Source organism: Bombus huntii, chromosome 10 (assembly GCF_024542735.1).
Source record: "Bombus huntii isolate Logan2020A chromosome 10, iyBomHunt1.1, whole genome shotgun sequence".
Classification (NCBI taxonomy): domain Eukaryota; kingdom Metazoa; phylum Arthropoda; class Insecta; order Hymenoptera; family Apidae; genus Bombus; species Bombus huntii.
In genome coordinates, this window is record NC_066247.1 from 13,859,745 (window position 1) to 13,998,117 (window position 138,373).

The window sequence follows — 138,373 nt, forward strand, 5'->3', positions numbered from 1 at the left end:
AAAGGCGTAAATTCTCGCTACGATTCGGTTAATCGACGCCGCGAAATAGTCGTTCCCTTGTTTCGATTAAGATAACAGAGGTGGTTAAATGAATGTAACACTGTATAATAAGTTATATCACTGTTTATTCTAACAACTTGTAAAGAAGACAGTTACGCTAGTGCGTATGTACGAGATGAGTGAGTGACTGATCTATGGGTGTGTATACCCGGTCAAAGGATGTTGACTGTTCGAAGGATGTAAAATCAGTACTGTTCGGAGACGATGCTGTGGCGGAGGAAAGCTAAGGATGGGTGTGTCTAGCGCACGGGACCATCGGATTTGTTGGTAACGATTTTGGCTAAGAGAGTGAGGGAAATAGGCTTCGTTGTTAATTGGTTAAACGAAGGTTGGTGGACTAGGAAGGGTCTTAGCCGCCCTCGAGAGAAAGTGGTTAGTGGGAGGAAAGTTGCATCATACATGAGAAAAACTAACTTTCCCTTGTCAAGCCGTAGTAGACAAAGGTCTTTAGAAATGCTTCGGAAACAGACGTTTGTTCGGTTCGAAAGACCTCGACTAGGAAATTCCTGAGATTTATGGGAGGTACTTGAGACTATTGAGGGTACGCAGTGAGTATCCGAAGACATTTGGTTGCCATCCTGTCAGCGGTGTGTGGCCTGGTCTAGGTAGAATGTCGCACGACGTAACATATACCCTAGGTGCATGATTAATATTCCATTCTAAAGAAATAAATAATAGAAATAAATAAAGTTTATTCGTCGGAAAAAAGGACATACATAATAATAGTAAATTCTCAGGTAAGTTTAAAAAGTAGCAGATACTCGTAACATCGTCTCTCTTCTGTGCTTTTTCATTTATAAAATTGTTCGATGTGGCTTCCGAACGACTCAAATATAGTATATTATATCTCTCGTACATATTTTCGACGATGTTTTACAACGTTTAATATTTTCACGAACGAACAAGTTTTCAAACACGCAAGTTCCACATTTGCAATGTCAACGTTCTTTTCTTAGCAATACCTTACTTTTTCTAACTTATACCTTACATTTTTCGGAAAACTATTTCCACAAACACAAAAATCAAGCGACAAACAGCATATGTTCGCGTATATTGCTCCGTTATATTCAAAAAGAAGAAGGATAGAAAATAACTCGGAAGATCGAGATGACGTTTCTTGTCGCATCTTCGCTAATTAACCTAGCAATTTGCGAATTTCTACATCAACATCGTTTTCCATCCGTCCCCAGCAATATTCCTCATCCACGCCAGACTGTTCGTCCCATCGCATATGCGTCCGTGCAATCTCATCCCCACTAGAAGCTCTATTCTGTACACTTTCTTCTTTTTTCCTCCTTTTTTCTCTTTTTTTTCTCTTTTTCTTTCTTTCTTTTCATCCGTTTCTTTTCTGCGAGAAAGCGGTCATCGGTGACGAGGTCCGGTTCTAACGAAGCCACACGGAGAACAGAACGAAGGGGTGATTTCCAGTTGGTTTGCGTGGGCGAGCTTACAAGCTCACATCATTAGAGTCTTTGTGCTGCGACACGAGAGGACGCTTTCAGTTCGTTTCACAGCCTCTGAAACTCCACCGCGCCGGCATAATTCTTACGCTCTGCCCGTGCCGCCATTGATACTACCCTGTGGGCCGCTAGGGAAAATCATTACGGTACGCAACACTGCCATTTATCCGAAAACACTCTTTTTTCTCCTCTCTTTCTTCTTTTTTATCTGGAAAAGAAATCCCCTTTTAGCAAAATTATCTCGTTGTAGACTGAACGGGCACGATCGATTTGCAGAGTGCGATTATCTCTTCCGATCAAAATGTATTCACTTTGAGGATTTTATGCGTTATGGAATTTTCAACATTGCGGTGCTTCGAATGGAATAAGCTGCATCGTTTAGAATGGTATTCGTTAACTCTTATATTACCTATATTGATATATGATACTATATGATTACCTATATCTTGAAGTCTTCTCGAAGTGAATTTTAAGTTCCATGTGCTCATTTCAGACTGATCTTCTGCAACTGACAGTGCCGTTGTCGTATACACTATAATTAGCAATTATTGCCATTCATTCCTTCGGGAAAAGGAAAAAGGAATTAATCAAATCGAATTTTTATTTTCATAACTGAATCGATACATACATATATATTGGGGACAATGGTTATTCCTCCAAGTTCTACGAATTGTCAAACTCGTTATTGTATTCTTTTCAATGGAATAAAGCGAATCTCTCGCGAGATTACTTGTTAATTGACTTTTCTAAACGAGATATTTCACATTGAAATTGCTGAATCTGTCGAGATTTTTATTCGCTTATTACATATATCGTAGTAGATCTATCTGGCTTTCTCTTAATGGCTTCGATTCACTAAAAATTATATTTTACAATTTATTACAAAGAACTGTGGCTATTATTCCTTTGAAAAAGGGAGGTAAATTTTTAACTAAATTATAATTAACTGATTTTTAACTAAAAGAAGAAAAAGGGGAGAAGGAAAAAGAAAAATATGATTGTTAAAGTCGAAACATTTAAAATTCCAATTATATGTATTTAACAAATATTACATCAGCTAATGGTGACTACAATTTAGTTGGAGATATCTTGTGGCAACGTAATGTGGAACGATGTTTGAAAATTGGGCAGTCGGAGAAATCGACGGTAGAATAGGATCGTGTATAGGTCACATTGGGTCGAGCATCTTGTACGCAGTAGAATGGATTCATGCTTGGTCAGTCGGACCATAGTAGAATACGTAGCTCTTGCTCGAGTATTCAGCGTTGGAGGTCTATTCAGCTGGCAGCTAGTGGTCTAGAGTAGTATTATGCGTGGTCAAACATAGAACGGATAGAATGGACAAGTGCGAGACCGAAATTATTCAAAGGTACAAGTGCCTGATCGGACGTTGGGCGAGAAAGTTGCGACTGTACCTAGTCAGACACCTGTGAAATATGTCTATCTGCTACATTAGGTATTTCATAGGATATCGTGAAATATACTCACGATTTGAAATACAGTAATATAAATTATATACTACATCTTTGGAAATAATTATTCTAGTTTTTTAAGAATATCTTTCGTATATTTCGAATATTTCGCTATATTTTAAAATCAGCTATCACGTATTTCTTGTATATTTTAATAATCGATTTTCGCCACTACAAGACAAATTTTTGCAACTTTTACGATCGACAAAGCGCCACTTATAGCTAAAGTTTCGTTCTATTCCATCGTACATACATATAACTACTAACCGAACAACTTTTACCATTTCTATGACCAGTTCCAGAAATCCAAATTCCACGTTTCTACTTATATTCAAGTTTACAGAAGGCGGAACGATTTCTCGGGACCCGTAATTTGTAAAGTAAGTTGTAATTTGTAATCTATCTTTTCACACGTTTCTTTTCTCTTTTGTTATACGCGAAAATCTTGGCCAATGTAGCACTTTCCTCCAACTCCGTTCTCGAGACGTTCGATAGCGATCTATCCAGTTGCCGGAACAGAAATCTGCAATTCAAAGGTATGACTGACCGGTTGTTTGGTCAGGACGGAAATTAAACGACCGAGCTGGCCCTTAATCCTCCACCTTGGCATCCACGATGCTTGACAATTTGGATTTCCTTTCGCCAATAGTATCACAGTCCCTAAATCGTCAAGTCGAATCCTCTCTTCGATGCCAGAGAAAAAGTTTCTTGGATAGCGATTCTGTTTTTCCGGAAAGCCTTCTAACTCGAACCTTTCCCTCTTCTTTTTATCATCTTTTTAATTCTATTCGATACGATATTGCGTCACCTATTACAAGGCTGTATTTGACGACGCGAGGATTTAGAGAATATCTTCGCGTTTGACTGCTTTTCCAGATTTTATTCGTTATACCGTTGAGATTTTCTTGACAACTTTTATTTATTCGGAGATTGAATTTTTCGTATCTTGGAGGCTTACGATGAATTTTTAACTAGTTTGGTGATCGCGTGCTTGGAAATGTGTTATATTGGAATTGTTTATTTTACTCGAAAATTCGATTTTTCGATGATTTGGAATGTTTGATAGCGCAAGTTCGGTAAAAGTTGATGATTCGGATAGAGCAATAGATGGGTCTTTAATATCAGAGTTGGAAAATTAAAAATTTTATTAAGAAAACGAACAGCTCTTCCTTTTTCTAAAACTCGAAGAAATAAGTCGCAACTTTTAATTATTTGAAATATTATAACAATTTTGAAGACGACTGTGTTTGGTTGCCTCTGAAGATGTTTAGCGAGATATTGTTACATATGCATTCTCTGTTTTATTCTTTGAAATCTACCAAAACTCAAGAAAAGTTGCTTCGCGTTTCACTAGATTTGTAGAAGTCCAGACGTGATACTTTTGATATTTTTACTTTTGGTCGTATGTATTCGAGATATCCAATATTTTTGAAGATTCATGATTTCTTTCTTTTTTTTTTTTCTTAAAAATTTTCTTTAAAATAGTTTTCAACCTTTTACGCGTAGTTCCCTATAGAAATGTTTTTCCATCCAATAGATAACTAATAAAAATCTTGCAAATTTCAATATCGTAGACAAGATCTCGCTTCATTTAACGTAAACACCAAGAATTCGATTCCCATCGAGATCATAAAATAGTTTACAGTAGGAAACGAGCAGTAAGCGAGTCGAAGGGGGACTGATTAAAATCAGCTTCAACTCTGGTCTCGAAAACAATGGAAACTTCTCTCTCTGCTTGGAGCGAGAAAGAGGAAAAAGAAAAAAAGACAGTGCCACCTGATTCGAAGGTTCTCAACCGTAAAACGAGCGTTAATTTAACGGAGTACGCTCGACAAAGTTGGCGCATCGCGAATCTCTCTGACGATTACTTCGCGCGAACTCGAAAGCGTAAAAGAGAGGATGAAATGGGAAAAAATTGCTGACGCTTCCGTGACGCCGCGGCACGCCGTATTCCTCAAATGAGAAAATCCTACAAAGAAGTTTGTGAGCCTCGCCCGCATTTTGTTTTACTTTGCAAATTGAGTTGATAAACATTTTTTCTTTTCTTTTTTTTTTTAACAAAAAGGAATGAAATAAAAATAGAAAATCCGTAAGATAGCAACATTGCATAGAACTAATACGATTTCTTTATCGTGAGTTTTTAAGTGTAACAATCTTTACGGAAGAAGAGTTCTTGTTGTTTTATAGAAAGCTTTGCAGGTCTAAATTGTAAGGAATTTTTATTAGTAGTTGGCAGTACCAACGTAGTAACACCTCTTACGATTAGTGCGCTTTTTCCCGTACAAGTATCTGTTTTCGTTATTACAACAAAGAAATTAAATTACGAAAATTACAGACAGATTAATAGAAAAATCAATATCATGTTGTACATATAAAATACTCTTAAGCATAAAAATACAACTAAAATCCACTTAGTGCTATCGTTGTAACCTTCCTTCACCCTTGACCGGACACGTTATCGCTCACTGTACACGATTCTCTGTTCTGCATCGGTAGATCTTCTCCCAATTCTTACCATTATGAATGCCTACCCATAAGAGAATCTAGCAGTAAGCATTCGCTTCTTTCAAGAATATATCAGAACGCGCGAGCGAGCCTTGATATCTCGAGAAAGGAGTCGGCTATCGTGTATTCCATTTCTTAGAACGTGACAATGGCCGCAGGCAGCTAGAGTTCCATCGGCTTCCACACGGCTTCTTTCGTCGAGTCTTACGCGCTTTTGTCGTCGCGTCCACTTCTCTCCTCCCCTCTCCTCTCTCTTCTCTCCTCTTCCTTTCCTTCTCTCCATCGTTTCTCGCAACGGTCGTTAATTAACCCGACCCGCTCCTCCATTGATCTCGGTATTGTAGCGAACGTTCCCCTCCACGTGGCTGATGGTCGCTGTGAAAACATAATCAGCCGCGGGCTGCATCCGGCTGTGTTTGCTCTCTCGTCTTCGTTGTAAGACGTCTTGGTGTAATGTATAGGTTTGGAAAGGCGGAAAGGATACGACGAAGTTGAAGATGGTTGATCGATCAATGGTGCGACTCGAAATATTTTTACAATTTTTCCTTCTTTTTTCCTTTATCTTAAAGGAACTTCACACAATGTATAATTATACAATATACAAAGTATAATTAAGATTAACATTTTATATATATATATATAATTTGCAAATATATATATATATATATATATATATATATATATATATATGTCGGGTTATCATTAGGATTTAAGTTGCGTAATGTTCCTTCATTTGAATTAGCCATTGTTTTACAAAACAGAGAATATATTTACACGAATAAACAAGATTTTACAAAATATTATGAATAATGAGTTTAATAAATGATATGATTAACAAATGATAAATTTAATTAATAATTAGATTAAAGAATAATAAGTTTTATCGAACAATAAGAGGAACGAATAATATATCTTGCGAATAATGAATTTAACGAATAATGAAATTAACGATTGATAGATTTTACGAATAATGAATTTAATTTACGCTATTAACAATGTTCCGGGGTTCAAACGAATCCACGGTCAACGGGAAAACTTTAAACAATTTTATAACACAAAAATACGTTCGCTGAATCACTCGGTAAATTACTCGATGTATCACTTTCCAAGGCGATCACATGAATGCATAACTGATTAAAATCTTTTTCGTTATACGACTGCATTTGTTTGTTATATTCTCGCTGGAGACATCGAGAAGGTTCCAATCGTTGTTGCTAGGCAATATCTGTCAAAAGTTTGTTGTATACTCTTTGGAAACATCGAGAAACATCCAAACGCCGATACTAGGCAATTTCTGTCTGGAGATTGATTCCAAATACAACGTGTCCCATAATATCAGCATCTCTAAAGTACAATTCTATGTGATTTCTAGGGAGAACAATACAGCCGATCCACACCTTCATCAGGCAAAACGTTTATCCCGTGACCGTGGCTACGTTCGGCGACCAGTTGTCACCTCGAACCCACTTTCGCTTTTCACAAATGTCAAACAATTACAAATGACAATTGCTTAATTACAGTTATGATAAAATCTAGGCTAAAGCATTAGAAGGCTTCCTCAAAATTGCATAGGAAAGGGTCCGGTTTTCCTTTCATCTCCGACATATGTATATATATATATATATATATATATATATATATTTGCAAATTTATACCGTAACATAATCGTTGAATAGAGTATACATGACTTGAAATTTACAATATACATATATCGACGTACTTATATTATCAAAATATTATTCTATTTATTTCCCATTGTACCGGTGCACTAGTGTACCGTCTTACTCTGACACTAACAATACGTTCCCTTCTATTGCACTGAGATAGAAAATTTATCTACATAAACTATTAGTTACTGTCTATGAAATTACAATTAGAAGTTGCACGGAACAGGATTTTCTTACCCACGAGTAAAACACCGTTGATTAATATCGCGAATCTGTTATTGGTTACTGAGAATCTTGATGTGAAAAGCTCGTGAAAGACTCGACATCTGATACCGCGAATGAAATTTCGTTTCTTCATGGACCACACACCACACATATCGTCGTCAAACATAACCTAAAATCCACCGTACCTATGTACGAGACAGACGCCCAGTTACGATGAACAAACCACGTTTTTAATTGCAATTTGAAAACGACTCGAGGAACAGACGAGGTCGAGGAACAGCCAGGGAACGTGACGCCCAGGAAAGCAATTAATTACTGTGATTACACTGCAATGACTACGGTAGGGAAACGAAAAGGAATTAAAACGATAAAAAATCTCGTTTCTCCTCTTCAAACAATTCCACGTTCGAGGCCAACGTGTCCCTCTCGTTGATGAGAAATAAAATTCCTTTCTATTCTCTCATCCCCTCAAAGATCCATCAGGAAATACTGTAAAACATTGAAACAAACGAACGTAGATGAAACGACACGCGAAATATAACTACTTTTCGCTCATGGAAGCTAAATGATTAAATCTCGAGCCAACGAATTCAAAGATTTCTTGTCATCCGTACGGATTCTCGCCTCCACGGTATCTATAAATAAAACCAACAATTCTTAGTAGCTACGAATCGAATTAAGAAAACTACATACTCGTAAGAAAAGCAACTTCTCCTCAAATATCGTTTTTCACAAAAATAAAATACAATGCCTATCTTGAAAATCTATAGGATATCAGCACCGATCGCGACGATGACGTATAAGCAATTCCATAAGACATTTCCAGCTCGAAGAAATCTCTTCCATTGAAATAGAGAATTACTGGAGGTCGTGGAAATGGCATACAAAACGGTCGCTGGAAAATAGTCTATCGGCTGTAAAACCGCCGAGAAAATCCTGGTTCGACGGGAATTCGTGAAATTTTGATAGGCAAGTACGGTCGCGAATCATCTGCCACCGGATAAACTTTATCTCCGCCGCGTCGTTCAGACCGGACGGCGTAACTTGGTTAATTTTCCGCGAACAAAAGGGCCAACTTCCAATAGAGGAATGGAATTACCGGCAGCAAAGCCTCGAGTTTGGAATTTGGTTGTGCTGGTTGGAGCAGTGATTAACTCGATCTGTGAATGTTTGTTACAGGAAGTTTGAATTAACTGAGAGGTGAAATTAGTAATGAATGAATAAAGAAAAACTGACGATTACATAGGATATCTTGCATAGGACAGATTAACAACAATTTTACAGCTATATATCAATTAATCGACGTTAATTCTAAATTGTACGGGCGATTCAATTTGTTGAAAATAATTAACAATAGAATAATTAAACAACTAACTTCGTAGAGGCCAAGGGTGACGAAAACAAAGAATATTTCAACATTATGATAAACGAGATTTTTAGAATGTTGAAATTCAAAGCTGCTTCTCTGTAAAAATAAAAGAAAAAGAAAAAGTTGATATTTCTAATGTTAAGAAAGCAATAACAGTAAAGTTTTTACTTTTGATGATGCATAATTTTCTAGTCAATTTCTACTAGCATCGGGATGGTACTCGATGATCGAGAGGACGTATATCTTAAAGTGAAAAGCGAAAGATCGGGGCGGAGACTGGAATGTTAAGCGTCAGTAACCCTCTTTTGCTTCCTCTTTCCTTGTGAGAGAACGCTAGCATTCCTCTTCTTTCTTTTAGCCACTACAAAAAATGTAGGGAAATCCTCAAGTTTCAGGACTCGCAATTGTTCAAATTTTCCAAGAATGTTTAAACATTCGCGGTCTACATTGATAGTTACATGTGTCACTGTTCCGTCTTTACCGAAGAAAGGGGTTAACAGGAGTGTTATCTTGCTAAAATTACCAAAGGTGAAACCATTCTTCCATGTTCTGGAACATGAAAAGAGCCGGTATCAGGCATCTCACGCCCTTCGCCGCAACGACTCAGCTGCTCGTAATTATCGGGACAGAACGCTCAGGGTCGCGACTCGCGCGCTTTTGTTTCGCACGCCGCCGGAAATAGTCAGTAGTTGAAATACCCCCGGCGACGCGACGGAGGCTGGCGGGTAAGCGGAACGCCGTGCCACGCCAGCGAATTAGCTGACCGAAAAGGAAAAGGGATACCAACGGGGGTGAGCGGAGAGTCGAAGAGCTGAAAACTCGGTGGAATCGAGCTTTTGAAGAGTCTTGCGAGTCAGCTAGTTTTGCTCTTGTCACTCGCTGAAATATTAGAGCGCAAGTATGTCCGATTCAGATTAACGCTAGCCCGTCTGGCTTGTACTTTCCATGAATTTTCGCGGACATTCTCCCGAGAACATGTCCCTTTTCCCTTTTTATCTTTGCTATGAATTCTTTCTAACAAACGATTTCTTCTTTTTTTCATTTTTTTCTATTTTTTTTTTTTTTTTTTTTTTGTTCTCTTTCAGCTCTTTTCTGGTTTTTAAAGGAACGACTAGACTCTCGTATCTGTTCGAAGAAACGGGACTCGGGTCAGTAAAAAATTCTTTTCGGAAACTGAGAATTTTTACTGCTTATATGTAATTTACGCGTCCAAATTTCGCATCTTAGGTTATAGTGTGATTTTGCTTTGTTGCTTTGACGGACCGAGTATCGAGTTGATCAAAATTGAATGAAAGATCGGAAGGCGCGTCAGTTTGGTTTCGACGAATTTTTGTTAAAATTTTTCCTAATTTCATAGGAACAAAAGTGAGGTATTTGAGTTTCACGAAATTCGTTAGGTAAGGATTGTCCTTTGATCGTAGTAAATCAGGGGAACGATAAAAAAGTTTTCAACGAAATGACAATTGCCTCTATCCCGATCGACAAAAAATTAGCAGCTGACGTCAAAACTCTGTCGAATTTCATCGGCAGCCTCGTTATCCGTTTTTTATCGAGTTCATCGATCGACGTTCACGCTCCAGAAAATTGTTCGGTCACGAGTCAAGAGACAAACGCGACCAGAAGGATTTTCCTCCAAGATTGGTCAACCTATATCTCATAATGGAAAACCGATTGCAGGATTTGACCATTTATCCTGAAAGTGTTAAATCTTTTGTATATTATAACAAGTACAAGCACAAAAGTAAAAAATTAATATATTTTTAACAATTTACTAGAATACCTAAGATAAGGTGAAAATATCGTATTAAAAACGAAACGATCGTTTTGAATCTTTTTCTGAAAAATTGAGAACCCACGACTAATAGCGCATATTTTGCGTAAGAATTTCTTAATAAACAAATTGCCATCAATACCTAAAAAGTTAATCGGTAAACAAAAAAGGCACATGCTATCGTATTAAAATTTAAGAATCTAATATCGTATTTCAATTTGAGAATATTTAACGATTTTGCTCGATTCTAAAATAAACTACTATCAATATCGTTGTAATAATAGTTATGTACGTCCAATACTCGTTTAATAGCCGAGCACAAGTACAAATAGACCGTCGCGTCGCAATAATGTTGGTCACTTGAGTTGAAATTGAGTTCTCGTTGAAGTTTCACAAGGCCCGTAGAATCTTGACAATCTCTGGATGGTATCCGTGGCTGGAATCAAGCACGTCAATCGTAATACGTCGATTCGAGTTAAGGGATCGTACGACCGGACAGAGTTTCATTAACATTTTGGTATCTGCAGTTGTTGATTTATGACGACTTTGACAGTTCCTCATGCGGTTCGCCGAGTTGCTAATCGTGAAAATGTGTCCAATGATTCGACGAGTGTCATGTTACTGTCGTTTAAAGTGCAAAGGGCTTCTGGAATAGATTTAGAGGAGTATTCTCTATTCATTTTTTATCGAAAGGATTGTTGTTCGATGATTTTGCTCTATCGTAATGTTTCGTGAGATTTCTAGGTTTTCCTTACGATTAATCCATCTTACAAAGTATCGCTATTTAAATATACGTATCTCCTTTCTTTTATTAAGAAATTCAGATTCATTGATAAATTATTTTTCCATTTTAGCATGATATCTTTCATCTCCACTCGAGACTCGAAAAAGCCGAAGCTCTAAAATAAAAAGCACCACATGAAAATCACACATCTATAGAAGAAAGTATCTAAAGAAAGCATAGAAGGCATCGGCGGGAGTATTGTGTATAGAAGAACTGAGACTCTCGAGAGACGTTTAAACAACCTAGACATCTCGCGACAATATTGCCCCGCACGTGTGACAATGGAAGAAGCCATTGACATTCTTGGCCCCATTGTTTCGTGGTGAACAAGTGGCCGTGTATCTAGCTGTCACGGTAGAAGTTACTTAGCAGGGAGAATAGATCAGCGGAGTGAGAGCGAGAGCCGCGCGCGCGCCTGTGTGTGTGAGTAGGCGCCTCATGTGTTTTCATTGTCACAAGCTAGAAAACAATACTGAATGCCTGTCACCGACTGTCGACTGTGGCCGTCGCGTGTATATCCGTAGTTAACGATGCTAAAACGCCGTATCAGAGGGAAATGAACGCCACTGTGCTTGGGGAAGTAACTTGCAAATGAGCGATTATATTCTTATCGCGATGACCGATCCAGTACGGTATGAAGTTAGCCCCCCATCTTTTCAATCTCTTATTTTTTGTTGTTATTCCATGTTGTTCTACATTTTGTTCACATCGTTCCATAAAAATAATGAATTATTTCGATAGGTTTCCGAAACCACCTCAAGAAAGTGAATTTTCTGGTCGAAAGAACAGTCGCTCCTATATATATAATGATAATTCAGAATAAAGATTATGTTTATCCGATTAAGTAACAAGATCGATATTGTATTCAACTCTTGGAGGAAAGGAAATCGAATGGTTTCGGAAAGGCCAATAAGGTCCAAGAAGACCTTGCTTTCCATTAAAGGCTCCGTGAACGATGACTCGCAAGTAGACTAATTATAAAGATATTTCAAGGATTGCCACTTGCGCGTTGTTCGTCTCGATCCATCAGTCACGGCCGTATTCTCGGTAACGTTTCCCTTGCTCGAGACACGACCGACTTTTCTTGAGATTTCGCTGTTTCGTAAGAAACTGGAGAATGATAGTTTCAGCTCGAGGAGCGTGCACCAGTGATAAATAATCTTCTCTCGTCTGTCCAATTAATTTCACTGTTAGCAATATTGCTCGCCACTCGTACGATTCCTGTAAATCTTCATTCTGAACGCAGGTTATTGATTGCGTTTTTTTTTTTTTTTTTTTTTCTTTAAATTGATGGCCATTTGTCGTGTCGAGCTTCAGCTTCGATCGGTGCAGTTTCATCGCCCAGGAATTTTTCGTGGCTTTTATTGGGCGACGCGAGATCGATGGTGATGGATATGTCACTTTTACGAGTGTATTGTATATCGTGTTTAGCCTTATGGCAAAACCTTTTGACATTTTTTCTATTGTTAACTGATTCTTACCCTTAACTATCCTCGCTTTTTTCTCGAATATTTATCTTGCATTTAATTGCTAAGAAATTTATTTTGGCTTGAATTCAATTAAATTCTATCTGCTTTCGTTACTTTATAATATATCGATTCAAAATTAACAAAATTATGTACCAACCAATTACGTTACGAACTCATTCGTTAATCTCTCTTTCATCGCGTATTCTATGAAATTTGCTTACTATTTCCACTATCTAGCCTTCGCTACCAGCCTTCCATTATCTTTGCAATTGTTTTTTCGTTCAGTGGTATCGTACGAATTCTACAATCGTTCTCATCCTAAAGATACAGATACATCTTAAACGGTAACTGTTCGTAACGTATCAAACGCTTTAACGTCTACTTGTAGCTTATTTTTTATCAATAAAAATTCTCCGGTTAAGAAAAGCACAACCTAAGAAACAAGAAGAATTATAAAGAAAGAATTATTTTTATCATTTTTCAACATCAGCCCGTCAGTGGTCATAAGTAAACGCAGGTTATTTCTTGAAACGCAATTATCATCGTTCGAGCTTGAGTTTTACAAGGAACCCAGGAACCCAAGAAACCAAGAATATTCAATCTCGGAAGGTCATCTTTCTCCGCGCGTATCGCGACTCATTTATCACAGTGTCTAAATCGATCATTTAATCGAGCTGAAAAGGAATTCCTATGAACGCGGCTCATTTATCATTAGCTGCCATCATCTCTGATTAACTTTTGATCTCGTTACGTCGAAGCACCTCGTTATCTGGATTACGTCTGCAATCGTAACCAATAACTAAGTGGGCTTGCTGTCGAACAACGTCCAATTTCGATCCTAATCTTAGTTTCTTATGGTAGCTGGGAAAAGAATAGGGAAGGAAAACTAGGAGACGAGATGTATGATTTACGAGGATAATTGGGAAGAAGTTGTGAAAGAGAGGTTAAAGGTTCCGATTTTTTAATAATTATTAAAAATTTTAAGGTGAAATTAAAGAGCGAAAATTAGAGCATCGACAAGCTAATTAATTGAAAAGTAAACCTTTACTTGCCAAAGAAAGTTTCTGATAACGAGTAACTCTTTAACGCTAATAAAACTTAGCCTTACCCTAGACCGAAGAATTTTCAGATATATGTCACGATAATATATGGCTTATAGAAATCAAAGATTTACCCCATGTTAAAGATGGTTAATAACGTTAGAAATCGAAAAGGGAATCGGAAATGGAAAATCCAAAACTGTCAGACGTAAATTTCTTGCGTTTCTTACAATGAATTTTTCGTGAAAAACTTCGTAAAACAAAAACTAAGAAGAATCCTCTTGGTTTTAAATATATCACGTCAAACGTAAATTTTTCACACTCGACTAGTAATTCATACTCGATAATCCCTGAAAACTTTTCACCTAAAGATAAATAAATCGAAAGATCAATCCCCCTATCTTTAAACATACGTCGCCACTTGACGAAAGAATTTTCTCAACTCCAGACTTACCAAATGCAAATTTCTCGGACTTGTCAAAAGTTGCAAAAAAATTGATACGGTAGCGACCGATCAAAAAGCAACCTTTTCATCATAAAACACGCGTGGCTCTTTGCAAACATATTTCTTACTTTCATTATCAATATACTCTGGAACGACCAGCTCTCTCAAAGAGGCTTGAAAAATGGGAAAAGCAGTGGGACAGGAAAAATTGACATCTCCTTGACGGCATTGATCGTATGTCACCGATCAACGACATAGCTTGCGAAAGACTAATCGCGTCGGGGTGACGGGCTTTCGTGCGCAACTTAACGAGAGTCAAACTTTAAAGCGAAGCTCTTGCACGTCGATTCGGCAGCGGCAGCGGCAGCAGCAGCCAACGAAGGTGGAGAAGAAGATGGTGACGCGCGGCGAGGGGCCGCAGAGGCCTGCGGCGAGCAGAGATTAAATCCTACCATGGTAAAGAGCTAATCTGTCCGTCTCTCTGCTCTTTTCTCTTCCGGCTTCCTCCTACGGCGCATTCCTCGTCCTGCCTCATTCTCCATCACCCTCTTTTCATCCCTTGTCCCAACCTTTCTGCCTTATCCATCCGGGCTTTCCATCATTTTTCCTTCTTCGTCCTTCGTCCTTTCTTTTCTACCTGGAAATGGAAACGTTCGAACCGTCACGGTGGCCAACCCCTCTCGTACTTTTTTCCACGCGCAGAGCACAGACCTTCTAACAGAAGACTCCGTTGAATTCCTCGTTTGGCTGTCGATCAAACGTTCAACTTTACGTTTTTTCCACTCTTTCTTCCTATCTCTTGCCGAGCCAACCCTGCTTTTTGACACAGTGATTCTCTTTCGTGGTCGTTTCATAGGTTATCCAATGAATGGACAAACGGATTTCAATCGTTTCGTTTTCTTCGTTTCGTGCGATTGCAACGGTGGCGGATTGGTGAACGTTTATCTCGACTGACCGAGTAACTAATTCACGTTGGAAATTTTTTTGGTAAATGTGTCGAACGAACAATCTCCTACGAATCTACATCTTAAAATAATTAGTACGAAATCACTATTTGCCCAGCTACTTTATTTTAAATTATTATCTATTGTCGTTAAATCGAAATAGAAGATATAATAGTACCTAATTATTGTACGACTTATATGAAGATCTAACCTGATAAGGAAATATATTTTCACAAAATAATCAACGAAACATCGTCGAAATTTTCTTCTTCCGCATGATGGACACTAATTTTCAGTTTCTACATTCTAATTAACATTTTGAAGAATCCTTTCGGTCAATTGAACAAATTATAACGATATTTTCAACCTTTTCATTAAATTTATTACACTGATCGAACTACTTTTCAATTCTTCAGCATGCACTTTATTATTAGTCAACTCGTACAGAATAGAAAATAGTGTTTTGAACATCTTTTTGCCAGCAGATAACAATTTTCGTAATGTATTGAGAAATCTGTTCCTTATTGTATCTAAACAAGCTTTCTTTCTCCCGTGAAGAATCGATCTGTAAAAATTAAAGTATATTATCTATCTACGGCAATTAGAAACTTGCAACGACTTCATAGTTGAAAATTATCAGCTCTACAAGTCTCTCCACCTTTACAATCTTTAACGATTATTTCTCCCAGAGATAATAATTTTTATGTCTGTTACTTCCAATCGTCAATTTTGCGAAGAATTGAATGGCAAAGATTAAACGAACGGGCATAACAATTTTTACAGCCTCTATCCTTTCGTTCCACGGAGATTTTTTTCAAGTCCTTCCTTCCCTCTCGAATAAATCTCGCTAGTAGAAAAAGCTACACTTTAACCGACGAGGATTTCCATAACCTGGACGAAAGGTCGTCCAACAATGTTTCAGATAACTCTTTCAGCTTCCACTTCTCCTTAATTAATTAACTTTCTTATGTACCTGGTACCCATCGACGGTTTCTAACGAACAATTCCACGCGTGTGTCTCGATTATATTTACATATCTTTCTTAATTCCCTTCGTTCGCGTTACCAGTTATTCCTTTGGTCGCGGCTACTGAAATGTCGGCAATGCGTTTCGAGAACTGAGAAGCAAACGAAAGCCGCAAATAAGAATTTCAGTCCCTCGTCTCCGAGAACAAATGTCAAGAATTTCATTATTCCTATTTTTCTACAATTCCTCGACTGTAAGATCGCGACAGAGTTTGTTTTCCCCTCAGTGGAATTATTCGATAATTCGACCGTTTTTTTTATTATATGTATATACAGTGACGGGCAAAAGTGTAAACACACTCCGCTGATTTTATGTAAAAGGCGATGCTACGACTAATTTTTCAAGTGATCGGTAAAAATTAAGTAACAGTAACTACAAGCTGCGTCTGATTAACGAAATGTAATATTTTACAATAATTGTGTTTTGAAACAATGTTTACAGTTTTACACGTTTCATCAGAAACGTTTATGATAGCATGTAAATGTCAGGGAAACGAAACTGTCAATAAGCACTGATTGTCCACTGTTTCACAGTCAACTGTTCCACACCATTGTTACATTACTTTTCAGTTTGATATGCTTAATCCAAGGTGAAGCCACTTAGTGAATATAAAAAGAACAGTATTATTTGTTTGTGTGATAAAGGTTTGTCGTTGCGGCAAATTGCAGAGAAACGTGGTGTCAATCATACGATAGTTGCAAGAATAAGAAAAAAGTATGTTAGTACTTAGTTAGTAGTAGCACCAATTTCTTCACAAAACGGTAGACCTCGACTTATTTCGGATAGAGCAGCGCGTGAAATTGCATACTGTATTCGGTCGGATAGTTACAAAACACCAAAAATTGCTGCTCAGGAAATCGAAATAAGTGCTAGCGAATGGACCATTCGTCGCTCTTTAAAGAGAATTGGTTTACGAGCGAAGGAAAAAGAAAGTAAACCAGCTCTTTCAAACAAAAACATTAAATTACGAAAACAATTTGTTGACACCTACAAAGAATGGACGACCGAAGATTGGAAAAGAGTTATATGGAGTGACGAAACAAAAATTAACAGATTCGAATCCGACGGAAGGTTCTGGTATTGGACTTCATCCGAAAATAATGATCAACCAGGTAGTACAAAACAAACTATGAAGTTTGGCGGTGGCTCGATTATGTGTTGGGGTTGCTTTACTCACAGAGGTGTTGGTTCCTTAGTTCGAATCAAAGGTATAATGCGAAAAGAGCATTATTTGATCATTCTACAAAGTAATTTACCTTCCGTAGTTAATTCTATTGGATATAATGAACGTGAAGTAATATTTCAACAAGACGGGGATCCTAAGCATACTGCAAAAATAGTTAAAACCTGGCTAGAAAATCAAATTTTTCTGTGATGACGTGGCCAGCACAAAGTCCGGTTATGAATCCGATCGGAAATTTGTGGTCCATTTTGAAAAGAAGGCTAGCGAAATATAATAATCCACCTTCAGGTGTTCATGAATTATGGGAAAGAACACAACAGGAATGGTACAATATTGAACCACAAATAATTAAAAATTTAATTCACAGTATGCCTCGTAGATTAAAAGCATTAAAAAAAAGTAAAGGAAAGTGGACGAAGTACTAGGTTGAAACCTTAATTCGACGAGTATAATTAAAGTACAAAACTGTAAACATGGTTTGAGATGTCCATTTTTGTAAAATGTCCTGTACATTATTAATGTTAATGAAAATGAACTATTACATTTCGTTAATCAGACGCAGCTTGTAGTTACTGTTACCTAATCTTTACTGATCACTTGAAAAATTGGTCGTATTATCGCCTTTTACATAAAATCAACGGAGTGTGTTTACACTTCTGCTCGTCACTGTATATATAGGTCGGAGATGAAAGGACATCGGAGCCTTCCCCTTGGAACTTCGGGAAAATCCTTTAACACCGTAATTTAGATTCTACCATAGGCGTAATTAAACAATTGTCGTCATTCGATCCGATTGTATTTGTTCGAGATTTGTGATAGTGGGCTTGGGCTCGAGGCGACAACCAGTCGCCGAACGTAGCCACGGTCACGGGATGGACGTTTTGCCTGACGGAGGTGTGAAGTGGTTGTATGGTTCTCCCTAGAAATGTAGTTGTGGCGGCATACGGCCTCGAGAACGAGCCTAGCCAAATGGGATTGTACCTCGGAGGTGTCAATATAATGGAACACACGTTGTATTAATAATCAAACTCCAGGCAGAAACTGCCTAGCAACGGCGTTTGGAACTTTCTCGATGCTTCCAACGAGTATATAACAAACAAATGCAATCGCACAGCGAGGAAAATTTCCATCAGTTTATTATTCGTGCGATTGCCTTGGAGAGTGACACATCGAGCAGTTTATACCGAGCGTCTCAGCAATCGTATTTTGTGCCTAAAATTATTCTACGCATAGTAAAGAATCATCCCATTGACCGTGGATTCGTTTGAACCCAAGAACATTGTTAATAGCGTTCATTAAACTCATTATTCGTCAAACTTATTATTCGTTAAACTCAATATTCATTATACTTTGTAAAAATCTTGTATATACGTGTAAATATAATCTCTGCTTCGTAAAACGATGACTAATCCAAACGAAGAATTGTTACGCGCCCTAAATTCTAATGTTAACCCGACATATATATATAATAAATATTAAATACTTTTTATAATACTGGATAATTATTTGTGCAGATTGTACGGGAAAGCGATACATTGTAAATGGATTATCGTGTTTACTTACTATTATATATTACTATACTATGCTATACTATACTATACTATACTATACTATACTATACTATACTATACTATACTATACTATACTATATTATTATGTATATATACAGGAGAATGAAATCATTTAGTATCTCGTGAAATAGTACTCTCTTTAGTCTTTCATTTTCATAATTTGGAAATGTTTCAGCTTATATGTCGATTCGATATTCGCTGAATAATTTCAAAGCTGAATGAAACGTCGTTCAATATTCAGCCATAGCTTCGTAATTCTTCTTAGCACGCGCATTCCAACAGTATTCATTTGACAACTTGTAGTTTTCCAACGCACAAATTCTCTCAACTCTTTTGTATTATTTGCAGTTTAATCATCTTTCTACATATATATTCACTCGATATTGCACAATGTCAAACCAATAACATCGTCGTATTGACTAAAATTTATATACTAAAATTCCAAACGATGAAAAAGATGAAAGTTGAGAAGGTTTATTTTAAGAAGTTTCAAGGACTTTCAATCTCAAAGAGGATCTTTTCCCCTCGGCACTTACACAGAAAATTCTACTTTTCATCCTCGTACCATCTTTATCGAAAGGAATCGAAACCAACCGCTTTTTTTCACATGGCAGATTTTCTTTATAAAAATGCTAACACCAAGTACTTATCGGAAATTCATAGATCTACAGGCTATCTATCATTATCGTCGCAAATAAATAACAAAGAAAATGAAATATACCTTTGTAAACTAAAGTCTACGATAAACTGGTGGATGCTATTACGAGATTCCTAATTAAAAAAAAAAAAGAGAAATAATAATAATAAATAGTATCCAAAAGCCTGAGCCTCTCCGAACCAGATAGTCGAATGTTCATTGTCGATCTACGAACTTATCTGCTACGAAACAAAATTTTTCAACCGAAAAAAAATTACTTATCACTGTATATTCTACCATTCTTAGTCTACCATAGGATTCCCCATACTCTGAAACTCTACTCTCAAATCTCTCTCAAACCTTCGTGTCGGACAAAAGACTTCGGCATCGTAAAGATCCCACCTTCGGGATCAGCCAGTCCCTTTACCATCCACGTAATCCATACACGATTAGGCCGATGAAAATTCCGGCGGAAGCTTGTATTCGTACGAAGGCCACCAACTCTTGCTAACGGACAAAAACGTCGTTGGGTCACCGCGGGGGCGGCGACTCGAAACCGAGGGGTGGAGGCTTTGGCCGTGCCGAACTACGAGGATTTCGAAACGAAGCCCTCGTCTGGGTTGGGCAAACTGACCCAGATAGGTGAATAGTAAATGCACCCTCTACACTCCAGCCAGCAACCTCCGTTTTGCGGAAAATATCTCTTCCCCCGTTCCTACTCTCTCGGACACTGTACCAGCCTTTCGTCGCATTGCTCCGCTTCCAACCCTCGCCAGTGAGTGGACAATACAATTTCGAAATATGAATCAACGCGAGGGGATGGCCAGCCCTGTTTACAACCGCTCCGAGACAACGTCAAAAGATGAAAATGTATCAGTCAGTCGGTCAGATGGACGGCAGAAAGGGAAAAGTTGCCGTGGTACTTTTTATTTATTCCATTCCTATTTTTTTCTCTTGTTAATCCTTGTAATAGAGTTTATTGCTTTTTTCCTTTCCTCTAATTTTGCTTGCGGACGTTCATACATAGTTTTTTCACGTCGATACGATTACTAGGAACATTTGCAGATGAACCATGGACGAATTTTTTGGTGTCATCTTTTTTTTAATCATCGTGGAGTGGTTATTGTTCTTTCTTTCTTTATTTATTTATTCATTTATTAATTTACTTATTAATTTAATTGTAGAAAAGTTTGCGTCCTTTTTGAGTTAGTTAGTAGGAAATTAGTTAATTTTGAGTTGGTTAGTAGGAAAACGATAGGGGGAATTGGTTCGTTAGTTTTATCGGAAAATTGTGGCTTCTTTCAAAAACAGTGGCAGTTGTTTGCGAATGAAGAAAGCAAAGAAAGTAGACCGGTGCGATAAACATACCAGTGGATATTTCATAAAATGTAATCAGGATATAAGCAGCGTAAGTAAACAAGTGATGCAAAGTAAAGGAACAATGTGAATAAACAAGGTAGGATGTCAACAACAAGCAAATCAACGATGTAAACAAATAATTTGAACCTTGAACTATATAAACTAATACAACTAGAACTATAAATAAACTGGTAGGCAAATAAGTAAAGTAATAGGTGGCGTAGGGTATAGTAATTGCAATTTCGCAGAAATTTTCTGTCATTTAGAAGCAAAGGTATGTAGACGCGCAAATCAATCCCAAGAACCATAGAAAAATTTCAATCGAACTACGTGCCCGCTACTGGGGGAAGATTCACCCAAGGAGTGCTATTATCTATCGTATAAGTAAGATTATAATATTTAAGAAACTTGAATAATCGTTGTATTTAATTTCAAGTTTGTGCTGAAAATGTTATGCCAAAGTATTTTTCCAAGTATAGCGCGATTTTCTGAAACTCATCCTTCGGTGGAACGCTCCAATGCGAAAGTATTTTATCGTTTTTATACAGAACTCGGAGGTTTATCTAAGAGAACCGAAAAATCAGTTAGGGAGTCAGAGACGGGCGAAAAAAGCCGGGACAACGGGCTCGGTTCTCGTTTATTCAAATTACTTGTGCCGGAACACACCGTGATCGCTTATCCCATCGAAACGAATTGTTATTTTGTTAAGCTTAGCCAAAGGTAGAGAAGCTCGATTATTTCGACTCGATGAATTTCAATGTTTGCCTCGTGCTGAACCAACGAGATTATTAACATCCAGCTCTCCGTAGAGAACGTGCTAATTCTCATGGAAATTTTCGTGAAACGAAGAGAATTACTTTAACAAATGCCAAATGGAATCTTTGTTTGCACGATGTCTTATTTTGCTCATCTTTTTCCGACGAATAACGCTATTTTAAATCGTCGATTTAATCGTGTCCTCGTTCTCACTCTACTCATCACTACTATCTTACCTTTATCCTTGCACTCCCTCTATCTCGCTACTTTCGTTTCATTCCCCCATCTTTTTGCGACGAAGAGTCGTCGACGATCCGCAAGTCCGCAAATCCGCAAATTTCATCGACCGCAATGTATCAAGTCTCCTCGTTCGCGGAATTCAGAATAGCAATTAAGGATTCCATTCTTAGATTCCGCCGTAGTCTGTCGTTCTCTGTTGTTGTCTGTCATTGTCTGCCGTTGTCTGCCGTTGTCTGTCGTTGTCTGCCGTTCTCTGTCGTGCATGCAGCATCGCATAGCATCGCGCCACCGCAATGACCACTATGCAGGACTGCTATGTGACCCCACGAGGATCAGCATGTGATCGCGCGCGCGTGCAATGCACCATCGCGGCAGGCATCCTGTTCTACCACTGTTTACGTGGAATTCGTGTTGGTTCTCTAAAAAATTGAGGCCAACAACAATTGCAAGGTATTTGCACGTTCATAGCTAAATTGCGAAATTGCCAGTTTCTAGAATTTCTTAATAACATCGTGTATCGTTTATTATCATTACATCGTCACAATTGGATTAACATTTATTTTTGAAATCTCTTATAGTTGTCTTACGATTTCATGAAATAGCGCTCGTTTTTCGCCAACATCTATCAACACGTTTGCAGTTAAATTCAGAAATTGTTTATTTCTGCAATTAAGAGAGCGCGGACAGTTTAATTTCAAATGCTCCGTACTCGTGCTTCGTAGTTTTGGTAAGAATTACTATCCATGACATAAAAACGGCACAACAACTGACATCCAATATAAACGTTTCATCCTTTTTGACGATGTCTTGTTGTCAGGATAATTTACCATTGCATTAATTATACCGCGTACCAAGCGTTCAGCCGATTATTCCCGATCGAAACAATTTTCTTCTTTACTTATTTTTTCGCTGATTTTTCCAACAATCCTCACATAAAATTATCACTGTAATTTGAATAGAAAATAATTTAACCAAATCACTTGCTACAAATAATCTGCCGTGCCGTTATAACTCGATTCTTTCACTCGACTACTTCCTTCGTCCGAACAACGTTTCCAAAGACCTTGAAGATTGCCGAAATTGCCACAGGGGAATAGAAGGTCCATGGTCGGACATCGTTGACAATCAGATGACAAAATGCCCGAGCAAAGTCAAGCTTTTCTCACGTACGATTAAACGGTGTCAAGAGTAGTTCAGGTCGACGTTTCCCTTCCATTCGTTCTGCACTTGGTTCGATGACTTTCATTCGACGAAAGATATTTCAACGGGATGCACGACGATTGGTACCTGGTACCGCACTCTGCACGCCGGGAACACGTAGTAAACCAAACCCAGATAGTCCAGATAGCCCAGATAGGTAATTAGCTGGCTAAGCACTAGAGTACTCGGTACACGAGGATCCTTGAAACAGAATGTAGCTTGGAGGTGAAGAAGCGTACGATGGCCCGCGAGCAAGCGGAAGCAGGGACAATTAGAACGGTAGTCTGCCTGCGGCATGGCAGTGCCGTGACTAATCTGGATCTGTGGCTGAACAAGTACCACTTGACTAGCCTTCGTCCGGGAGTTGCCATCACTCAACGACCACTTTGCGCCCCTACGACCTCCTTAACATAATATACATATAAATTATATATATAGATAGATAAAAGGTGCCTAGAAATAGGCGTCGAATAACTTCGCGAGCTAGTGTAAGTAACCTTTTTTCTACTATTTCTACTATTCTGTATTAAAATGTGATATCGAAATACGGATGTATTTACTGCACTTTTACGTGATTCGAAGAAGCTGTTTTGCAATCGAACGAAGCGGAAATAGAAATGTCAAGGTGCGATGCCGAAACCCGACTCGAAACATGCCTTAAGATATTATACAGAGTATAGTATATGTATACACCTCGCTCACCCTTCCCCTTTGTCTCTTACGATAGTTTCTACGATGAAACGAGATTCCAAGCGAACGCTACTTGCATTCTGCGGATCGAAATTCTTTAGAACCTGTGGATTATCGTGCATGTTACACCTGTTTCCCCCTTGGAAATTTCCACATCTTGTCTTTCACTTCCAGATGTGAGATCCGATCGAGATAGTAAAATTTCAGTCGAGAATTGTCTGAATTTGGTTAATCTTTCGATTGTGGATCAGACAGATGACGGGCCAGTTCATTTCCGTTTGGAGATATTTTTATTTTTGTTCGAGTGTTTGTTCAATCTAAGAAGCTGCTTTGCAAATGCAAAGATACATACTTCAACATTCTTTGATTAAAAGATAACAAATTTGAGAAAAATGATTGAAACATAATAGATTATTCGCTTAGATGGAGTTTACAAGTACTTTTAAAGAAATGCGAACGAATTTGTCATTCAACTTAATAGACGTTTCAAACCAAATTATTATATTAAAATTATGTTCTATGCACTTTGCTTTGTCGTTAATCAAACGGGGCTATTTCGTGCTTAAAGAAAGGAGAAAAGTCGAAGAAAAACTCGTTGGAAAGGGGTGAGACTCGAGGAGAACACGTGACGATTTCGCGTGACGCAAGAGAACTCACTCGGGTCTCGTTTCCTCTTTACGACGGATTTTGCCGTCACGTTTACTTTCTCTCGAGTGTCTCGGAAACGTACATATGCCCCTTGTCGTCTAACTTGGCAACCTTAAATTACTCGCAAATTGTTCCTGCCACCAACAAACTTTTCCAGCAAAGATATTGCATAGTTTTCCACAACCGTATTCCTACGGTATTAAAATTTATTTTTTACAATCTTAACGAATTATCAACATGTTAGCTACATTATTTTATCTGAAATAACGCAGACCAATTTATTATTTGCGAGTGATCTCATTTTATTTGTATCTCGTTTCTCCAAGTTAAATTTATTACGTTTATTTTTCGATACTGCTGTAATCTACTTTCAATTTCGATACTTTTTCGATACTTTCAAATTCAATACTACTACATCTACATCTACATCTACATCTACCATAATCGCTAAAATCATATATCATTCCCTTTTTGTTATTTTTTCTATCCCTTTCTATCTTATTTCTTGTAAAATTGTTTCCTAATTAAAATTATGTACTGTTAAAATTGGCAAAATTTTAGGCCGTGTTCTTTCCTGCTTTTTTTCTCTCTTTTTTCTCTTCTTTTCCTCTTTCTTTTTCTCTCTTTTCTTTGCTTTTTTTTAATCCAGTTAGTTCTTTGTTCGAATCGGGCAATAAACAACGGAACAGTGTCCAACGGACGAAACTGTGCTTGCTTCTATCAGATGTATCGGTTGGAAACTAGTTTCGTTTCCACCATTTCGAGACCCTGGATTTACGACGTTGAATCTGTTTGCCGTTTAGCGTAAACAAAGATTTAGATCGATGAAATTTCATCTAGATACTCAAACAGTTCTGTAAAAGTTAACTAAAGGCATCTTCCTATTTAAAATGTAACAACGCCTGATATTCATTTAAGCCGAGCGATCTCCATTTTCGAAAAATATACTCGCACGAAAGCGTTGTAGATTATCTCGTTGCATGCAAAAAGTTGGGGGAATTTTTGAGAAATTATCACGGACTTTGAAAGTACTTTTAGATATTTAAAAAGAATTATCCCCGATACTCTTTTACCATGATGTGAAAATTCAACAAGACATTGACAATTTTTTAAAACAATTCTCAATGTTCGAAGAGAATTATCTATCGAAACAGCAAAGTAGATGAATTACTTTTTCACGGTAATATAACAATTGTACATGGCTTGGACTGGCTTTGGTTACATCCAAAATTCTTTAAAATCACATATCCATTTGTATGAAAAACTTATTGTGAAAAAGGGAACATCGTTAAATCTCATTTTCACTATAACAAAACATTGCAGGGCCTAATCGTAATATAATTATCAAACTATCTTACGGATGACGCGTGAATAAACACTATGGATGCCTAATAATACACGTTATAAGAATATCGATTTCCGCCACCGAGGACCTCCTTCCATTTTCTGTGTCGCATTGAACGCCTTAAACTAACTGTCTAGATTACCAGAATATTTATCGATCGTCTGAAAAATAATTCGAAACTTTCGAGAATAATTTATTTGAGCAATAGGAATAGACAATTTCAAATTCATCGTAACGCGAAAGATTAAAAATCGTTATAATAATAATTAGTAAACGATCGTTTGATTTGTTCGTGATTCTCTAAATTAATCCTAAACACAAAACCTTCAAATTCACTATAATAATCGGTAGATACGCCATTTAGCGAGTAGCGTGTAATATTATTGTTTTTCGTAGAATCAGATGCTTGTTGTAGGAGTCGTAGGAAAAAGCGGAACGAGTTTGGTTCGCGATACAAGTCACAGCAGAAGTTCCCTCCGCCCTCTCGCCAGTCCGAAAAATATTGCTTGTAAATTTCCAGCGGACAGACCAGTATATCTTGTCCTCTCTTGGCCACTTGATTTACCTCCTCCCATGCTCTTTTTTTTCCTCCTTTTTTCTCCCTACCACGCAACGGTTTGTTTTCACGCGCATTTTTAACGATCACTTGGACGAAGCGACGCTCGCGTTCATTTCCCGTCGCCGTAAATTCTTGCTTTCGTGATAGCATCCACCTTTACCCATCCTTATTTGCCTATTCTTTACCCAGATTATTTGTTTTCTCCAGGCAAATGCCATTACGCCAGCCTTACGACGCGAATTTTTCCAAGTATCATCTAAAATAACATTGACAAAATTGACCCAGTCGATTTGAATGTTGAATTTTATGATACTTTGTCACGTATATCGCGTTCAAAACCAGGGGGATAGAAATCTTGAAAACGTATCTGCAAGTTTAGTTATCTTGCCAGGAAACGTTATCTTGCCAAGTTTAGTTGATTATTTAGAAAGCGATACTTTTCGTTTAGTGGAAGATTTGTAGATCGATCAAATTTAATTGCCCCACGCGTATACCTATTCTGTAGAAACAGCTACATACAGATACAACCGATCCAAGTGACTAGTTAGCAATGTATATACAGGGTGGTTGGTAACTGGTGGTACAAGCGGAAGGGTGGTGATTCTACGCGAAAGAAGAAGTCGAAAATGTAGAATAAAAATTTTTTTTTGTTTTTTAAATTTTTTTAAAAATCTACAGCGAGATCCGTTATAACGAGACATGATAAAGTGCACGCGTATCGTGCGAAAATTCAAAGTCGATTTTCTCGAAAACAAAGCCTCAAACGAAAAATTTTTATTCTATATTTTCGACTTTTTTTTCGCGTAGAATCACCCCCTTTCCGCTTGTACCACCAGTTACCAACCATCCTTTAGATGCGAACCTTACGCGTTTCAATCAGTTTGTAATAACTGATTTATGATAACCATAAATGTCATCTGTATCGCTGAGATTCCCATAATTGCTCTCGGATCTTATCGTTCAACATACGAGAACGCGCGTTCAAATTAACAATTGTCATTTTGTTATTATTATGATATATTAGTTACGAAAGAACTGCAAATTTATCAGTGTAAATATCTCTTGTGACAACAGAGAAGAAAGAAAGAGGATGATTTCTAGCGTTCTCAGAGTGCCATATATAGAAAAATTGGCACAGTAGAGGATATTTGTTCCGTTACTGAACGTTATCGTGCGCCAGTGTTTTCCAATTTCCAATCAAATATTTTTGTCGGTTCAGTGGTATATCTATATTAGTGATGTATAGGTATGCAAATTTGGAGAAAGCAGGCTGAAATGTAAGATCGAAATTGTAAAATATTATGTTTCAAGGCAGAAATTATTTAAAATTATTTAAGATAATAGATAATTTAAACGAAGTAAAGTTTGTAAAAATTCAACGTTGCAGTTGATCTTGTAACAAATGCGATTTTTGAAATATTCAAGGTAGAAGCAGAATCTTACGATTAAGGTATATTCAACCCAGAAAATGAAGAAGAAAAAAAAATAAAAGAACAGATATCTAATTAAGTCATAAAGGAGCAAATAAAACATAATAAAATAAATAAAGACAATTGATAAAGACAATTTTGGTAATATTCGATCTTAGAATTAAATGCTTCGCTAAAAAATGAGATGCGCTATTTGTCACATTTCTTTCGTTGTCTTCGATTAAAATGTTATATAGTAGAATAATAGCTTAGACGAAAACTCTTGGTGGCAACTGTAGATATTTGGGCCTGTTTTAGATCAGAATCTAGAAACTATCCCCGCCGGATACGTTAGCGGAAGTTTCGCGAATCTTCGAACATCGACGGGGCGGGCCGTAGGACGATAGAAACTTTCGAAACCCACTTGCACGGTCTGTATTGTTTCGTGGTTGTGTATCGTGTTCCTCTGAACGGGATAAGAACGCGTTTCCACAGCTCCAACAACTTTCTACACGTCGAACGCGCGTCGACGTCTCGGAACGCGAACGATTCTTTTCATTCTTACTCGAAACTTTTTCGCTTCAGAATGGCTACTTTGAAGTTTTAAGTTGTCCCAAGTTCGTTGCACGGGAATGGAAAATATTTCCTCTCTGTTATTTTCACGTTATTTTATATCTTTATCTTTGTTTCCATAGATTAAACTATCAACTCGTTTAGGTTCTTCAAGTGTCCAAATGTACGAACATTTTGAATTTGCGATGAAATTTTTATCAAATTGAAAGAATTTCGAACGAGTTTACCAGTATCTTCTCCGATTTTGCCAGCTTGCTTGATGCAGCGTGGAGAATTCTACCGAGAGTGTCGCTGTCTCTCGGCGTTCCAAAGTTCAAAGCTCGTCATGGAGGCAGGTTGAAAAGTTTCGCGGCCCCTTCGACTTCAAAGCGGAAACGGGTCTGTAATTTCTACATTCGCAAGCAATCTTCCGTAGAACGGGTTACCCTAGACGACGCGACGCGACGTGGAAAGATGCGATACACTCGATTTACCGAGTTCGTGATTTAGTTCTATCGCATGGAGCTGCTTTGATCCTCTGTCGCGCTTGTACTAATTAAAAAATTCTACTTGACCCGTACCAAACGCGCAGAAATTCGTAAATTCTTTGTCAAATGAGAAAAATGTAAAATTATGGCAATTGTAGGTACGTACGTACCTACCTGTATACTACCGGTATTTAGTATCTATTCGATAATATTTTCTTTAATGTATTTTCTGCTTTTTTAACGTCTTTTCCAAATTTAGTTGTTGTTTGTTACACTACTTTTCCCCATATTTTCCAAAGCCACTCTTATTATTTTATTACTTTTATTGTTCATAATAGCATTCTTATCACAACTTGTGTTAAGGTTCAAGGTTTCAAGGTTCGGTTCAACAACTTTGAAAATAGAATTATTTTTAGCCGATTCTGCTGTTACTACGTTACCTTTTCTTTCAAATTTCTCATTAACAGACCCTTCACCATTTTTTAACTATGACAATCTCCCTATATTTATTTGTAATTTTGTCATAGTAACAATATCGTATTCGCTAACGATAGGATAATAGTAAATTTTCTTGTATAAATAATTTTAACCAGAGGTTTCGCACCACCGTTCATTTTATCAGTATTACCATTGAACAAAGGATCGTTTGAAATTTATTTCACCAAAGAATTCGCATTGTTTCAGGGCTGACACACAGTCTCAAATGTTATAAATGCGGACAGTACAACGAGGGAGTCGGTAGCATCACACCGTGTATCAATTATACCGCTCACATGCATCTAAAGGAGTGTTTACCCACGGCCGAATGGTGCATTGTAAGTAAACATTTGTCTTATCTTCTATTCCAAACGGCATTTAATTCAATTTGTTATTCATTGTCTAATAGAGGAAAGGAACCTTTTTCTTCTTTTCCTTTTTTTTTTCTTTTTTTGGTAACGGGGAAAATTTGGAGGATTTGATCAGGTTGAATGATGTCAATCAACGAAGAACACGAGTTTTCGTGGCCTACGCTAAAAACCGAAATTTAAGATCAACTTTCAACATACATATTTTGCTGGATGTTGTCATTTAGCGAGCAAATTGCGAGCGACAAATTTTAGCAACAGTTCGTAGATAGCGAACGACATTTGACTGTAATGGAAAGCGTATATGTTACATTTGTCAATCTCGTATGTTCCGGCTAGCTCGGATTCCGACTCAAGTGGACAATTCTGTGTATCGATTTATAAATTAAATATTACAACTACAAGTTTGAGGTTTACAGAAAAGAAGAAAAAGAAACGAAAAAAGGAAAGAAAAAAGAGTTGGATGCAAGTAGCAGAAAGAGTTTCAAGAGACTTTCAATGAACTGGGAAAGCGAAGATCGAAGCGGGAAGTAGAACAGCGTACCGAGTTTCAAATGGCGATCGTTAATTGCGGATAATCGTGGTTGTTTCCAAGTCGTGGCTCTATTTCGTGTTTTTGTCGAGGAACAAAGTGCCTCCAGACGCTGTACAAGTACAACGCTGTACAAAAAGTGCAGAGACGTTCACTTTTTGTCGTTGCGAGGCTGAAAAACACTTCAATTTGTTTCTTAAGAAGCGGAGCTTGTGGAATTATTTCGAGATAATGGAAAATGTTTGATACAGAGAGAAATTTCACTACTTTCTTCTTGTATAATAAATTTCTTCATTTCTATCAATATTTCGTACTTTCGTCGATTAACAAACAGGTAGACGGTTATATTCTTTATTTTAGCCCCGCAGCCCAGAAATCCTGACTCGGTGTACACTTGTTCTAACTTTACGATAAATTGAACCAAAGAACTGTAATTGGGAATTGCTGTCGACTCCATCTCTCAATTCAACGACCTCGAGACACTTAATCGAATCGCGTAATCTGTTTATCGTGTTCTGGCACGTGTCTCACAATCGCAATCCTTGCCAGGATCGTCCTTGAAGGAGATACAATCCTGGTGAATTAACGGGCCATCTCGTTCGACTCTATCAATTCCCAATCGCGCACTGCCTTCCGGCTAGATCAGCGTTCCCGTAACTGCATTATCATATCATACCGTTGGATATTCTGACGTGGCCTTCGAATTACTGCCACCGGTGCGTTTGCCTGGTATTAATTAACATTTTGCGACAGCAACGGAATGACTGTCCGCTGTGTGAATAGATTTAGCCGATCTCCCATAGGACCGTCAGATCGTTTAATTGCGCGATAGAATTGGCAGCGAGTTAGATTCGATTTGGAAAGCGGGATTTTCGTTGTTTGGGAATTCTGTTGCTACTTGGAGTGATATATTCTACGGTGGAGAGGACGAATAGATGGCTCTTTAAAACTGAAAACGGTAACACGTTGCAAACTTTCCAGACCAGCTACACTCGATTTAGATAGCTTCTCACTGTTTTAGTTGCGAGTCGTTCCATTTTCAAACTCTCTTTATTTGAAATTTTCCAAAAAAGGTTTTCCAAAAGGTTCCAATTAGAGATAGATCTCCGATTTGAGTGATCTTGCGTATTAAAATGTTTCGAAATGATGCAGTTAAGAAATATTCCAAATAAGAATTCGTTTAATATTAACAAATATTTCATCTATACGAGATCTCTTAAAATTAAATTAAAAGCTTCGCGATTCATCCGAATCAGAATTCTGCGAAATCGTAAAATCAGAGAATCTGTAAATTTCGGAGCTACGTATAAATCGTCTATACACGCGTTATTCGCAAATTATGATAGTACCGTTTGGAAAGTATCGATATTAATGGTAGGTAGCGAAATATAAATTTCGATGTTGATTAAATGTGATCTAATTCTCGTTGACAGTGCTCGTACATACGAGTAACCGTAGTCTGTATTCGAGTGTCGCAGATACTGCCCGACTTTTATCCGGTCGAACAACGTGAAGAGGATCACGATGTATCGTGTAACCGAGAATCGATAGCAACGTTCCCGACGGTAACGGTAGAAAGAGCGTCGCACTTCTGCCGACTTCTGTCTGGTTCGTTCCCGATGGAACAAGGAAAATCAGGACAGATGGTCCTACGATAAAATACAATCAGATGGAACACTGACACGTTAAACGTCCATAAAAAATTAACAATTCAATGACAAATAAAGCGGGTAAAAGTAAATTTTCCAGATGTTCAACAGCTTGAAAATAAATAAACGGCGACCGCGTTTAATCAACGTGACCGTCGATTGCTTTCTTGAGCGATACAGCTGCTTTGCGGTGACACTGCAATCTCTATCTATCCACGCTCTAAATTCTCAATCAGACTCTAGCCGATATAGGAAACGATCAAAGTTGATATTAACGAATTGACAAAAGATATTACTACAACTATTGGCTTTTAAAAGAAGATGTTTAAAATGATTTGTCACCACAGAGTGAGCACCTCTCAGTACCAAGTTGTTCCGAGCATTTATCCAACACGATGTAAGAAATCCAATGAAACAAACAGCACAAGCAGATAGAATATGATTTGTACACTGAATACGATAAATTGAAAAGAGTGGAGCAAACAAGTAGAAAACTTTATTTGCTGGTATGACAGTCTGTTTGCGACGGTGTTGGGGAAGAAAAAGAAAAAAAGCAAGCAAGAAAAAAAAAAAGAGACGATAGTGTATGAAAGCTACGTGATGCGCGCTTTTCCAGTTTTACTACGTTCCACTTCTCACGTTTTAATGCATAAAACATTTAGATCGCGTCACCTCGACGCGATCCGTTTGAAGGTCGGAAGAGCTTTTTGACAAGTTTTCTAACAAAATAGGGCCACGGACAGGGTCCGGCTCCGATCTGGATGGAACCATTTCTCCAAAAATTGATGCTCGTGTTAAAAGACACACGGTAGAGGTGTCAGAGCAGCGATACTTCTTTCTTCTCAAATTTCCTCAAGGTCTTGGAAAAAGCCCTGAGATATCGCGTTTCGTTGTTTGTTAAGTAGAAAAAGCTTGTAGCCGTTAGGAAAGGTTGACGGCGGCTACTTTGATCATATTCGGCACTACAACGACTGCATCGATTCCACTACAAAAGAATCTGCTTTCTGTTGCCCCCAAATGTCTTCATTGCTTGTGTTTCAAACGTATCCGTGTCAATCGTTCCCACCGGCAGACAAATGGCTCACAGAAAGGCGAAACTATGTTCCTTCATTTTCCAATTCTGTACTACCTAACCTCAACCAGGATTCTTTCGTATTACTTACATCAGATAAAAGTATATCTCTATCTAACCTATATCATTTGCCATCTTTCTATCAAGTCTTTCGTTCGCAAAATTTCTTTACAGGCGAATATCATTCGTTTAAATTCGATTCTCAGAAACTTGTTGTCGTCTAAAATAATTTACGATACACAGCAGAGTCCTAAAATAAAATTAAGAAATAACTTAAAATTAATTTTCAATAAAAACAAACATAACTAAAGTCGCAGTTGTCAAAAGAAAGCATCATTAATTTTCACATTAGAATCCCCAAAGCTTATGTTTCTCATAACTTGTTAATTTTAATTCAAGAAACTTTGGCTAATCGATTCCGCCCCCTGAAAGCCCTTTTCATCCATCTTTCGACAACTCGTCTCTCGGAACGAAGATCGATGGATTAGCCATAGACAATCAAGCACGTGAACTCTGGGAGCCACTTACGTATTTCCAATGCTCGGCGCTAGACACCAGCGACACGATACAATACGACACGATACGAGACGATACGACAGAACGTCGATTATTCGCAGCTTGTTTTGTGATTATACATCGACTTCGTTTAAAGCTTTTTACGACGAAAAAACGTGTGCTACGCGTTTATAATTACTGCCGAAAATGCCAAGCGGCAGTGCGTGCTCGCGCGCGCTTGTGCGTCCAACTTAATCTAATTTGTAATTATTACACGAATGAAAATTTAGTAGCAGTTCTTACTTTATATAGTGTTCCAAAGTATACACACACGCGCGTGCGCGCGTATGTATATGTGTATGTATGTATTTCTTTTCACTAAATCATACGAATTGTAGCTTTACATATGTGTACAGTATATTTATTGTATATTGCACTGTAGTTAAAGGGTTAAATCGAGCTAGAAATTAGGAAAAAAGCAGACAGCTTCTCTATGAACGTTGCCAGTAGCACAGTTGTTCGATTCAAGACCAACGCAACGTATTTACATTTCCCCACCCTCGTCCCCCATCCCCAACTGCTGATTCCAGTAGACATTGTTCGTATGCGTAGCGACGCGACACCAGGATTTCCTCTCCAGCCAGTACGCTTTAACCAGCAAACAGAGATGCTCGCAGTTTCGCAATGCAATTGGATCAGCGTGTACGTCGAAGTACCGTCTCCGGTTAAGAGGCGGAGAACCAGCCGTGTTGTCGATGAACGATGCTTCGAAACTTCGAGTTCGGTTAAACTTTGCTGGGACACATCTAAAACCCATCTTCCGAGATACGTAATTCTTTTTCTAACTAGAAAATCTTGCCGTGACAAGTTAAAAGAGGAGTAAAATATCCTAAAGCTGTCCTTTAGTTTTTACTTCGCTTTTTAGAATTTCACTGGCTAAGGAATTATTCCCAGGTGTAAGTGTCGTCCGTGATAATTGTAGCTGCTGGCTGTAGATGTCGCTGCTGGGGTACTGCTATATTTTCTTCCTATTTAAGAATCGTGGAAGAAAAATCGGACTACGGATGCTGGAATTTGAACCCAGGTCTCGAACGCTCGTAACCTAAGGAGCTAACCACTGCTTTTTTTATAACGTTTATTGACCAATAGATGAGTATTGCATTTGTATGTTGTTTACAATAAACAATGGACTTCGGTTGTGAGGTGGTTTAGGCAAAAGTACCGATACGTGACGGTACGACATAGCCATACAATGTTCTACGTGTCGAAATTACATTTTTTAGCTTACTATTTTTAAATTAGATTTAAGTCGCTGTAGAGCGGTGCTTATATACGATATTGTTTTTTTCTTCCTATCTCTGTCCTGAACACCTGGTCGCAAAAACAGGACAGTTCGGTAGTCTACTTTTGGTTTCGGAGGGTCTGTGGGATTTTGGGAAGGGGTGGGAGAGGCCGGTTGGGGAGAGGAAGGGCGGGGTGTTCTGTAGAATTATTTACAATGTTTACAATATTTGCACTATTTTACACGTTTTGTGGCTCTTTCTCTTGTTATTTTTTTTTATTATGGTTTCGGTATCCACCAATACTTTTTTATCTTTTTTCTGTGATTGTCTTCTGTGTCTTTTTGGGAATGGGCCATGTTGTATCTCCACCTAGTGTCTACGGGCTGTCCATTTAAGTTTTCCTCGTAGAGTATTGTTTTAATCCCTATTTTTCTTTTTATATGGTAGATTATTGGGATATTAATTTGGTCTTGGAGATAGTTTCTTTCGTTTAGGTATAAAACGCTTCGGGGGGGGGGGGACCTAACCTGTCGTCAGTGTATTTTTGTAATATGAACGTTATTTGAAAATAAACAACCGAAGATTAAACTATTTTCTTTTATCTTTGCAGCTTGCGCGAAGTGGTGTTTTGTTAGTTTTAAGATGTGATAGTCGATGCGGTGGATGTTGGCTAAGTCGTAGATTCTTTTATTTTTTACGTATTTTTTTGAGTCCGCTGTGTTCGTATCTGCAAGTACTCAGGCAAGCCCTGATGCATTTTCTTTCGAATATGCGAATTTTTTCCATTAGGGGAGCTGATGTGTTGTACCAGATTGGGCAGCCGCAGGTTATGATCGGTCTGATTAGTGCTTGGTAGCACAGCATTTTTACTTTGCTGTTGAGATGTTTGGAGTAGAATAATCTTTTTGTTTTCCAGAATGCTTTGCTGGCTTTGGAGAGTTGAATTTCGATGTGCTGCTTGTAGTTTAATTTGTCGTCTATATTTACGGCTAGATATTTTACGCAATTTTTATGTGGTATGAGCTCCCCTTCGTTTGCTTTTTCTCTTAGTTGAAATTTTTTACAGTGTTCTCTTTCTATTGGGCCGATTTCACTTTACTTTGGTCTAAACAGTATGGTTTCGTATTTGCTTGCATCGATTTTTAATTTCCATGTATGGTAGTAATCGTTAATTTTGTCAAAAAGTTCTTGGAGTTCTGTTCTTATTGTTTTGGTTTTGCGGCCTGTTACGTAGATGATTACGTCATCTGCGAAGGCTATGGAGCGTTTATGGGTGGATGTATTGAGATTAAAGAGATTTAGTAAGTCGCTATTGTAAATACTGAAAAGTAACGGAGAATTTACTGTTCCTTGTTGTAGACCTTTTTCTATGGAGAATTCTTTGCTTGATGTGTGTGAATCGTCGGTCATTACGAATGTTTTGTTTGTTATCATGTCCCAGACTATTTCAATTAAGTATTGCGGAAAGTTTTCCTTAATCATTTTGTATATAAGACCTGGGATACAAACTGTGTCGAAAGGTTTTTCGAGGTCTATTAAGGGGGGGGGGTAAGGTTTTAAGATTTTTTTTGCATTTTTTTTTTAATTGAATGCATAACATCTTAAGAATATTGTGTCAAAATTTCAAGTCGATTGGAGCAAAATTGACGAAGTTACGAGTATTTTTATACATGTCGGATGATATTGCCTACTCGACCCGAGCGTGCTATTGTTACTTCGCAGACATTTTTTTCTCTATATAATACCTAATCTTACCCCCAGATCTATTTATAGTACTTAACGACTTAAGTACAAACCTCCTTATACCTGTACTGTATATTTTGTCAGTGTAGAGTAAAAAATTTAGTGTAGGAGTATATATTCCATTTTCATTAAGTTTTGTGTTAAATTATTATTAAAATGCCTAAAAAAGTTACTAGATCTGATAGACAATCAACTGGTTCGAGATTATATCGACCTAGAATAATTGTACCTCCGCATAAACGTAAATACGAAGGCAGTTCAACAAATAGCGCGTCAGCTAAAAAAATAAAAGTGACTGTTGAAGATCAAATTACGAAGGATCGTGAAAAATATTATAGGATAATTGATTTTTTATTAGTCTTTTCAACAATTGTTACGCTAGTGAAGAGGTAAACCGATAAAATTCGCTTATGAACGTTTTATACCAGATTTTTTAGTGTTCAAAACTTTAAAGCGTTTTCCCCACAACTCACGTTTTCAAAGTCGGTGCCCCCAATTACTTCAAAACTATTGCACCGATCCTTTTGAAATTTTGAAAACTACTTCTGTACATAATTTTCGAGGTAACGCTGTAGAGTTTTTTCAAATTTGTTAATTATTTTTATTTTAAAATAACAAATTAGCCGAAAATTTTCGCACAAAATCGCGTTTTTCCCTTCAAAGTGTTCCAAAAAAGTGAAAAATTGAAATTTCGAAAAAATCTTCGCAGCGTTACCTGGGGAAAGCTGTTACCTAACGAACGAACTTTAATTTTTTGATTTCTGATGATCCAGCATCACGTTCTGCAATTATACTTTTTTCCGAGACACGTCCGAATAATTGCTGCCATTACCGTATTTTTTAATATTTCTCCGTGAAAATTTTATACAATATTCTTCGAATGTCATACTTTAATGTACTATTGGTTTTAAAAAAGAAATTTTAACTGTATCGTCAGAAAAAATTCACAAAAACATGCCTTTTTTTGTACGAATTAACCTTACCCCCCCCCCCCCCCTTAAGCAGGCGGCTACTCGTTGCTTTGCGTTAAGCGTCCAGCAGATGTCCGACGTAAGTTTGTTTATTGCGTGGATTGTGGAGTGTTTGTGCCGGAAGCCGAATTGAATTTCTGGAATTACGTTATTTTTTGCGCAGGAGGAGGCTAGGGGGTTGTTTATGACTATTTCGAATACTTTGCTTATATTGGGGAGGAGGCTTATAGGTCGTAAGTTTGCAGGTGATGAACCGTCTTTATTTTTTTTTATAATGGTTATTAATTTGGCTTTTTCCCATTTTCTGGGAAAATACCTGTTATTTAGCGCATTGTTGAAGAGTACTGTGTAGTACCATTTTATTTTGTTACGTAAGCGTTTGAACAAAATGTTCGGGATACCATCGAAGCTGGAGGATTTGTTGTTATTTAGTTTGGAGAAGATTATTTTTAATTGGTTGTAATTTGTAAAGTAGTTTGTTTCTGGTTCTGGATGTTTGGGGTTGTCCGAGGTGTTTTCGTTTGAGAATGTGCAGACTGTTTTATTTAGCGCTATGTCTTGTTCTATGTTATTTTTGAGTTTGTTTCTTTCGGCGATGATAATTCTGTTTAGTTGTTCTCGACCCATGTGATCGTTTTGTGTGTGTTTTGGAAAAGTGGGTGTCGATAATGTCTAGTTTTTTGCGTTGTTTTAGATATTTTGTTGGTATTGTGTATCGGTGTCTTTGTTGGTATTGTGTATCGCTATACCTGCTTTTTGGATGAGCGAGGCTCTTTCTGGGGGCACTTTGAGAGATGGAGATATTTTTTATTTTGTTTGTCAAGTATTGATTTATAGAGTTTGCGAATTCTTGTTTCAGTTCCGATTTTATTTTGTATAGTAGATACTTTAGGAATTCTAAGTCTTCTCTTTTGTCGTAAGAATAGTTGTATTTTAGATTGTCCAATTTCGATAGTATGTAGCTTTTGTCTCGTTATAGTTTTTTTTATTTTGTTGTTGATATAGATTGTTTTAAGTTTGGTACGGATTCTTGAAAAGCTGTTTGTATATGTTTTTCTATTTCGTCTATGAATGGGTCGATTTGTCTGTCTGTTAGGTTGACGTTGTTGTAGATCTTTAGATCGCAGTTTTGTTCGAGTAGGTTTTGGAACTTTTCCCAGTCTGTTTTTTTGTAACTGAACCTGGATATTTCGGTCTGTGTTTCAAGTGTTAGGCGCTAATCACTGCGCTGTCGTAGTATCTGCTGTTAATTGCCGCAACAATTTCAGCTACGTTTGTTCGTTTAATTTTTAATTCCTAGCAGTTGAGAATTTTCGATATCAAGGGTGGTGTTATCTTCAGGAATGCAATTACCGACCGTCTCGTGAATTTTACTACTACTATTTCAGTTCTTTTACTTCAGAAATACAGCTATAATTTTCGGCTGTTTAATAACCTAATTTTATCTTCTATGGAAATAGAATTTCGCTTTGATCTTACAACGATTCGCAAAAGTATTTTTCGAACATAGGTACGTAATGTGTACACTTTTAAATCGATTTCAAATTTTACCAATAAAATTACAATAGCTGCCTCTCTCGCTACTTCTTTAGTATCCGTGCAAGCATACGAACTTTAATATACATTCTTATACCATATATGTATAAGTACAATTTGTTTATCGTAAGCGTTGAAATACTGTTTGTTCGACCAATCGCGGGGAGACGCAATCGCGAGGAGAGACGTCAACGGGAATCGTAAATTCCCGTTACGATTATAGTAATCGACACCACGAATTGATCGATCCCCTGATTTCCGTTGAGATAATAGGGGTGATTGAGTTTGTATAACACTGTGATTCACAGAATTATGAATTATATATTTCCAACACTTAGATTACACTGATGAGCATAGATAGATAGATAATCACTTATCGCACGAAGATAAGATATATATGTACGTTGGAGCAGGGCTCTTATAATTGGATTTAATGTATTAGTGGACGTAGCACTATAATATATTTAGTAGAGGAGATGTATGCTCGACAATATCGAGAACCGACTCTCGCGTTATGCTTAGACTTAGTAGTTGACTTTTCCAACGATGTAGAAGAAGTGAAGTTGAATGACGATGCTGTGTCGGAGGAAAGCTAGTGATGGGTGTGTCTAGCGCACGAGACCATCGGATTTGTTCATGCCATTTTAGGTCAGGAAGTGAGGGCAGTATACATTGCTTCGGATTGGATAAACGAAGGTTGGTGGACTAGGAAGGGTCTTAACCGCCCTCGATAGAAAGTTGCTATGGGAAGCATCGTACGTGAGAAAACTAACTTTCCCGTGTCAAGCCGTAGTAAACAATAGTCTTTAGAAACTGATTTAGAAAAAGACATTTGCTGGGTCTGAAGGACCTTAGCAGGCAAGTTACTCGGGTTTATGACGGGTGCTTAAGGCTATTGAGGGTACGCCGTACGGAAGAGCGGACATCTGGTGTCCGTCTGGCCCGCGGTGTGTGACCTGGGCCAGGCAGAGAGTCGCCCGGCGTAACAAATACTTTTACGAGTAAAAACCCTGCGTTTTTTCTACAAATAGCCCTTTTATACAAATTTCTGTAAATCTGCACAGCCTTGATTTTCAGCGGTCGATAATTTTACCTCGATGAAATTTGTCCATCTCTCACGAACGATCAGATATCTTCGAACGATATCAAGTCGCGGAACCGGTGTTAGGACTATCGACAGGCGTGGACGAATATCGAGCCACCATAAACTACTGTCAATCAGCGATATCCTGTTATACGTCGTTCGATCGCCGTGATTCGCGATATCCTGGTCGTTCCTTGAACGGTAAAAGGTATTCAACGGGTGACGCATCATCGGTTGGAAATGAAATTCGGTAGAACGATGCGAAGGTAATGATACAATTGCAAATTTCAAAATATTATGTTTAAAATTTAGAGAAAGATTTCTAGAATTTTTGTTGCGAAATAATTATTGCTGGGTTTAAACGGGAAATTTGGTTTATCGATTCGGTTTCGAAAAAATATCTTTTTTTACACGTATCTATTTCATACAATTTTAATCTCCATTTCCCTCGTTTATTCTTATTTGCATTTACATTAATGCAATCATCTACCCGAAGATTAATCTTAAATTAATCTGAATAACGATTTTTATAAACCTCGTTCCGCATCCAATTTCCATTCTATCAAAGCAAACATCGCCATGCCAGCTAACAGTGTGTCGATGATACGGATAAAAGGCGAGTTCAAGAGGCTGCTGTTATATTAAGCTCTATGCACAGCGCGTTTCCTAAGTGGAACAAATTTCCCCTACTTTTCACATTTTTTACATTGCAATTAATATTAGTGAATCGACTTTTCAGCGAAATTTTTGGTAAATTCTTCTGTAAGCAGACAACACATGGGCAAGAAGCAACGAAGAGCAAGTTGAAGAATTTTCCAACCACCTTTGCAACACATTTACACCACATAATATCAATAACAGCAACCTCAAATGTCATACAGACGAGGATGCGCAAACCATTAGTGCCTCAACTGACAAGCACTATACCATACTTAAAACAACAGCACAAGAAATTAGAAACATAATCGAAAAAACAAAAAACAATAAAGCATCAGGAATCGACCTAATCAATGACAAAATCTTGAAAAACCGTCTGCCAAAAGCGATAAGACAAATCGCAATAATATTTAACGCAATACTAAGAATCCAATACTTTCCTAAACTATGGAAACTAGCACAGATCATAATGTTACCTAAACCAAGCAAAGACCCACACCAAACTGCATCTTACAGTTAACTACTTCCTGTGTTTTCCAAAATAATAGAAAAAATAATATACGACCGCATAAACCGATAATAGAGAAGGAAAAATTAATACCAGATCACCAATTTGGATTCAGAAACAAACAGCCCACTATAGAGCAAATGCACAGGCTCATTAAAGAAATAATACTAACATTAGAAAACAAACAATACTATACAGCCCTCTTTATGGATATAGAGAAAGCATTTAACAAAATAAACCACGAAAGCCTACTACAAACAATCAGGAAACAATTCCCGAAGCAAATATACCAATTAATAAAATCTTACTTAAGCAGCAGAACCTTTGTAATAAAAATCAAGGACACATACTCCGAAGTTAAAGACATCAAGGCAGGGGTTGGTTCCGCAAGGAAGCGTCTTAGGACCAATACTATACACACTATACACGGCCAACATGCCAACAACTACCAATAGCAAAATACTGACATTCGCGGACGACACAGCTGTACTAGTCAGGCAACCCAGAAACAGCAGTCAAATTACTATAAGAACATATCACAAAAATAAAAAAGTGGCTGCAAGATAAACAAATAAAAGCAAACCTCGATAAATGCAACCATATTACATTCACACTGCGAAAACAGATACCACTAAACATCCTACTGAACGGCACGCACATATCACAAACAAGGCAAGTCAAATACCTAGGACTCCATTTAGAAACACAACTCACATGGAACAGCATACTAAATCAATAATAGACAAAATACAGACAACAAGGAGACAAATACATTGGCTAACAAGTCGAAAATCCAAATTAAGCATAGAAAATAAATTAAAAATATACAAAACGATCATAAAACCAATCTGGACGTACGGAATATCACTATGGGGGACAGCAGTAATGAGCTATATAAGGAAAATAGAGACAATGCAAGCTAAAATTCTTAGAACAATAGTAAACGCTTCATGGTACGTTAAAAACGAGGACATTCGGAAAGACTTGGGAATACTAACGGTCAAGGAGGAGATTAGCAGATGTGCAAGAAGGTACAGAGAAAGAATAGCAACGCACCCGAACCGACTTTTTTTTTGTTTATTTATTAAAATTACAATCAATTCTCGCGTTGAGAATTTTGAAAAAGGTTTCTCTGCCGTGGCGCAGTGACATGGCTAATTATTTATAATAAGTTAATACACTTATTAATTCATTATAAGTAAGTATAATTTATAAATAATAATATTATAAATACGTAAATATTACTTGTTAGAAATATCTAGCTAAATCTAATGCTTAGGTCTAACCGATAGTGTTTTCTTAGCCTGCGGATCTGGTCCGACGTAACCTATTTAAGTAATTAGGGGGTTTCGATGTCTGTTAACTCTTTTGATATATTTATTACTACATTTTGTTATTTCTTCTTTGACTATGGGTTACTTGAGGTCGCGGTGGATTATTTCGTTGGTGACATACCAAGGTGCATCCATTAAGGATCTTAGTATTTTTGATTGAATTCGTTGAAGGATTTCTATGTTGGAGTTACTCGCTGTTCCCCATAGTTGAATCCCATAGGTCTAGACAGGTTTTAGTATGGTTTTATATAGCATTATCTTGCTCTGAGTGCTTAAGTTAGAGCGACGGCCAATGAGCCAGTAAAATTTTTTAAGTTTAGCCTTGAGTTGCTTCGATTTGTCTATGATATGTTGTTTCCATGTCAATCTCCTGTCCAGAATCCTGTCAAGATATCTGACTGAATCCTTGTTACGAATTGTTATATTGTTAATGGTGACCTGGGGGCAGGTTTGTTTTCGGAGCGTGAATGTTACATGTGTAGATTTTTTTCGTTAATTTTGAAGCCCCATTTGTGAAACCACTTTTCCATAGAGTCGAGACATCGCTGGAGAGTGGAGGATGCAATTATCGGGTCTGCGTGGGATACTAATAGCGCTGTGTCATCAGTAAATGTCGCTATGGTTATCTCTGTTAAAATTGGTAAATCGGCAGTGTAGATGGAGAACAATAGGGAACCAAGGACACTACCTTGGGGTATGCCAGCTTCTATTGGAAATGTTGTGGTTGTGGCGTCTAGGTATTTAAACATGAATTGTCTATTGGCTTAGTAGGACTTTAGGATGAAGTAGTAGGTGTGTGGTAGGATTTTCTTTAGTTTGAATAAAAGTCCTTCATGCCATACTTTGTCGAATGCCTGTTGAATGTCTAGGAATTCCGCTGAGCAATATTTTCTCTTTTCGAGGGTTTGGCTGATCATATGGGTTATGCGATGGATTTGCTCTACTGTTGAATGTTGTTTTTGGAAGCCGAATTGGTGATCTGGGAGTATTTTCAAGTCCTATAGGAGTGGAAGGAGTCGATTCGTGAGCATCTTCTCGAATAGTTTAGACAGGGTAGGTAAAAGACTGATTGGGCGATAGGAGCTAGTTTCGTATATCGGTTTACTGGGTTTAGGGATGACAGTTATCATTGATATTTTCCAGGGCTTCGGATAATATTCAAGACAAAGGATTGCATTGAAAATTGATGTGATGATTGAAATCCCTTTTATGGGAAGTTCCTTGATTGCTTTATTACTTATTTGGTCATGCCCCGATGCTTTCCAGGGATTTAGGCGACGGATTAATTCTGTAACTTCTACAGAAGTGAAAGGTTCAATAGGAGACATTTGGAAGGGAGAGTGCACGTATTCCGCGGCAATATTGGAGGAATGAGGTCTAAATACGTTAGATAGGTGATTAGCAAACAGGTTGACTTTTTCTATAGGGCTACGCGCCCATCCACCTTGCGGACTGCGGATAGGAGGGATTATTTGCGGGGGACGCGTAGGATTCCTGGAAGCCTTCCATAGTGAGTAGTTGGAGTCAGCTGTGGGAGACAGATTAGCGAGATATTTTTGGAAACAGTAATTTTTATAGTTTTTAATGATTTTGGTTAAATTCCTAGTTGCATTATTTAGTTTGCGTTTGTCGTCAGGTGTTCTATGACTCTGCCATATTCTTCTAAGTCTACGTTTTTCTGCGATTTGTTTTCATATGTCATGGGGATATTCATGTTTGCTGATAGAAGTCTTAGTAGGTGTGGAGGAGCGGATAGCGTTTGTTATGCCCGTGTTTAAGTATTCCGTGGCTGTTTCGATATCTTCATTTGTTTTTAGTGGAATTGAGGCTGAAGTTGAGTGATTAAAGACTTCTCTAAAGAGCTGCCAGTTGGTGAGTTGGATAAAGCCATTAGGTGGATTCTCGATAATTGTTGACCGACTGTTGCTATAACGGGGGAATGGTCAGAAGAGAGATCCGCCGAGGAATTGATTTGGACATATCTTGGCGAGATATTTTTAGTTATGAAGGAGTCAAGTAAGTCAGATATTTTGTTAGTGTCAGTGGGCCAGTAAGTGGGTTCATATGTGGTGAGGTAGTTGAGTCTGTTGGTGTTTATGCTATTCAAGAAATTTTTGCCTCTTACTGTGGTATGTCTGCTGCCCCATTGGATATGTTTGGCGTTATAGTCTCCTCCAGCTATGAATCGATTACCCAATGCATGATGGAAATTATCTTGTTTAGAAATAAGTCTTGTTTAGAAATGGAGTGTCTAAGAGGACAGTATACTGCTGAAGTGGTGATTGTACCATGGCAATCTTCTATCGCTACGTTTATATCTTGGAGGTAGTCATTCTGGAACGATAGAAGCTCGCAATGCTTAATGCTGGCTTTGATAATAATTCCGGTATCGCCGTGGCACCCGTCACTAGCTTTCCTCCGACACAGCATCGTTATTTTACTTTACTTATTCTTCATCGTTAGAATAGTCAACATGTCATCATCGGGTTTCTATCCTTAAATCAATCACTTACTTAACTTATACATACGCATCAGTGTAATTATCTTCTTTACAAAGTTGTTGGAATAAACACTAATTTATACCTGTTAATTCAGTGTAAACTCAATTGAACCACCCCTTTTATCGTAACAGAAATCAGGGGATCGATCAGTTCGTGGCGTCGATTATCTAATCGTAACGGGAGTTTACGACTCCCGTTGACGTGTTTTCTCGCGATCGCGTCTCTCCGCGAATGGTCGAATAAACATCTTCAAAGAAGAAAAAGCAGGTATATTTCGTGCCTAATACATGCGTCCATGTATTTCATTGTCCGGTAAGAGAGAATCTATAATAATCTGGGGTATCGAATGCCACGCGGAAAATGCCGCAACGATAACCAGTCATACTCGATAATACGTTTACGTGCATTTGCCAGTGTTGTGTTATGTTATCTATCGGCGCAAACGACAGTCGATATTCGTGGTTGTTTGTAGCTCGTACTCCTGGATTATGCCTCGATCCACGATAGGTACGTACTTACGCACGTGCAAAAGAAACGAAAGGAAAGAAAGAAAGAGCTTGTATCCGTAATTTTAGTTGTAATTTTGGATAGAAAATTTCAAAGTCTATCGTCATTAAGAAATTCATGTTAGACGGAAAATGTGAGAGTCAAATAAAATTAAGAGCAGAAAAATTTCAAGGTTGAAACGATAAATATAACAAATATGAATACTGTTTATTTTAATTCTTAGACTCGTCCGTTTTTAGGACAATTTGAATAAAAAAGGGAAAATATACTAAAATATTTCCGTGTATATATACATACGTATCAAAGTTTAAATTATTTAAAGTATCTAGAATTCGTCTCCTGCAATGTCTTTTTCATTATTTTCGATGAAAAACGTAAACGATTGAATTTAAAAGTAGGGCTAGTATCGTGTGTATTTTTTTTAAATGAAATCGAATTTTCCAGTACAGAGACTGGAAGAGGATTAACTCGTAATCGGTCGCCTCTGTGGAAAGGAGCACAATGAATTCGGTGAAATTTGAATTTATATTGGAGCCAGACTGGTCTGTGATTGTCTACCGGGCTTACTTACGATTAATTCCGTAATATTCTTGCTTCTCCCGTTCTATTTACCTATACATTATTCATGTCGACGACAGTCGTTGTAAAAATATGACGCAAGTATGAAAGCCCCACATTGGGATTTTCCATTCGCGGTTTTTAGTAGCACATACGTATATTGATAAATTTTATTTTAACTGTGAGAACTGTAGAAAATGTAGGGCGGAAGTTAAGATTGCTACTAATCGTAACTTATTAAGTTATAGTTGCTAATACATGATCAATCATCATTTTTAATCGTATAACGTCGGTAACTGTAACGATTTTATCTTCAGTTAATGACAAGTTTCATGTACACGTACCAGTTCCATTAACTTGTACGCCATTAATATATCGAGCGAAATTTGTATCCGCACGGACACGAGCAGCGTGTTGTAATTTAGCCACTAGTAAAACACAAATTTGTTGAAATTTTAATCATACGAACACAACCGAGTTGAAAGTTTCTATCCTCTTCCCGTAAAAATTAAACTCTTCTTTTCTCTCTTCTGCCCCTCTTGTACCGGCGTGAAGCCTTAGCGCGAATTCGTCAAACATCTACGTCTACTTTCCTCGGCAAATCGCTTTTTCGTATATCGGAATTTCTGAATGTCTACTTCTGTACATCTATCTGGATATCGACATTTTTATAGTTTCGGATATGTACCGTTGGTCTGAATTTTGGTTTTATCGTAGACAGTGATAAGAAGAGACAGTGAATAAATCAACCGAGCACTTAAATATCGATTAATTGTTTCTCGATTCTGAAATAACGTAAAAGACGATCCGTGTAGTAAAGTTTGGAAATAGTAAGGGTAATCCGCGCACCGTATTATAATTTCACATAGAAGAAGAGAACCAAGGAAATTACAGCTCGGCTCGAGCGGAATAAGATTCCTAAAACGGAGTCAACGAGAATCGGCCACTTAATCAAAAAATAAAGTAGGTATTTGTTTTGTATCATTGCGAGTCACGGACATCGTCGCGAGTCGCATGAACGTGTAAACTCGATTGATTTTACCGACACGTCCTGTCGTGATGTTAAACGATATTTAACGTCAAATATTGATCTTCGTTCTTCGTTTTTCATCGCGCGTCGTGTACTCGTTACAGTAATAATTCTACGAGAACAGCGGGTAATTGCATGGAGCGTATTCGATATCTTTTAAGCAAAGACGATGAATTTAATGGAATGAAACGGACACTGATCTGTGAAAAGAGATGTACATACTTGAGTTTAGAAAACGGACCTCGCAAAACTCCAACTACCATGACAACTTAACAAATATATATGTCGGGTTTACATTAGAATCAGGGTTAGGGGCGTGAAACGAATCTTCGTTTGGATTACACGTGTCGCTATACAATAGAGAAGACTTCGACTAATGCAAATACGATTATCATAGAACTGGACAAGTAACCGTGGTAATTAGATACTCGAGAAACTAATGACAATGATCTTACGTTCAATAACGAATCCGCGGTCGATGGGATGATAGATGAACGTGCTCACAAAATCTAAGTCGGACGCGTAATATTCACTGGTCGTAAGGGGTTACTCTTTTCGTCGATGAGATCGCGAGAGAGAATGAATTTCCCGTCCCGATGATGCCACAGAGGAAAACTATATGGGGTGTGTCTGAGGACCCGAGATCATCGGATTCGTCGAGGATAGCCTTCGTTCAGAAGGTGAGGGAATTTGACGTTGCTGCTAATTGGTCAATCTCCATATCGGTGGTTAGAAAAAGATGCTAGCCGCCCTCGAAGGAAAGTGGCTAGTGGGAGACGCCGTTCGTTGAAAAATAGGTCTCTCCTATTTTCCCGTAGCTGGGACAAAGACTGTTTGTTTGAAGGACTTTAGTCAACTAAATCATAAGATTTAGCCAAGGACACCGGAGCCGTCCCTCTGGAACTTCGGGAAAATCCGTAAAATCGTAATTAAAGTTTACAGTCGTAATTAAACAATTTGCCGTCATCCTGCCCAATTGTACTTGTTTGCGATTTGTGATAATAAACTTGGGCTCAAGGCGACCATCAGTCGCCGAACGTAGCCGTAGTCAACGGGGCGGGGCTTCGCCTAACAAAGGTGTGGAATTATAGTATGACCCTCATTAAAAGAAATACCAATAGAGGTACTTGACAGTAAAACATTCCAACGGTTCCTTCGGACAATGAATACCCGATGTTGAGGCACGTACACAGCACAAGTCCAGTTAGCCCGAGAACCCGCTATAAAACCTGGGTTTTTCCGGCAATTAAGATTTTCCAAACGGACAGACGGTCTTTGCCCCAAACTGGCCAATTGACAGCGACGTCAATCTCCCTTACTTTCAGAACAAGGGCTAACCTCGACGAATCCGATGATCTCGTGTCCTTAGACACACCCCATCATAGTTTTCCTCTGTGGCATCATTGGGACGAAAATTCATTCTTTCTTGAAATCCCACCGACGAAGGGAGCAGCGCCTGACGATCAGTTTGAGTTAGAGCAAGTATACCTTTCATCCCGTTGACCGTGGATTCGTCATCGAACCTAAGACCAACGTCACTAACATCGCAAGTGCCCAACCATCGCTGTTGATTGTCGAATCGGTAGTGTCCATACTCGTAGTATCAGGCCGTATCTTCGTTATCACACAACGATGGCCAACTCCAAGGGAGGCCTATCAAACGCCCACAATCCTGTTCCTGACTCTTCTCCGACATACATATATCGGGAAAAATTGTTCCTAACCTAACAATTTGCCTAACCTAACGATACCGAATAATCAACATATTCTTTATCAACACTTTCCACGTGAAAGCAAGATAGAAATTTCATAGCATGGTTTATGATCGCTCTAACACACATCTCTCGTGTTGATCAGTCGTTTAGATGTCTCTTGATTATTTTTCCAATATACGATTACATACACATACACATATACATATACATACAGCGCTGTGCAAAAGGCTCGATCCGTTTTTATCGATTTTGTTAATCGAAATATGACTAGACAAATTATTTTAATCCTTTACGCTTTTAAAACTTTTACAATACGATCATCTAGTACAGTGCCATAAACAATTTTTATACCGTCAATCGCTATCGACTTCTCTATCGTTTTCAACCGACAATGAGTAACTATTATCATCATTCTTATCTATTTTCTAAAAAAAAAAAAAAAAAGAAAAAACATTGCTTCGCAACAAAGCTTGAACTGTATAGAAGTAATTAATCGAGTAATTTGTCCTATTTCTTTCAGAAATATGTCAGCGAGGGCTCAACTGTTCGAGACTGCGTGCCAGTGTGCACAGAGAAGGGTGAGTTGCATCCCCGTTACTAGTTTATTGCGATCTATTACTGCGATCCAATCGTAAGAAGAAAAGTCTTAGCTTTAACTTTAACACTAGAATTATCAATCTTTAACTCATACGTACGTACTGCATGTTAGTCTATATTCCTAAGGATTATATGCTCGTTATTCAAGAATTATTATCTCCTTTGAAATCTTAGATTAGAATGAACAGGACGTATAGCATCTTACAGGGTAAATAAATGAAAAGTCCATAAATTTAACGTCGCACTAAAAATTTTACGTTTGTGATAATAACATTACATTTTTTTCATTTATATCCATTTACCGAGTTTCCCAACTGTGTTAATCAATTTCTTTAGTCCAACCAATTCTAACATTCGTGTTACCAATCTTTCCATTCTACTTACATCCATTATGTGATTTGTGCGTTGTCATTCGTTATCGAGGCAAGGAGAGACGAAAGTAGAAAATTTGAAAATCCCGCTGCTTATCAAAATTGCTACAAATTCACGTAATTTCTCTTATCGTAAAGATATATCGTAAAGAATCGTTGGGAAATCGAACAAAAGTCGACTTCATTTTTCTTTTTCTTTCTTTTTTTTTTGTGGATGCATGCATTTATTTATCGTTTAAAAGTCAAGATTTAAGAACGTTTAATTACTTTTCTTCGCATTTTAGAAAGAGACCAACATATCCTTAACTCATTGACACCGAGGTATATCTGGCTATCCGGCACATTTCTAGTGGACAAATCACGTTGTCTGCAAACAGTCTCGATACGTCTTTTGTCGACTGTCGGCGGACGATATATTGTAATATCGTAAAAGAGTTTGATTAGAAGTCGGTTGAAAATAGAAAAAACCGTGTACGTCGTCCTTCTGTGGTTTGTCTACATTTAAGAGCGCCTATGTGTCTAAAGTCTTGCAGAGATATGAAAAAACCAATAAGCAACGCTAGAACAGAAGGACAGTTTCGGGTTCAAGGAGGGATGACCGAGAGGTCAGAGTGTGCGAGTCGAAAAGTGAGTGTGTGGCGAGAGTCAGAGTTGATCGAGACATGGAAGAGTAGAATTGAGAGAACTAATCGAGTCGAGAGAGAGAGAGAGAGAGAGAGAGAGATTCGTCGTGACGAGAGTTGCCAAATAACTGTGAAGTTATTTGAGATAGATACGAGTATCGCATTTAGTTTCAGTTAAACAAACATCGTTTTCTGTTCAATTAATACCTGTATATTCAATTCATTATTAATAAATTGTAAATAATCGGGAAAAAATTTATATCTTAATTTCCACGATACTACAATATGCAGACAGTCGACAGTGTAGACGAGGCTGAATCAACGAACGTATACGAGAAATAGATAGATTAATCGATTTAGTGGCCTCTCCGTCGAGAATTTATCTGTTACGACCGTTCGCGGAGAGACGCGGTCGCGAGGAAAACGCGTCAGCGAGAGGCGTAAATTCTCGCTACGATTCGGTTAATCGACGCCGCGAATTAGTCGTTCCCCTGTTTCGGTTAAGATAACAGAGATGGTTAAATGATTGTTTACTCGGAGTACTAATTTTTTGTACTCGTCTGCTATTTCAAGGCCGCGCTCGGTCTCTTCCTCATCTATGCTTACAATCTCGTTTTGAATGACGCGGAGTTCCGTCTCATAGATTTCCAGACGATTTTTGATTTGGATCAACTCGGCCTCTTGCGGACAGCCGGCTTATTCGATTACGTCCAGTTTTTTTGATAAGCGTGTAAAGTGGCCGGTATATTGGCCCCGGCGTCGACGCAAGGCGGCAAGTTCGTTTCCGGTTGCCATTATTTGTTATATAATTGAGAATGAAGTGGTTATAACTTACTTCTGTTGACGATTGTCCAGTTGCGGCAGGAAGCTGCGTGGTTGCGTTTCAACCACCGAATTATGCCTCTTCAAGGGTGACGGCCCTTAACGTTACTGACCTCGCTGGGGTGGTAACGCTTCCGCTGCTGGTTATGTTGGATTCACGTGGCACTGTATGATAGTGGGTGTCACTGGTATGCACTTTTCACTTGACGCGTGATACGGCTTTGAGGATCGAATGATTCGACCGGTTACGTGTCCACACTTTTCACTTGTCACTGAATCCGGCTCGAAGGACCAAATGTTACGACCGTTCGCGGAGAGACGCGGTCGCTAGGAAAACGCGTCAGCGAGAGGCGTAAATTCTCGCTACGATTCGGTTAATCGACGCAGCGAAATAGTCGTTCTCCTGTTTCTGTTAAGATAATAGAGGTGGTTAAATGAATGTAACACAGCATAGTAAGTTATATATCACTGTTTATTCTAACAACTTCTAAAGAAGACAGTTACGCTAGTGCGTATGTACGAGATGAGTGAGTGACTGATCTATGGGTGTGTATACCCGGTCAAAGGATGTTGACTGTTCGAAGGATGTAAAATCAGTACTGTTCGGAGACGATGCTGTGGCGGAGGAAAGCTAAGGATGGGTGTGTCTAGCGCACGGGACCATCGGATTTGTTGGTAACGATTTTGGCTAAGAGAGTGAGGGAAATAGGCTTCGTTGTTAATTGGTTAAACGAAGGTTGGTGGACTAGGAAGGGTCTTAGCCGCCCTCGAGAGAAAGTGGTTAGTGGAAGGAAAGTTGCATCATACATGAGATAAACTAACTTTCCCTTGTCAAGCCGTAGTAGACAAAGGTCTTTGGAAATGCTTCGGAAACAGACGTTTGTTGGGTTCGAAAGACCTCGACTAGGAAATTCCTGAGATTTATGGGAGGTACTTGAGACTATTGAGGGTACGCAGTGAGTATCCGAAGACATCTGGTTGCCATCCTGTCAGCGGTGTGTGGCCTGGTCTAGGTAAAGTGTTACGCGACGTAACACTATCGTTAAAAAGCTTTTCGGCAACGAAAATGACTCCCTGGGGGTTCGCGAACGCGTCGCAACATTTTCATTCTCTGTTATCATTATTATTATTATTATTCCACGATATAGCAACGACGCGACGTACTTTCAACATTTTAAACCCGAATCATTGTATCGTATCATATCGAAGCTCTAATAATTTTCAATCTTGAGAGATTATCATTTATCGCAACAATGATGTCGCATAGAATAAAAGAAAATGTTCTAACGTGGACACATAAGTAATCGATAAACGAACTTCAAACGAGTCTTAATCAGAATTCAAATCGATCGATCGCATCATTGAAAAAAAGCAATGGAAAGGAATAAGAATTAAGAGTCAGACAACTGGAGCAATGGTCTCGAAAAGCATGGAATCGGCTATCGATGGGGTAAGTGACCTTCACCCGTCAATATCCCAATAAAATAGAGTGTCGAATGTCTGCCGGGAAAAAGTTGAGGAGCTTTGGACATCTTGAACGAACGAGAGAAAAAGAGAAGCAAGTCGTTGGAAAAAATTCGAGTAACGCGATCGAGTGTAGATGAGACGCTTTCAAATTGAAAATCCGGCCTGCACTTTTGTAAACTTGTAATCGGCCAGTGCGTTAAAATAGTCAAAATGTTAAAACGGAGCGTTCGCGTCGATGCACTCAACCCTCTCGGAAATTCTGTTTCACCAGATCCTCTGGCCTACCTCTGTGACAACTTTGCTGTCTGGTTGCTTCAAATACATAGTTTTATTTTCACCTCTTTCGCTACAATCTGTTTTATCCTGTACGTGTATTTTCGACTTTTATCTTAGTTTTTATTTGCAAGTTGGCAGGGGTTTAGTTGCGAAACAACTTTTCCGAATAGACTCTCGTATAATGCCGCGACCCCTCTTCATCCTTCTCATTCATCTACCTTTCACGGAAGAATTTTGACAAATTTTTACGCCACTTTTACTACACTAAATGTCGCCGTCGATTTATATTCTTGTTTACCAGCTGTGCTGGCGAAACGGCTGCCAGAAACAGTTCTCCCATACTCAGAACGGAAAACAAGGAATTCCTCGAATAGACAGAAAAACGCCATTTCAGACTTTCAATACGCTTTTCTTTTTCCTCTTCCTATCTTTTATTTCCGTCTATCTCCCGCCCTTTTTCTTTTTTCTTTTCTTTTCCTTTCTTTCCTCTATAAATTGATATTCGTTGAGCTTTTCTCCACGATTCGATTGGAGTAAACGTTAAACGGAAATCCTTTCGTCGATGAACCTTCCTTCTTAACGAGGTCTTTTACCCCTCTTTTGTTTCAATAACTTTTCTCGTCCCTCTGGCCTACTTTTAACAAGTTTCTCATTTGCCTTACTTTTCAATGGCGAAAAGACGGGAGAAAGGTTCTTTCATATTAGAAGAAATTGCCTTATTTTCTGACGATGCGTGAACGCTTTCATTCACGAAACCGCTTCTTCTATTTCTTCCGTTACTGTACGCGCCTTTTACGATGGTTCGTATTTCTGCTTTTTCGAATTTCATTCAAAGGGAGAGGATTATTCGAACAATGATAAAAGCAGTGACTTTATTTAACAACGAACTATATTTAATTGGACTAGTCCAACAACTGATTTTATATTGGTTAATATCATGGTTAATGATATAAATTATATTGTGCTGACAATAAATATATTAATAATATCATTGTTCACCCCTCCCCCTCAAATGATAGCTCTTCATATTCTGGAACGTTCTTATTCGTATTAGAACAAAGGAAATTTAGTCTAATTCTTGTAGCAAGCGTTCAAATAATTTCGTCTGAAATTCTCAAAAAAATATAGTCTAAAATTTTGAATCTAAAATCCGTGTGGTGTCCAATATTGCAAGATTCGATCATCGGACAAAACAAACTAATTCCTCGATACTAATTATTATGAAGCTCGATCGCGTAATAATTCTTGGAAATGAAATAAAGAATAAATCGTACTGTTTCAGAGGCCTGGAGCACGAGGACGTACTGTTGTCAGGAAGACGGTTGCAACTCAGCTCCATCGTTCGTATCTAGCAGCTGCTTGACGATGCTTGCGATCACGATGGCGGCCTTTCTGATGCTTCGTGGCTAATACGTCGTTTCCGGCGACCAAGAGACCGCGAATGGAAGCAACGGGATCCCTGTAACGCGAGAATCACCGCGCTAACCGATTATCGTCGATTATTGTCCTGGCCCTCTTGCTGACTGGACGCTGACCAATCGATAGTCGTCGCCGATCGATCGGCCCAAACCCTATCGCGTTCCTACCCTAATCGATTTTTCTTATCGCCGTTTCTTGTTTCGACTTTGACTTTCAACGCTGATTTTGATTCTGCACGTTGGATAATTTCCTATAATCACCCCTCGCGAATGCAAAATATTTTCTGCTTCTTAATAGCAACGACTTATTTCTCCTTCTTGTTCTTCTTCTTCTATGAATTGATTTTAGTCACGAGATTGGAACAATGATAATCATTTAGGATAATATCGTTAAACGAATGGAAAATCTTTCATGACTTTTATTCTCGTCCATTTTCTCTTCTTTTCTCCCGGAGCAATTTATCTTTTCATTGTTGAAAGAAATATCTATCGGAGAACTGTATTTGCTAATGAACATGGTTTTACTAGTATAATACTCGGTTCGAACAAATTCATGTACAGATAACAACAAAATATAAATAACCAAGTGGTTGAATCATTCCTTGTGGTTGAAAGTAATTCAAATATAAGTAGGAACACGATTCTCTTCCTTTCAATTTTTCAGTCTTTGTTTTCTAGAACCATTCGCGAACGATATTATTCAGCTTAAATTTATTATATTAGCCATTTAAAATACTTTTATTTCGTTCTACAAATAAGGCTAATTGCGAAAAAATTCAATTTTCTTTCTTCTCCTAGGAACTCTTACGCGGGTACTCTTCTCCCCGGCCGAAACATTTCCGACATATTCCCAATCTAAATGCATATTTTTATATAAATTAAACGTATATTCTAAGTTTTCAAATATTTAGCATCGTAATTATTATAATCGCCGGCGTATATGTTGCCTAGTAAATTATTTTATATAATAATTCTGTTGACGCAATTATTATGTCCTTGCGAAACGAATCGAATATTCATTACCATTGCATCTACACTCTTAGAAGAAGAGCATCATACCGAACTTGTAGTTACCCTATATACTGTTCCATAAATTCTCAACTATCGGTATACTCGAATAAAAATTGACGACAAAGCAGGTTGCTAAGATACTCCTTATAAGACAGAAAGTACTAATTTTAAGCGTTCTTACATTTATTTCATCCTCTGAGGAGACAAAGTTAAATTTTAGTAGCAACAAAGAAGAAACTCGGTCTTACCGGTGAATTTCCATCGATCAAACCGAATTTACATTATTTCACTTTAGAGGAAAGGTGTAAATTCGGCTTCGGATGTTCTTCCTCTTACGCTGTTGCTCGCCTCCAACATCTTCGCTACTGATCCTTCCATTCGATTTATTCCAAAACTTTCCATTCCATCACTGTGTTTCCTTGACTTCCCGTTCGCGGTTGCGTCCCGTCGCCATTATGAGCGTTGGATTTCTTCAGTCAGGCGTCCGCTCAAACTCGAGTTAAACCAATGAAACTCATTCTTCGAGATTTTGAACGTGTACTTCGATATCTTATTCGTATTATGTACTCGTTTTGAACATTTTTTAGTATCGTGGAATAATTTTTCAACTTCTTAACTGATCAAACTAAGTTAATTCACTATTTAGATTCACGATTCACAATTAAATATAATTTTTGTATTTATAGAATATTTATTATTTAATCAACTAACCGTTATAGGTTTCATTTGGGGATTAAACAAGCTATATCGCATAGAAGACTTTTATTTTCGAAATAAACGATATTCAAAAACATATCGATCGAATCTACCGAAAATATAGATCTAAACCTGTTGATAAATCTAGAGCAAAGAATGAACCTAAATCTATAAAAAATAACCTGAAAATATTGGAAATGTTTTTATATACAGGTATATGTAGGTATGTATGTACGTACATATGTATGTATAAATACATACACACATAAAATAATACAATAATCTTAAAAAAGAAGTTATTTATCACTACCACATTGATATATCGTTTCATTTTTGTTAAACATGAAAAACAAACATAAATTATACCACGTTTATACTTGCATCGGATAAAGCCGCCTTATTAAATTAAATGTTTACATTGTATTTGATTTATCTAAACTCTGCAGATATTCTAATTTATAATTATTCATCGTTCAATTTTTTACTTCGACTTTAGTAGTTTTTCTTTTTCATCTTATGTCGATTGGGAGGCTCGAAGAGTACGGTAGATTTCTCTGTCGAAAGTGAATTTTACTTGGCATTCTGTATTTAACAAGAACGATGATCTTTTTTTCATTTTCAATGAAAAATTACTCCCTCCCCGTATTCTTTGTTCGCCGCGAAACCTTACTTCTCCGCTTCCCGCCTTAAAAGACTTTTCCTTTGGTTCTCGATAATCGATTTTCGATTTCTTCATTCCCTCAGAATCCTGCTCATTTTACAATCGGTTTTCCATTTGGCTCCTCAACTTCTTCCATTTACCAAGCTTATTCTTCCACATTTTCCTTCGTAACGCCTGCTTTTTTGTTTCTTCGCTGAACCTTTCCCGATACTCGAAATATGTTTTTCGAGTCGCTCCTTCCAATCTTCCACGACGTTCGTCCGATCCTTTTTCTCAACGAGACAAATCAATAAATAAAATAAATCAAAACGGAAGGGAGACAAAAATATAAAATAAAGCACAAACAAAAGAAATATTAAGCCAAATATAACCGCGACGACTATCGATTCCAGTCGAGCAAGGATGGTCACCGTGATCACGAGGCAAAATATGTCGGACCACAAGAAACTCGTGCTCGTGATCTCGATGACGAATGAGCGCCAAACGTGAAATCGGAAACAAAAAAGAACACAGCGCGAAGATAAAGGGATTCCCAAACTGGCTGGATCGTTCGTGGTCGATCCATCTTTCTATAGATCGTAAGATTTCAGAACGAAAAAAGATGGAGGATTTGCGGGTAAACAACGCGATGAAAGTTGAAGAAGGAGAAAGATAGGAACCGCGAAAGAAAAAAGATTGAACCCGCGTGAATATACATACAATGTATATTATGTAACCTACATACAGACAACAGTTTAACGAGGAACAGTGAGGATAATAATGATAACGTTATTACTATGGATTATTATTACTATTATTATTATTGATTTATTATTATTATTATCGTGAATTATTATTACTATATTGCTACTAATTACTACTAATCACTACTATTACGATTAACTATTACCATTACTAAAGATTAACGACACTAAACAGGAAACATCACACCGATTATACATAAACTGAATTATGCATATATGTATGTATGTGTGTGTGTGTGTATATATATATATATATACATATGTATACATATGTATATATATATACACACATATATACATAGTAGAGATAAAGACCGATAGACGGCGAAATTGAGTGGAAAGTTTGTCGATTATTATTACTACCGTATTGTAACTTGTAACCGCTTTGAAGTAGCCTTAATAATTGTAATTAACGAACGCACGCGTGAGATATTAAAACAAACTGCGTGTACGTTATTGGTTGGCGTGAGGGGACAGCGCATTGCCCCGTTTCAATTCTCTCTACATTATATCTTTCTTTCTTTCATTCTTCTTCTTCTTTTCCTTTCTTGCTAAATCAAATCTACCAGGAAATCACCCTGTGGAATCTCGTGAGATTTTAAATTTAAGGAATAGCTTCTCAATCAACAGTTTCAATTTTTTCACAATTTCACTATTTCCACACTGCTCACAAGGTCTGTCAATTAACAGATCATTCGTCTAACGATGAATCGATTATCAAGAGTAGAGATTTACGAGAGTAGCGATTGTCGCACGAGGTAGTTTCCGGTTCCATTCTATCACCGAAGCACCGGATTACATGTCCAATGCTCTTTCTCTCTCTGTCTCTGTCTCTGTCTCTCTCTCTCTCTCTCTAGGCTTTAGAAATTTAAATCAAATTAAAAAAAGCATAAATTTTCCTTTTCTACCAAGTTCTTTAATTTTTTTTTTTTATTAAATGGTAAACCGTCGTGCTCGCGATTTTTTTAATAATTTTACAAATTAAGTAAGAAACAAAGTGCCACTTATTTTCAATTGTCATCATTTTTAAAACACGGAATTCGGTCACATGATCGAGATCGAAACGAGCGCATCCGCTCTCTTCTCTCCGCTGACCAGCGTCTGAAAATTCCTAAACAGTATGAACGTAGTACTATTCATAGTAGTACTATTAGTCGGTAAGAGTAAGCCAAGCGAGTCACAAAACTGTAGAGGAAACGGTAATCTATCAGTTTCGCGAACGAGTGCAAAGAAAAACTAAAAAATCTAAAAAAAAGATCACGAACGTAGCGCGTCAGAAATTTACTAGCGATTACATATCTGTTCTTGTGAAATTAGGCCAAGAGACGATTTATCTAAAGTGAGACTTAGCTCGAGTCTAGCGTAAACGATACTTAACGCTTAATCAGTTTCCCGTCATGGATGTCGACCGATCGATTAACGTTGTTGTTATTGTTGGGCGAATGTTTCGAGGTAGATATAGTAACGTGAGACTATGAAGCGTAAAGTAAATATTTAAATTATTCGATTTCTTTAGGAAGATAACGCAAGTAAGCCGATTTATCTAGTCGCGGGTTTTTGATGAAACGTTATTTCATTCACGATGAAAAAGTTAGATTAAGTTTGGGTTAGGTACTGCCATTATGCACTGCAATGGAAATTTGTGAATTTGAATAGATAATGGATATAACGGAGAAATAGTATAACATGTACACGACAAAAAGAATTAAAGGTGGGAAAGTTAGCGCAGAATGGAATGGAATTTGAAATAAAAATTTCTCGTCTGGCGAGATCCGACGTAAAAATATATCAAGGCGCATCAAGGAAAGTACATGCATATACGATGATGAAAATTGTTTTAATATTCAGTGGTATCAGTATTGGAAATTTGTCAAGTCACGGTATCATGCGATATGGTACAAATATTAGAAATTTGTCAAACGTTGTCACGTTGCAATATTCGTCATTCTTCCGATATTCACACCATATCCTTCTGCGCAACTATTCTTATATATAGTTAATTATATACAGGCGTGTATATAATTAATATTCTGGTACTTACAATTAGTATAACGAAAGACACGATCACGAATTGAACTTAACAACGACACAACACGAACCACTCGTTGAAGCTTCCAATGTTTAAATCCGATAGCAATAAGGCGCTTCAGGCTTGAATTACGAAAAGCTACACGAGTTATCGATTTGATAATTAATTAAGAAAGATGTTTCGTCAGAGACGCAGGAGAAATCGAGTACGAATATCCTAATTCTATGATATTTTGAAGTAAAGAAAGAATGTTCGCATTACGGGCACAATCGTCGTGGATTGCCAGTTCAAGTATCGCTTACACTTTATCCATGTATTTTTATAACGCAAAGTGGTGTACGCGTAGATTCACGATCGTTGTGGCTCAAACCTCCATCTTCCACGCAGACATATGATACACGCGTGCATGATGATTGAACTTAACCCTTTCATAGGCGGCGAAAATAGTTGAAAATAAATTTCCCTCTTCCTCTATGCTGCTAAATCAAACGCGTAAACAATCGTAGAAAACGGAAAATCAAATTTTAGTATAAATATGAATTTAATAAAATATATTCGGCACAGCTGATGATATTTACCGCCATATTATTTACCACCCTTGTTTCTAAGGGATGGTACAAAGGAAAGAGATAAATTGGTTTTACCGAACTAATCGCACGTTTTATTTAATATGGTTTATGTTGAAAATATCGTATTAAAATTGTGATTGTACACGTGTGATAATTAATAAGCATCTACTACCCTTATTCGTAAGCAATGGTAGAAAGAAAGAGAGATAAATTAATGAAAACAAACATAGAATATATTTTATTGAATACGATGCTTTGTACTGAAATTGTTGCTTTCTTACAAAAATTAGTAGCGTCGAAGAAAATTTTGTGCCCACGAAAGGGTTAAGAGAAATCAAAAGTAGTAAAAAAAAACATAGATTTTTAATGATCTCTACCTCGAATCATTTCGTATTGTTATACGTATACAATAGAGAAAGGATTGTGAGAAGAAAAGGACGAAATGACTCATTGAAGAAGAGAAGAGAGAACGAGATCAATGAAATGCTTTCGAACAATAAATTAACGAGTTGCAACGCCATATCACGATAATTCTAGACGACTTCTTTAGCGTGTAAGATTTTACTATATCCAACGAGGGAGTCGCTGTCTGTAACGATAATAAATCTAACATCGTTCCAAGCTCTTAATAAGTTGGCAAAGGTCAACGAGTAGACGAGAATAAAGAACGGAGTAAACGAGAAATTAGAAAAAAGACAAGCTTGCGCCTGAAATCGAAGAAACGCGTGTCGCGCAAACGAAGACCGACGTGCGCACGTGGACACATGATTTTCGCGAGAAAAAGTTGTTTGTGGCTGCGAGTATAGATGTTACGACGCTCGCTTCCAACACTGTTTTGATAGGTACGTTATTAAAGAGGTTCGTGAGAGATAAAAACCGATAAAAAAACATACGTCTAAATAAGACAATTGTCCTTTTTTACTTCCTCTTTTTTCGTTTCTTAATTTAAAGTAAATAGTATGCGCAAAGAGAAGGACGAAGGGAAATGCGAGATCAGAGGGTTAAAAACTTAAGAAGAGTTGCGCAAAACTTTATTCGCTCGCTTCGGTGAATGAATAAACTCGTACTGTCGTCTTCTCTTTTTTCTTCCTGTAATGGTTTAGAAAGATGGTGGTAAGAGACGAAGTAGAGTGTGAGACTAGAAAGGGAAAAGAATTTTATGAAAGTTCATTTGTTCTTTACGGTGAATTATAAATTCCTGCGAGTGTACTAATAATTTGCATTCCGACGATTTATTATTTAGCGTGATGTGCGATTTATGTAGCGGTGGCTTCGAGTGCAAGAATTTTATTCTTGTGTTATTTTTCATTTTATTAATTATCGTGGAAGGAATTAACAGTTCTCGAAGTTTTAAAACGAAAGAGCAAGAGAGACAAAAGTGGTCAAAAGTGGAAAGAGCAAAGTGGTCAAGCTGGCTCATTAGATGGATATATACAGGGTGTTCGGCGGCAGATGTAACAAAATTTAAGGAGTGACTTTTCAAGCTAAAATAAAATGAAAGTCGAGAATAGACTTGACAGCATATCGGAAATTTTGCATAGAGTAGAAAGGACTAACGTTTCCTCGAATTCTTTGCCTCTGTAAATAACTAACAAGTATAAACATAGTAGCAGGTATAAACGATGTTTATATAAATTTCACACATGCACCGCGATCGTCCCGTCCGCGGCTGACCACACAACAATCGTATCAAGGATAACGATCGTTTTATATTACAGTAAACGTTCAATATAGCCTCTGTTTTCTTGCAAATAAGGTACATAAGAAGCACGATACATACAAGACACACTGTACACGCTCCACTGTACATACAGCTGCATACACTACACACCCAAATCACTCGCGTTGCAATGAAATAATACTTGATATTTCTCTTCTCCATGGAAATACATAGTTTGGTCGACTACAACTGCTGGTTTTCAAACCTCGACGCAAGGAACGAGGTGGAAGTAGAAGCTCGACCAACCGCACACTTTTCACGAGCTTCCGGTGGACCGCGTACTCGCGGTCGAGATTTCTGCCAATTACAAGACCGCATCGAGTGCTTGATTAAATTTGTAGAAACGTTCCACCACCAACACAGAAACGTGTAACTATATGTTAAAAGTGGAGAACTGTGTCGCGGAGGAATCATCCGTTGGGTAGCTGATCTCAATCATTTCAAAGAATATGCTTTTTACAATTACGTAGCCTTTATGTAGTCATTGTAGAAATTACGTGGTAGAGTCAAGACAAGATTGGATTTCGTGTAGAAGGTCGGGGAATAGAACAGCTGTTCTACTTCTGTACATTGTATTTCAGTGATTCAAGTACCAGGGTGCAAGTAGATATTATTATTATTAGGATTCGGATCGAATAACTAGAAAGTTTCGAACCTTCTGGGACTATGTGCAACAAAAGAGAGAAATAACAAAAGATAAGAACAATACAAGTTTTAAGTAAATTGCGACTAAACGACGCAAATCCGAACTTTTTAGTCGTTATAGAAGCACTTTGAGAGATACACAGAGATACAGCCAAGTGCGATCAAACCATAACCAAGTATGTTGAAATATTCAATAAATATGTATACTTTAACCATTTATCAAAGTTATTTAGCCGATATTTTTTAAATGCATATCCTATATCGAGTAATAAATGTATACATTTATTAAATTGTCTGCTTGTACTCTAGCTTTAACAAAATAAGTCGTTTATTTGTGCTATCGTGCAACAGATTCCGTCCGTTTTATTATAAATCCTGTTAAAAGTTTCATATTGCAACGCACCTTTTTCTGCTTTCACCGTGGCATGATAATGATTACCGAGAGAGAGACATTGAATTGCGACACGCATAGTCCTATAGGGCAAGTATATTACGTCGTAAACGGTGGATTTTCCGAACACAGGCTGGAAACATAGAAAATCAGACTGGAAATGTTGCTTGAGATGTTCTACCTGTGGATATTTTATATTGTAAATATTTTATATTCAAAGACTTGTATCAGCACGTGAAAGAGATTCTCAGAGTTTCTTTAAAAACGGCTGCATATCTAATTGCAGTTTTTCGAAATTCGACTGTGTTACGTTATTTATTTTAGAATTTGTACGCTCTGTTGTCACAAACGATCTCACAGAGCGTACCGATTCTTTAATAAGTGTCGTCAACGATTACCACCTCCTGTGAATTAATCAAAACCATGAACTTTGACAAAGAACGAGTCTCAAATGATTTAGAGCAAGAAGATGATTCTATTCTACGATATATATGCATATATAGATATGAGGATAAACACACATTTTTAGTTTATGGAATCTGTTTTGATAAACGATTAAATAATAAAGCAACTATTAAGAAACGGAATCGTTTTATTTTTCTACTTGGTAGACAATTCCAGATATAGATGTATAGATGTTTCGGATACAAAATTTAGGGTGTCTAAAAAAAGCAGATTACAATTCAAAAGCAGTCATCAGTTTTAGCCCGAAAACCGAAGCGTGCAGAAGTGTGTCTAGTGCCCTGTGAAGTTCACAAAACAACACGTGACGCTCATCCGTCGAAAGTGAATCGAAACAAACATAATCCAAGTGTTTCCTATCTTATTAGTGAAAAACCCCAACGCTCCTAAGCTCTACCCGAATCATAGCCTCATAGCCTCTCGAGTAGTTATTCAACTTGAATTAAGCTTAATTGAAGCTCGATGATGGCCCAAGAATCGCGACCAGGCTCCCTTGTGTAAGGCCATGATTGCACCGCGCTACCTCCTCCGTGGCAGGGGGGCAATATATCCCTCCATACTGTTGACACCAAAAACATTAAAAAGCGTAAACTCGAATCAGTTAAAACAAACGCAAACGCTAATCAGAATGAACAGTCAAGAAGCTGTGTAACCACATACAATAGATACTCAATACTAGAATTCACAAACGACTCCACGGACGTTGCAGATTCACCAACTAACCAACACACGCAAAAAAATTCCCCTCCCCCACCTATATTTGTTGACCATGTCATCGATATACAAACAATGGTAAAGTCCATTGAGAAAGAAATCAACAAAGAGGAATATAAACTAAAAATAAACAACAACCAAGACAAAATTCTACCGGCTAACCCAGGCACATATAGAAAGATAACAAAACTATTAAAAACATTGAATGCTAACTATCACACCTACCAACTTAAACAAGAAAGACCTTATCGAGTGGTACTGCGCAACATCCACCACTCGGCTAACTTAGACGAACTGAAGTTCGAACTCCTTAAACTTGGTCATGAAGTAATTAACATCAGCAACATAAGACATAGAATCTCAGAAACCCCGCTATCCCTATTCTTCATCGACTTAAAACAAAAACCAAATAACAAACAAATCTATAACATAACTCGACTAATGAACTCGGTAGTAAAAATCGAACCTCCTTTAATAAAAAAAAGAGATAGTGCAATGTAAAGGGTGCCAAAGGTACGGTCACACGCAAAAATACTGCAACCATACCTTCCGCTGCGTTAAATGTGCAGGTACACACCCCACTGACCAGTGCAGTAAATCACCGGAAACCTCAGCGAAGTGCATCCACTGTTAAGGAGACCATCCTGCTAACTACAAAGATTGCTCAGCCTACAAAACCCTATACATAAAGAAGTATCCTAAACTCAGAGCCAAAGAGACAACCAACCAAATACCCAGTTCTCCTAAATTCACCACTACTTCAACCTCTTATGCCCAAGCAGTACAAGGAATCCAAAATAATCCGAATAGCCACAGGGACCGTTCTTAAAATAGTATCCGCAATCCATAAAACACAGACAACTTCTCTAGACTCGAAAAATTAATCGAAAAACAATCAGAACAAATAAATAACTTACTATCATTATTAACACTCATCATGGATAAATTAATTTGCCTCGACGCAAAATAAAACCAAGAAGCATAGCTCTTTGGAATGCCAACGGTCTAGCTCAACACAAATACGAACTAGAATTCTTCCTAAAACAACAGCAAATCGACATAATGCTCATATCTGAAACCCACTTCACAGACAAAAACTATCTGAAAATAAACGGTTATAACTTCTACCACACTCAACATCCCAGTGGAAAGGCCCACGGCGGCACCGGAATCATTATCAAATCCAGCATTAAACATTACGAGCTTCCATCATTCCAAAAGGACTACCTCCAAGCTACAAACGTAGCAATAGAAGACTGCCATGGCACAATCACCACCTCAGCAGTATATTGCCCTCCCAGACACTCCATTGCTAAAGAAGACTTCGATAACTTCCTTGATACCTCACCACATATGAACCCACATACAGACCCACTGATACTAACAAAATATCTGACTTACTTGACTCCTTCATAACTAAAAATATCTCGCCAAGATATGTCCAAATCAATTCCTCGGCTAATCTCTCTTCTGACCATTCCCCCGTTATAGCAACAATCGGTCAACAATTATCGAGAATCCACCTAATGGCTTTATCCAACTCACCAACTGGCAGCTCTTTAGAGAAGTCTTTAATCACTCAACTTCAGCCTCAATTTCACTAAAAACAAATGAAGATATCGAAACAGCCACGGAATACTTAAACACGGGCATAACAAACGCTATCCGCTCCTCCACACCTACTAAGACTTCTATCAGCAAACATGAATATCCCCATGACATATTAAAAAAAATCGCAGAAAAACGTAGACTAAGAAGAGTATGGCAGACCCATAGAACACCGGATGACAAACGCAAACTAAACAACGCAACTAGGAAGTTAACCAAAATCATCAAAAAATATAAAAACGGCTGTTTTCAAAAATATCTCGCCAATTTGTCCCCCACAGCTGACTCCAACTACTCACTATGGAAGGCTTCCAGGAAACTCACGCGTCCCCCGCAAATAATCCCTTCAATTCGCTGTCCGCAAGGCGGATGGGCACAGTCCTATAGATGAGCATAGTCCTAAAGAAAAAGCCAACCTGTTCGCTAAACACCTATCCAACGTATTTAAACCCCATTCCTCCAACATTGCCCCGGAAATAACGGAATATCTGCACTCTCCCTTCCAAATGTCTCCTCCTATTAAACCTTTCACTTCTCTAGAGGTTACAGAATTAATCCGTCGCCTAAATCCCAGGAAAGCATCGGGGCATGACCAAATAAGTAATAAAGCAATCAAGGAACTTCCCATAAAAGGGATTTCAATCATCACATCAATTTTCAATGCAATCCTTTGTCTTGAATATTATCCGAAGCCCTGGAAAATATCAATGATAACTCTCATCCCTAAACCCGGAAAACCAATACAAGAAACTAGCTCCTATCGCCCAATTAGCCTTCTACCCACTTTATAGGCAGATATAACACAAGAGTCAACAACCCATCACAACCCATTACTACTCATTACAACCCAACTACTTGACACGACGGACCAGATCCGCAGACTAAAAAGAAAATACCCTTTAGATTGAAGCATTAAATTCAACTAGAATCAACATAATATAAATTATTATAAACCAAGCTATTGTACCACGCCAAATGAAGTTACTTAAAATTCTCTACGAGAATTAATTGTAAATAGTCTACCAAAAAAAAAAAAAATTCAAAATCTGTGGCGGCACTTAGCAGCAACCCGGGTTCGAATTCCGGTGACCGGAGTCAGATTTTTCTTCCACGCCTATAAATGAGAAGAAAAAGCAGCAGTACCCCAGCAGCAGCGACATCTACAGCCAGCGCTACAATTATCACGGACAACATCTGCACCTCATTCCAATATATTAGATATTAGATACCTACTGTGTATATTATATTAGAAGAAGCCAGCTTATAACACCGAGAAAGTTTAAGTGCGTGGTAACGTAAATAGATAGGCAAAACAACCTCAAAAGCCAACCGCAATGTTATCTGTTCATCTTGGACTTGGCAAGTAGCGATTAGGTACATTAGGTGAATCACGGTTATACATCACAAACTAGAAGCTTTTACTGCAAATATGATATTTGCTTAATCTCCATCATGTATTTATGCTTGCTGCAGACACTGCAGAATATCCTAGATCTTTTCATCTGAATTTCATAATTTTGAAATTTGGATTAGATTTTGTATATTTGTAATTTGAATTGAATTTCGTGTATTCGAGCTCCAGGATTATTTATCTTAAAGATTTGAAATTTCAATTGAATTTTATAAGCTTGAGATTTAATCTTTATTTTCGATTCCCTTCTTAATCAACGTCAACATCAACGGATAAGAATGTTATGTTTGTTATTTCATATTTAAATCTGAAAACTGGCATTAAAGGTACATAGTTTCAATTCCAACTTACGTACGTAGAATCTGTATTTATTTTATACATCTGTATCCTTCATTCGTATCGCAATTTGTCATATAAACTTGATAATCATAAACAAACTGATTGTTAAACTAACAAACTGAAACTAGCCTCTAGACTTGATTGAAAATTAAAACTAATAGGAAAACAGGGCGTTGCAGGTACAGTTTCTACAAAGTTCTATTTACAATTACAGAACACAGTAATCAGTGTCGAATACCATTTATTGCTCGAATCTCTCGGCTTGATAATTGCATTGAAGCAATTAAACTTTCTTTACAAAAGTTTACATGCCATTTACAATACGTGATTTACTCCCGTTTGTCTCGTTTTTTCGTTCGATCCTGACTCACCACTCAAGACGTACCAGAGGTATTTCACCCTCTGCCGCCGATAGACTTCGTTATCGTCAAATTCTGTGAGTTACTCTCATTCTGCTTTGCCAATTCTAAGTAGGAAGAAGCTTTATTTAAGTAACTGTGTGCCTATTTAACTATTCGACTAACCTAAACGCTTCATCATCAGCAAGTAAAGGAGAAGCACAGAAGAAGCAACATTTTCTCGTCAGTTTTCCATTCTGAAGCATGACACGTGGTAAATGAGCTCTCTCAAACTCTACTAAAAACAGACAAATGAAAGAAAAGGAAGAAATGGGCGAGAGAGAGAGAGAGAGAGAGAGAGAGAGAGAGAGAGTGAGAAGTAGGAAAAACCTACCTCATCGGCAAGCCTCGTTAGTGACTCGTTTCAAAAGGGGTAGTCATCTGGTTTAAAGTTCTTTCATGTTCGAGGATTATTCCAAGTATTGCATTTTCGTTTTTTCGGACATCTATTCTATTATTTGATTTAAAGTTAAGATATAACAGCAGCAATTCGTTCAGACGGCATAGACGTTGTTATGGGATATTATAGATTTGAAACCGTCCAAAGATGGTGCTGGTAAAGCTTGAATTTTTGTTTTCAATTATATCGAACCAAAAGGATGACAAATTAGTATTTTGAATTGTATAGAACGGATGGTTACAAGGAGAACGTAACACTATTGCAGAGTTTGTGGACTTGAAAAATTCGTAGCTACTTCCTGTGACGATGTTCGTAGATTAAATTAGAATTTTTCAGCAGCTATTCTTACAAGATACGATGAAATAATTAAAGTTTGCGCGAAATCTTCCGCGAAATGGCACTTTACAATATTTTAAAAAAATATTTGTGGCGGCACTCGACGACAACTATGACCGGACGACGGCAGCGCAGTAGTTAGCGTCTTTGGTTTACAAACGTTCGGATCCTGGGTTCAAATGTCGGCGCCCATAGTCCGATTTTTCTTCCACGACACCTTAATGAGAAGAAAGCAGCAGTACCCCAGCAGCGACATGTATCATACACCAGCAGTAGCACTATCACCACGACTACTATCGCACCTCATATCAAACGCCATATTATTAAATTAAATGATTTTCATATTTAATAGATGTAAAAAACAATTCTTTTTTGGCTGAAATTGTCATTAATTAATTTCTTTTTAGAAAAGTAATACCGATACATTTTTCGTGTTTCTTTCTTATCAAAAGAAATAAAAGAAAAATTGAATAAACAAACAAAATATTTATAAATAATGTAATTACCATATACAATTTAAACGCTAATAAGATGAACAAATTTCGAATACCTAAATATTTTACACACTACCTAACGTTTCTTCCTTTTACAACTTAAAAAGTCTATTTTCGCTTGTTTAAGATTTTCGCACATCGATCGTCGCGAAACGTCTACAATGTTGTCTGAAACGAGCAGATTTTGATCAGATTTTGTCGCTGCGGCACGAACTCGCCAACTTTTTCAAAGTCCTCTGGTTGTTTGTCTGAAACGAGCGGTGCCCCAGATGGTAGGTATGTATGTGATAAATCCGGGATTAACCATCGGAAACGCGAAATAAAACATTTTAATCCTGCAGATAACCTTCCACCATGTAGATTTCATATTTCTCTACGTTAAGACAGATAACCCTCTTCCTAAAATTTTTTAACATTTCTCCTTGTTTCTTCCATTTTATGCTTTATTTATTTATTTATTTTTATTTATTTCTTATTTCTTTTTTCCTCTTTTTTATTTTTTAGAAACGTTTCACAGGAAACAGCAACGTATCCTCGACTTAACACTTCCGTTTGTTCGTTCGAAATGTTGGAAACACGCATCTTCTGCTACACTCTAATTGTCTTATCCCTATTTCTGTTGAACACTTTGATATCAATCGTACATTATTATTAAACAGATCATATGTATATCACAACAATAATAATGATAGCGATAGTGATAGTAATGATAATGATAATAACAATAATAATAATAATAATAATAATGTAATATCGTAGAATAGATTTGAATTAGAGGTCGGTTGAAAATAGAAAAAAACCGTGTACGTCGTCTTTCGTGGTTTGTTTACATCCAAGAGCGCCTAGTAACAGCGACGCGAGAAAGGATAAGCAGCGTCAAAACAGAGGTACGGTTTCATATTTCAAGGAATGGCAATCGAGAGGCCAGAGTATGTGAGCCGAAAAGTGTGTATGTGTGTGAGAGGACGAGAGCAAGAACGAGCACGACCGGGCAGGAGTGTGTTGCGAGAGTCAGAGCGAATTGAGTCGTTGAAGAGTAGAGTCGTTAGAGCGAATTGAGTCGTTGAAGAGTAGAGTCGTTAGAGCTAATTGAGTCGTCGAAGAGTAGAGTCGTTAGAGGTTTTGAGTCGTCGAAGAGTAGAGTCGTGAGAATTGATAGAGTTGTTAGAGAGAGAGAGTGTGTGTGTTAGATTCGTTGTGACGAGAGTGGTCGAATAACTGTAAAGTTATTTGATATAGATACGAGTATTGCACTTAGTTTCCGTTAAATAAATATCGTTCTCTGTCCAATTTATATTTGTATATCCAATTTAATATTAATAAATTGTAAGTAATCGAAAAAAAATTTCTATCCTTATTTTTCGATATTACAATAATAACAACAACAATAATAATAATATTTCTCTTAATCGTTACACAGTACTTTATAGCCAAAGAAAATACAGAATGTATTCGGCAAAAATTTTATGCTTTTCGTTTTTCATTCGTGAAAATATCGTATGATCCTATTGATTAAATATCCGTACATCGCGGCACCATACACCATTGTGGCAGATGGTAATTTTTTATCCAAAAAGTTCGGTGAAAAGGTTCTTGCGGGAAGTACAGATTTTAAAAATTCGTTAAATCGTAATCGTAATAGTAATATTCTACGAATCTCTCTGCAGCAGAAGGATCGTTTTGCCTGCTTTCTCGTTCCAGCTTGAGTCTAACTGCAAAGAAACCTGAAATTTCGCTCGTTTCGCATTCGCAGAAATCCCAGATGTCTTTTTCCCACCTTCCCACAATTTCCATCCGAGAATACGATCGATAGCAGTCTGAACGCTGTTGTACGTCCATCCACGTGTCCTCAGCCTTCTTTGACGACGTTCCCGCGCGAGAATTCTTCTTCTTCTTTGACGACGTTTCCACGCGAGCATTCTCCCCCTTCGTCGGTCCACGGCTTTTTCCAGGTGAGGCTTGCTGGAACACTTCGAACAACAACGAAAGGAACGTTCTCCAGTGTCGACGTTTCCCCTGTTTTTATTTTTTTTTCATATTTTTCTTATTTTTGTCTTTTGTATCGCATTTTTAGTTTTGTTTTGTTTTGTTTTTTCTTTCTTTCTTCTTTTTTTTTGTTTCGATTTCATGAAGCTGTCGATCGTTTGTTTCTTTGAAATGGTTTTTTTTCAATTTTGGTTTGCTTTAGATCTCTCACTGTTCGTTTATGGTCGATTTCGGTATCGGCGGTTTGACGCGAGAATTCAAGAAGGGACGAGAGCATTCTGGCCGGCGGAAGTCGTTTCGATTTCTGTCGATTTTGCCAGCCCTTTACTCTTTCTTTTTACTGCAAGCAAAAAATCGTGAATCATACTGTTAACGCAGCAAGAAGAGGGCGGTCAACCTTTCCAGAGGTGAATTTGTGTTTTGTCTTTCGTGTTATATATATACGTATGTTGGGCTGAAAATCATAACGATGTATCCATGTCGAGATTTTGAGAAGGTATCTCAGCTGTTAAAAGTATGATCGAACGAAACTGGGTGAGCTTAAATCACTATAGGATTCTCAACCCTCCATACGAACACCTTTCTTCGTATCTCGAGTTTTTCGTCTTTTTGTTTATTTAACAATCTATTAGTAATAGTATTATTATAGATGTATTTATTGAACAGTATTGTAAATCAAACGTTCGTGTAACACACCACTGGAACGATCAACACTGCTACGTTCTACCCTGCTTCGGATCGCTTGGTTCAGCCAATCGTGTTTTTCTATCGTTAAACAAGTTTCCCAAGTTGAAGGAAAGTATGAAAGAGCCCTTTTCTTTAATCTTTTGCCTTATAACCTTTTTCGTACATACGTACATACGCACTTACGAAAATTTTAGCCGTTCACTGTTGTAATAAGAAGATATTATACCAAATTGTATGAAAATATTGAAATATTATTTATAATTTAAAAACTAGAAGCTGAGATTCAAGTTGAAAGTTACTCTAACGAACACGACATTACATTATGTCTTTGTTGAATTGAAATTATAACTTTTTTCCGTCTATAATATATAACCGTTATATAATAGTTTCAACACTTATAAACAATCTCTGGACGTGTATGCAATATCTTTGTTCGTATCATAGTGAATTATTTAAAAAATTATTAAAGGAATAGAATCTAAGTGAAGTTTTGTTTCGTTCATTAAATACTGTCATTTTAGTTGAAGAGTTCTAACTTTGGATTTTATATAATACATTCTTGCGCAATTTCTCATACGTTGTATACATTTGTTCCACGTTTCCTATAAATACATAATCATCCAGAGTCTAGGTATAAGACAAGGGGTTAATAGGTATATGCGTGTATCTTGTGCTTTAATTTCATGCTAAAGTTTCTCTCAAATACAAATACTCAAAGATAAAGGATGTTGAAAGAAAAAAAAACAAGTTTATTAAGTAAATTATGAGAGGAGGGAAGAAGAATAACGATGATTAATCTTCGACGAATAAATTTAGGCTATTTTTATTGACGATTTTGATACACTATTCAAAAAATTCGTGTCCATGAAGTTCGAACAGACCATACTCGAGCTATGCTCGATCCACAAAATTATTTAACAAAGTATCAAAGCTTCCGATAGGAATCTCTCTTTTCTCTTTTTAATCCAATCGAAAAAATCGAAAAATATCGAAAGTATGAGACGATCGAAAAAACAGAAGATGCAACCGAAAATTATAAATAACACAGTTGGAGAATTCTGTTAAACAATCCCAGTATATTTAAGTAGTATCTTCCAATCATTTATAAACAATTAAAAATACATTGGTCGGACTGTCACCTCGAATTTGAATTTGGCATTTTTCTTTTTTTCTTTTTTCTTTTTCTTTTTTCTTTTTTTCTTCTTTTTATGTGAAATCCGTTGAAAGCGGAATTTCACCGAGAAAACTGAATACATTTTCGCGATACTTTGACAGAATTCTAGTTGAAACTATACAAAAATTTGCCCTAGACAAGATGTCTCTCGTTCTCTATTATACGTGATTCTCTTTTGTTGTTTTTGTTTTATTCTAATCGTTTCGACTGACCTTCGAATCTCCAGCGCCGAGGAATACTAGACCTATAGCACCAGCATATGCCAATAGCGTATCCACCGCTTGCTGAGTCTCCAGAAGGATCCTAGTTTCGTTCATCCAGTCTCTGGCGATGGATCTTGACGCTCCTTTCAGGAGGTTCATGTAGCGGAGAGTCATCTTGAAGTCTCCACGATCGAGCCAATATCTGAAAGCAAAGATTCCAGAGCTATTAATCAATCTGTTAATCGGGGAGGACGAATTAAATCGTCAGTCAGATTCTAAATTTCTTCTTATTAATTAAATATCGATTTTACATGAAATGGAAATTATATTTATGTATACTTGAAAGAATTAAAATCCATTCCATATTAGAGAAATTTCTAGTTAACTGGATAATTTGGTTAACAGCTTCAAATATTGCGATTCAGATTCGTGATATTATTCGTTACATATAGTATAACTCAATTTTCTATAGTAAAACTAGACCTGCTACTACACCTACTAGTAAACTTTACTTTTCATTTCAATAACCATTGCGTCGTTTAATATCTCAATCATTGCCACGTACGTTTCATTTTTATCATCGAAATTTATAAAATTCATCTGGATCGAACGAATAGAATCGAAATATGACGAAGGAGATAAAGAGATAAAGAGATAAAAAACAGTTATGAAAATCAGTCGGAAATCAGAGTCTGATATCTGAGAATATCGTTGGCAGATGGTAGGCGAGGGGCTCGGGAAACTATCATCCGAATTACCTGTCGACCAATCAACGAACGAGTCATAGATATAAAAGCGTACTAGGCGAAAACCGGCAATTGCGCTCGTCACGAAAAATTTCTTTTCGAGTTTCGACTATTCGACCAAATTGCCTGGGCAATGGTTAAACTGCAGCTTTAAATCAACTTCTTGCACACCTCTGTATCATCTGTAGTATCTGTATTACGTTACATAGCTTCGTTTCCAACAAATATAGCCTACTTTATCAAAAGAACAATATAAACAATGCTTCGAAGAATCGGGATTTGACGCAAACGAGGTAGATCGCACAAGATAAGTAAAACCTGGATTATCAAGTGCCTGTGGATACAGATGCTCGGAGTATACTTGACATTTTTTTTAATATCTCGTTTGTTACGTCGCGCTTCAAACACTTCAACTTCCTTTATCCACAAATTTGAAGATTGAAGTAGGCGAGTTGAAATCGTTCCATTGATAACAAGCATCTCTCACCAAAAACTCGCAACTGTTAAAGGAACTATGACGGTTAATAACGTGTGACGCGTCATCCACTCTTGGAACGCAGTCGAACTCGAGGATGAATCGCTCATTTCCATTTCCATTTCCATTTCCATTTCCATTTCCATTTCCATTTCCATTTCCAGGCTAGGGGTTGATGTAACGGCTGTGTCGTCGATCGTTCTCCAAGAACTTCACCACGCGTATCGATTAATCGGCGCACGCCAGGATCGAGCTCTGTTTTGTCATGGATATCGTTACATAAAAATGGAAGAAGAACCTGTGATTGGTTTTGGCTTAATAGGCTTTCCGATAGAATTTCAATGAGAGTCGGGGAGATTGGATTGCATGTATGAAAAAAGGAGGGTACAGAAAATGGAAAAGGATTGTTTTGTGATTTGCGGACGTGTGTAATACGAATTCAAGTGAAACGTAAAACAGGAAAAACAAAAATATTCTATCGCATGCGTAAACAAGCAAAGGAGTACAGAAAGAGACGAGAATGTTGCAAGACGCAAGAAAGGCGAAAAAGTGTCGGGAGTAAAATTCGAGCAGCGTCCAGTGCCATTCGTCGGACGTTAAACTTCAATTTCCGATACTGTTATCAAGAATTAGTATAATTTTATCAATTACTAGGCTGATAATGCTAAAAGAAGAAATGAATTTATTAAAGAAGCCTGTATCGTGTACGTGATTCTCCAATTATTTAGAGCAGTTTATTTGAAAGATTCGAAGTTGCGGGAAAGCGGAAACATACTTTAGAAGTGTCTGTGACAATTTTATAGAACGAAGTTATTTAGAATTCGTTTAGAACGTTTAAAGAAACACACAAGAGGACAACTCTATACATCCTTTAACTTTATAAATGTCGTTGCTATTAATTGCGCACCATCACCGTATCAGAACTCGTTTGCTTCTCAAATTTGTAACATAAAATTGAGAAATTGCCGTGTGGTGCTATTCGCAATCGCGTGACTGTTTTATTATGGCTTGTTTATGGGTTGCGCCGTTTACCGAATTTCGATGCTAACAAGTTGAAAATCATTTGAAGAAACCAGCAAGACTTGTGTAAACCGCGAACAGCAACCATGAGCTCGTATCGTTAATGTTGCACAGCGGTATGACATTGCGACATGAGAACAACCAAGCCTTAATGCTGATATCGCAAACCAAGAAACAAGAGTTTCCCTCGCTTTACAAAAAGGTTCTCTTTCTTACATACCCTACATAATTCACGAAAATTCCGTAAATTATTCTATGTAATTCTCGTCAAACTACTCGTTTTCTAATTATCTTGAATTATTTGGGGTTCGTTCGCTCCGGAAAGTGAACGAATTTGACCAAAAATTTAATCACGAAATTCTCATACGACTAGAATAAACTGTCTAAAGAGAAGAAATTATTCATTATAAATAATTAATTACTGTTTTAGAGAATGGTTTTAAGCTGTTGGGGAACGCCAATATATATGTATTTATACATTTAGTTTTTCGTTCAGTCTAAATAAGATAATAATGGCCACTTACGATGTGCAATTTCAGAATATTTCCTAGTATTATTTGTCTTGTTCAATATTTATTTATAAATATATTTTAGATGCGCACAACTAAAAGATAAGAAATACTTGATTCTTTTTCTGACCTTAACGAATTCATCAAATTCATCAAACAGATTGAGAAAGTGTTGCTCGATAAATCTTTCAAATTCGCTCCTCTTTCTTAAATGCAATATATATAGTATAATAATATTACAGTTTTCTTTATTATTATTCTATTCTAAAATCTTGCCTAAAATAAAAAATCTCTTATAACTTATTTCAACAAGAATTTCATATATACCGACAACAAATTTTCAGAGCAAGAACACTTTTATAATTTATAATCCGGTGGAAAGTACGATATAAAGACGACTTCGTTGTTCGACCATCGATCGCCACGTTTCAACCCGTGGCCAGAGAGGCTGGCAAACGGTATAACAAAGTCTAGAACGTGTTGGTGAACAAAGGGTCGACGACAATATCGCCCCATCGTCATCAAATCGCATCGCAGTCGCCGCGCCAAGAAGAAACAACGAAAACGCGATTGAACGCGATGTTGATAAACGTGGGCCGGAAAATTATTTTCTCTGTTTGGTCACAGTTGCTCGCTCGTTCCTTCCACAGGAATTCTCTTCATCTGCTAATTAGCAGACGCGACCCGATTTTCACAATCATATTCGACACTGTAATTATGCTTGTACTGTGATTCCGCGTTAACAACCATTGATAGAAACTGCCTCGATTCGCTTTTACAACGATTAACTTTACTACCATACATTAAACTATGTATTTCTATTGGTTCTAATAGGGCTTCCAATATACACTTAAAACGTACTCTGCCCTATTTCTAATTTTCTATTTCATAATTCTTTTCTAACTAAAATAATTTAAATAATTAAAAAATGAATCTTTGAGAGGATTTGAATGATATAGGTTTGAACGAAAGTTTTCAGCCCAAAATTTTTCTTGTCTAAAGTAGACGTATCAGTGAGTACAAGAATATAAAGATATAACGTAGGTAATTGTGAACTTTTGAACAAAATTCGCCGAATATGAATAAATGAAGATAAAATGTCGGTTATATTTAAGCGAACTCGTCAGCACGCTACAAACTACGACTGAATTTTCTTTGATCGATAAATTGATAAATTTTGAATATATACATTATAATATCGATATATCTAATACAAATAAATGATTTCTTGGTACGTTTTCGTGGAATTGGTGATGAAACGGCTAGTGTAATATTTCTTCAAGTTGCACTATTTCTCCAACATATTTAACGATTCAGCGAAAATGAAGAATAATTTTTCAAAAATAAGTTAAATGTATCAAAAATAGTTCTGTTGCCAAGTTGACTATTTTCATTTACATTTTATCTACCAATAATTAAAATATTTATTTCTATATTATACGATATATGCATATACATACACACACACATATATTGCAAATAAATAAAAAGCAAACGATATAAATATATATATAAATATAAAATTAAGAACAGGAAAAATTATATTGGGAGAAAACAATAAATAACATTCGAAAATAACTACCAGATCGATGACTGACAGTAAAACAAAATTCAGGTCGGAAAAGGTACCTACCTGGCCCGATGAAGAATCTCGAATGTGTTAAGATTGCTCGCATCAATCGGCTTGTCCTCGATCTCACTTTGAGGAATGGGATTGGCGTTCTTAATCATCAAGTAGCTTTGAAGATAACTAAGGAAATAGACAGGCAGTGCAGCACCTTCCTCGGGTACCATGGCTAATCGTCTGGCCACCTCTTCCACCTGAAACGTAAAAATGGTAGAGCATAAATTTGTCCTGTCCCTCGAATAACTCCTTATCATAAACTTTGTAATCGTTAGATCGACCAGCCATCACTGAAAATCCATTGAAATAAAAAAAAAAAGGATAGTGGCATCCGAACTGCAAAATTTTTTATCTGAATGAGTTTTATCAACGGTATTGTAGATCGTTAAAGGCGATAACCGGAGGCAGTTTTCACAGAAATGAACAGTTTAGAAAATTTGGCCTTATGAACATTTGACCGACAAAGGTGTTAACTGCAGAAATCCGCGTAAGATCGTGATACGGTAATAGAATGGTAAGCGGTAACAACTAGCGAGCAGGAAAACAAGCGATGTTGCAAAAGATGTTATAAAATTTCAAAACGCGACGGCCAAATATGTTCTCAGAGTTTATGCAATGTCTTGTATTTTTCAAAGTTATTATGTAGTTTTCAATTCAGGACAAACAAGTGGTAAAGAGTTTACAAGGGTTGGATAAAGCGTAGGAAACATTTTTTGGTGCTTCTACAGTTAGCTGTATTTTTAACATATTCGTAGGGACTTGAAATTTTGACGCGATAATGAAAAAAGTCAGTGTGAAATTACCTTAAGGAACCTTGCACGAAGCACATCTTCTGGGAACACTCCCCTCTTCGCAGCCTCCTCTGGAATGCCTTGAATCGCTGCTTGCACCAAAGGATCCTCTTTGGCTGGCAGAACAGAACAGAATGAATAAACCTATTAACGAATTTCTCGCAAATAATACATTTGTTTCTGAAAACTGAAAAAACAATCGATCGTTAAGCAATGCGATTAATATTTCGAATTCTATACGAGAAATTATTTGTTTAATATTTCCTACATTTAACATGTCGTGTTCTTTCCATTATCTTTTGTCTTCGTTCGTTCGTTCGTTCGTTCGCTGTTACGTTATCGTTCTATGAAAGAACAGATCGAGTGTCATTATTATATATTGACTAACAAGTCGAAAATCCAAGCTAAGTATAGAAAAAAACTAAAAATATATAAAATGATCATAAAACCAATCTGGACGTACGGAATACCACTATAAGGAACAGCAGCAATGAGCCATATAACCAAGATAGAGGCAATGCAAGCTAAAATACTTAGAACAATAGTAAATGCGCCATGGTACGTTAGAAACGAGAACATTCGGAAAGACCTGGGAATACGAACGATCAAGGAGGAGATTAGCAGATGTGCAAGAAGGTACAGAGAAAGAATAGCAACCGAACCGGCTGGCAGCGGAAACGGTCAACACATCAAGCATAGAAAGAAGACTAAAAAGGAAACACCCAACAGATCTCACAAAGGACATAACCTAACAAACACGATGATGGACCCCGCTGGGGGTAGCCACCCACATGTTATATTATATTATACTGCTATAATATTTTACCAAATGTCCTACTGGACAAATTGTAAAATTTAAATAAATAAATAAAAAAAAATTATTATATATGAGACTAATACACAGATCAATAGGTAAAACTGCGGAAAAGCTACCTCATCTGAAATTTTTTGCATGATTTTTGGATATGTTTTAGAAATTGATATTTTCAACCACTCTTTGAGCAGTGAAGATTCGGATAGACGTGTCATGTCAAGTTAACACACTGCGTTAGTATTGGCGAGAGAAGTCGGATGTGCTTAGGAAAGGCGGCTAACGGCGTTGAGAGAGGGAAAACTCACTCTCAGAGAAAATGACTACGGAATCAAAACTCATAATAACAACTAAAATCGGTAAATCACCTCCTACCTATATTCACGAACAGATAATAGAACAATTAAGGCAACTTGTAAATGACATTGCAGGAATTCACAACTATAGCGTTAAACAGCTAAACTTGAATCAAGCAAAAGTAACTCGGGCACTTAAAATGAAATTATAACTGAAAGCAGCTATAAGGTTGTCGTTAGAGGCGTGATGACATGAGGCGAGTGTAAATGTTAGAATTATTAAAGCGAAAAACATATCGTCAACCGAAAAACTGCAAATAATGCGAACAACTGGAGAACATTAGGAAACGTAAACCTCTTTCGTTGTAACATGATATTTTATAAAGACTGAATACTACAGGTTACAGGTGAAACATGTATAATAGATCTATGGTAGCAGTCAACACATCGTAGAAGAACTAACCATAGTTCTTCTATGCTTCTCTTCGGAATAGAAGATTTTTGAAAATGATCGAGATTTGAAGAGAAATTAAGCCAGTTTATTCGCGTAATTAACAGAAATTAAACGCGCGCAGGGGGAGAAAGGGGGTGTAACAGTTAAAAGGGCGCGAAATTACCACTCTTATTTCACCGATATTTCAAACCGAAATTTCCAGTGGAAAATTAATTAACATCGGACAACGTTGACACACTCACTCCCCTAACCCGATTCCTCTTTAACAAATCGCATTACACCAGATGCCGTTGCTTGTACCGACATACATTACTTTGCAATATTACGAAATTTTGCGAAATTTTGGTCGGCACATGGAAAATGCGTGACAAATGGCCAGAAAATTTATTCGTTCGGTGGCGATACTTGTACCGTAATATCGGCACTGCGGTGAAAAAAAAATAGAAAACAACGTGGTAATTGTTCTTTGAAGCTATTGAGAGACAAACTGATCAACTCTGTTTTTTATAAAATTCTCCACTCACGATTCACAAGAGAACGTGTTTCCTTTTTCGCGTTTACATATTCATGTTGAAGGGGCGAAAACTCTTAAGCATAGCAGGGCTTATGTACAGCGGTACTAATTCTGCTTACTCAAGAGAAACGAACGAATCACAGTATATCATAGTCATATAGAACGTAGAAGATCACAAATCGTTGGGACTTTTACTATTTTTACGAAAGAAAAGCATGGTTAGATCAACAAACAGATTGTTAGGTAGGTAGATTATCAAATTCTATCCAAGTGTAAAATTATAAAATTAATTCTATAATATTGTAAAATTTTGAGATTAGTTCTGTCGTTAGTTGTAATCTTTCCTCCTGATTTCTACCGCAAAAAGGCATGATCTTTGTGTGGAATTTTTATTCTCTTGTTCATTGCAGATCGGGGTAACCGGTTTGCTAACATCATCGGCTACGAACCTTCCTCTAATCCCACGAAACCACAAATTGCGTCACGTTTCAGTATTCTAATTCAAAGAAATTTCATTTTAATCCATTCGAAGTATACTAGTATCAGATCACGATCGCGACAGAAGTAAAACAATGTTATATTATAAAACTTGATAGCTTTTGTTGGTATCAAAGGAAGGAACGTAGATTATTTGAAAATATATTGGAGTGCTTACGTGCTGCCTTGGTGACGGCCTTGATTTCCGGTTCCAGAGGCCTGATGACTTCCTCTACGGGCGCACCTGCTGGCGCTGATTTAACAGCTCGAGCCAAGGCTTGGCAAGCTGACCAAAGAATTTGAGCATTCGATGCACCTCTTTCTTCCTCCATGCGAGCTGAAACAGAAAGCAGTACAAAAAACATTATGAAATATAATCGAAATAAAAATACAGTTACACACACGTGTATAGGGTAATGATATCTAGCGCCAGATACCACATAAGCTTTTACACTTAGATTCCATTTCCTTAATCCTTAATCATATTCATACATAATTATAATTACCGGCGACTCGATAATATAATTCTTTTCTCCACCTTATCAAATTTTATTCCATAGAAAGAAAGAAACGAAGCGAGACAACGAAGAAAAATAGATTTTTACGTAAAAGGCGGTCGAATAGCCGCTTATCCGCCGCTTCTTACCCGTGGCCAGTCTTTCGGCTAACGGCCTAGCGTCAAAGATCAAAGGATCGCTTGGTTTCACCGTTAAACAATGCAACCTCAAAGAACCACGTTTCTCGTTTGGAACGTTTCTCGATGGAAGAAACATCGGAAAGAATTTACGAACTCGTCTCTCGCTGAAAACGCACGAACGTGCAGAATATGTACATATATGTACGTATATCGTTTGAAGAAGCTAGGGAACGGATATTTCAGCTGAAAAGCGGCGGATTCGATGTGCCTTTTAACGGAGCTTTTTAGTCGACAGTCTCTTTCAAACGTGTAATATCCTCTGAAGTATAATGTCTTGCTAAGTTATGCGACATGACAAGGAAGGGACCAAGGTAGATATCGGGACGTGTTACGTCGCGTGAGATGGTCCGTGCGACGCCCTTCATTGTCTGACCTTCAAGGCCCAAGCACCATTATACAGACCCTCAATAAACCTAAGGCCCCATCATAAACTGACTTTATTAACTTGATTATCTTATTAGCTGACAGGAACCTTTAATCATGCAAGTATTTTTGGTTTATGGCTGGTCCTTAGAACAGTCCTTAGGTTTATTGCGTGTTCTTACAAATTACGGAGAAAGCGGATATATGTCTAACGGAAAAGCAGGTTTTTCCAATAAACAATGTCGCCCATGAGCCACGTTGGTAGGAGGCTTCTTCCTCCTATCTTCATTCCTAACATTGGTCATAACCAATGGGCATCGCAGATCGTTACCCTCACTTTCCTAACGGAAAGTGTCCGCTTTCTTCATACAACAAAGACACCCACTCCGAGCTTTCCTCCGTAATCACACCAGAACGAACTTCACTTGTTCTCCTAACTACAGAGCAGTCACCTCATCTCTATACTTGTTCTCACGACTGCAGAACAGTCAACTTGTGCTCTAGACGTCCACAGTAACATTCCAGTAACAGTCTAAGTCAGTTAACATCAACTCGAGTTAAAACACAGTTCAAGGAACAGCAGGAGTCAGAAGTCAAGCCATCAGAATCTCCAAGTCGAAGACAGTCAATCGACAGAAGATACATTATCATAGTAGCCAACACGAAGCGAGTCTCAGGTCGTACTGATTCGTAGTGTCATTCCACTTACGTAACCTTGTATTTCATTGAAGTTGTTGGACCGTTAAAAATATATATTAACCTGTTAATACCAGCGTTATATTCATTCAACCAGCCTTATTATCTGAACCGAAATAAGGAATCGAACGATTCGTGGCGTCGATTAGTTAAATCGTAACGGAAATTTATGACTCCCGTTGGCGCGCTTCTTCGAGATCGCGTCTCTCCGCAAACGGTCGAAAGTTCAGGAGGAGCACGCAGAAGGAAACCTTCACAGCGAGAAATATGCAGGAATATATCGTTATAAATGGTTTCGACATTTTAAAATTGCAAATAATTGTAACATTCTTGGAAAATATTAGCTCATCCTGAAAATTTCCACCATCTTTTTCTTTATCTGATTATCCACCCACTAATTTCACTCTCTTGTTGCTGATTTAATCACTACCGTGATTTAAACTTCACTTATACAACTCGTCAGACATACGTTTGGATGACATTCGAACACTCAATCTGCCCGTTCGTATCGTCGATTCGACTTCTAATTGAAGATTTCACTTTCATTTTCTGCATGAGATTCTATATAATATCGACGTATTCGTAGAATTGGGTCGTTTCCATTAATAGGCAAAGTAATGAAACTTGTATGTACACTTCACGAGTACATGCAACCTTATAACACGTTTCACGTAAAAAGAGAGATACATCCTGCTCCGGTTTCTCGATACAAATTAAGAAAACTTTTATTGCTACGAAACACCTTTCTTTCTTCTAACGTACGATGCGTTCTTTCACTTCATTTCTTTCAGAATTTTCGGCATTTTCGTAACAAGAGAAAAATTTATCAATAGATTAGCTTTCTTTGAAGAAAATCGACGACGTACGGATGTATGAATTAAAATGAACAAAGGAATATTCAAACATTATTTCTCCCGCTAATAACACTTAAAACATCGGAAAATAGAGTAAGGAAAAGCCCCTTAATTCTTAAAACAACAAAGATTAGAAGAAACGGAAAATCGAGAAAGACCCATATATCGAAGAAAAAGATATGAAGCCTTTAATGCTGTAAAAATTGAAAAATCCAAAGATCGGACGAAAAAGAAATTCTAAAATCCGTAAACCCTGAAAATGCAAGAAATCCAAAGTGAGAGTAAAAGAAAACTCGCAGAACGATTCCCTCGAAAAGCTATCGATCGACCGAAAATCCAATAAACAAAAGCCTCACCCCCAACCCACCCCATCGAAACAATGTAAATTTCAGTTGAAACGAATTGGACGAGGAAGGGAAGGATCTAGAAGGATCGCGAGAATTCGATCGTCTGAATACCTGAAAGAGAGGAAGCTTCGAACAGGTGGTAGTATGTTGGAAGATGGAAGGGGTTGTGACACTTCGCATGGAGACAGGGTTACTTGGATCAAATTATTCGGATTGACACGTATAATAAATCACGGCAGCGGCACCACTTGATCCACATAGATTTCGTTTTTCTCGTGGCCGACATTACTGATAAGCTTGACCGACAGAATCTTGCCGATTCGCATAATTTACAGTCCATCGATTACGAATTGCAATCGAACACGGGTTACAATGTGTTACAACGGGTTACAGGGCAGAGGCGCGACGAATGTTTACGCAGTCACTTATTAAACTTGCATTACCGACAAGATTCGTCATGAATACTCGCGTGTGTTAAGATAATAGCCGTAAGTCGTGATCGACTGAATATCGTTTGATCCTTTTGTTTCTTTGCGAAATTTCTTGTTTCTGTCTTGCGCAGAGGTAGGCACTTTTCAATCGCTATACTGTGCGCGCATTCGTACAGAGAGTAAAATGCCAAGAAACAGATCGAACGTCACCGCGAATCAGTTTCGCGTTGATCTCCACGAGACAGTAATCTTTGGAAACATGCAACCCCTCTCCATCTTTTCAAACCAGTCTGCCCTTCATGGCGCTTTCGTTGGATAAGCAAACTGCGGCTTGCGAGAGAGAAAGAGAGAGAGAGAGAGAGAGGGACAGAGAGGGAGAGAGAGAGAGGGACAGAGAGGGGGAGAGAGAGAGGGAGAGAGAGAGAGAGAGAGAGAGAGAGGGGGGATAATGCCGCGACGTGCCGGCTCTAAGAATACCGAAGAACCCTTCTAAACGTAGCATTTATTCTTATTTACGTGTTCCGTTTTGCGATAGAGGACGATCATAAGAGTCTGAAATATGAAGTAAATGAAGTAAAAGTTCGAGCTGCTCTTCGGCATTGGAAAATAAAGAGAGAACTCGATATTGTTCGCTAGTCAGAAGTAAGATTTGAAGATTACCCAAGGTGTGTTGCAGCTCCTTTATTTGGATTTCCGAGTGTTGTAAATACGTAAATACGTATTACGTAGATGGGTAGATTCTTCTGGTTTGCATCCGATTCACGTAATCAAAAAATGGCTAGTTGGGAAACTGCCGCGCTGTCTGTTCTTTAGGAAATATCAAAGTATTTAGAATATTGTTTCTTCCTTTCGATATAAATCTGCATTACCAGTAAGAAAATACAGGCGACGCGAGGGTTAACAAAGTCTGTTACATGCTGTCGGCCTATCGGACATCGTCTAATCGATTTTCTAAATGTTTAACAAGAATACACACGTGTTCCTTCTCCCTATATTATTTACACACATTAACGGTCTCCTACCTCATTCGCAACTTGCCCGTCAACGTGACGCTATCGTTCCACGGTAAAAGCAGCTATCTCGTTGCAGAGTATAGAGGGAGACTAGAGGAGCCGGAAAAACCCAAGTTAAATCGACAGAGGACGATTAAGCCCGACGAGCTATGGCCTGTCCATGTGACGTTTCACGCTTCGAAAGCCTAGAAAATTTGACACGCCTCTCTCCCAATTATCGTTCTATTCTATCGTCCTTCAATTTTTCTTGGAGAAGCCGTTTCTTCCCCGCTTTCTTCCTTCATTTTTTATCACATTTTCACCATAGGCGTTTGCTTTCTAGTAGTAATACCTTTCCTTTCCTTCTTCTTAGCCATAGCATTTCTTCTTTTCCTATCACGAGTCTTGATTCTTTCGTATTCGCCCCTATTTCACGTTTCATCCGCCTATCCGTCTTCCCATTTAGCCGGATCGTTCCATCCTTCTTTCAGACGTTATTCTTTTGTTACTCTCGTTTCTACTACCCCTGTTTGTCAAGTTATTTTCGTCTGTTCCGTGTCCTCCACCCATCCAGTTTCCATCGTGCTTTATACCGTTTCGTGTCCCCTATCTCCTTTCTTTTGTCCGTACGTTGCGTTGCAGCTTCAGGATCCTCTGTATCCGTTCCATTTCGCATTTCTTCTCTCTCTGTCTGTCTATGATTCCTTTGTATCCTGCTTTTCACATCACTTTTCACTATTATAATTCGTCCACTCTTTTTCTTTATGTGACATCTCTCCTCTTTATTACCCTCACCACCACCACCGTCTACATTCTTGGTGCATTCTTGTTCGCCCTTTTTTCTCTCCTTTTTGTTCTCTTTGTTCTTTTCAAACTTTGTGTTTGTATTTTTGCTCTCTCCTTACGCGTTCTTTGCCTTCTCGGTTACATGTTTCTCATCATATTCTTCACTTTCTAACCCCCGATTGAAAACCTCGCGGTGAAATTTATAATCCATAATATCAGCGTACATCAATTATATCAATTATATCAAGATACAAAAAATATGTATAGCAGAGTAACAGACGTTTTATGCGGGTGAAGGCTCCCTAAACAAATTTCAGCCGCAAGAAGGTTTCATATAGATATAGCAGCGTTATGCTTAAATGCACGATGTTACGACGGGCGACCCTCTGCCTAGATCACGCCATATACCGCGGGCCAGACGGGAACCAGATGTCCGCTCATCCTTGCTGCGTACCCTCAATAGTCTTAAGGACCCATCATAAATCCCAGTAATTTGCTAGCTAAGGTCCTTCAGACCCAACAAATATCTTTTTTCCGAATCATTTCTAAAGATTATTGTCTACTACGGCTTTTTTTTTAATATTTATTAAAATTACAATCAATTCTCGCGCTGAGAATTTTCAGTAATTTTTCTGACGTGGCGCAGTAACATGGCTAATTATTTATAATAAGTTAATACTTATTATAGATAAGTATAATTTGTAAGTACGTATTATAAATAAGTAAATATTACTTAATTTAAATAACTAATTGAATCTATTGTTTAGGTCTAGCGGGTAGTGTCTCTTCAGCCTGCGGATCTGGTCCGACGTATCAAGTAGTCCAGTGATTAGCGGGTTTCGGTGTTTGTTGACTCTTTTGCTATATCTGTCGCTATATTTTGCTATTTCCTTCTTGACTGTGGGTATCTTGAGGTCGCGATGTATTGTTTCGTTGGTAACATTCCAAGGTGCATCAATTAAGGATCTTAGCGTTTTCGATTGGAAGCGTCGAAGTATTTCAATGTTGAAGTTACTTGCTGTTCCTCATAGTTGGATTCCGTAGGTCCAGACAGGTTTTATTACGGTCTTGTAGACGGTAATTTTATTCTGTATGTTTAGTTTGGAGCGTCGGCCCGTGAGCAAATAGAATTTTTTTAGTTTGTCCTTTAGTTGCTTCGTTTTATCTGAGATGTGTTTTTTTCCATGTTAGTCTCCTGTCCAGGGCCATGCCCAGGTATCTGACTGAGTCCTTGCTAAGAATTGTTGTATTGTTGATGGTGACCTGGGGGCAGGTTTGTTTTCGGAGCGTGAAGGTTACATGTAAGGATTTTTTTCGTTAATTTTGAAGTCCCATTTATGAAACCACTTTTCCATAGATTCGAGACATCGCTGGAGAGTGGATGAGGCAATTACCGGGTCTGCGTGGGAAGCTAATAGCGTTGTGTCGTCAGCAAATGTTGCTATTGTTATCTCGTTTGATATAGGTAAGTCGGTAGTGTAGATGGACAACAGCAGGGGTCCGAGGACACTACCTTGGGGTATGCCAGATTCTATTGGGAATGTTGTGGAAGTGGGGTCTAAGCATTTAACCATGAATTGTCTATTGGTTAGGTAGGACTTTAGGATGGAGTAGTAGGGGTGTGGTAGGATCTTTTTAAGTTTGTATAGTAGCCCTTCATGCCATACTTTGTCGAATGTCTGTTGGATGTCTAGGAATACCGCTCAACAATATTTTTCTTTTCAAGGGTTTGGCTGATCATGTGAGTTATGCGATGGATTTGCTCTACTGTTGAATGCTGTTTCCGAAAGCCGAATTGGTGATCTGGGAGTGTTTTCAAATCCTCTAGGAGTGGAAGGAGTCAATTCGTTAGCATCTTCTCGAATAGTTTAGACAGGGTAGGTAAAAGACTGATTGGACGATAGGAGCTAGTTTCGTATATCGGTTTTCCGGGTTTAGGGATGAGGGTAATCGGTGAGATTTTCCAGGCCTTAGAAAAGTATTCAAGGCGAAGAATAGCGTTAAAAATCGATGTGATGAGTGCAATCCCTTTTATGGGAAGTTCCTTGATTGCTTTATTGCCTATTAGGTCGTACCCTGCTGCTTTCTTGGGATTTAGGCGACTGATTGATTCCATAATCCCTGCAGAAGTGAAGGGTTCAATAGGAGGGGACATTTGGAAGGGAGAGTGCAGGTATTCAGTAACGTCCGCGGCAGCTTTGGAGGAATGGGGTTTGAATACTTTAAACAAGTATTTAGCAAACAGGTTGGCTTTTTCTATAGGGCTACGCGCCCATCCACCTTGCAGACGGCGGACTGGAGGGATTATTTGGGGGGGGCGAGTTTCCTGGAGGCCTTTCATAGTGAGTAGTTGGAGTCAGCTGTGGGGGACAAATTGGCGAAATATTTATGAAAACAGTCATTTTTGTAATTTTTTATGGTTTTGGATAGCTTTCTAGTTGCGTTGTTTAGTTTGCGTTTGTCATCCGGTGTTCTATGGGTCTGCCATACTCTTCTTAGTCTACGTTTTTCTGCTATTTTTTTTAGTATGTATTGGGGATATTCTTGTTTGCTGATGGACGTCTTTGTCGGTGTGGAGAGGCGGATGGCGTTTATTATGCTCGTGTTTAAGTATTCCGTGGCTGCTTCGATTTCTTCCTTAGTTTTTAGTGAAGTTAAGGCTGAAGTTGAGTGTGTAAAGACTTCTTTAAAGAGCTGCCAGTTGGTGTGTTGGTTGTGAATGGAGCCATTAGGTGTATTCTCGATAATTGTTGAACTGACTGTTGCTATTACTGGGAAGAGAGATCAGCCGAGGAGTTGATTTGTACGTATCTTGGCGGGATATTTTTAGTTACGAAGAAGTCAAGAAGGTCAGGTATTTTGTTAGTGTCAGTGGGCCAGTATGTGGGTTCGTATGTGGTGATGTAGTTGAGGTTGTTGGTTATTATGCTGTTTAAGAGATTTTTGCCTCTTACTGTGACTTGCCAGTCTGCTGCCCCATTGGGTATTTTTGGCGTTATAGTCTCCTCCAGCTTTGAATCTACTGCCCAGGGTGTCAAGGAAGTTATCAAAGTCTTCTTTGGCGATGGAGTGTCTGGGAGGGCAGTATACTGCTGAAGTGGTGATGGCAGTCTTCTATTGCTACGTTTGTTGCTTGGAGGTAGTCTTTCTGGCATGATGGAAGTTCGTAGTGCTTAATGCTGGATTTAATTACGATTCAGGTGCCGCCGTGGGCCTTCCCGCTGGGATGTTGGATATGGTAGAATTTATAACCATTTATTTTCAGATAGTTTTTGTCGGTGAAGTGGGTTTCCGATACGAGCATTACGTCGATTTGCAGCTGTTTTAGGAAGAGTTCTAGCTTAAATTTGTGTTGAGCTAGACCGTTGGCATTCCAAAGAGCTATGCGTCTTGGTTTCATTTTGCGTCGGGGCGTATTAATTTATCCATGATGAGTGTTAATAAAGATAGTAAGTTATTTATTTGTTCTGGTTGTTTTTCGATTAATTTTTCGAGTCTAGAGAAGTTGTCTGTGTTTTATGGATTGGGGATACTATTTTAAGAACGGTCCCTGTGGCTATTCGGATTATTTTGGATTCCTTGTACTGCTTGGGCATAAGAGGTTGAAGTAGTGGTGAATTTAGGAGAACTGGGTATTTGGTTGGTTGTCTCTTTGGCTTTGAGTTTAGGATACTTCTTTATGTATAGGGTTTTGTAGGCTGAGCAATCTTTGTAGTTAGCAGGATGGTCTCCTTAACAGTGGATGCACTTCGCTGAGGTTTCCGGTGATTTACTGCACTGGTCAGTGGGGTGTGTACCTGCACATTTAACGCAGCGGAAGGTATGGTTGCAGTATTTTTGCGTGTGACCGTACCTTTGGCACCTTTTACATTGCACTATCTCTTTTTTAACAAGCGGTGGTTCGAATTTTATTATTGCGTTCATTAGGCGACTGATGTTGTAAATTTCCTTATTGTTGGGTTTTTGCTTTATGTCGATAAAAAATAAGGATAACGGGTTTTTCGAGACTCTATGCCTTATGTTACTAACGTTGACGACTTCGTGGCCGAGTTTTAAGAGTTCGAATTTGAGTTCATCTATGTCCGCTGAGTGGTGGATGTTGCGTAGAACCACTCGAAAAGATCTTTCTTGTTTGAGCTGGTAAGTGTGAAAGTTGGCGTTTAAGGTCTTAAGTAGTTTGGTGAGTCTTCTGTATGCATCAGGGTTTGTCGGTAGAATTTTTACTTTGTTGTTGTTGATTTTAAGGTTGTATTCTTCTTTGGAGATATCTCTCTTTATGGACTTGATCATCGTTTGTATGTCAATGACATCATCAACAAATATTGGTGGGGGAGGGGAATTTCTTTGGGTGTCGTTTGTTTTTGGTGTTTCTATCTTTCGCTTCTTAAAATTTTTGGCGTCATTGGTACGGAGGGATCTGTTGCACTTTTGCCACGGAGGAGGTAGCGCGGAGCAGTTATGAATTTGCTCAGGAGAGCCTGGTCGTGATTCATGGGCCATCATCGAGCTAGTTAATTCAAAATGAATAACTAGTCGTGAGGCTATGAGGCTAGTAATTCGGGTAGAGGTTAGGAGCGTGGGATTTTTTTCTCTAAAGGATAGGAAACACTTGGCTGTGTTCATTTTCGACGGTTGGGCGACACGTGTTGTTTTACGAACTTCACAGAGCACTAGACACACGTCTGCACGCTTCGGTACTCAACAGCGAACTGACTACGGCTTCACAAGGGAAAGTTAGTTTTTCTCACGTACGATGCTTCCTACTAGCAACTTTCTATCGAGGGCGGCTAAGACCCTTCCTAGTCCACCAACCTTCGTTTATCCAATCAGAAGCAATGTATACTGCCCTCACTTTCCTGACCAAAAATGTCATGAACAAATCCGATGGTCCCGTGCGCTAGACACACCCATCGCTAGCTTTCCTCCAACACAGCATCGTCACTCAAACTTACTTCTTCTACATCGCTAGAAAAGTCAACAACTAAGTAGAAAAAATCTAACGCCTAACGTCTAAGTCTAAGCACAACGCTAGAGGAGTATAACTCACATCAACTATCTAAGTCAGTTCTCGGGATCACCGAACATTCACTTCCTCTATTAAGTATCCTCTAGTGCTACGTCCACTAACATACTAAATTCAACTAGAGCCTTGCTCTATTGTGCATATCTATCTTATATTCGTGCGACAAGTTGTTATCTACGATTTATACCTACTCAACAGTGTAACTTAAGTGTTGGAAATATATAACTTATAATTCTGTGAATCACAGTGTTATACTAACTGAATCACTCCTATTATCTTAACCGAAATCAGGGGATCGATCAACTCGTGGTGTCGATTACTATAATCGTAACGGGAATTTACGATTCCCGTTGACATCTCTCCTCGCGATTGCGTCTCCCCGCGATTGGTCGAAAATACACACGAATTTCTTCAAATTTCATAAAATTGCAAGAAGCAATTAACACATTCACTTAACTGACAGCTGCGAGATCGATAGATATTTTTTCTTTCCATTTTCAAATTACTGCAAATGCCATTCTAGTACTATATCTGCAAGCAATAAAATTTGCGTGGCAGTGAATGGGTTAACAGAAAACATAACGGCGAAAAATATATCAAGCGAAACTCCTTGATACACTGCTTCGTAATTAAAATATAATATTAAAAAATGTAAATCCAATAACGTAAATTGACTCTAAAGAGAAAGACGCTGCAAATAAAACATCGTATCAACACAACACAACATTAACCTTTAATGATTTACCTTTTCAAATCGTTATCGTTAAACTCTCATTTTCATTCGTCCAATCCTTCATCTACGATCCGTCCCTTTATCCCCTTCTTTTCTTTAGTGTTCCAATATTTTGTTCTAACAATTTTTGAACTGCTCGCTTCTATATTTCATCCTCTGTTCCCATTTTACACCCCCCCCCCATTCCCACCCCTCTATTCCTAAACGCGTGACCTTGTTTCGCTCTCAACGAAGCGACCGACCAACGATGCAACAAAAGCGACAAGAGCGACAAAAACGACAAAAACGGCAAAAGGACGGATTCCGAGCCGACCGAATCGATTTCCCGTCGATATGAACGCGCGTCGCTCTCTTTCGGGGCAAACGCAAATGAGCAAATTCATTGAGCGCGTAAACGACCGTGTATCGAAAACAACCGCTGCTCGTTCGACCGACATTCAGATATACAGGGTGGTTGGTAACTGGTGGTACAAGCGGAAAGGGGGTGATTCTACGCGAAAAAAGAAGTCGAAAATATAGAATAAAAATTTTTCGTTTGAAACTTTGTTTTCGAAAAAAACGACTTTGAATTTTCGCTCGGTACGCGTGCACTTTATCACGTCTCGTTATAACGGATCTCACTGTAGATCGTTGTCTCGATGGAAAAATTAAAAAAAAATTTTTATTCTATATTTTCGACTTCTTTTTTCGCGTAGAATCACCCCCTTTCCGCTTGTACCACCAGTTACCAACCACCCTGTATAATTTTACTACGGTCTCGAAACGTGCCACTATCATCACACATATAATCGAATCTTAGTTTTGTGGAAAGTGCGCACGTTACTTTTTACAATATTATCGCGTACGTTGTCACGGACGCACACTTGTAGGCAAAATTTAGCGGTATCGACAGATTTTTGCGAATATCTGGAAAACTGGAAAGGCCCAGGGATGGGGGTTAGGTTTGCACAGAATCATGCCCCCGACAAAATTACTTAAAAAATTAGTGAAATCAGCGAGGTGAGCGAGACGTCGATATCACCTGTTTTGCATTCTGAGATTGGATAATAATATTGAATCATTTTACTTTAGAATTCGTAGAATTTAAAAAATTTTTAACAATTTGTTCCGTTCCCTCTTAAAATTCGTTCCATAATTGCTACACGATACATATTATTAAAGAAGAAGATGCGCATCCAATGTTTCATTTTTTTACGACAGTTTTCTACGCCTGATCGAATCTGAAAATAGCGATGATTTACCGCTAGATCTGTAATACGTAGATAACGAGAGTAATTTTTAGACAAAGCGATACAACCTTTATAATAATAAATATAATTTCTATAATAATAAATGTGCTCCTTTGTCATTTTCCTTCTACTCAAAAAAGTTGTCTCGAGCGATTTATCTTCGCGTCAGAGTGAATCATCCGTTCCACGGTGACAGTTTATCTCTCCTCTCACGGAACAAAAGAAGAGACTCGATTGGTTTGCGGCTCCTTCAAACAGTTCAAATCCGGGACCCGCCTCGATTAATCTTTACCGTATACACCAGCAGCCTTCTCTACACGCTCTTTAAATCATCCCTTCGCACTTGCCCCACCCTGTATACGAAATAGAATTGAACCGAACACAAAGAGAAGGAAGTGGAAACTTAAAATCACGTGCTTTGGATTCTCCATAGAAAGAAAGCTGCTCCTGATCCTGTTGTGCGACTGAAGGAAATAGCTTTAACGAGTTACGAAATCCTCGTTTCCATTTCTTTTACTATTCACGTTACGATGCTGTCTGTCGCTCTCTGATTCATATTTCATATTTCAAGCTCTGTTTACCTCTTTTATTATTATTTATTATTAAATATCGTAAGAAAATGTAAATTTGCAACGCCTGGCACGGCTGCCTGGCTGGCCTTCGTCACGACCCCTCGGCTGCGGGAAAAAGAAGCGTGTCAACACTATGTCACGGTGCTATAGCGTAGCAGGCTGCAACGTTCTGCGACGACGAGATGCCCAGTATATTGCAGTATTCTTTGTGAAATGTTCGACGAGGTCGAAAACAGGCGAACGGAACCGACACTTTTACGCGTTTCCTATCCACCCCATTCATCCTTGAATAAACGCGGCGTCTCGGACAAATCGGGATCCGTCTATATCGATAATAGATTATATTCCACCGAAATTCGCTTACACTATATGATATATATTTCTTTTTAATAAGAATATTTATTTTGCTCGTGCCATATGCGTTTATAGGAATAAGAAAAATATAGTACAAGTAACACCAGCAACTCCGAGGCAAGGAATCGAGATGTATAGAGAATACAAGAATGCAGAAATTCAAATTTCCAAATCTATCAAAATCGTGCGGGGAAAAAAGGCATTCGATCGATTTTCAAGCGACTCTTAAACACGACGAATGCGCGGTAACTCTTAAATAACAGCTTGCAGCAAAACAGAAGAGAAGAGAAGAGAAGAATAGAGTAGAACAGTGCCAATTATAATTGCGACACGTTAATTGCGGTGCGTTAGTTAGGTGATTGGACGAGGGTTGTAAAATCCATCTCTCCGCGTCCAGGTCTGCCACCGTCTGTTTATCGTTTTCGAACTGTCCAGGGAACTATGGAGCGCTCACTCCGCACCGAAACTGGCCCGAAAACATTGGCATTATGCCGGCGTGGCATAGTACCGAGGATTTATTGTCAGTCGGTATAACGACTCGTTTGGAATCATTTTAGTCCCATATCAGGTTACACGACAAATCGCAGACATTCCTTGTAAAAAAATATACCTATTAATTCTATCCCTACCTAATGTCTAGAAATCTAATATCTAGAAGGCTTAGCCTTTCGAGGAATTACATAGCGCAAGGCGCAAGCGGACGATTTTAAACGGTGAAGACGAAAAGTCCCTCCCGATATGGAATGGGAAGATATTACTTCGTATTTCCAATACGGAGCAGGATCTACGAATTACGATACCGGAATATTATTCGTAACAGAGCGATCCTTTTCAGTTCAGTCACGTAGATGCCGCGGCAACATTTCCATGCTCTGTTCCTTCCTGACCTGAGAAAGTTACAGCGGCAATAAGTAAAACAGATTTCCCAGAAACTGCTTCCCCAGGTAATTTAATTTAGTTAACGTTTATGTACTTTATTCTGGCACATATATATATCGGAAATGAAAGAACACCGGGGCCTTTCTTTGGAATTCTTCGGAAAATCCCCAATACTTTAGTCTTTATGACTTAACCCGATTATAATTGTCCGAGATTTGTGATAGTGAGCTTCGGCTGGAAGTGACAACTAGTCTCTGAACGTAGCCGCGGTCACGGGATGAACGTTTTTACCTAATAGAGGTATAGAGTTGAGGTGTAAGTGTTGTCCGTGATAATTGTAGCGCTGGCTGTAGATGTCGCTGCTGGGGTACTGCTGCTTTTTCTTCTGATTTAGATGCGTGGAAGAAAAATCGGACTCTGGTCGCCGGGATTCGAACCCGGGTTCCGAACGTTCGTAACCTAAGGTGCTAATCATTGCGCTGCCGTTATCCGACACTAGTTAGTGTCGAGTGGCTGTATTTGCTGTTAAGTGCCGCCACAGAGTAACTGTATAGCTCTCATTAAAAAGAAATAGTTGTAGCGGCACGCGACAGTAAACCCTCCAACGGTTTCTGTCCCGTGGCTTACTATACAAAGACCCCATTCTTCGGACAAGATGATTGCCAGATGTCGATACATCTTCACAGTATATTTCCAGCTAGCCTAAGAACCCGCTATAAATCTTAGGATTTTGTTAACTAAGGTCCTTCAGAAGGACAAACAGTCTTTATCCTAAAAGTCCCTAAATCTACCATCTACTACGGGAAGATACAGGAAATCTGTTTTTCTTCCCGCTGGCAATTTTCTCTCAAGGGCGGTTAGCATTCTTCTTCAACCACCAACATAGAAATTAACCAATTAGCAGCAACGCCAATTTCCCTTACTTTCTGAAGGAAGGCTTTTCTCGACGAATCCGATGATCTCGTGTCCTTAGACACACCCCATTATAGTTTTCCTCTGTGGCATCATCGGGACGGGAAATTCATTCTCTCTCGCGATCTCATCGACGAAAAGAGTAACCAGTGAATATTACGCGCCCGACTTAGATTTTGTGAGCACGTTCATCTATCATCCCGTCGACCGCGGATTCGTTATTGAATCTAGGATCATTGTCATTAGTTTCTCGAGTATCTAATTACCACGGTTACTTGTCCGGTTCTATGATAATCGTACTTGCACTAGTCAATGTCTTCTCTATTGCATAACGACAACGTGTAATCCAAACGAAGATTCGTTTCACGCCCCTAACCCTAATTCTAATGTAAACCCGACATATATAAAAGTAAAAAAATCCCAAAGGAAAGGCCCCGATTGAATACAGATGGTATACAGAAGAAACTTCATCTTCCTTAATATAATAATTAGTTGATGATTAGCCCGTCAAAGTCAAATTCAAAATCCAAATAAACAACATTTCATACGCATCGAACAGTTACTTAATATTACTGTATTACTAATAGCAATTATTAGTTATTACTAATAATAACCATAATAATAACCATAATTACTATTAGAAAATATTATGAAAAACGTCTTTGAATGATGAATCATCTGAATCATAAGCATCTTGCATGTCTTACAACCCTTGAATCTTATAGAAATATACAATCTTAATGAATATTTTCCTCCTTTTTAAACAATCTCACATTTATGTATGAATATAGCGGAAGGTTAGATTAATTCTCAGGAATATGCAAACTAAAAGTCCACGCCAAGTTTAAAGGAAAGTTGGGAATTTTGCAAGTACGCGAACCTTATTAAGGTGTGAATTCGATTGGGAAATTATTACCTCGTGGAATAAAAACCAGCTTATCGAAAATTTTCATTTTCTCCTGTGAAAAATCTAATTTTACAGTTTTAATACAGTTCTGCATATTGATACTTATCATAAATGTTCCTCCTTGGTAAGTTGAACATTTCAACACCCTACATCTAATTAAAATTCCACTAGAAAAATTTCCGCATGTGCCCCCCAAAAAATTTAACTTTATGTTTTTCAGTTTGCTAAACTTCCTATTTCTTCAAGTGTTGTGACAATATCTTTATGTTGGTCACAAGATAGCTTCAGTCATAACTCCTACATCTTATAAACTGTACAAGTACATACATATTTATCTTGTAGAGCAAAATGCCTGTGACCACAATATAAATTGTACATATAATATAATAATAAATAAATTATACATCATAATCATACATATAGGGAACGTAGCACGTTTAATATAAACACATGTACGTGTATAATTGTCTATATTCTCCAAATTAAGTTCAAAGAGGCACTCACCTTTCAGCGCAGCTTCCAAACCACGTAACCTTCCGACGATTGCAGCAAGCTGTGACTTATACTTTAACGAATCTTTCTCAGTTTGCTCGCTGAGTGCACGTTTCAACTTCCTATCCGCTTCCTGTTCCTTTATCGCAAGTGCGTCCTGAATGTGATCGGTGTGCACCTGCCCTTGCAGTTTCAGCTGCCGTCGTATCTCGTCCTCGAATCTTTTCTGCTCTTCCAGCAACTATGATCACCACGGCATAAAAAGATTAATCATTCTTCGATCTGTCTCCGACGATTTTCGTTTCTTATTGAACAATCCGTATCAATTTAGTAGTCCATTTATTTAGACATTTATCAAACTAAAATGGATAGAACGAGTCTCCAGCGAATACAATGGGCCATCGAGCGCGTTTTCAGTCGAAGCGAAACGTCCCACGTACAGGTGAAATAAGAATAAAATGAAATAAAATAAAAATAAAAATGCGTGAAAAAGGAAAAACGAGAAGACGGGGCGGGGGGCGGCGGGCAGCGAAAAAGTGAAAAATATGATTCTTGACACTCCGGCAGTGTTTCCCACATGTTGCACCGTGAAAATTAAGTTAAACGGACGACCGACCGCCCGCGTCAACCAGAAAGAAATTTGAAAAGGGCACAAGTTAAAAAAAACCGATACCACATATCGGGATCGAACAAATCCGCTGCATCGTTTTCTAATCTATTTCGAAAGATGAGAAACTGTCCGGTCCACGGCCACCTGCTGTGATAATTGCGCAGTGAAATGGAATCGAAAAAACCGTGCATATCTGAATAATTTCACACTCGTACAAAGCAACATCGCAGAATAATCTTCTCATAAAAAAATCGAACTTAATACAACCGACTCTAAACGTCCGAAGCAAAATGCGTTTTACTGCTCTTGGAATCTGAGTAATTTCCCATTGTCCTCGAAACTTGCAGCTCTGAGTCCAGAGATAAAAGTTGGACGGAACCGATTCACAGATCAATTTTTTCTTCGAGAGATGCTTAAACGAAATCGACTCGAAGGTTCGGGTTTAATAACACGGAATCGAGTTTTTCACGATTGATACGTATTTCCGACCCATTTCCGACCCATTTCCGACCGACGGAACGCCTGAAAAGATATCCGGCAGTGATAGTTTCAGTTTAGCGGGCGATCCACCGGTGTCGATGTCGATGGCCACCCGATTTCGGCGACGAGAATGCACGAGTCGATTATTTTAATATTCAACGGACGCCGATTCTTGCACTCGGGAACTTTTAAACTGACGGTGGGAAAAGCAGAGAAGTTTCTCGGCATGCTTCGATACTCCATCTACGAAATGAATTTTCTTCGAAATCTACCGCGAAAGTGGTAGGGAAATTTAGACGCTTCAACAATATGGTTGAAAGTCGAAAGTCAATAAACTCCAATGATGTTTCTTCGATGAAATTTCACGTTGAATTTATTGATTCAACGCGTATTTTTCTAGATTTGTTGCAAAATTTCGAAATATCAGGAGCGAAATATTTAATTTTATAGAAAATACAAGTTAAATTTGATCTAGTTAAGAAGCAAATTTTGATTTTACTTCGCATTGAAATAAATAATGAGAATAAGATTCTCGTGAATATTCCTTATTTATTCTTGATTCAATTTACGAATACTTATTGCACGTACTGTAAAATAGATTTATCACATTCCCAAATATTTCAACTGTTATTTCGTAGGTAATTATTGAAATCCACGAGCAAAGCCCAAAACTAATATCTGCTGTAACAAAATAAGATTCATGAAATTAATAACAGCCGTACAGCGCAACCGAAGCTAGGAAAGGAATCAAGTAGTATTAAACCAAGTGGAGTCGGACATTCCATATTTTACAACTGTTCACGTACTGAACTGATTATAAAATCCATTCAATAAGATCTCCATATTTTCTCACAGTACTATAAAAGAAATTTCATTCGAAAAATAAGTTTTACGTAAAATATCAAAAGCAAAATATGTTTTATAATATTTAGAAAAGAAAAAAAACAGACATACTTTTATCCAAGGTTCAACATAACGTAAGAACATGACATGCGAAACGTCCAAAGTAAAGTAAAGCAGATACTATTTACGATATCTATAGTATGCAAGAAATTTCTCCTTCTTCCTTTTTCTTTTCCTCTTTTTTTAAATATAACAGCGTACACAAACACTTAAATTTTCATAAATATCTGCAATCTAATTATGTGTTAGTAAAATATAGCGCATTTGAGCGCGATTTTCCAGTTTAGTTTCAGATAAGCGTCCACTCGCTCCATTCTCCCGCTGTTTAACCTCAATTTTTGACCTTAATTTCAACAACGTTGATCTATATATCCAACTCTCATTTGCGAAATAAATCAACCCGGAAAGAGGCAGAGCAGAGAGGGTTCAAATTGAAATCGCGTTACCGGAGAATTTTTCTCTCGACTATGCCTGTGGCTGGTTCTAAATTATTCCACGCTGCGTCCATAAAGTCTGGATGGCCCATAACGGGAGCAGAAGGCACACACGCCGATCGATATCGTTCGAACGGGGCAAAAGGGGGAAAAAGATCGAAAGCGTCGTCCGATCTGTCTGTGTGATCAGGCAGTTGTTCGATTTACGCACGCCCGTACCGAAAACAATGTTCATGCCTTCATCCAGGTTGCTAGCGCAACACTTGTTCAAGACGATACATTTACGAAAAACCGGATGTACGGCCTAATCTACGTTGTGCCACCATCTACCTTAAAGATTGCTCAAAAGCCGCAGCAACAACGTAAGAAATACGCTGCCTTCTTTTATATCGGTGCGTGAGGATGGAAATGCGCGTGTGACAGATACGATATATCGGCATCCAGTATGCATCGTTGTTGAATTAAAAATAGTTCAGTATAGTCGCCAAGGAAGCAAAGAAATAGAGTTTATTCAGAAGAGAAGGAAAAGCAAGAAGAACAGAATGAAAACTGTCGACTCGTGAATTTGTAATCCATTGTCTATTTGCTGTTGTAATTTGAATAATAATTTCTCGAATTCGAAAGATAATTCCGTCCAGAGAAAATCGATGAAATGTGGTGTGTTTATCGAGACTTTTGGGGAATTGAATGGTCGGAATAATTTTTACATAATATTCGAGAAATTGAATATTTCGAACATCTAAAAGATTGAATCATTAGACCAGTTTTTGAGTCATTCTCTCTCTTTTCTCTTTCTCTTTTTTTCTCTCTCTTCTTTTCATGATTATCGCATTAATGTAATTTGGAAGTTGAACTTTGGAAAAGAAATTTTACAAACTATCCTCAAAACCATTGGTAATAGTTCACCAACTAAAAAATTGCGAAAATATGTAGATACTAGAAAAATGTCGCATTCTTATAGGTTCTTTTTATCGCTGTAACACAGGAATCAGAATTACGTCACGACTGAATGTCGATGGTCCAGATCAATATTCAGGTCAAATAATCATCAGGCTTTCTGTTTGGTACCATTGACGTCAAAATTCAAGCCCTACGTGAATGTTTAATTCATGAAGGATGGATGTTTAGAACACGCGCAAACAAAGGAGAATTACAAAACACCTTTCCACATCCACACAGGATGTGGATGCTAAACGCTCGATACTAAAATTCTCGCATGAAAACACATACCGTGGTGATTTGTTGCTAAAGAAAATGAGGTACGTCAACTCTGAGCCCCTCGTTTACTGAAAATTGAAAGCCTTTGAAGAGACGCGTATAATGTTAACGCGAAGCTCTCCTGGACGGACAGAAGGAATACTTTATGCGCAAATGTCAAGTAACAATTTAGTAGGTCCACTCTTTCATCGCGATCAACTCGTCCACGCCACTCTATAGCAATTTCAAAAATTCTCTCTTCCTGTCGTCCAGACTACCCTATCTATCCCTCTGTGAGGTCACGTTGACAATTATTCACGACTATCTAAATTGCCAGTTTCTTAACTTACATATTCTTTCTGCAATCTCCCAAATCTTCGAATAAGACCGAAAACAGCGGATTCTCGACTGTGTATTAAGTCCTTGGCAGGATTTCAAAGTCGTTCGAGGAAGAAATGATTTCATCGATATTACAAATCGTGTTCCGATCGATCGAGCAACTTTCAAAGCTTCCAAATCGACTTGAGTCTCTCAATTCTCGGAAGGTTTATATTTTCGATTTTACAAGTCGCAACAGAAGCCGTCGTTACAATAAAAGAAATCCTGACCAAGGACATTTCATTTGCAACTAAACTGTTTCGCGTGGCTAAATTACTTTTTAGATTAAACGTACGATCAAATGAAATGAAATTTTTAAGATATTGCAAATTTTTTCAAACATTCGTATTACATTCATAGAAATGTACGATTCATTAAATAATAATGTCTTTTGAAACAATTCTAATATTTTCAGAATTACAGGATTCGGGTACATGGCACTAGAATTTATTTCCTTAAAATATGATACAAAATACTTTTAAGTACACAAATTTAAAAAAAAAAAACGAATTTTCAAGCCCCTAAACAACAAATGTTTCAATTGAGAGTAAAATATGTACAATGAAAATAATTAAACCATATACGTCAGCGTGTAGTCAGCATACGTCCAATCGATGCACTATCGTCCTAAATTTTCTCTATGACCCAGTCAGATCCGTTAACTTGTATCCCGAATGGAATCGAGGGCAAACTCCGAAACGAACTTCGAAATGAACTCCGAAGCGAACTCCGAAGACAACTATAACGATAGCAAGTCATAGTGATTCCTCTGAGCGAGAATATCTCGGTGTGACTAGGCACGTGTATACCGGATATACTGCAAGGTTAGTCTAAAGAGATAATATTGCCTACCACTAGCAAAATATTGGCGGCATGCCAAATGGAAATAGGTAAAAAGTCCGAAGGATGGCAACATGAACTCTCCAACTCTTTTTCCACTCATCATCCTTTGCCAAATAGACAGATATACGCCCGTATACGTATACAGAAATACGTAACATTTTCCATATGCAATCGCACAGAACGACCAAAGTATGCGACGGAATGTGCCATCGCCTTTTCTAATGTCATATTCTATTCGTTATAATCATGAAACCGTGTATACCCACCGTTTACTTTCACGAGGCAGCTACCGATTCAAACCCTCTTCATATTAATTTATTGTTATCTTGCGGGGGTTATTGCCGACGGCGTCATTACCTTCACGCGTGTTTCGTTAATTTCCCACGGGAAATTGGTCACATAATTTTCAAATGGACTACGCCTGAGAATATAAATTTGAACTGCACGGTATTACGCGTGATAATACTATGATTTAATATTTTCTTCAGTCTCGTTGGAAAGTTTTGCGTTATTTCTTCCAGATTTGTGATGGGCTAATTAACGCGACCGTGATACCATACCACAGGCACATACACTCGTGTGTTTCATTTGGACATAAGGCTCAACTATGTATATATACGGAGATGTTAGAATGGAAGTAACTCTCTTACCTTTTTGTTAAACTCGTCCTGAAGAACTTGCTTCTCCTTGTCCAGCTCGAGGCATACCAAGGCGTCGAGTCTTTCCTGAGTCGCTACATCGCCCGATGATTTTAATGCTGCCTTGAGTTTACTCTCGTTGACCGTCTATAACCCGACAAAATATAGAACACTTACCGATTTTTACACTCGAATATTTGAGTGACTTATATAATATCTTATACTAATATTTACCCTCATTTTTTCCAATTCCTTTTGCAAACCATTCACTTTGTTATACATGTGTAGAACGAATAAGTCAAAAGCGTCTTCGTCGATGGCCAATTTTTTCTCGTGAATGTTGATATCGGGGAAGAGTATCTGAAGTTCTTCGTTGAGATTTTCACGGGCAGTTCTGACTTGCTTCCAGTAACGCTCGGCCATATTGCTACTTTGTATTTCCATTTCGTACTTTTTCTTCGCTTCGTCCACGTCATCTAAGATTTTCTTGATATTTCTTCGAGCGGCAGTTTTCATGTGTGATGGCGCCTCGAATTTAGGGTCGTCGATTAAATTATACATCTTTTTCAACGAATCGAGTGCTTGATTGGCATGGTCTTCCGCCTCTTTAATGGCCTCCCTCCTCTTTTCCGTTGCATCCTTTAGTCTAGAATTAATAAATAAACGTTTCTCATTTAAGAGAACATATAATTACTTTATTAATATAAAGTAGTATGCATGAGAAAAAAATACCTGTTCCAGACAGAGCTACCAACGGTGGCGTTAACACTTTCTACGACTTTTATCACATCTTGATTGTAATCTTGAATAGCACACGCTGCTGTTTGATAAGCTGCGATAGCTTTGGACGCAGTTTCGCCAGCAGAAGTTTCCAGTTCGACCAGATTTACTGGCATCAATTCCTCGGATACATCCTTGGCAGGTGGCTGAGGTTTTTCGGCCACTGAGAACATAGCATGCACGTTCATCTTCTGTTATGTAGAAAGATAAAATTTGGTCACATAGAATTACACGTTTAAAGACCTACCGATTTCGATTTCTTCTCCTTTTTCTTTACTTAATCTTATTTCGGTATAAGGATCGTTATTAGGTGGTTCCTTCTTATCAATGAGTGGTACAAAAACTGGCTTTGGTGCTATAGTACACATGTTATTATCAAATGTTAGTAAGCAAAATAGTAATTACCTAGTCCCTGTTTTAAATAAAACAGTTTTTTTTATATAGCAAAACTCTACATCTAAGGCGATTAAAAAACGAAGGAAAGGAAGGAATGGGGTTAGGGATTATTAATGGAGCTCACGTATATAGTCTTCAAGGTTCGCGCAATCTAATCTTTTCTGACCTGATTCCTTTTGTGATTCTCCTCCAAAGATGGCACTTAATAATCTAAAATAAAACAATACTTAGATTATTCTCGATTATTACGATATAATTTACGTTATAATTTATATCACAAATTCAAATAGTAATAAAGTCCAACTTACGTTTGCTTTAACGATTCAAAGAATGTACGTATGAATTCAAAATAGGACGATTCCTCCTGAAAGATGATCTGAATTGTTTTGTCTGTACCAGGTACCCAACTTTCAAGATTTGCACGGAATTCCGGGTTATGCTTTGCGTAAAACAATACACCCGATGCTCCTATTGCCACGGCAGTTAGAGTTAGCAGTGTTCTCGAGCCTCTACTTTTCTCGCTTTAATAATAAACATTGCGAAACAGATTATACTTATTTAACAAACAGGAAAGTTTATTAATTTGTGGAAAGAAAACTTATAATCATTTACATATTTACGCTACATTCTATAACATTTATTTTAATTTTTAAAGACACATTTCATATTCAACATTTTTTTAATGAAAGAAGATCATAATTTATTATGTAATACAATGTAACAATACTCTCACATAAACCTTGAATACCTCTTTGTTGAATCTGTGGAATACCTATGTCCAGATATTCTGGATACAAGCTCCACATCCTTGGAAAATCTAAAACATACGATGCACACGAAATGACACGTTGAAATATATTGTATAATCGGTATGAATATATATCACATGACCATTCAAAATGTATAATTACATAATAAATTTGCTCTAAATGGTAATGTAAAGCGTTCAAATACGAAATCTACGGAATAGAATATCTTGTCAAATATAACCTAACCTGCACCTAAATGGGAGTTAAATTCAAAATACACATATGTAGATTGGATAGCATATGCAGACTTCCACTTGATAAAATGTATCACGTAAGGATTCAAATAGAAACAACAATACAAAGTATTTTTCTCTTCTAGAAACAACTCAAACGATGACAAGTTTGACAATTGTGGAAATGAGTTTAGAAAACAGGCGGAGAAATCAATTCGCTTACCTACATTCCGGGTCGTATTTAACTCGTGCACGTGTCTCGTAACATCTAGTTGTCAAATACAGCCTAGAAGATCCATGCTTTTTGACCTAAAAGACCAACAGTGGCGGTGAAATCGCCTGGAATTATGTAAGCTCCTAAATATAAGCCATCTTGTCACACGAGGCGGGCAACCTTGGTCTTTGCAGGAATATTCACTGACAACTTGCGAAAACATCGTCATCGTGTTACGATCACGATTTCTCATACAGATCACGAGTTATGTCTTCCCAGAATAGCAGCAAACAACAACGAATTATTCAAATATTATCACAGGAGACAATCGCGACAGTAATGTCTAATAGCATAATGTGAGCGACAATTTTCTATAATCCTTTCGTATTTTCCGTTAAATCTGTGTAATGCAAAATCACCAGGCTCGCAAGTACAATTTCTTACTTTTTACTTACTTTACGTACCCTATTTAGACCGTTGCACGGAAATTTTAATCCAATTCGGAACATCTTTCGGGTGGCCGGTTAGGCAGCCAAAGGAAAAAGGGAACGACGGTACAAAACAGCTGGTTACCGACGGAACTAGAGGAAAAGAAGAATGTTGCGTATTCTTAGTACCGCTATTCGAGGTGCGTGATAGGTATTTCCTTATGAGTTCACTGATACTGCCCTTATCTACATCGAACGATAATTCGGTGGCTTCATTTTAAACTATTATTCGTTGGAATTCAATAGTTCATTGTGCGATAATCATTGCAAGTTCGTGCATTATAGGTTATGTTTGATTAGATCAATCAACCATTTTGATTCTCTGACGAACGGAACACGGTGGAATTGAAAACGAGCGCGATTATTAAACTGATACGCATATGTCTACCAAACATGTCTCGCTTTACAATTTAAATTAATTTTATCATGAAATCCTGTGACTTGATTATTGTTCATGTAATTAATCTTATATCAATATTTCAGATATTGCTTTGCGAGACAGTGTTGTCAATGTAACAAGTTCTCTGATCCCTAAACAATGCCCTATTACACAATGTATTCAACATAGGTTCTTTGGTGCGTTTTCTTCTACAATAAGTAAATGCAACGATATTGGTAACACTAAACAAAAGCCAATATTTGGGTATGTACACTTATATATATATATTATATATATACTATATATATTACTACTATATTATTATATTATATATATAATATTACATAATATTATATAACATTAATCTGATATCAGTTATTGTCAGTCATGTAATTAAACTTAACAGCAAGATACAAGTTGATAGCGTTGTATCTCCAATGCTAGTAACTACAACAACTCCTGCGAGAACAGTTACAAAATATTCTAGGAAGAAAGGTAAAAGAAAGTCTGTGAAAGCTGTGCTTGATAGGTTCTATAGACTAAATTGGTAAAATTTCAATATGATTTAATATTGTAATACTTACTGTTTAGTATACTATGCAATACATGTTTATTTAATTATAGGGGCATATGGATCAGAACTTTTGCTGGACGTCATAGAAGTTTGTGGAAAAAGTCTCAGAGAAGCAAATATAGACTGAGACAGCATGTTTTTTGTAATGCAACGCAATCTACTATGTTGGACAAAATGGTAACAAGCTATTGGAAAAGACCGCACTATTATGTAGATGATCCTTATAACCCATATCACAAACGCGAAGAGTTTCCTTTCACAAGAACCAAACCAAGACCATTCTAGATAATACAGCTTGTATAAACTTTGCTGAAAAGACCTATATTTGGAAATAAAAAGTCTGTTCCCGTGTATGTAATTTCCTTGAAAAATTTAATCATTTAAGAAATTAATAGAAATTTAATTAGTCCAATTATGTAATGTAATCATTCAATCTTAAGTGATATTACGTAAACTGAATAAACCTTGATTATAAAAGTTTGAAGAAGCATAACTTAACTAAGTAATGGTTAAAATCTTAACAGGTTGACTATCATAATAGTCTCCAGTGACTGCGCTTATCATGACATCCTGATGATCACTGGCGATCAACGTTAAAGTAGTTAAAATAAGATGAATATCATTGACTAAAATAATTTTTAATAATGTAAATAATTGAGTAACATTGTTACTCAAATAAAAGTTGTATTATGTTACTATATTGTAGCTCTTAGGACAGGGCATATATACATAAACTCATGTACGGTGATCGTCGGTTACTTTTGAAGATGAATCACATTTTATCAGGATCACGTGGTTTCCCCTGCTATAAGTCGACAACGCTAGAGTGGTGCAATGTGTTCAGTTGTAGTTCGCCTTTCGTGGTGAGTCTTTTTGTTATCTGGTGATATCCTCATTCTTCTTTCCACGTCTAGGATCAATTTATAACATTGCGTTTTTATCGAGCCGATAAGGATTTTTATCGGCAAGAAAAATGCCTTTCCGTTGTAAATTGCGTTTGATTAGCAGAGTCTGCTTGGCCTTTAAAAATTCGTGCACCGAGAAAAGCAATTCGCATTTCGCTGCTAGCATAACCAACAGGAACTTCTCTATCAGTGGCACGGTCAACATGAGGTGAGTCGTAACATCTAATTAGAACTTTAATCGAATTTTTAATCTGGTAATACTCTAAAATAGTTTCTTTTATTCTTTTTTTTTTATTTTGTTGTATAAAATAATTACACTTTGAGCAATACTCTGAAGTGATGGAATTTGGTGCGACATTTTTTATTGACCTATGCTTTACATGTTTTTCTGTTTACTCTTTTAGACGCGTCTAGTTTTAAGCGAATTGATTCGCCCATTCAAAAATGGCTCGCGGTGTTAATAGACACTGTTACGTATTTGCTTCGAGATAATATGGTTTACTTTGGTTCGATGACTTGTTTAATAGGGACAAGCTTACCAAAATATAAAAGACGAATTTATATACAATTGATATGTTTTAAGTGTTTTGGATACTATTTAGATAATAATAATAATAATAATAATAATAATAATAATAATAATAATAATAATAATAATAATAATAATATATATATATATATATTATTATTATAAATATATATATATATATATATATATATATATATATATATATATATATATATATATATATATATATATATATATATATATATATATATATATATATATATATATATATATATATATATATATATATATTTATATCACATATATTTATCATGTTTTCTTCTAAATAGTAAAGAAAAGTTCACGAGGATGATTTCACTAGACGCATTTTTATGTTTCAATAAACATGTTAGTATCGATTTCTAAATCACTAGGGCCGTTTACCGGTTAATCGTGTAGAGTCAATTCATTGAGGAACACGATAGTTTATTTGATTCAAACACCTGAATTCGATTAGGTATATAATTATGTCATCGGCACTGAACAGATCTGAATTTATACACTCACGAGGCGCTTTCCACGCTGAACTTAGTTGCGTGTAATATACACATGTCAAGGAGGGATTCGATACGTTTGCGTAAATCGACATCATTTTAACATACTGCTAAACTACTTATATCGCAGAGATCTCGGAAAGGAATCTCGCGAGATAGTATAGGAGCTAGGATACTGCTCTCTATCGCTCACCATCACGTCATGCTATAATTTTGTTTGTATATGACACTTTTGGTCAATACGCGTGCTTAACTTTAAGATTCTATTGAATTTGTGAAAAACAACCAATCAGGCCCGCATTCCTTCCAGACGACTTCTTTCCATCCTCGTATTGTATATGAAACACCAGTGATCCACGCGGGACATTTTGTTCGAGTCGTATGATATTTTGGTTATAGAAAGAAACTAGATTATGAAGTACTTCCTGATATCATCTGTCGGTACACAATTATAACGTCTGTTTGCACCCCGTCGGTATATGCATATCACATATTCTTGAAATTTGCTCGACTCTACGTTGCATTGTGAACAATAATGCCAGAGTATGCAGTTATTTGCTGCGATTGCAATAAAAGAAAGTGAAAAATGTTCTGTTTTAAAATACAATTGAAAGTGAGCTTATAATATATGGAATTATACAATAATTAATTCTACTACGTTTTTTGAGTTATTTCTCGCCTAGTCGTGTTTTCTAGCGTTAAAAAATTCGTAATTAATACATATTTTATTACAATTTTATGTTAAAATCTTTTTTAAATACGGGAGCGATATTTGCTGGAATTGTTTACTGGAAATAAAATGAGATATTGTTCGTTTTTAACTATCTGCTGGAAATAAAATGAGATGTTGTTCGTTTCTAACTATCTGCTGGAAATAAAATGAGATGTTGTTCGTTTTTAATTAATGTTGAACGAATTTAAGATTCACATTCAGAGATTGATTAATTTGTTATCGTCTTATCGTCTTATCATAGTTTATTGATAACATTTTTGTTGAACAAATATTTATCAATAACTTTTACGCATAAATTTGGTCGAGTTGCATTCAAAAGAAATGTTTGATTGAGAGCTGTATTTACCTCATTGGAGGATTACCTCTTCAAATCATCCGACAATCCATCAGTCTCGATTTTCGTTGTTCAGCTTTCCAAGATCGACACAAAAATTGTGCTGTTTATATGTTATAAAATATTACTTCAATATCATTGTTTTTCATTATGAGATCAAACAAAAACATTTCCACACTTAGAAGGTTTCTAAAGTAAGAGAAGGTAATGGCATTTGTCCTAGAGAAATTGATAAATTAGTTAATTTTATGGATATGAATTACTTCTATTTATTAGAAGTTAAGTTTAATCGTTCAGATAAGTTTATTACTTAGATAGGTTTATTTGGATATTTGCCTTTTTGGCTAATTATTAAACGTACATTTATCACGCATATAGATTGATTATTAATTATTGGATTTATTATTTTCATTGATTAGACAGATTTAAACAGTTTGATTAAATAGGATTACATTAGTGGATATTATTTGAATCATAAATAAATCCATTATTATACATATATTTATTCTTCCTCTTCCGTAGGTTTGTGCAATTCACCGGCAAAGATGGCGGACCTCAGCATTTGGGGGTGCAACTTGTCCAAGGGGGTGACATAATCGCCGTTTCCGCTGTGGACTCGCGAATTCCTAACACAATGAAAAAATTTTTGGAAGGTGGCGACGACATGTTGAAAAAAGCCAAAAGGTAGGTATGGAACGATTCAAAATAATCAAGAGGCCATAATAATACGAGCTATCACGCTGTACAAATGATGTAAGCATATTGAAAAGAAAAAAAACAGAGATATTATGTTGAGGGGCACGCGATAATTTACAGATAAACAGGTCGCAGCTGATTTAGAAGAAGGTTATGATGAATCTTGGGTAGGATAACTGAACTTTTTGTATGTATGTTACATGAAGATTAATTAAAAATTTCTAAGACATTGTAAAAAAGAGAGAAAACGTACGGTTATTAGTTAAAAAATATTTGAAATAATTTCCAGAACATCCAGAATTATGTCAAAAGTTGTTGAAAAATTACGAGATATAAAGAAAGAAAAGAAGGATATATACTCGCATATACTTCAATATGTACTTCAATAACCACATTTGACAATGAGATTCTTATTACGATATTCCGTTCCATTTCATAGATGATCATTTTGTTCCCAGGGAAGACGAAGTGAACCTGTTGACCATGGTAGAAAGGTTTGTGCCATTGAAAGAATTCAGTGTGAAAAAGATTCTTTGCGCATCATTTAAGCCCCTCTACATTAAGCTTCTGTAAGATACCATTAATCCATAGTGTCTGTCTTTTTCTCTGCGTTTGTGTAAACAATTCCCCATTGTTCGTACTTGTATATAATTCACATATCATACTTATTTATTCTTTACCTATATTTTACAAATGTAACTATATTCTACACATCATATTTCAGAAATATATTTACACGTAGATTACAATTTTGTATTCTACAGATGAATATGTTTGAAAATTTTGAATACATTCTGTATTCTGTCTTCAGAGAAATCAATTTTTATTACTTTAGAAATAAATGCCTTATTTTTTAAATATATACGTAGAACGTACACTTTTTTAAATACTTATATATGTCAAATTTAATGGTTTCAACATGTAGATGGAATACTTCTTTTAATACATACGGATGTTTCCGCTAACTGTGGACAGCCTTTTAAATCCTGATGTATTGCAGATATGAAACATTTTTTACATGTGGATTGCATAGTATAAGGAGGATATATTTTTGATAAACAGCAAAAAGACTAACCCAAATCCAATAATACATCGATGATATTCGCTTTTAATTGAGTTATAACGGACACTCTTTGCAGCCTCGAGTATACACTCATGCACGTTTAATGGGGCCTTTTAAGCTCGCCTAACTCTCGTTTATAAACATACATAAACGGCTGGTGGTCGGCAACTAAACCGACACATATGCTACCACAGACGTATATCTATAGACAGAAATACACTGTAGTAGTATTGGTAGTTTTTGGCGAATGTTTTAAAAGATAAGCGAATTCACTCACTCCATATATGTATAGGAAGAAGTTATTGAAAATATCGATTTCTACAATGTATCCAAAAATCATTAAAATCGGACGATAGGCAGTGTTTCTATAGTCTCGCGTAGTTTTCTTGTAGGAGGATGCATAGAGAACATATGGAGGTTGTTTCTTTAAACTGAAGTGTATATCTCCGTTTTTACATATATATGGATTCCTCGGAACGTACCTCGTCAAAAAGTTTTAAGATACAATATTACAAAAATTAACAATCCGCGAGATATTTTAAATTAAAATTCTTCGTCCACTGTTATCGGCAAGATATAACGAACGTTGAAGATCAGTTCCCCGAAATTTTTACAGCTGTGCTGAATATGCAGTATTGAATAGTATATAATTTTGTAATCTGTTGTATAGTTTTTATTACTTTTTAAAATTTTCATAAAGTTCTGTAATTTTTTCAATTGTCATGTAATTCCGTACAACATGTATGTACATATGCATGTAGATATGATTCATTATCAGTACCTACATTTCACCGAATTACATCGCTGATTTTTATTGTAAAATGTTGCTCTATTTTCATCGATAAACTGTATCATCATAAACATCTATAAATAAACTTCAAACAATACTACAAAATTTAGATAAACTGAAATTTGGATTTTCGGCGATATAATTAAACTTCTGTTATTATCGTCAATTCTGCATATAAATGAAGTCGCTGCTAGGCATGTATGACTGTAAAAATTGTAAAACTTCGAATAGTTTGTGATCTTCTGTGATTATCCGTGATTTTACGTGGTTATACTATGCCTGTGTCGCTTTAGTTTTTCTTTTATTAAGCAAAATTAATATCTACGAGGTCGCGGAGTCTGAAAATTAGGATCGTTTTTTCAAGGACATATTAGTTGATGTGTGACGTCTTTGTCACGTAAAATAACACACAAAAAAAAAAAAAACAGAAAAAATAAAAAAGAAACTTTATTTTTTTTCTAACACAGTTCATAATTTTTACTTCCGAGCTTTAGGCGTGACTTTTCAAGACTGACTCTTACAACTCGACTTCCGATCAGATTCGGTTATTTGCCTTTTGTCACCCCTCAATATTCCCACTATCCTTGAGTTTGTTAGGCGTTCGCGATCGCTGCCATGCACGCCTTCTCCTCGAATATTCGGCGGAAGGACCGTTGGGATATTGATGGCTCATTAGGCACCTGGGCGATATACATTGTCGCCGAATGCCGCCACATCTTTATCTCCGATTTTAAAGTGAGCCGCTCGTGACAGCGGCCTGATCTCTGATGTGGATTGATGTTACATCTTCATGGATCTTAATCTTTCACAAAATTTGTTATTCTTAAACTATTGTATAGTTTATTCTGTATGCATTTGAATTGTGAAATTCAATGAAATGGAATTCAATGAAAAAGAAAGACTGATTACCCTCCGATGTCGATGATTTTTGGGGATATGTTGTAAAACTCAATTTTCTCCTATAACTGGCGATCTCGCTTAACCTCCGAGATATTCGCAAAAAAATTGCCGGTACCTAGCACATTCAATTCTGTTTATAGTTTTTGTGCGTCTGTGGTACCTAGGCTAAACCTATATAAACCATAAACAAAAGATAAGAATTACGTTCGGGTTACGTGTTATTTTGTCTGGCGGCTGGTAATCAATACCGGTACGTCGCTGCCATAGCCACAAAACTATCGGTAGGGTTCACTGTAATGGTACCGAGAGGTTTTTGCGAATAGCTCGAGAGATATGAGATGAGACCGCCGGTAATATGCATAAAAAGGGTTGTTCAGAACGTTGATTTCTACAACATAGCCAAATATATATTTAAATCGGCGAGGATGTAACACATTAATATGTTCACCAATCGATGAATTGTTGGAAAATAATTATGCGCTCTGTGAAGTAACAAGGTATATTTCGTTCTGAATAATTAAGGACGATAACAGTATATTGTGCGAACGCTGCTAATCTTCTCCTATAATTAGCGAGGATCAATCTTCATTTGTTTATATTCCACATTCGTCTTATTGCATTGCTGAGCTTGCCCATTGTCCCTTTCTATTACAAGGCAGACGACACAAGAAGGCGCTATCTTACTGACTGATCGATCTTGCAACACTTGATATTATAGACAACAGCATGTGGAGATTCAACTTGCATGTGGAGATTCAACTTGCATGTGACGATAGTTGTTACGCTAAAGCTGCGTAACGGTTGCATACAACCATTGCGTACCATCGTTGCATGCGTATCCATATTCCGTATTCCGTATAGAAACTGAGGATTCGACTTGTCGCGAGAAATAGGGTCTCAGTTCCGCCCGTGATTACAGTGAGTTCACCTCTTGTGCTAGTAGCGCATTCCTAAATTTTTGTTTTACACCAATCAGAGATAATTTTTTTTTACATACCTTTTCTATCTTAATTTTCAATATTAAAAGCTAAAAAAATACACAGTATACAGAAATATAGCTGAACTAATAGAATAACAAAAAACGTTTCAATCATATTGAACTATAAATTAATAAAGTTGAGATATGTCCGCGAGATATGACTAGCTGGTCGCGTGTTGGGGAGCCCGGCGGTGGCGGTGGCAGCGGCGGCGGCTCGCCCATAGATCGACGCGATAAGCGCAAAGAATTGATCCCGCTCATATCGAAGATCGTCGAAAACTATTAAGTGACACTAAAAAGGTCATAAATTTGTGCTACCTAAAGCGAGGTTTAATTTTATTTCCTATACATATTACGAACATATAACTTCACTTTCTTCGATTCATTCTTCGACTTTACTTTCCGAGATACTATTTCTCGATGTGGGTTATCTTGATGTGGGTTAGGTTTGGGGTAGGTTCGGATTATGTTTACTTATGGATATGACCATATCTATAATAATAAATGTGTTTGTGCCACCATATGTTCATATGTCTTATATTTCAACTTGTAAGTAAAGAGGGATAAGAAAGAACTTATCAACTTGCTAGTGTCACGTAAAATCGATACTTGGGTTGTAAGAGAAAAGAAAGCTGAGTCGTAACTCAACTATTAATTTTCTTTTATCGAATTTTATTATAATTTTGGCACTGAACCGGAGAAAAGGGGTTGTACAAGAACAGCGACTAGAACAAGAACAAGAACTGTCCGAGCTGAGTGAAGTCTCGGCTTATATATACCCTGGCTTGGGGATGTTGAGGGGTTCGATGTGGGTTCCAAAGGAGTCCGAAAGTTGGGGGTCGAGGCCTTATCTCTGATGGGGACTAAGGTGCGTCGCAGCTTTGGCGTCCGACAGTCGGGAGTCGATGTCTTTTCTCTGATGGGGACTAAGATGCGTCGCAGCCCCTTGGTGTCCGAAAGTCGGTGGTCGAGATATTATCTCTGATGGGGTTGAGAAGTAATTGATGTCACACTAGCTTAGCCATGCGAGAGCCACGAACACATACATATAATATCAGCTTTTCGCAGATGAATTTTTACGAATGTAATGCCTGTATATTTTTTATAATAACAGTCAGGATATTCTTCGTTATTATTCTTCGCAATAAAAGATATTAAAGTATAAAAAAAATTCGATCGTAAAACAAACACAATAACCATCAATAACAACCATCGGAGCGCGAACATGGGAATGCATGCAACTAAGGTGTCAGTTGTACAAAAAAGGGAACTCCATCAAAAGTACTCCATTCAGTAGCCACTACGTAATGCTAATACCAACAGACAAATAAACAAACAGGCAAAAATTACCAAAATTATTTTCTTTTTGAGCCTCTTTTATTTTATTTTATTTTATTTTATCCTTTTCTTTTCTTTTCTTTTTTATTCAATGTACGGACAGGGATCATACCCCCAACAACATGTTTGAAAATCAATTGAAATCAAGGAAGTATTGAAATATATCATGTCTTGTCTTATCTTTTCTTACTTTTTTTATTGTGCACCTTTTTTTCTATTCTTATAATTTGTTAGTGTTACAAAAAATACATAGTCGAAATAGTAATTGCGCAATGACTAATTACGTATCTGTATTGATATAATTCAGTCATTGACAAGTCAGTCTTTACAACCGAAACTATGTACATGATTAAATAATTTCTATATCCGTAGATGTGCAGGTAGACGATGAGGTTACTTAAGCTAATCTGAGAAATTATTCTTAATCTATTTCGAAATTAAAGTAAATGCCGTTTACTTTAGCACTTGTAAGTTTAGTTGCACGAAATTTCATTTAGAAATAGTAATAAATATCAACAACCGAGGGCATTTCTCCTTTAAATTTTTTTATGAAAACGAAAGGAGAAAAACTAGAAATAAATGATAAATTTGATCATAATTTGATAGAAAGGTAATCTAATTAGAATATAGCCCAATTCTGTCATCAGAAAATGATTCCCAAACGTATCTCCATGCTGAACATTAGTTTAACTATTGCAGAATAGTGGCAGAAGGACGCAGCGTGATACCAGAAACGGATGTGACTTTCTTGGCACCAGTTACAAAGATGGACAAGTTGGCGTGCGTTGGTCTAAATTATAGTGGCCATTGCGAAGAACAGGGAGTATCGCCCCCGGAATCCCCTGTAATTTTCAGCAAATTCCCTAGCAATATCATTGGACCGCGTGATAACATCATGCTTCCGTCGATTTCGGAGGTAGGTTCAGGAACGACGAAGAAAACGCATTACCGAATCTACATTATTCTTGCGTAGCCGTGATTGTTTCTATATTTATAATAGTCCAGATGATCGGGTAATAAAATTAAACTTTCGAACTAATTATAGAATAATTCACGTGGGAAAAGAAAATATCGGTTTATCGATAAATCATAAAAGATTTTTACTTACTTTATTTTACCTACCTTATCAATCGAATTACTTGATGCACAAGAATAGTTACTACATTCCTGAGGAAGTATATAATTTAAATATTGGTCTGCATTACAATATACAGAGTGGTTGGTAACTGGTGGTACAAGCTGAAAGGGGATGATTCTACGCGAAAAAAGAAGTCGATAATATAGAATAAAAAAATTTTTTTTTAATTTTCTTTTTCTTTTTTTTTTAATTTTTCCATCGAGACAACGATCTACAGTGAGATCCGTTATAACGAGACGTGATAAAGTGCACGCGTACCGAGCGAAAATTCAAAGTCGATTTTCTCGAAAACAAAACCTCAAATGAAAAATTTTTATTCTATATTTTCAACTTCTTTTTTCGCGTAGAATCACCCCCTTTCCGCTTGTACCACCAGTTACCAACCACCCTGTATATGAGATAGTAATGGATAAAATTGATTTTTGAATATTTCGAATGTAGAACGACGAAATGATCGATAGAAGCACTGTTGGTGATTGTATAATGAGCGAACAATTAGAAAACTATCAAGTCCATGCAGAAATGATACTGATTCTTATCTAATCACAACGGTTTACCTAACAACCATCTGATGCTGTTATGTAAAATACTAAACACAATGTTGTCCCATATTTATTTATTATTATTGGTGGTGATTATTTTGATAGAAAGTTGACTGGGAGGCCGAGCTGGTGATAGTAATCGGCAAAAAGTGCAAGGCATTGAACAAAGACGAGGGAGAAGAATGTATTTTTGGTTATACGATAGCGCAGGATATCACAGCGCGAGATTGGCAAAAATCAAAGAGAAATGGCGGTCAGTTTTTACTTGGTAAAGCTATGGACACATTCTGCCCCATGGGACCAGCTATTGTTACCAAAGAAGCCATTTGTGACATTAACAATCTTTCAGTCAAGACGTGGGTGAATGGTGATATCAAGCAAGACGGAAACACAAGCGAGTTGATCTTTAAACCACACGAAATCGTCGCATATATTTCACAGTATGTACTAGTCAAGAACATTAATATATCTGTATTATCTTGTGTAATACGCTAATTTTGCTATTCAAAATTTGTTGTCTTGATTGTTCCATCGAATACTTGTGTTTCCTTCAAGGATCTTATTACGTAATCGTGTGTTTCAGGTTTATGACGTTATTACCAGGAGACGTGATTCTAACAGGCACGCCAGCCGGCGTGGGATTTGCCCGCAAACCACCTGAATATTTACAGGTAGCTTGTTTATCAATCGATGATCCTTTTTACGATATCAAGCATTCAAGTATGGGTATATTTGAATAAATGTTTCCCTCGTACGTAGTAAAAGTAAGAAAGCGAAAATATACTCGTAATATGGAATTGAGTCGTAAATAAACAATTCCCGCATCTCAAGTTCTTAACTAGGATCTTAATATTGCTCGTCGACGACAGCCATACTGAAACGATTAACTTTACGTTTATACGATATTTATACACTTTTTATTGAATATGCTTTTAGCGCGGGGACGTCCTAGAAACAGAAATAGAGGGCCTAGGTCGTCTGAGAAACAAGGTTCTCTGATCTGGCGGCGAGTGGAACATGCTCGTGGGAACCGTACGGAAGAACGATTCATCTGAAGAATGACCAAGCGTACATTACAGGAGTGCGGAACTGATGTCACAGAGCCATGGGCAAATCGCGATTTCATTCTGAACTGATTTAACGCGCGGTAACACAAGGAAGGGACGATATAATATGAAACTGATGTCAGTTTACAAAAATAGTAATAATAATTGAAAGAGAGAAAAGTTGGATATATCGCAATTTTCTCTAAAAAAAGCCTAAGCCCAGCCGTACGCATTCAAATGTCTCAATAACAGTATACTTTTCACCGTGCATCATATTTACATACTTTACAGATTTGTACAAGTAGAGCGAGATTGTCTGTAAAAATATAAACTCGTATGATTGATTTTTTATCGATCGATTGTTTTTTATTGACCTTTATGAATTTGTATAAAAATATTTTCTGACAAATTCGTCCGATGATGATTCTCGTGGACTGCTTCTTGTTTCCTCCGGACTGTTTGATGTCACGTCCCGCGCCCCGCGCGATCCGTAGTGCGAAAGTAAAATTGATAATTTCTGTCAAATCAAGGTAATTTAAAACGTTTATTTGAAGCCGTGTTTACAGTATTTGAAGTGAAAGACAGTTAAAGCCGCTAAAAGCTATATCTTGCGAAAACTTATCTAACCATGTTTTTACATTTAGCTAATTATGTTTTTATAACGATATTAAGACAATTTAAATTGTAAACAAAATCGGCAGTTGAACAAACGTTGGGGATCTTCCCAAACATTTTCAAAAGCAAGACCCCGATGTTTTTTCATCTCCGACAGATATAAATAAATGAAGCGACTCAGAGAAGTCAGTAACAATAATTACCGTTTGTCTATCGAGTAACTATAATTACCGTTCGTCTATCAAGTATACAATAATAATTACCGTTCGTCTATCGAGTAATAATTATTATCGTTCGTCTATCGAAGAGTTAGTCATTATTTTGTCAACCGAAGAATCATCATTTTTTCAATCGAAGAATTACCATTTTGTCAATCGAAGAATTTTATATCCGCCAGTCTGCCAGTCAATTGTCAATATCGAAATCGAGTAAGATTTGAATAAATCATTACATATTGTAAATTTACTTTCGAACAGCTTTAATCCTTTCCCGTGCCAGTATTCCCGCACATAGCAGGTTAGCTGAAAGTGGAGCTTATTGCCAGTTGCATTAAACGTTAGTTAACGCTACTTTCTCGTCGACAACTAAATAGAACGTAAAATTTGATACGAGGTTTTCATTGGAAAATCAATTGTAAAATTCTGCATTACTTATTTCTTAATCGAAAGTTTCCACAATAGTCAGAGTAGAAACTTGGTATTTTACATTTTGTCACATGTTCTGAAATATATACCAATCGTTTAAATTAGTACATATATATGTCAGAGGACATCCGACCTTTTCTTTGCAATCCTTGGGAAAACCTCAATACTTTAGTCTAGATACTTATCATAAGCCGTACTTAAGTAATTGTTTGCAATTCAATTCGATTATGTTTGCCCGAGATTTGTGACAATGAGCTTGGACTTGACCAGTCGCTAAACGTAGCCGCGGTCACGGGATGAACGTTTTACCTAACAAAGGTATGGAGTAATTCTATAGCTCTCCTTAAGGGGTATTCTGATCTAGAAATTTGAAAAAATCGAAAATTTTTTTTTTCATATTTCCAAAATTTAGACATTCAAGAATATGCCCTTAAAAGGATTTTTCAAAATTTCAATTATTTTATGTGTTACAGCCATTTTTGTGATGCGGCATCTGCTCCGGTCTGACCGGAACAAATGAATAGTAGACGGTAGACGTACGCGTTTTTCTCGAAACTACTTTTTTCGAGTTGGCGTGCACGATATCTCAAGTTCTAATGAACCGATTTATTTTAAATTTGGTCTGAATATTTCTTATATACTCCTCTATCGTCCGGATCACGCTCAGCTCAAAATCTTTAATATTACTATTTTTTATACGTTCGGAATTGTCAAAAGACGTGCGAAATAAGAAATTTTTTTTCAAACGGCCGTCATTTTGTGAAAAAATGTTGTATTGACTTTTCCAAGTTATCGTTCAGACGATAGCAGCATCCCTACTAATTAAGAATCCGTTCGCATTTTTTGTCATCATTATATCATTTATATCATGCACGCCACGACACTCCATTTTTTTGGCAGCACCCACTTTGCCATAACTTTTTAAATATTGAGTTTTTTTCAGTGAATTTTTTACGTAATCTCGAAATATCAATAAACAAATGCTAAAAAGAAGGATAGCAAAAACATTTTTTGTTTCGCTTGTACAGAGCTTCAAAAATCGCCCGAAATTCATGCCTCTAGACCAGAATACCTCCTTAAAAGAAATAGTTGTAGCGGCACGCGACAAGAAACCCTCCAACGGTTTCTGTCCCGTGGCTTACTACACAAAGACCCCATTCTTCGGACAAGATGATTGCCAGATGTCGATACATCTTCACAGTATATTTCCAGCTAGCCTAAGAACCCGTTATAAATTTTAGGATTTATTTAGCTAAGGTTCTTCAAACTGACATATAGTCTTAGTCTTAGCAGCCCCTAAATCTATCACCTACTACGGGAAAATACGGGAAATCGTATTTTTATTTAGCTCTCGAGAATCTACACATAATTCTATCTGAGCAGTCTTTCTTCTTCACGATAACGTAGGGCTCGCGAATGGTGAATTACTAGACCTTATGATCTTTGCTTTAATTAAATCGCTTATTTTCTCACGTACTATTCTTCGCTCTTCCTCGCTAAGTCTATAAGGACTTCCTTGTACGGTGATGTTAGGATCAATTAATCGTATTTTTAACTGGCCTGTATTTACGCGAGTATGTAGGAAAACCGTAACGAATGAATCTTTGGATTTTTTCGAGAAGAGAAATTAACCGACTTTTATCATTACCATGTACATCAGTGTCGACTTCATTAATATCGATCCCGTTTTCAGTGGTTTTATTACAGACATTAATTATTTTGTTTTACACATAGCGAGGCTATTTTGTGTAATATCACGTCAAAACCTTGACTTAAAATTTCACAATCAATTACGATATCATATTTTAAATAGCTATCAGTAAGGACATGAAAAATTATCTCCAATGTAAAAATCATTAATACACGCGATGGACAAAATAGAAGATGTACGTGCAATACAGATATTTCCTACTCCTCGCATTACTACTATGTCAATCGTTTTTTTGCCAGAAAATCTCGAGACTACGGATTCTTTAGTTAGTGAACACTCGGCTCCAAAAATCGGGGTAAAATGGAAACGACTCACCCAGATGATTTGATCTACCGGTTGACGCTTCCACTACGTAGAAGTCGACTCGACGCTCGTTCTTTCTTTTTTTTTTTTTAATTATAGTTTCCTCTCGGGGCACTGCTTTGTAAAGGATTCCCCTCCATAATCAGATTGACAGCTGTGCACCATACAGCGGGATCGAAGCCCGCGGTTACAGGGTTAAAACACGGTAACGAAAAATTGTTAGGTTCCACACTCGATTTTTGCACTAGCGACTGAATTAACTCGCGCACGATGGTCGTAAGCTCTTGCACTGTTATAACCGGCACTGATCCCACTTCTGATGTGTTGGAATACAACGATATTAATTGCATACAGATGAGGTGATTGATCGAACGGATTCTTTCCTTCGTTGCCCAGCGATATCCCCACTATAGCGTGCGTTCCTGAGATGTATCACGTCGGCTAGCACGTGCATACTCTTTCGAGAATTCGGCGGAAGAAGCGTAAGGATATAGAAGGAACATTGGGCATGTCACGTAAATTTAAGGGTTGGTTGATGAAATAAAATAGCTGAGTCGTAACACAACTACTGTCTTTGTTTTCTAGCACAGCACAGGTTTACACTGATCGGAGAGATGTTCACTGTTCGATGATTTTGTCTATTTCTCTTCTAGGTATTCTCGTTTCATTATGGAGGAAAGCTTGGCGTGCCCTTTTTAATTAACAACGCGGATTCGCTGTTCTCACCTTCCGTTAGGAAAAGTGAGGGTAACGATCCACGATGCCAATTGGTTATAGGTCATGTTAATAAATGAAGATAGGAGGAGAAAGCCTCCTACCAACGTGGCTAGTAGGTAATACTGTTTATGGGAAAAACCAGCTTTTTCGTTAGTCAAGTATTGGGTTTTTCCTATTAGGTAACTACCTGCTTTCCCCGTAATTAGTAAGGACGTATAACAACCTAAGGGCTGTTTCAAGGACCATCCATAAACAGATAATACAAGAATAATAAACTAAAAGTTTAAGTTTATGGTGGGTCCTTGGGCTAATTGAGGGTACGCGGTGAAGACCTGCACACATCCGGCCTCTAATATGAATTGACGTTACAGGCACATCGAGAAGCTACTAGAAGATTCTGTGGCACATGTGACGGCACACAGCCATCTACACAGGTCACACTCATTACTGTATAGAGAGTGGGGTTCAAAACCTTTTCAAGGGCCATGGGTCACTAAGCCAGTCAGTCTGAGAATAACTAGCCAACTGTCTACATTCTACCACACTTACTTATATTCACTGTGAGAATTGTTTAATAAATATCACATTATATTATTTCAACACAAACACTGTGTCTTCCACAGATTATTAATCTTAATTCCAAGATTAAATTCTAACATGATGTCAGGTTCGCATTAGGATTAGGGTTAGGGGCGTGAAACGAATCTTCATTTGGATTACACATTGTTGTTATGCAATAGAGAAGACATTGACTAGTGCAAATACGGTTATTGCAGAATTTGACAAGTAACCGTGGTAATTAGATACTCGAGAAGCTAATGACAATGATCCTAGATTCAATAACGAATCCGCGGCCAACGCGATAACAGAATGCGCTTTCTTCCAAAGCCCAAGTCGTACTCGACTTGCTTGGCCACGGTACAAGTATTACTAAACTAACTCTTTGTGAAAACGTGGAACATCCACCGAGTGTAAAGACGATAAGTAACTCGCTAATACGACCTCACGAGAGAATGACTATCCGTCGCGATGATGCTGGAGAGGAAAACTATGATGGGATGTGTCTAAGGACACGAGATCATCGGATTCGTGGAGGATAGTCTTCGTTCAGAAAGTGAGGGAAATTGACGTTGCTGTTAATTGGTCAATTTCCATGTTGGTGGTTAGAGAGAGATGCTAGCCGCCCTCGAGAGAAAGCTGCACGTGTACTGTGAAAACGCATCGACATCTGGCAATCATCTTACTTGAAGAATAGGGTCTGCAAGTAGCAAGCTACAGGACAGAGACCGTTGAACTGTTTACTGTCGAGTGTTACAACTATTTCCTTTTTAAGGAGAGCTATAGAGTTACTCCATGCCTCTGCCAGACAAAGCGTTCATCTCGTGACCGCGGCTACGTTCGGCGACTGGTTGGCGCCTCGAGCTCAAGTTCATTTTTTTTTATTTATTTATTTAAATTTTACAATTTGTCCACTAGAATATTTGGTAAAATATTATAGCAGTATAATAATATAACATGTGGGTGGCTACCCCCAGCGGGGTACCATCATCGTGTTTGTTAGGTTATGTTCTTTGGAGGTGCGTGTGCTAGTGATGGTACAACTGAACATTGATCGCTAACGTTAGAAATAAGCAGATCTGCTCAGTGGGTGTTGTCACGTGGTCGCTTCAAGTAGCTTGTGTCGGCTCCCGATTACGCGTGTAGGTTCGTGGTGCGTTTTTTATAGAGAGTGTGGGTGGCTGTGTGGTGGAGTATACGTAGGGAGGACGGAGCCGTGAGCGTACTCGAAATCTCCGGAAAACTGGAGAATTCAGGCAAGGAAGGTAACCAGAGTGAAGGATTAGCGCCCGTGAAAGCAAAGCGGGTGTAGAAACCCATGAAATCTGTGTGGAAAGGCGTTAAAGGCGGAGTTAAACCGAGGGTGAGGTTATGAGGGTGGGGTAGCCATATTAGGACGCGTGACACAGCGCCGTTAGACGGGCTACCCGAGGAACTACACAGACGCAGCCATATTGGCACGTGCGTCAAAAGCGCGCCGCGCGGGCCATTCGAAAGTAACAGTGACTGGTGGAATAGCAAGTGCGGAGAAAGTGGCCATTTCTGCGCCCAATGGCGAAAAAAGTCGCAACCGTGGCGAAAGATATGGAGGTAGGGGAAATCGTCAGAGGAGGGAGCGAAGCGAAGCTGGTTGCTGAGACGTCACACGTCAGCACCAGGAGCATAACGAGGGCGGTCCCGCCAAAGAAGGGGCCCTCACACCCCACACTGAACACGGAGAACCTACAGACCGAAGAAACGACAGAGGAAGAGGGCCTAGCCGAAGAGATGTGAACCTCTACTAGCGACACTAGAGGCGGAGAACGAGGCGCTCCGAAAAGAGTTGGCCGCGCGCCCCGCCGCGGAAGAGCAGTGACACGGCGCGTCTCGCCGCAATCGAACACGAGATAGAGGAGATAAGACCCTCGCTGCACCGGTTGGAAGAACGCCTTCAAAACATGGAAAGGAGGGAAGAAAAGGAGATCGTTCCGGACGAGAGCACAAGAAGGATTGAGTCTGGAGTCCCAAACGCTCCAGTGACCAAGGGAGGACAAGCGGCTGCCACAGAATGGCAGACCGTCGAAAAGAAAAAAAATAGAAAGAAGAAGGAAGCAGAGAAGAAACAACCGGCGAAGCTAATCCCCGGGACAGGGGCGAAGAGCCTGAGGAAAGCCTCAGATCGGAGAATGCGCGAAGAGGGGGAGGCAAGCTGCCACATACACCACGAACGTCAGCGGTAACGATTACCCTGACAGATAAATCGGGCCAATCCTACGCGGAGGTGCTGGCTGCGGCCAGAAACAGCGTCTCCCTGGTTGAGGTCGGCATCAGCACGATGAGGATGCTAAAGACCATCACCGGAGGCGTCATTCTGGAGGTCCCCGAGGATCAGGAGAGGGAGAAGGCCGCAACGCTCGCAGCACGCCTGACGCGGGCTCTGGATCCGAACAAGGTCCGCGTGGCGACACCCTTCCGAGCCGCGGAAGCAAGGGTGTCTATGATAGATATATCGGCCACCAAGGGGAAAATCCAGAATACCCTGGGGGAGAGCGGTTGCAAGCTGGAGGACGTCCGACTGGGAGAAATCTGGCCCGCCCGAAACGGCCTTGAATCAGTGTGGATATGGGGGAACGCCAGCGCCAACACATGCGGCCGCGCGCTGTCAAACTGGGCCGCGGGATTCAGACTCCTGTTGGTGAACAGGGGCTCGATCAGTACCTGCGTGGCGTGGAGAGGGAGCTCCATCGTCGACATCACATGGGCCTCCCCCGATGCATTCAGGCGGATTTCAGGTTGGAGAGTAGCCGGTCGGACTACCTCTACATATTCATGGAGGTGGACACACCTGGACCTAGAACGGCGACTGCAGGCGATGGTCGCGGCCCGCTGAGGAAAGGACGCGCGCGCCCACCGCCAAGATGGAAGGTAAAGGAGATGAACGGAGATCTACTCCGGGCGGCTGCTATAGCAACAACTTAGAGCTGGGAGGCCTCGACGGCGACGACCGAAACAGACGTGGAAGAGGAGGCCGAGAACCTTCGCCGAGCCATGACAGCAATCTGCGACGCATCCATGCCACGTGCCATACCAGACACGGTGCGAAGCAGGGCAGTCTACTGGTGGAACCTTGACATCGCGGAGCTGAGGACGAGATGCGTCTAGGCCCGAAGACAGTACCTAAGGGCCCGCCGCTGGCGATGACGCGACGAAGAAGAAGTCTCCTTGCGCTACCGGGTGTACCGCGTGCTACGGCGCTCGCTGCAAATGAAGATTAAAAACGCGAAGGACCGTGCCTGGTCCGAACTAGTTGAAACAGTCGAGGCTGACCCATGGGGATGGCCATACAGGACGGTGACGCGGAAACTTTGCGTGAAGGGCCCCCTAGCAACGATGGAAATGGAACATGCGCTGCTGCTGCGGATCATTGGGATGCTTTTCCTCCCGCAAGAAGACAGGGCGGCAGAACGGTCGCGGGAAACGACACGAACGTTGGAAGACGTTCCGACACAGAGGAAGAAATATGGGAGGCGACCAGAAGAATGACCTCCCGCGACATGGCGCCGGGCCCGGACGGAATCTCGGGTCGGATCTGGAGGGAAGTAGTGGGAGTCATGGCCCCCAGACTTCGGCGCCTCTACACAAGATGCCTGAAAGCGGGAGTTTACTCCCGGGCATGGCGGACGACGAGGCTGGTCTTGCTCCATAAAGAGGGCCGACCGACGACCTCGCCGTCAGCGTACCGGCCGATATGCCTGATAGACGAGGTCGGCAAACTACTGGAGAGGGTAGTCGCCACCCGCTTGGAGCGACACATAGCGGGTCAGGTACTAGTTTGGCACGAAAGCCAGTACGGCTTCCGGAAGGGACGCTCGACGACAGACGTGGTCAGACGCGTGCTGGCACTGGTAGAGGACATGGTTTCCCGGAACGACGTGGCGCTGGCGGTTTCCCTGGATATTGTCAACGCGTTTAACTCCATGCCATGGGACAGGATACTGACGGCCCTGGAGCACTTCGAGGTTCCCGGCTACCTCGTCCGGCTGATCCGAGCCTACCTCGACGACAGGTGGATATGCTACACCTGCAAGGAAGGGGAGGAACGGCGACCCGTCGAGCGCGGAGTCTCGCAGGGCTCGGTATTGGGACCGATCCTATGGAACATTGCTTACGGCGAGGTACTGCGATGCCCGCTGCCCCCAGGCGCGGCCATGCGGACGACACCCTGGTCCTGGTCGGGGATCGTGGCTGGCACGAGACGCAGCGCATCGGCGAAATCGCAACGGCCTGCGCGACCCGTGCCGTGCGCGGACTGGGCCTAACTAGAACTAATGACCAGTCTGGCACAACTGATCGGTTGGTATCGCGAGCCTTGAACGCTATTAGCGCTCAAGGTGGAGGATTGTAATAAATGTAAAGAGCGAGGTTTAGTTCACCTTATTTATTCCACTCAATACTCTGATTACAACTGTCTTTAAGTTCCCTGAATTCCACTTAATACTCTGAATACAACTGTTCTTAAGTTTACTGATTATCCTGTTAAATATAATGTTCACTGACTGAATACTGTTACGTGTTGACTCTTAGAATACTGGTGCAGGAGAGTCTTGTTATGTGTTGACTCTTAGAATACTGGTGCAAGAATGAGTCTTGGGGATGTTGCTGTTGTAGCGGAAGGTTCGTGGTGGGTGTGTCTCAAGTCTGTTCCTCACTGATTATTGGGTAAAGACGTATGTTTGAGGATGGGCTGGCTGCTTTCGTGAAGGTTCGCGCGCGGGTGACCTTACACTTGGGGGGAACCCGCGTGTCCGGTCTTCCTGAGATGTAGCATAAAAATAAAGAAATTTCGTATTTTATGGGTCTTTTCCGTGGGGTCCTAAAGTACCTTGACTGTACAATAGGCCCACTGTTTATGATGGGTCCGCACTAGAGTAGCGTAGACCCTTGACGGTCGTCCTGCCCGAGGGTCGCTTCTGGTTCACATAAACCGTCGCGGCAATTACCAGGCGGCCACTCCAAATCTCGAACAAGTATATCGCAGCGGGAGACTACAACTCAAAGCACACACTATGGGGATCAAGAACCACTACACCTCGAGGTAGAACCCTGGAAAACTACATTAGAAACAATAACCTCAATATATTATCCACGGGAAGACCGACATACTGGCCGACGGACCTGAGCAAAATATCTGACCTACTTGATTTTGCAGTTACAAAGGAACTAAACGCAAATAAACTAAACATAGCACCCAGCCTCGAGCTTACCTCCAACCATACACCCATAATAATTACACACAGAAACAAACCAATACTTTATAACAATTCAGAGATACTATGCAATAAAACCACCAAATGGCAAACATTTAAAAAAATAATTCAGAGCAAAATCAACTGCAACATCCCATTGAGAACATCTGAACACATCGATCAAGCAGTAACAACATTTACAGAAACTATTCAAGAGGCAGCATGGGCAACCACTATACCTAAATCAACCAATAGACAAATAAAAATAATTCCGCCAGACATCCTCGAAAAAATGAGAGAAAAGAGAAAAGCGAAAGCAAAATGGCAAAAGCATAGTACAAAAGGAAACAAAAAACACCTAAACAAACTTGCAGAGGAAATAAAAAACAAAATAAAAGAACACAGCAACAACGAGTTCACAAAGTTCATTGAGTCACTACCTGCATACGAGAACTACAACTACTCCCTATGGAAAGCCACAAAAAAAATAAAAAAGATAATAAAACTGGTCCCAGCAATCAGAAGAGCAGATAACACATAGGCAAAAAGCAACGACGAGCAAGCTGAAGAATTTTCCAACCACCTATGCAACACATTTACACCACATAATACCAATAACAGCAACCACAATAGTCATACGGACGAGGATGCGCTAACCATTTGTACATCAACTGACAAACACTATACCATACCTAAAACAACAGCACAAGAAATTAGAAACACAATCGAGAAAACAAAAAATAATAAAGCACCAGCAATCGACCTAATCAATGGCAAAATCTTGAAAAACCTTCTGCCAAAAGCGATAAGACAGATCACAATAATATTTAACGCAATACTAAGAATTCAATACTTTCCTAAACTTTGGAAACTGGCACAGATCATAATGTTACCCAAGCCAGGCAAAGACCCACATCAAACTACATCATACGGACCAATATCGTTACTTCCTGTGTTCTCAAAAATACTAGAGAAAGTAATTTACGACCGCATAAAACCAATAATAGAAAAGGAAAAATTAATACCGGATCACCAATTCGGATTCAGAAACAAACACTCCACCATAGAGCAAATGCACAGACTGGTCAACTAGCACTAAAAAATAAACAATACTGTACAGCCCTCTTTATGGACATAGAGAAAGCATTTGACAAAATAAACCACGAAAGCCTACTACAAACAATCAGGAAACAATTCCCGGAGCAAATATACCAATTAATAAAATCCTACTTAAGCAGCAGAACCTTCATAATAAAAATCAAGGACACATACTCCGAAGTCAAAGACATCAAGATAGGGGTTCCGCAAGGAAGCGTCTTAGGACCAATACTCTACACACTATACACGGCTAACGTACCAACAACTACCAATTACAAAATACTGACTTTCGCGGACGACACAGCGGTACTAGTCAGGCACACTAACCCTGTAACAGCAGTCACATTACTACAAGAACATATCACAAAAATAGAAAAGTGGCTACAAGTTAAACAAATTAAAGCAAACCCCAGTAAATGCAACCATATTACATTCACACTGCGAAAACAGATACCATCAAACATCTTTCTTAACGGCATAAACATAATACAAACAAGGTAAGTCAAATACCTAGGACTCTGCATAGATACACAACTCACATGGAAACAGCATATCAAATCAATAACAGACAAAATACAGACGGCAAGGAGACAAATGCATTGGCTAACAAATCGAAAATCCAAACTAAGTATAGAAAATAAATTAAAAATATACAAAATAATCATAAAACCAATCTGGACGTACGGAATACCACTATGGAAAACAGCAGGAATGAGCCATATAAACAAAATAGAGACAATGCAAGCTAAAATTCTTAGAACAATAGTAAACGCCCCATGGTACGTTAGAAACGAGGACTTTCGGAATACTATTCATTCGGAAATACTAACGGTCAAGGAGGAGATTAGCAGATGTGCAAGAAGGTACAGAGAAAGAATAGCAACGCACCCGAACCGACTGGCAGCGGAAACGATCAACACGTCAAGCATAGAAAGAAGACTAAAAAGGAAACACCCAACAGATCTCATAAAGGATATAACCTAACAAACACGAAGATGGTACCCCGCTGGGGGTAGCCGCCCACATGATAATTAAACAGCCAAAAAATTCTACCAAATGTCCAAATCGGACAAATTGTGAATGTAAACAACTAAATAAAAAAATGAATCTCGTTTTTCTGGATCGCACGACCACACAGGGTTTGATTATATTGTCGCCCCGGGTGCATCTGAACTTAGCACACGACCTCAACAAGCTTCATAACATTACCACTCATGGTGCATGTGAACCCATCATACGACCTTACCGAGCTTCATAACATACTCTGCTAGACGTTATGGTCATTGTACTTATGATCCTCCGAGATCGGGGTACTCTTATCGCCATGGTCACTGTTCTCGCCATTGCTACATACATCCAACTCAGCGGAAATACAACTATCTGGCATTTTTCTCAATCTGTCGTGACTGTATTTATAAGATCGTTTACCGTCTAATTTTTGTTAAGGTATACCTATCTTTTTCCAAAATCTCTGCTATTACAAACGGGCCCCTAAATTTTGGATCTGAGGTTGTATGGTGATAGGTGCGTAAGGAACTACTCTTGGTGTTTTTAACGAACAATAGTTTTATTAGAACTAATCAACAATCAGAGTTAACAATTAACAACTAACAATTACACTTAACAGACAACAGGTAACAACTAACAAATAACGATAGACACCGCGAGTTCGTTCGACGCGTTGCTATGCAAAAGGTCCCGAGAAGTTACACATTTAATGGCGCAAGACAGACTGACTCTGCTTTTGTTTCGGATCGCACGGATTCTTCCCTTCGTAGCCCATCGATATCCCCCACTAGCGTGCATTCATTAGATGTGCCGCCAGTGCTGGCACGTGTATGCTCTTCCGAGAATTCGGCGGAAAGAGTGTGAAGATATCGATGGTACATTGGGCACGTCGGTGTTGCGCTTTGGCGGCGTCGCGCTTTGCCTCCGGAGCCGTTGAAAAGATCCGTGGCCCGTGCCGCCACAGATCTAGTTTAGTTTGATTCCTTTCTTCATTCTTGCGTAATACAAAGTCGCCGAGATTGAATCTGACTACTTTAGTTTTAGTTTTGTCGAATCTGTGTTTATTGTATTTGGCACTCGCTTCTATGTTTTTTTTTTAAATTTATTGCCTGTCGTCTTACATCGGAAATATCTATTTCCCTATCCTCGATATTGTCAGATAGCAACAAGTCGTATGGTCTAGCTGTTTTACCGATTAATAGCTCCAATGGGCTCGATTTGGTCACGCGGTTGGTAGTGCAATTCAAAGCCAACTGTATTTCGCCAATCGGGTCTAGCCACGATCGCCCGGTCGTTTCTATCGTAGTAAACATAATTTTCAACGTATCCATAATACGCTCTACCTGTTCGTTGGTCCTACTCGCACCAGTTGAGATTAAGTAGAGTTTAGTGTTTACCTTGACAGAAATCTTGGAATTCTTCACCCGTAAAACATCTCTCTTGATCCGTTATTATCCGGCAAGGACTGCTGAATAAAAATATAGTAGACTTAAGTGCTTCAACGGTACTAATGGAATCTATTTTATGAGTATGATGCAGATATACGAATTGAAAGAAGACGTCGACCAAAACAATGACATATTGTAATATCGTAAGGTAGTTTGAACTAGAGATCGGTTGAAAATAGAAAAAAACCGTGTACGTCGTCTTTCTGTGGTTCGTTTACATTTAAGAGTGCCTACGTGACTAAAGTTATCTAGTTCTTACATAGGTATGAGGAAAATAATAGACAACGTTAGAAGAAGGACGGTTTCGCTATTCAAGGCGGGACGACCGAAAGATCAGAGTGTGCGTGTTGCGAGAGTCAGAGCTAATCGAGTCGTCGAAGAGTAGAGTCGAGAGAATTGATAGAGTTGTTAGAGAGAGAGAGAGAGAGAGAGAGAGAGAGAGAGAGAGAGAGAGAGAGAGTGTGTGTGTGTGTTAGATTCGTTGTGACGAGAGTGGCCAAATAACTGTAAAGTTATTTGATATAGATACGAGTATTGCATTTAGTTTCCGTTAAATAAATATCATTTTCTGTCCAATTTATATTTGTATATTCAATTTAATATTAATAAATTGTAAGCAATCGGGAAAAAAATTCTATCTTTATTTTCCGATATTACAATATTCTTTAGAATCACTTTTACCGCATAGTCCACATGAACCCCGTTATGTCCACGTGAACTGCATGCCCAAGTATGATAGTCTTAGGTATAGGATGTAATTCAGCTTGTATTTTACCTGAACTTGCCTTTGAAACTTGACAAGCATGACAGTTCTCTACGAATTCACGAACATATTTCGCCATTCCTTCGAACCAGTAATACTCGTACAGCTTCTCAAGCGTTTTATCCCAACCTATGTGCATAGTTGACTAATGCACATGGTTAATAACGGACCATCTAAAATCTCTTGGGACAATGGGCAAGAAGAGAGTCCGGCCTTCTCTTTGTATTTTACGATAAAGGGTACCAGATCGTAATTCATACGCATTTGCGACATCTTCCGCGAGCTCATCATTTTGCAATTTAGTGACGATTTGTGAAATCTGAGGATCCCAACGTTTGCTAACAGCCAATCTTCTGAGATTTCGGCTAGATTAATTTCTTTTTTTTGACCTTGTTAATTATACTATGATCAATGTCTATGGGATCCCGCGGAAAGAAATTACGTGAGCCATTCGTTTACCTTCTCGATACACAATGTCAAAATTAAAAGTTTGTAAGTAAGCCCACCACCTGTATACCCTGTCATTTAAATTCACCATATTACTAGATGCCTTCAAGGAATTACAATCAGTGACAACAAGAAATTCTCGTTCATGTAAATTGTGGCGAAAATGTTTAACAGCGTTTACAACTGCTAACGTCTCTAACTCATTGTGAATGATATCCACATTCCGCAGGGCTAGTTCCTTTACTATAGTATTCTACTACTCTGTTTTTACTTTCATCCTTATGCATTAAAGTATCCCCATATACATCCGAACTAGCGTCAGTATGTAATCCTATCAGATAATTAGGGTCAAATATCGTTAACACCAAAGCATCATCTTGCCTCATCTTTTCGTGTTTATCTGTCCAAGCTATGTTTTGGTTAACGGAAGTAAGTGTGCATAAAGGTTTCATTACCTGTGAAAATTTAGAGACGAATTTTCGGAAGAAACTAAACCTATGAACTGTCTATGCTATGTAACGGTCGTTGGTTCAGGTAAAGAACTCAAGGTTTGTATTTTACCCGGGTTGGGGCGAACTTCTCCGTTATGAATTACATGTTCCAAATAGAGTACCGATATCTTTAGGAAAAAGCATTTAGAAAAATTGGAAGGAAATCCGGCATTTACGAGGGTATTTGATACGGCGTACAATCTTTCTAGAGCTTGATCTATTGAGTCGGCAATAATTAGAACATCATCCAAATAAACAACAACGTACGAACGGCACGTTGACTGACACGCGTGTTTTTCAAAGAAATCTCAAGAATGATCTCTCGCTTCGTTTGTTCGCAACATTAAAACCACTAGCTGTTGTTGAATATATCGAAGGAAAGTGTGGTGTCACGTCCCGCGCTGCGTACGCGTCGTAACGTAGGCTAAAACTACCAATAGCGCGAGTGAGCGTTCCAATTTGAAATTTAAATAAATTTTAACAATTTGTATATAAACCAAATTCGAACCTCACAACCCCCACGGAATAACCCGTCACATGACAACCCCTCCACGGTAGACCTAAATATAAATAAGCGTAGCGGCATAGAAGAAGCGGTAATAATTCCTTAGTTTTAGAGCAGTTAATTCCTCAGTTTTGGGTGATTAGTTTTCTCAGTTCTTGGTGATTAACTCTTTTGTTCTTGGCGATCAGTTCCCATTTCCTGGCAAGTAATTTCTTGTTCATAGCGATTAATTCTTAATTCCTCTATCTCTTAATTTCTCAATTCCTTTGTTTTTTAATTCTTCAGTTCCTTAGTTTTCAGCTCTTAATTCCTTTAGCTCTTAGTTTTGCTCTCAGCTTTTAGATTCTTTAGTCCTTTAGTTCTTTAGCTTTTAGTTCTTCGTTTTATTAGTTTCCAATTCTTGTTAGTCTTGTTAATCGACGTGTTTGTATTTGTCAATTTGTAAACTATCGAAAATCTATCGAAATTAAAATCTTGTAATTAATAAGAGCGAAACGTATTGCGAACGATTGTAACTCCGAGCATTCGAAATTTCAACGACTACTCTGTCAATATCCAATTAGAATACGAATAAACATTTTTTTTGTGAAGAATATTTGTCTAATAATATAGCAGGATTAAGCGAACATTTATTTTCACCGACTTTAATCCTCTCCCGTGCCAGTACTCCTGCGCATAGCAGGTTAGCCGAAACGTGGAGTTTAATTTCAAATCGCATTAAATAACAGACAATACTACAATTTAATCTAAATTCAAAAATTAACGGCAACGCAATCAAAACGAGCCAGACAAAACGTAACAGTGGTATAGATTATTCCGACCAAATAGTGTTACGCCATGCGGCTTGCCATAGATCATATTCTTAACTGTCGGTCGCGGCACTATAATGTCGCAGACGGATCGTCGCGGCTGCCCGGCAAACAAACATTGTAGTGGCAAGCGCATGGTTCATTAAGCAGGGCGACCTCCAGAAACGTCGATTCGTGGCCGTTATTTTATCTGGCGTAAAAGAATGTGGCGTGATCCGAACGTAGTGGGGGTCGCCTTCCAGAAAAAACGGAAAAAATCGGAAGGCGTGCAGAACGTTTCGAGAAGCCGAACAGTCAACACATACCTTATATCGCGCATTACGTAGTTACATTTCTTTTTGTTGTTCTCTTTATGTCTTCCTAGTTGATAATTTGTTAAAATAAACGTTAATTTATTTGTGTTAATTCTGTGGAATTCATTGAACTACCCTTATTATCCTAATCGAAATAAGGGAATCGATCAGTTCGTGGCGTCGATTATTTAATCGTAACGGAAACTTACAACTCTCGTTGACGTGCTATCTCGCGATCGCGTTTCTCCGCGAACGATCGAAACAAATAGTTTCTTATGTCACCACAATTCAAAAAAGGGATCAAATGGTACAGAAGACTTGGCATGCGACTCCTTCTGAGGATTTCTGTGGTAAACGCTTTGATGGTTTACAAAATTGCAGCAAGGAAGAACATAAACATTACAACATTTAGACAAGTATTAGTCGCAAAATTATTAGGGTTGTCCGAAAATGCAAAGATCCCTGTTTTCGACGGAGTCAGCATAGTATCGCCGCTCGGAAAAACGATTCCGAAAGAAATACTAGACGTGCACGCAACCATGCTATGCAAATAAAAGACGTCGAATGGACCGAACAAAGGCACAAAAGAATTTGAAGAAAACAACAACTTATTGTCCAAATTGTCCATCGAGGGTAACCAATACTGTATATTTCCTAGAATTAGGATGAATAGGGATTTGGCGAAACCCGCTAGCCATGTCCAGACTAATAAAGTATTTCGCATTTGCAATCTCGCGATTTGTTCCGCAATAAGGAGTAAAGGATATCGATCCGCGACCGTATTTATATTTAGTTCTCGAAAATATTACGTCAAAACCTTGACTTAAAATTTCACGATCAATCGCGATATCATATTTTAAATAGCTATCAGCATGGACATGAAAAATTATCTCCAATGTAAAAATCATTAATACATGCGATGGACAAAATAGGAGATGTACGTGCAATACAGGCATTTCCTACTCCTCGCATTACTACTGAGGTGGATAGGGCGTGATAGTGATTGAAGGAACACTCGAATTCGTTTAACAATAAATGTTTATTAACGATAATATCTAATAAGTACACTTGACGTAACTCGCGGTTATTAAATTCGGCTCGCGGTTCGCGGCTACAAGTTCAAGCTCGGATGGATACGATTCGATATGCGCTACGAGTTGGGACGATGATTGCTTGAGAGGTCGAGGGACTCGGATTCAGTCTTGCTACCAACTACCAACCATCAATTCGGACAGGCGACTCGCGACTGCCTTTTCCTCACGATGATGCTGCATAGGAAAACTATGATGGGGTGTGTCTCAGGATACGAGATCATCGGATGCGTTGAGGAAAGCGTTGGTTCGGAAAGTGAGGGAAATGGGCGTCGCTGTTAATTGGCTAAATTTTGAGTCGTTGGTTGGAAAAGGATGCTAACCACCCTTGAGAGAAAGTTGCTAGCAGGAAGCGTCGCACATTAGGGTTGAGTTGAAAGGGCTCATGCTAGCCCTGGCAGGAGCGGTTAAAATGTTCAACGTGGTGATGAAGAAGTTGAAGTTTGACAAAGATAAGGATGAGGGGATAAGGGAGATAGGCAACCTGATGAAGGGCATCCTGTCATCCTGTGTTTGGAGCAGTATGGGGATCACAAGGAAAGAGGAAGAAGGAGAAGGAGAGAGCCTGTCGAGGTTGAAGAAAGGGTAGACAGATCAGAGATGAAGAGAGAAGTGACGATAGCTAAGGGCGGATACCCAAAAAGAAAGGTAGTATCGCCGGCTGAAATTACGAGAGTTGAGGAGTATAAGAGGCCCCGAAGAGGAGAGGTCACATACGCCGAGGCATGTGGGAGGGAGAACAGAGCGATAAGGGGTGACTTCAGCGAGGACTCCGAAGGGTGGATGAGGGTAGAAAAAAGGAAGAGGGAGAGGAGAGCTCCCTTAGAGCAAGCTACTCCGATGGTGCGTCCGGGAAACAACCGGCAGGTTGGTACCGAAGAGAGAGGCGTATCAAGAAACAGGAGGAGGAAGGAAGCCATTCTAATTAAGCTGGAGGAAGGTTGCGAATGGCTTCATGTTTATAAGAGGATAATGGCGGTGAGGAGTTCATTGGAAGGAGCCACGGGGGTCCGTAGGACGAGACAGCGGGCCACATCCTAATCGAATTCGACAGGACAGTAGTGGTTAGCGAGGCGGCGGCCAAATTGAGAGTCGCCTTGAGTGATAGTACGGATGTGGCCGCTCTGGTGAACAGGGCGACTCTACAAATAAGGAACATCGATCCCCTCACCAGCAAAGAAGAGCTGGTGGACGAGATCAGGTTGCAGTGGGCAATTGAGGAGAATGCGGATATAGAAGTCAAATCTATAAAAGCGGCACCATGGGGCACGCAAGAGGCGGTGGTGGTCCGCCCAGCGAGTGGAGTGCCTAGTGACGAGAGAGAGGAGGCTGAGAACGGGGTTAACGATAGCTTCTGTAAGGCAGTTAGCTAATATTCGGCGTTGTTATAGGTGTCACATGTTGGGGCATGTGGCGGCAGGGTGTACTGTTGCATGTCATGGCAGGGAGTCGTGTAGGAGGAGCGGCAGCGCTGAGCATATAATGAGAGATTGTGATAAAGAGCCGAGATGCGCTATGTGTCTGAAACATGGTGGCATAAATGCAAGGCATGTAACGGGTTCGTTGGCGTGCCCTATGGAGCGTTTAGGTGTTAGGAATAGACGGGGGCCCAGTTAGGGTTCTACAAATAAATCTAAATAGATGCAGGCTTGCGCAAGACCTAATGATGCAGTGCGTATGCGAAAGCAGGGTGGACATTGTGGTCATCTCCGAGCCCTATAGGCAGTTGTCATTGTGGTTTAATGACGAGGGTGGGGATGCATCGATATGGGTCACCCTGTTTAATGGAAAACATGCGGCAAGCGAGACCCTGATAAGAAATGTAGGGATTGTAGGGTTCAGGGTTTGTGACGTATTTTGCGTCAGTGGGTATTGTTCCCCTAATAAGAGTAAGGGCCAGTTCAACGATTATTTGAAGGAACTGGAAGGGATCATAAAGGAGGGGAGAAAAAGAGCACCGGCGATTATGGTTGCCGGTGACTTTAATGCGAAATCCTCGGTGGGGGGGGGGGGGGTCTAAGACGGACCGTAGGGGAACATGTCTGCTGGACGTTACAACGAGGAACGAGCTTATACCTATTAGGACGACGGGAAACTATTCCTTTCTGAGAAATGAAAGGACTAGTTTCCCGGATATACTTAGTGTTAATAGACGAATAAGGCTGAGTTGGAGGGGGAGTAGGGTTCTAGGTTGGTACTCAGCCTCTGACCATTTTTATATTGAGCATAAGTTTAGGGATAATATTAAGCGGGTGGAGGGTGGCGCCTTTAAATATTTGACGAAAGAGATGGATGTAGAGGGTTTTTTAAACAAATTTGACGGAGTCTATGACGAAAATGGTTTTAAATTTGACGAGACGGTATGTGGCGAACGACTGCAGAAGAGTCTGGAGCATACGTGTGACGTGGACTTGAAGAAGAGATACCCGGCGAGTGCGAAGAGGAGAGCGCCAACTATTGGTGGAGCGATGAGCTCGCTACGTTAAGGAGCGAACTCTAAGAGCTAGAAGAAGAGCCCAGCGAGCGATGGCGGCCCGCAAGGACGATGCCGAGGTCCTGGTAGCCGAATTCAAGGATACTAAGAGGCGACTGAAAAGGGCGATCGGGCGTAGCAAGGGGGAGAGTTGGAAGGGGTTCTGCGCCACCTTGGATCAGGATTCATGGGGCAGGCCGTATCATGTAGTGAGGAAGAAAAT

At 38.3% G+C, this 138,373-nt stretch overlaps 3 protein-coding genes across 16 annotated transcripts; 2 read left to right on the top strand and 1 right to left on the bottom strand.

The window, feature by feature from the left end:
• Window positions 1-732: 732 nt before the first annotated feature.
• LOC126870248 (MICOS complex subunit Mic60) lies at window positions 733-105,597 on the bottom strand. Of its 12 annotated transcripts, XR_007691246.1 has the most exons (17): window positions 105,440-105,575; window positions 104,994-105,079; window positions 104,528-104,605; window positions 104,097-104,309; window positions 103,913-103,998; window positions 103,640-103,747; window positions 103,345-103,555; window positions 102,847-103,258; window positions 102,625-102,759; window positions 97,142-97,370; window positions 81,041-81,199; window positions 78,323-78,426; window positions 77,529-77,716; window positions 73,155-73,347; window positions 21,980-23,587; window positions 1,960-2,081; window positions 733-1,728 (listed from the first exon to the last, which is right to left on the bottom strand). XR_007691246.1 is itself a non-coding variant. In XM_050627774.1 (15 exons), exons 1-15 carry the CDS (start codon window positions 105,491-105,493, stop codon window positions 2,373-2,375), a joined length of 2,259 nt encoding a protein of 752 aa, XP_050483731.1. In that variant the 5' UTR covers window positions 105,494-105,575; the 3' UTR covers window positions 733-2,372. The 12 variants fall into 12 exon arrangements, 8 of the variants coding, with proteins under 8 accessions (XP_050483731.1, XP_050483727.1, XP_050483726.1 ...); XR_007691248.1 differs by lacking the exon at window positions 21,980-23,587 and having other exon boundaries at window positions 1,960-2,375; XR_007691247.1 differs by lacking the exon at window positions 1,960-2,081.
• On the top strand, window positions 105,464-106,783 carry LOC126870258 (39S ribosomal protein L35, mitochondrial). Of its 2 annotated transcripts, none has more exons than XM_050627795.1 (4): window positions 105,464-105,612; window positions 105,956-106,115; window positions 106,237-106,398; window positions 106,476-106,783. In XM_050627795.1, exons 1-4 carry the CDS (start codon window positions 105,582-105,584, stop codon window positions 106,708-106,710), a joined length of 588 nt encoding a protein of 195 aa, XP_050483752.1. In that variant the 5' UTR covers window positions 105,464-105,581; the 3' UTR covers window positions 106,711-106,783. The 2 variants fall into 2 exon arrangements, with proteins under 2 accessions (XP_050483752.1, XP_050483753.1); XM_050627796.1 differs by having other exon boundaries at window positions 106,258-106,398.
• A 424-nt stretch (window positions 106,784-107,207) lies between these two features.
• On the top strand, window positions 107,208-118,306 carry LOC126870254 (fumarylacetoacetate hydrolase domain-containing protein 2A). Of its 2 annotated transcripts, XM_050627789.1 has the most exons (7): window positions 107,208-107,538; window positions 109,982-110,143; window positions 110,614-110,649; window positions 115,925-116,141; window positions 117,011-117,345; window positions 117,489-117,576; window positions 117,842-118,306. In XM_050627789.1, the coding sequence occupies exons 1-7, from the start codon at window positions 107,399-107,401 to the stop codon at window positions 117,902-117,904; spliced, it is 1,041 nt and encodes a 346-aa protein (XP_050483746.1). In that variant the 5' UTR covers window positions 107,208-107,398; the 3' UTR covers window positions 117,905-118,306. The 2 variants fall into 2 exon arrangements, with proteins under 2 accessions (XP_050483746.1, XP_050483747.1); XM_050627790.1 differs by lacking the exon at window positions 110,614-110,649 and having other exon boundaries at window positions 107,211-107,538.
• Window positions 118,307-138,373: the final 20,067 nt, after the last annotated feature.

What these genes read in the sequence shown, in the direction of transcription:
- LOC126870254 (XM_050627789.1), top strand. Translation starts at nt 107,399, where the DNA reads ATGCCTTTCCGTTGTAAATTGCGTTTGATTAGCAGAGTCTGCTTGGCC. An exon ending in CTGTTGACCATGGTAGAAAG is followed by an intron (nt 110,650 to 115,924) that starts GTTTGTGCCATT and finishes TAACTATTGCAG; the next exon opens with AATAGTGGCAGAAGGACGCA. An exon ending in ATCGTCGCATATATTTCACA is followed by an intron (nt 117,346 to 117,488) that starts GTATGTACTAGT and finishes CGTGTGTTTCAG; the next exon opens with GTTTATGACGTTATTACCAG.
- LOC126870258 (XM_050627795.1), top strand. Translation starts at nt 105,582, where the DNA reads ATGTTGCGTATTCTTAGTACCGCTATTCGAG. An exon ending in AAACAAAAGCCAATATTTGG is followed by an intron (nt 106,116 to 106,236) that starts GTATGTACACTT and finishes AGTTATTGTCAG; the next exon opens with TCATGTAATTAAACTTAACA. An exon ending in AGGTTCTATAGACTAAATTG is followed by an intron (nt 106,399 to 106,475) that starts GTAAAATTTCAA and finishes ATTTAATTATAG; the next exon opens with GGGCATATGGATCAGAACTT.
- LOC126870248 (XM_050627766.1), bottom strand. Translation starts at nt 105,493, where the DNA reads ATGTTCCGAATTGGATTAAAATTTCCGTGCAACGGTCTAAATAGGGTA. An exon ending in GTCTAAATAGGGTACGTAAA is followed by an intron (nt 105,080 to 105,439) that starts GTAAGTAAAAAG and finishes TTGGTCTTTTAG; the next exon opens with GTCAAAAAGCATGGATCTTC. An exon ending in TTTGGAAGCTGCGCTGAAAG is followed by an intron (nt 81,200 to 97,141) that starts GTGAGTGCCTCT and finishes TTTCTGTTTCAG; the next exon opens with CTCGCATGGAGGAAGAAAGA.